At 35.3% G+C, this 143,811-nt stretch overlaps 10 protein-coding genes and 4 long non-coding RNA genes across 16 annotated transcripts in view; 8 read left to right on the top strand and 6 right to left on the bottom strand.

The window, feature by feature from the left end:
- LOC136800178 (adhesion G-protein coupled receptor V1-like) overlaps positions 1 to 3,098 on the top strand; it is an 81,256-nt gene extending 78,158 nt beyond the window's left edge. For both annotated transcript variants that reach the window (XM_067056794.1, XM_067056793.1), the window contains one exon: positions 547 to 3,098. In XM_067056794.1, the coding sequence (XP_066912895.1) occupies positions 547 to 1,011 (465 nt within the window). In that variant the 3' untranslated portion in view covers positions 1,012 to 3,098. The remainder of the gene's footprint in view (positions 1 to 546) is intronic.
- Positions 3,099 to 9,728: 6,630 nt separating this feature from the next.
- On the top strand, positions 9,729 to 20,175 carry LOC136800142 (uncharacterized). Its single transcript, XR_010845676.1, has 3 exons — positions 9,729 to 9,950; positions 17,653 to 17,730; positions 18,268 to 20,175. It is a non-coding gene; the product is annotated as an uncharacterized lncRNA (long non-coding RNA).
- LOC136800141 (uncharacterized) lies at positions 9,957 to 15,647 on the top strand. Its single transcript, XM_067056752.1, has 2 exons — positions 9,957 to 10,872; positions 12,411 to 15,647. Exons 1-2 carry the CDS (start codon positions 10,133 to 10,135, stop codon positions 13,171 to 13,173), a joined length of 1,503 nt encoding a protein of 500 aa, XP_066912853.1. The 5' UTR covers positions 9,957 to 10,132; the 3' UTR covers positions 13,174 to 15,647.
- Positions 20,176 to 27,158: 6,983 nt separating the features above from the next.
- On the bottom strand, positions 27,159 to 31,074 carry LOC136800140 (uncharacterized). Its single transcript, XM_067056751.1, has 5 exons — positions 30,979 to 31,074; positions 29,470 to 29,575; positions 28,902 to 29,007; positions 28,647 to 28,735; positions 27,159 to 27,353 (listed from the first exon to the last, which is right to left on the bottom strand). The coding sequence occupies exons 2-5, from the start codon at positions 29,557 to 29,559 to the stop codon at positions 27,231 to 27,233; spliced, it is 408 nt and encodes a 135-aa protein (XP_066912852.1). The 5' UTR covers positions 29,560 to 29,575; positions 30,979 to 31,074; the 3' UTR covers positions 27,159 to 27,230.
- A 4,115-nt stretch (positions 31,075 to 35,189) lies between these two features.
- On the top strand, positions 35,190 to 36,918 carry LOC136800139 (uncharacterized). Its single transcript, XR_010845675.1, has 3 exons — positions 35,190 to 35,342; positions 36,441 to 36,495; positions 36,712 to 36,918. It is a non-coding gene; the product is annotated as an uncharacterized lncRNA (long non-coding RNA).
- Positions 36,919 to 43,876: 6,958 nt separating this feature from the next.
- LOC136800138 (zinc transporter ZIP3-like) lies at positions 43,877 to 49,225 on the top strand. Its single transcript, XM_067056750.1, has 4 exons — positions 43,877 to 44,137; positions 44,470 to 44,716; positions 44,924 to 45,375; positions 47,138 to 49,225. The coding sequence occupies exons 1-4, from the start codon at positions 44,000 to 44,002 to the stop codon at positions 47,396 to 47,398; spliced, it is 1,098 nt and encodes a 365-aa protein (XP_066912851.1). The 5' UTR covers positions 43,877 to 43,999; the 3' UTR covers positions 47,399 to 49,225.
- Positions 49,226 to 50,410: 1,185 nt separating this feature from the next.
- Positions 50,411 to 57,511, top strand: LOC136800137 (zinc transporter ZIP3-like). 2 transcript variants are annotated; one of them, XM_067056748.1, is made up of 4 exons: positions 50,411 to 50,745; positions 52,054 to 52,306; positions 53,472 to 53,920; positions 54,710 to 57,511. In XM_067056748.1, exons 1-4 carry the CDS (start codon positions 50,608 to 50,610, stop codon positions 54,968 to 54,970), a joined length of 1,101 nt encoding a protein of 366 aa, XP_066912849.1. In that variant the 5' UTR covers positions 50,411 to 50,607; the 3' UTR covers positions 54,971 to 57,511. The 2 variants fall into 2 exon arrangements, with proteins under 2 accessions (XP_066912849.1, XP_066912850.1); XM_067056749.1 differs by having other exon boundaries at positions 50,413 to 50,745; positions 52,054 to 52,300.
- Positions 57,512 to 57,758: 247 nt separating this feature from the next.
- Positions 57,759 to 72,543, top strand: LOC136800135 (transforming growth factor beta regulator 1-like). The gene is made up of 9 exons (XM_067056744.1): positions 57,759 to 57,942; positions 58,780 to 58,860; positions 62,200 to 62,270; positions 62,615 to 62,790; positions 64,369 to 64,494; positions 66,230 to 66,285; positions 67,675 to 67,821; positions 71,425 to 71,671; positions 72,113 to 72,543. The coding sequence occupies exons 1-9, from the start codon at positions 57,925 to 57,927 to the stop codon at positions 72,208 to 72,210; spliced, it is 1,020 nt and encodes a 339-aa protein (XP_066912845.1). The 5' UTR covers positions 57,759 to 57,924; the 3' UTR covers positions 72,211 to 72,543.
- A 75-nt stretch (positions 72,544 to 72,618) lies between these two features.
- On the bottom strand, positions 72,619 to 91,347 carry LOC136800136 (luciferin sulfotransferase-like). The gene is made up of 7 exons (XM_067056747.1): positions 91,108 to 91,347; positions 86,275 to 86,506; positions 85,542 to 85,641; positions 75,962 to 76,103; positions 74,659 to 74,885; positions 73,483 to 73,615; positions 72,619 to 72,818 (listed from the first exon to the last, which is right to left on the bottom strand). Exons 2-7 carry the CDS (start codon positions 86,486 to 86,488, stop codon positions 72,654 to 72,656), a joined length of 981 nt encoding a protein of 326 aa, XP_066912848.1. The 5' UTR covers positions 86,489 to 86,506; positions 91,108 to 91,347; the 3' UTR covers positions 72,619 to 72,653.
- LOC136800134 (uncharacterized) lies at positions 82,756 to 84,802 on the top strand. Its single transcript, XR_010845674.1, has 2 exons — positions 82,756 to 83,108; positions 83,327 to 84,802. It is a non-coding gene; the product is annotated as an uncharacterized lncRNA (long non-coding RNA).
- A 1,971-nt stretch (positions 91,348 to 93,318) lies between the features above and the next one.
- On the bottom strand, positions 93,319 to 96,132 carry LOC136800133 (uncharacterized). Its single transcript, XM_067056743.1, has one exon. It carries the CDS (start codon positions 96,067 to 96,069, stop codon positions 95,131 to 95,133), a length of 939 nt encoding a protein of 312 aa, XP_066912844.1. The 5' UTR covers positions 96,070 to 96,132; the 3' UTR covers positions 93,319 to 95,130.
- A 16,230-nt stretch (positions 96,133 to 112,362) lies between these two features.
- Positions 112,363 to 114,487, bottom strand: LOC136800132 (uncharacterized). The gene is made up of 5 exons (XR_010845673.1): positions 114,133 to 114,487; positions 113,759 to 113,858; positions 113,332 to 113,530; positions 113,001 to 113,122; positions 112,363 to 112,793 (listed from the first exon to the last, which is right to left on the bottom strand). It is a non-coding gene; the product is annotated as an uncharacterized lncRNA (long non-coding RNA).
- Positions 114,488 to 115,096: 609 nt separating this feature from the next.
- Positions 115,097 to 119,842, bottom strand: LOC136800090 (uncharacterized). Its single transcript, XM_067056700.1, has 2 exons — positions 116,149 to 119,842; positions 115,097 to 115,491 (listed from the first exon to the last, which is right to left on the bottom strand). Exons 1-2 carry the CDS (start codon positions 119,840 to 119,842, stop codon positions 115,097 to 115,099), a joined length of 4,089 nt encoding a protein of 1,362 aa, XP_066912801.1.
- A 9,369-nt stretch (positions 119,843 to 129,211) lies between these two features.
- LOC136800051 (uncharacterized) lies at positions 129,212 to 133,047 on the bottom strand. The gene is made up of 3 exons (XM_067056668.1): positions 132,876 to 133,047; positions 131,924 to 132,026; positions 129,212 to 129,612 (listed from the first exon to the last, which is right to left on the bottom strand). The coding sequence occupies exons 1-3, from the start codon at positions 133,015 to 133,017 to the stop codon at positions 129,456 to 129,458; spliced, it is 402 nt and encodes a 133-aa protein (XP_066912769.1). The 5' UTR covers positions 133,018 to 133,047; the 3' UTR covers positions 129,212 to 129,455.
- Positions 133,048 to 143,811: the final 10,764 nt, after the last annotated feature.

Raw genomic sequence — 143,811 nt, 5'->3', positions numbered from 1 at the left:
CTTCTTAACTCGAACGATTTTTCTAGTCCCTTCAGCGAAGAATAACTCATAAACCCTACTCTATAACTCGAAATTTCCTTAACTCGAATAAATTTGTGTTCCCCGTGCGTATTCGAGTTTTAAAGACTCCATTGTACTATTTTGTATTTATTTTCTTGGTAGCTCCTTAAGAAGTCCCTAATTCTGTCATGCCTTTGGATCCAATAAATTTATACCTTATGTTCTTTTATAGACAAGCTAGATCTTTGTCAAAATCCTAGCAATCGTTCTAATTTTGTAGTATTGACAAGCTCTTTTCTTACTGAAATAATGGAGAAAAAAATTGATTCTGACATAAACTAGTATTTTTGTGATAACAGACCTCACTAAACAAGTCTTGGCCGAAATCAACTTTTTCTGCAATATCTCGCGAAAACGTCTTATTCATATTTACAACGCTTGCTTTTAGGTGAAAAAGAATTAATTTACGCGGCCATTCGCCAAAACAAGTTTTTTTTAAAAGATGTGATTCCTTACGTCTTCTATTCATGTTTACCCTTTTTTAAGCCTGAATGGAATGATGTCGACATGGATCCAAATTCTCCTATCAAGAAAACTCGACAATCTGTCACTCCTTTATCGCAACAACGAATAAGTCCTCAACGCCAAATGCAACGCCCCACATCATCGAGGCCGGCTTCCGGAGCCAGTTACCGTTACGTCAACCAAGGTGGAAGTGCGCGGTCACGTGGTGACGTGAATCAGTCGTACGACCGCGACGAACTAGATTCCACTGATTTTGATGATCTTATTTTCGCCTTGAAATCGAGTGGGAATTTCACGCCCTCTTTACATGATGACTTTGCAGATAGTTTAGGGCGTGTTGATGGAGCTAACGCCCTTGCCGCCCTAAATAATAATGATGAGGAGGGTGTTGATGAAGAAGAAGAAAGTTTTCCTGATCCTCCGCCCATGGAAGAGAGATATGTGAGTAACGTGAGGAAGATTAGAATGGGTGACACGCCCTTATAGTACTTAGGGATTTGGGCGTGAAATTGTAATTTTGTACAAGAAAGGTGGGCCCTGTCAATTTGACATTATCAATGAAGTTTTCTATAAATGATGAATGAAAATCTTCATAGTGACAAGAGGGAAATACGCGGTCGCGTGGTCATGCGAATCAGTCGTACGACCGCGACGAAAACTAGAGATAACTGATTTCGATCATCCTTTTTTCGCTAAAATCAAGTGGGAAATTTACACAACTTTACTTGATAAGCATAATGTTGATTCACACGAGGGAATAGTTCCCTTGTGAAGTAGTCTTACTAGATGAAAAATTTGTTGCTGGATGCATGTGAAGGGTGTTTCTATCGCTAAAGTTTAACTTCTCAAAGGGTCTGTTTTCGAAAACCCAGTCCTGCACACGTATCGAACATTCTCGAAACAACAAGAAATATCTTGACATGTTGTCCAATGCGTTTGATATTTTAGTAAAAAAAAATTATCAACTGTTACTTAGATGTATAAGGCACTTGAATAAAAACAAAAAACAAATTAACCCATGAACCTAAATTAATACGACTCAACGATCAGCTATGTCCTTTTTTATGATAATATTGGGGATAATAATTTTAATTGTGATAATTTTTATACACAAGTTGTTTGACATTATATATAGACGAATTTTTAAAATGAACTTTTTATATACAATATTACCAAACTAGGCGATCCAAATTTTTCAGATAAAATATAATTTTTTTTGGACCTACCTTTGGAGGTCCTATAAATTAACCCGTGTTCGTTCGTTCGTTCGTTCGTCCGTTCGTCCGTTCGTTACTAGCTTTTCTCGGGATTGGCTCATTAGTTTTTCCTAATTTTTGGCACAAAGATGCAAAATGGTAATGCCCAAAATGTGACGGAGCCCGATTTTCGAAAAAAATTCATTTCCGGCCGAAAATGCCGGAAATATGCCGGAAAAACCGGTTTTTTGGCATTTTCTCGAGATTTCATCATTAGTTTTTTCTGATTTTTTTGCACAAAGATGCGTATTAGCAATGCCTAAAACATGGATTAGTCCGATTTTTGAGAAAAATTCTATTCCGGCTGAAAATGCCGGAAATATCCCGGAAATCGCCGTTTTTGCAGATTTTCATTGGACTTTTTCCTCATATTTCGTTGTTTTTTCACACAAAAACATTATTTGTAGCAATGCCCACCATCAAGCATGGTTTAATTGTCAATAAAAGTGATTTTTGAAGCCGGAACTTTCTAAAAATCAACGGAACAGCCTATTTTCGCCGGAAAAACGGTATTTCTTGAATTTCTCGAGCTGTACTTTATATTTTTTCATGAAATTTTGCACACTGATGCAAAATGGCAATACCTAAAATATAACAGAGCCTGATTTTCAATTAACGTACTTTTCCGGCCAAAAATGCCGGAAATATGCCGGAAAAACTGGTTTTTTGGCATTTTCTCGAGATTTCATCATTAGTTTTTTCTGATTTTTTGCACAAAGATGCGTATTAGCAATGCTCAAAACATGGCCTATTCGGATTTTTGAGCAATTTTTTTTTCCGGCCGAAAATGCCAATAATAATGCCCACCATCAAGCATGATTCAATTGTTAATAAAACTGATTTTTGCAACCGGAACTTTCTATTTTTTCCCTACTCCCCTTCCCTCTCCCCCTCCCTCTCCCCCAATCAACAATCAACAATCAATGATAAAATTTAATGCGTTGTGCATTGTTTTCATTTTTCTCCTTATTGCTATCTAATTTTCATCATCAGGTAGGTCCATTCAGCATCTAGCTTGTTTATTTTCAATTTTCCATATTGTAAAAATTTAACCATATACCAAAGCGTGCATTGACTGTTTGTTTTTAATAAATTTTTTTTCTGGAGTGTGTGTAAATAGAAAAGCATTGAAATTTTTATTTTGAAATTTTATTGTAGTTATGTTAATTTTTTGAAAACCGAACTAACAAAAATTATAGAAATTTTTCAGCTTTTTAATTTAGTTTTTAGGCTCAGAGTTTGAACTGAGATTTTAATTTTTCGATTAAAAAAATTGTATCATTTGTGAATAAAAATAATATAGTATGATTCCTTAAATTTTACATTTACAATAAATCTTCCCTCCCTCCCAGGAATATGGATTGGCCTCTAAAGAAAATATATTCAAAAGGGGGAAAAGATGTACTAACCAGGGTGTATCGAAAATATTGACAAAGGAGATGATTCGATGCTTATGCTTGGGTAGACATCCCACGAACAATTTCTTAATTTTTACGTCAGAAATGGTTGTATCTAAATTCAAGGTTAAACGTTTTTTTATAAGAACAGACTATATAAGAACATAAGGCATCGATGGCCAAAACGCCAAGAACAAGTTAAGAACATTTTTAAGGCTTTGTGGGCTCTAAGACACTCGATTTCTTAGGAAAATGGACAAATATAATCACAAAATAGTGAAATTAAGAACATTTTTAGGCTTAAAAATCAAAAAGTTAAGAACATCCAAAGGTTTCAAAAATTTTGGATGTTCTTATAATAAAAAACGTGTATTCTTGACTTTGTGGCTGCTTGTTCCAACGTCATTAAGAAACAAGGTCAAACCACTTAGTGGTATCAAAATACAAACGTTTCGACAAAAACACTTTGTATGTATTAGTGCATTACACATGCAGTGTGTACAGTTAAAAAGCTTGAAATCTATTCTCGCTGACATATTTTTCTTAAACAATTAAATTTTACTATAGGAACTAATACTCGAATTAGAAATTTTGTGAATATTTTTGACATTTTGAATTTGCTGATATTTGGTATAAATAATCAAACCCTGAAATAATGGAGTTCCATTGTTTCAAGAATGTTTTATTTCGATTTTCCTACCTTTAAGCATCACACCACTTTGCACTAATTAGTCGAGTGTGCAGTAATTAATGTTTGGCTGATCCTTATAATTATTCAACTCCGACTAAAAATTTTGAAATTCGATCCTAACTCCACGCAATAGAAATAAAACACTTTTTTCCATTGTTTGGTGCGAGAATGTGATCTGTTTGAGAGTGCAACAGATGACGATCTTGTTTGGAACAGGAAAGTATTGTATCATCTCTCAGATGACAGCCTGTTTACCTATACAGTATATGGCCCCCAAAACGGAGACGGCCCCTAAAACGGAGGTTTTCATTAAAATGAAGATTCTGACTTGTAGATTTATCAGAATTAAACGATTTTTGTTTATTTTGAAAGAATGATGGTTATACTTTAAAATGAGCATGTTTTTGCTGGTTTGAGACGGATGCAAAATAACATATTTGCGTCTAAAGGAAATATTTTAACACCAAAATTAGATAAAAATTGCATATAACTCACTCTAGCTTCTTGGATATTGAAAATAAGTTATGAAAACGGGGTATAGGAAACTTTCTACACCTAATGCCGTTCAGAAAATGCAAATACATCTGTGACTTTGGAGGCTGGGTAAAAGATATAGCATCTTGAAGGTCAACCAGTATTTTGGAGCCCTAGAATCAGCATTGACAAAACCGAAAATTCTAAATATGAGAAAAAGCAAAAAATCTTGGAATTCTATTCCTATCACCTTGAGTTAATAATTTATAACAAAAAATTAACATTATACATAAAAATTTTCGCTGAATCAGCAAAAACGGCAAACTCTGTCATTTTTTTGCAAAATATAGGAGAAAAATATCTTTAAAGCTTAATATTTTCAGTTTCAGTTAAGCTTTTTTTCTAAAATTTTCACAGCTTATTCCATACATGAATGGAACTATTTTCAAAAGAGATTTGTTTTCAAAAACTTGATTAAAACGTTGTTAAATCAAAATTGTCATTTTGAAAATTTCTAAATTTTCAGTTTGGACTTTGCAATATTGAAAATCTTGAAATATTTCATAAAAATCATAAATTTTACATCCATCGTGTCGTAAATTTAAGGGAAAACACAAATATGTTCATAATTTTTCCCCCTTTTACCACCGGGCTTAATAATTTGATTTTAACTACACCTCCGTTTTGGGGACCCCAAACCTGCATTTTGACAACCAGGGGTATACTGTAAAAATTTTATCAAATAAATTTATGCCCAAGACCCTCTAAATCATATTTCAAAACTATGGTCAAAATTTTGTATTCATATCTTAAAGATATTTCGAGAAATCGCTAAAATTTCAAACCTCCGTTTTGGGGGCCATTAGAAAAAAGCTACCTATCTTTAAGCGATTGAAAAATATTGTTAAAATTTAAAATTTTGAAAAAGAACTTCTAGGAAATAAAGTAGAGATGTTAAAGGTTTTCATGCAGCAAAAATTTTTGTAAAATCTCTTTTCCTCTAGATTTGAGAGAAGTTTCAAATTTGATCGCCGTTTTGGGGGCCACATACTGTGTACAAACTGCTTACTTTTTTTACTTTTTTCTTAAATTATGTGTTCTTAGCCGAAGTAAAATTTGTGAACGGGTCTTCTTTTAATAAGCGAGTTTACAGCCGGTAAATTTGGCAGTTTCTTCGAAATTCTACCGCTCGGAAATCTCGGCGGAAATTGCTCTTTTGACAACTGCCATTGCATTATCAGTTATTACAATCTCCGTATGTTACTTTAATCTAAAAACAATGTGGAAAAGACAAACACAAGGCATGGTTACAATATGTTTCATTCCTGTCATCACCCTCTATGGGACACAGATTAATCTATGGACTAATATTCCCCTAAATCCACTAGATATTTTTGGAATAGTCTTCTATTATTGATGATATTAGCTGTCATGCTGTCATAAGTATGTAAAATCAACCGTTGAAACTGAAAAGGGAAATTTATTTCGGGTATTTTAAGTTATCTTTACCATACTGACCATAAATATACCAAAAAAACAGCGGAAACTATAAAATATTCAAAAAACGTTTTATAAAAAAGTAAATGAAACCTAAATGCAAAATTTTTTGGAAAGACAGGGTGCTGTCCGATATTCTTTTCAGCCCCATTCAGCTTAAAAGTAAAATATTTATCAATTCCTCAGAGGTAGTATGTTATGAACATATAGAACTAACAAGAAAATATTGACAATTGCCATGCAAAGTTTATGCACTGAACACCATTAAGAAAAAAATGATTCAAGTGGCTCCTGGTAGGAGATTGTTATTTTTCTCGAAAAAAGCGAGAAGAAACTTTCAATATTTGATTTGATTTATTTACGGTCTCAAAGTTAAACAGTTCAACTGCTTAATAGATTTGGGCGGGGCGAATAGTGATGGTGTGCCAAAAGATTAAGATTTTGAGAATCGGGTATATGCAGAACCTACACCTTCGACAAAAATAATGGGGGTACAAGGGTTTACTTAGGTAAATGGAGGGTACGGTATATGTCCCACTTCATTCAAAATCTCCATGGGGGGTACTAGTACTACCCTTGTCGTCCGACGGGGGGATGCTCCGCTGAGGTTCGAAAAAATGGACCCTACGTGGAATTCGTTTTTTCAAAAATTTTGCCGAAAAAACCATTTCGCCTTAATATGACCCCCCCCCCCGGGCAAAATCTAATCGACTAACACAAGGCGGTGTGGTGCGTGTAGAGGGCGGGTGTTTTGCAAAAAAAACGGACAGGATTATTTTTTGGGGAGACTGGGCTCCAGGAACTCTTACCTCAAATTAACTCTTATTAATAGTTTCTGACCTACCTTGTTTATAGAAGATCTTGTATAAATTAGCGAGCGGTGTGAAACGTAGGATGAAAAGTTTCTTTTGCAGGCTCTTTGTTGTGAAATGGGTCGTGTGCAAAACCGCTCCAAAAAATCAAAATTTCCAGCACATTTTTACTACCGTAAACGGCCATAACTTGCAACGAAAAACAGCGTTTTTTGACTAAACGATGCTATATCTTTTAACCTAGAAAAGCTATAGCAATGAAACTTTCACAAAATAAGCTTCTACCTTATTCCTTTTTAGATTACAATACATTGATCCAAACAAAAACTTCAATCGAAAACGTCGTTAATCCAAAGATGACCAAAAAATTTTCTTCAAAGTCCACAACTTGCAACGGTGCTAATTTCATAACAACAACATACTGAACACGCGCCAACTCTATCACATGAAACAAATTTGATTTCAACAAATTTTAATAGCATAATTAAAAAATGGCGCAACGATGGAGTGCGTTGTTGTGGACAAAAGACGGATCAATTTGTGAATCACGATTATTTCTCACACATGCAAATTCATAATTGGTTTGGCTTTTTTATGACGATAAGGGAACATTTGCAAAAACAGCGATAGAAAGACGGGGGCATTACTAAGCGGAGAAGCTCCGTGTAACGAAGATCTGGGATTTCGTACCTTCGACGAGTTGAATGATTCTTCTACACCCCCATCTCAATTAAACCAAAATAAAGTCTACTTTAATTTGATTAATTTTCGCGAATTTATATTTTCGCTTTTTTGCAAATGTTTGCCTTTCATTCACGAAAATAAAATCTTGCTAAATGGCGAGAGAAAACTGAGTTGCGAAATTCAATACTCGCAAAACTTTTGTTTTGCAATCGCCGATTAGTGAATATAATTTCAAAAAAACGAACCTTTTGCCTCGCAAAATTACAGCTTACAAAAATTAATCCAATTAAAGTATGCTGAGATGAAAACGAAATAAAATATTGGATTAAAAGTTGGGATTACGACGGCAGGTTACGGTAACAAATTAAGGACCATCATCCGTACCTTATTGTGATTTACATCTTATGGGACTCAAAATTTGGAAATAGCGTATAAATGGATTTCCATGAAAATTTTTGAATGAAAAATGTTGCTGAATTCGCCAAATTTGTAAGGCAAGAAGTCTTCCCTTAACAAAATGGAAAGTTTTATCGAAATATAGTACTAGATGTTTTTGACTGGAGAGATTCAATCATATATAATATATACTTTCGTAGGGATAGACCACTAAAAACGTAAAATTTTTCTCGGGAAGAATCTTTAGCGAATGTTATTGGGTATCACTATTTGCGTGTTTCCACAAAAAAACAACCACCTTGCTCTTTCAAATTTTAAGTTTGACGCATTTTTTTTTGGTGGTGATAAAACACAAAATGAAGACATTCGAGGAAGATTATAGGCTCGAGAAAGCTTATACGTTTAAATAACGGTTTAGTATATTATTTGTTTTAAGTCTTTCGTCTTCTACCGTTGGAATCCCCGATCCTCGTCATAGTATGCCAAATTCATTCATCGTTTTGCTATTGAACTTTACTTCCGGGGTGAGAGAGGAGAGAAAGTGTTTTCGATCTTATGTATTATATAATTTCAGAATCTAATTTTTGCATTGAATCGTTGAATAGATACAAAAAAGTTCGTCCCCGTTTATTTCATCCCCATTCGAAATCCATCCAATGTTAAAAATTGCACTCCAAAACCATCTCCATTGTGTATTTTAAAGCTTGGAACAATAGAATTCCTATCCCCATAGAGATTTTGATAGAAATTATTGGCCTCGTTGTGGGAAAAAATTCCACCGGGGCTTTGAGACAGGTGTTTCGGCATGACATGGTTTACCGTATATATAGGAGATTTGTAAAAATTCGAGAAGAAAACGGATATTTACTTTTTACCATGTATCCCGTCACTATCTGCCCGGAGTTCTGCGTTCGCAAAGAGTGACTCCTCTTAGACTGAGAAATGATTGTCTAATACGCTACTCCTTCTCTGGTTCCCATTGACGAGATACCGGAATATTCATCAGAATACTCATCTCATCTTCATCAGAATACTCATAACGCTCATTTGACGTTTACTTTGCACACACCCCTGTCTCACAATCTATATCGATCGACGAAACGTCCATATACAGTGTTACATATACTTTCTTTTACACCCCTGTATCTTAACTAAATTCGGAACAGGTTTGAAGGAAAAATAATCACTTTTGATTAAAAAAGTTCTTAAGAAAAATTCAAAATTAGCGTGTACAGGGTGTGTTTTTCTTTTCTGAAGCTCTTATCCTTCTTGCATTTCTTATACTCTTACAAAATTGGCTCTGATATTTACTCCTCATTCCTGAAGGGTTGCTTTTTTTTATCCGTCCTGTCCTGTCTTTTGGTCATTCTTTTTCCGTAAATCCAACGAATTGTAGAACATATTTCAATTAAATTTTTCTTATAAAAGAAACGCACTTGAACAATCCTTGACCCCCTGATCGTAAAATTGATGATACAGTTTAACGACGAATGATTTTATTGATTTCTTTTGAGGCACTTTTATGACACCAGTCTTGTTATTAACATGATTAGTTTTCGTATGGGACATTAGGAAGCAGAACTTCAGCTGAGATCCTTCAGTTACATGGTTGATTGATTTAACATGTAAGCATTGATAATTATCCAATTTATGCATCGAAACGTCTCTTCGTTGTGAAATGTAATTTAGCAACTTCAATCGAAGAATACGGAAGAACGAAAAACTGTACGAGCTGCAGATTTCGACCCAGCAAGGCCTCGTCTTTCTTCTTTCGAACTTTCTAGAAATCGCATCGTAAGAGAACGTCAATCGCCCAAGCGTGGGGGTTTATTTGAGTGACCTAATTATTTTCACTTTTTCATCTTCATCTTCGCAACAAATTATTCAATCGGGCTTGTTTTGCTTGATTAACGTGTAGTTTACCATTTCGAACATTCCCTGAAGAAATGAAAGAAAACGAAGCAATCAACGTGGAGAAAACGTAAATAAACAAAGCTATGGCGTACGAAATGCACTTTAAATAGAGTAATACTGTTTCTGACAAAGAAACTAGGTTTTCCAGGGGCAAAAGGTTGTTTTCGTATCCGATACCCCGATTTTCGTATCCGATATCCCGATAAATTTAAGAAAACATGTTTCTCGGTAGGGAAGAAAGGTTTTCAATTTTCAAGCATGAAGAAAGCAGGCAACGAAACCAAACCATCAAAAAACACAAGTGGTAAGAAGAATAGTTCTTTTAATATTCAAAGTAGTACATGTACGATTTTTTTTGGACTCATTATTGCTATCAAAACTAAGGATCACATCTGTTTGAATCGAATGACAGAATGAAGTTGAAGTAGTCATGTGTTGTTTTAACTGTCTTTTGGCTTTGTCATTCCATCATCATCATCAATAATCATGTCTGACAGAATTGCGAGGGCTGGAACATTAGGCCACGAAGAAGTTTTAGAGGACATTGAGTTGTACATTCGTGGCTTAGCTAGATCTTTTCCTGAAACCAAAGATCCAGAATTTGAAAAAAAGCTTAATCAAGCCAATGTGAATGTTCAAAGGTTAGCTCAAGGCAACACAAACGAGGCTAATGTACAACGAGTACATGGTCTTGTTTCTAGATTAAAATCGAGATATAATGCACTCCCTTTGGCTTCTGTTAATGAAGAAAAAAAGTCTCGTTACAGCAAAAAGACAGTTTCTGGGAAAAAAGGAAATAACCCATATGACATTGACATAACACATTTGAAATTCCTTTTGTCCATTGGACATAATGTCAAAGAAATTGCTGAAAAAGGGTTACTTGGTGGCTCTATGCATAGAAACACTCTGACCAGATTCATGAAAGACAATAACATTCCAACACCAAGGGAGCGCTATTCTATCATTTCCGATGATGACCTTTTGATTCTCATCCGAAAAATAGCTTTAGATTTTCCGAACTCTGGTATTCGTGAGGTTACTGCTCTTCTTCGGACTGGAAATCCTCCTCACATTGTTCAACGTGACAGAGTAGCTAGATTACTTTCTTTCTCGAATCCAGAGGCAACTGCAAGAAGATGGGCACAAGTGGTGCCACGTAGAGTTTACAGTGTTCCAACTCCTAATCACCTGTGGCACATTGATACACATCATAGTTTAATCAGGTTATACTTAAAGATTGATTTCTGCAAAATTAATTAGGCGGTCATCGAAAAATTGTTCTATTCGCGTCACCCGCCCGCATCAAATTTTTCGCTGATTTCCCGGTGCAGAGATGCGGGAAAAAATCTGGGAAAAGCAATTTGTTCTTTTAAAGTATAGCTTTTTTCTCAATTGCTCTGACAACCATTGAAAAATAGTTTTGCTCGCGTTACCATCCGCCCCTGAGTTACTGGCGTGATTAAAAAAACCCGGGAATGTTGTTTTTGACCGCCCGTCCGCCCGCATGCATTTTTAACACCCGTAGCGACGCGAACAGAGCATTTTTTCGATGACCGCCTTATTCAGTGGCCTTTTGAGAGCAGGGGAAAAGTTAAAGTATTAGGACTCTCTTTACTGTTAAATTTAGCGTCGTAGCTTTTTGTAATGCTGATATATACCAAATTCTGTCAAATTCTATTATAGCAACTATCTGGTCTGCAAAGTAGCTAGAGTTATTTTTTTTAACAGCACTCAGGTTTTATTTATAAAATTTAAAGGCCAGATAGTTTCTATGATGGAATCAGAAAATCAGAGAAGGTATGTCAGCACTACACAAAGTAACAGTTGTATTCCTGTTTCAACATTTCAACGTGTATTATCAACCTGAATTTCATTTTGATATCTGGCAATAAAAATGCTTATGTTGGCCAGAAGAAACTACTTTGGGGCAGCCTGGACACTTCAAAAAAGGTCGGATTTGACTGAAATTTGGCACACTTGTTCCTTGGGTGAATATCTGGGGGCATTTTTTTCATTTTTTGAAAATTTGATTTTGGGGCCTGGGGACGAGTTTTTCACCAAAACGAGGCTGGCAGCCTGGACACTTCAAAAAAGGTCAGATTTGGCTGAAATTTGGCACACTTGTTCCTTGGGTGAATATCTGGGGGTGCTTTTTTCATTTTTTGAAAATTTTGATTTTTGGGGCCTGGGGACGAGTTTTTCACCAAAACGAGGCTGGCAGCCTGGACACTTCAAAAAAGGTCGGATTTGGCTGAAATTTGGCACACTTGTTCCTTGGGTGAATATCTGGGGTTTTTTTTTTCATTTTTTGAAAATTTTGATTTTTGGGGCCTGGGGACGAGTTTCAGCCAAAACGGACAAAGTATATTTGCTACCTAATACTAAATATTTGAAATGTTACAATTGGGCCTTCTAATAACGGGAAAATCTGAAGTTGAGCCCAGTGCGGTGCGCACGTTTGACTATGTTTATAAAAATATGTTTAGTGTCCAAGGTTAATTGTAACACCATGGTAATTGTTTGAATATGAGGCAAGTGATGTTTGTGACGTAATTTATAAAAAGGTCTATTTGAAGCTGTCTTTTCCATTACATGACTAAATTTATTTTTTTTCACTGAAATAACTTCCAAAGGCTGTAGATGTCCCCTAAAAATTTCCACTTTGAGAACTAAGTTTAGAACTATTCAGAAATCTCATGAAGTAAGGGTTCATAAAGTTTGTCACCAAGATTTTTAAGCTGTTATCTTTTTTCTCTATCAGGTGGAACTTTGTCATACACAGTTGCATTGATGGTTTTAGTCGCTTTATTATATATTTAAAAATTCATACAAATAACCTGGCAAAAACAATGGTGTGTGACTTTATTGAAGGCGTTAAAGTGTCAGGTGTTCCAAGTCGTGTAAGAGCAGATCATGGCGGGGAATTTGTTCATGTCAAATCTTTGATGGAGTCTCTGAATGGGCCTGACCATAACGCTTTTATATCTGGAAAGTCTGTTCATAATGTCCGCATTGAACGATTATGGAGAGACGTGTTCTGTAAGGTATCCAATAAATTTTACAACATTTTCAATATAATGGAAAAAAACGGCATCCTTGACATTGAAAACGAAGTTCATATTGCAGCTCTCCATCATGTTTTTGGCTTGAGGATTCAAAATATTCTTTCAACGTGGCGTGACGCACATAACCACCACCCTGTCAGCACTGAGCACTACAAAACACCCAGGCAACTATGGTTTCAAATTAATCAAATGGAGTCAAAACGTAACACAGCCATCAGTAATATCTTTCAACGTGATCTGGGAGAGGTTCTCCAATTACTTGCAAGATTCAAAGGCACACGTGATCTTCCTGAGCCTGACTCTATCAAAAAAGTGCTTCCAAGAATCATGCTACCTCTAAACAGTTTGGAACTTGAAGAGTTGAATAGGACTGTATCTGTAGACTCTGAAAGTGAGCATGAAGGTGTTGATATTTATGTGAGGGTGTTGGAATTTGTGGCTAGATGTATTAGGAAATAAATTTCGTTAATTTTTTTTTTGAAATGGATATCGTATTTTGAACATTTGCTGCAAACGTTGTTGCCCTTTTTTCTCAAAATCAAGAGAAAGTGAGTTACTTCCTTTTGTCAGAAAGGGGCAGAGTTGTGCCGTTGATCTAAAAACGATAGTCATATATTGTGTAAAAGTAACCAAAGCCAATATCATATCGTATCATACTATATTATATATACATATATCTCTTTATTATAGGGCTAGTCTAAAAATGTAGAACAAGATTGTTACCCGGGGGGTAATTAGGCAAAAATGGATGATGGGTATGACTCTCTCAAAAATCGAAAAAGAAAATTCAAAAAGTCTCTCTAAGGGTCCGCTTTTCAGCAAAAATCGGTCTCTCTAAAGGTCGGTTTTCGGAGGTCCCGTCCGCACATACCCCTCATTCGCCAACCCTAGTACCCACCCCCCCCCCAGGTCTACACTTCTATGAGCAATTATTGTTGCTCTTGTCATTGTTGACTCTGGTTTCTTGTAGATTTTCCATTTCTGTGCGTTTCTTGTTCGATCTGGTTGTGCTGCTGTGATTTGGTGTCCATTGACTGAGATGGCTTTATATGGCAATTGATCGAAGGGTGGTTTGGATTCGGTGTTCTGTTGTTTCAGGAGAACAGTGTCCCCTAACTGGATGCTGTGATGCTTCACATATGGCTTGTTGTCTTTATGATGGTGAGATTGCTTCCTCTTCTGCATGATCTCATTCTCTTCTCATTCTGCTTCAGTGATGTCTTTTCTGCTGGCTGTGGTAGACGTGGTAGAACATCCTCAGTATTTTCAGGTCTGCCTCCGTCTTTGATGTTTTGGATTTTCTTTGGGTCCGATGTCACACGTTTAGAATGGAATGTTCGACCAAACTATTTGATTTTTGTCTGTCTGAACGTCAATTTGGATGGTTTGAGGATTGTGCCATTCTTTTTAAAATAATCCAGGAATGCCTCGAGGTTTCTATAATAATGATCATTCCAGTCTCTTCCATAGACTAGGATGTTGTCATGCAATGTAGTAACACCTTGGAGACCAGCAAATGCTTTCTGTATCTGATTGTGGAAGACGCCGCTTGAGGCTGTAAGTCTAAAATGCAGAGTCTCTCAATTTTTGTAGACCTTCCTGTGTTTTGAAGATGCTCTTTTCTTTGGATTTCTTATCTACCTGGAGTTTATGGTAACCCCAGCCTATGTCAATTTAGCTGAAAATCTTTGTTTCCTTCAAGTCGTGGCGGATCTCCTGTAGTGTTTGAAATCGTGAAATCGGGTGCGCTTCATTCCAGCATTGCGTGGTGTATGTCTTTGTTCATCCTGATTTGGCCATTACTTTTGTCTTTTATCACAACGTTTATAGCTTTTCCACACGTAGTCATAGCGTTCCCGTGTGTCCACATCCGTTATCACTCCCTGTGTTTTCAGGAATTATTTGGCCTGGGTATGATGTCTGGCTCTTCCAGGGGGTCCCATGGCGCTGTTGTAGTGTTCAGGTGTGATGGTGTGCTCACTGCCTGTGGCCGCGAAGATTGTGTGTTTTGTGCCGCTTATCTTGACGTCGACCCATTTGTCTGCTGGCGTAGTCATCTTCTTCATGGCATTGGGTGTGGAGTGGTTTTGGTTTGAGTCATTTTGTTTTAACGTTGTGAAGTGATCTGCGTTGATTCGTTTGATCGTCTTCTTTCCAGGACAGGTGGCATTCTTTACCATTTTCTAGGCATCTCCTTGACTAATGGCTGGAATTGAACCTGTTGCGGGATATTTTGTGTCTGTTGCTATATTTCCCTGCCTTTTTGAGCTTCCTTACGTCATCTCGTCTATCTCCTCTTGTGACATGTTGTATTTGTTCGATTCGTGTCGAACACGTTTGACATGTGTCGTCTTGTCTCGGCCTGCTTCTCGTGCTTGGACCCATCTGGAGAGTTTCTCTAGGTTTGGATCCTCAGCATGTGCTTTCTCTCTCAGGCTTACGTTATTCATGCCGAATATGGAAGCGTCCTTTATGGCATTTTCTGTGGTGTAGGGTTTCTTGTCAAAGTTCAAGGACTTGAATCTAGAAGGAGGTCACCCCAGGTTCGTGTTCCTTGTTTGGTATATACCCAGAAGCTGGTGCATAGGCATTGTTCGGTTCTTCGCTAATTCCTTTACCTTTACATATCACCTTTACCCGCTTCCCGACTCTAAAATAGGGCAAATGAAAGATACAATTATATTTTGTTATAATTTGGTTTTTCGGTGTGATGAAAATACAGTTATTTATGCATTATATATTGCTCTTAGTTAATATTCATATTGTATACTGATCTCATAATGATGTTCGTTTTGGTTAACTTCAGTTTCGTATTCTTGTCCACTTTAAATATTCCGTCGTATTAATTGACTACGTATTGTCTTTTTCAACTCGAGGTGGGTGTGGCACGAAAAGAGATTGCTATAAGAAAGGGTGCAACTTCTCCTACCTGGACGAAACCTGTCGTACTATTATGCCAAACAGAGGTTCTTCATGCTTTTTTCGATCATGGATTGCCACCGCGTCCACCGTATTACTTTGTTTGTCTTTTGAGATATCTCGAGTTCTTAGCCTCATTCGAATATTTGTCTTAGTTTGATATGGTTCACGTGTTGTCTCTACTATCAGTATATCAATTGTGTATCTTATCCATTCGTTCGTACGTAAGTATACTTCACAGCATGTTCGTTTGCGATATGTTCCATTTCGAATGTTTGTAACATGAAAAGAAAAAACAACGAATTTTTAGGTTAACTCAACGTCCAAAGAGGTCCACCGAGATGTGTTTTTAAAAAAGTGTACCATTTTTAAAGTATGCAAGCACCATTGTGTGCTAGACCCAGATTTCTACATCCGCCCTGTTGGCGCCCTCTCTATGGTGGGCGGAAAACGTGAAGGAACTCCTTTTCGCATTACCTACGAACCTGCGAAAAAACGCTTGACCATACGTACCAGATAGTAAGGCAACCGTGTTTAGCCAATTTTAGGGTCATTTCAGGCTCCAAAATTTTATAAAAGGGCTCTGCCCCCTAGAACCTCAGCTTGGGGCCTTAAAGTGCTCCCAAACCCTGGGTAAGTTATTCTCGTGTTACGCTTGTAAAATTACCGACCAACTGGAACCTCCTTATTTGCAGCACTGAGTAAGGTCCATATCATATGGGCATGTTTTTTATTTTTGTTTGAATTTTATGTTTGAATTTAATGATTGTTAACCTTTCAAAATATGGAGAAAAGAATTTTCTAGCTTTAAACTAGTTTAAAGATATATTTGACTTCAATTGTACATTGTTTTCATTGTTTCATTATATTTGAAGACCATCTTAAAATCGCTAGGAATGAAAATAAATTGATTAGATTGGATGAGAAGGTCCTTTAGCAGTAACAGTAGTAGTATTTATTTTTCATGATTGTAATAGTAAAAATGATACAAAGATTTAGGTTCAATGATATAATAAACTAAACAATGCTAGAATGGAGACCTCATATCAGCAAGATATTCGAGATGGGCCACCTTTTTGTAATTCAAAGGAATACTAGTATAATTAGGAAGAATTTCTTTAACTACTGAACACGTAAAAGACTTAAAACAGACAATAAAAATGATAGACTAAAACAAAAAGCAAAAACCTAAATTAAAAATTATCTAAAAACAGATAAGTCTTTTTTGAGCAATAAGGTTTTTTTTTTTTTTGGTAGAAAGATAGATTTCATTTTGTCATTTTTCGCGATTGACTTGGTATTTTTTTCGAATTTTTCATTTCGCATTTTCTTACTATTGTTGCCATCTTTTCTATTTTCATATTACATTAGCCTTCAGGTAGGTCAATTCAGCATGTAGCTTGTTTTTTTTGGAAAGGTTATCAAAATCGAATGCTCTTAAATCAAAGGATTTGAGAAGGAAAACTGAATAATAAATTTGTCAACTCCCTATTGAAAATTCTACCCCCTATTTTCTCCAACGCACCATTTAAACTGTGCCCCTCATCCAAAGGTTTTGCCCCAAAAGTTAACCTCCTCTTTTTGAATCTAGGGGAGGAAGTGCCCAATTTGTTCATAATAAGTTAATTGTTTTGCTGTGTAAATAAATTCAAGATTTTTCTTACCATGCATTATGGAAAAGTGAACATTATTTTCTCTCTGTCATCTCAAAAAAAAAAGATGCTTTATTTTTTTAGTGTGGCCCCCTCAATATGACTTCTGAAAGAAAAAACATTTTGCTGTCAAACCTGTGACCCCTTAATCATAAAAAAATTTGAATACTAATGCGTGCATTAATAAAAATTATTTTGAATCTTAAAGAAACTACTTTTTGATTCCTTTGTTTGGTGTGAATTATAAGACCAGCAGCTATATATATCCTTCTTCCAACTTTTATGGGTTAAGTCATAAACAGAAAAGTTGGACTCCTTCGAATCATTGATTAGAAAGAGTTTTATCTATTTTGTCTTCTCGTTTCAGATTCGACGAGGCATCAACCGTCAACAAAATCTACACAAAATATCTGTCTGCAGCCTCTTTGAAAGAGAACGGTCTTTGGTAAGTGGAAAAATTTAGATCCAGTTAGGTTAGCACGTGCGACAGTAAATAAAAAGAGAAATATGAACATCTATCAATATTTTATAAGGCATTTCTTCATAAGTGATGTCGAACGAACTAAAATCAGCCTGTTACACCCTGGAAGTTTTAGAATGATTCTTTACCCCCTGGTAAAAAAAAATTCCTTAGACCCTCTGGGGTCTGGCCTCTCTATCCGCTGTATGGATGGATATAAAATGAAATGGCCCATTGTTTACTGTAAATTTTGTATTCTCCATTCTGTACTATAAAAATGAAAATTAATATAAAATAAAATTAAAGATCATATTTTTAGATTGCACTAGCGAAGCACCAGCGTTAGTGATTGTCCATATAGTGCATACGCAATAAATTTCCAAATATTTGACAACCCCTTGTACGCAGAGAACCCCCTCTCCCCCTTTCACTGCGTACGTACTATGTGGATGGCCCCTTCTTCTTTTATGATACCTGCTTTAACCATAGCCTATTAGTAAAGCACTTCCATTTCCATTTCAGCTATCAACTGAACGATGGATATGAAATGGATGAGACTCTAAATACCAATGATACTGAAAGTGATAAGACTACCACGGGTGAAAATATAATGCATAACTTCAATTGTTGGGTCGAGAAGATTGCAAGAGACCTAAGGATGCTATGGCTTTTGATGAAATCTTTAGAACAGTTCATGTATTAAAATTATTATTGACAGACAATCCAACTCAGACGTTTACGATGAAGTAACCATTGAATAATATCTATTTAGATAATAACCGTATGATAACCCTCTTTTTGTACAGGGTACTTTTATTTGAAAATTCCACAAGCTGCCCCTTCTTTTGAATTTAGTAAAAATTTCAAACCCCTCATTTTCGGGGGGTGACCAATGTATTTTTTATTTTTTAGCCCTAGAATAACTTGTGACTTTTTGGACCTACCTCGGAGGTCCTATAAATTAACTGATGTCCGTCCGTTCGTCCGTCTGTTACCAGCTTTTCTCAGGATTCGCTCATTAGTTTTTTCTGATTTTGGCACAAAGATGCATAATGGCAATGCCCAAAATGTGACGGAGCCCGATTTTCAAAAAAAAAATTTTCCGGCCGAAAATGCCGGAGATATGCCGGAAAAACTGTTTTTTTGGCATTTTATCGAGATTTTATCATTAGTTTTTTCTGATTTTTTGCTCAAAGATGCGTATTAACAATTCATAAAACATGGTCGAGTCCGAATTTTGAGAAAAAAATTTTTCCGGCCGAAAATATGCCGGAAATCGCTGTTTTTCTGGATTTTTATTGGACTTTTTCCTTTAAATTGGTTGTTTTTTCATTCAAAAACATTATTAATAGCAATGCTCACCATCAAGCATGTTTCACTTTTCAATAAAATTGATTTTTGAAGCCGGAACTACTTAAAAATCGCCGGAACAACCTATTTTCGCCGGAAAGAAAGTATTTCTTGAATTTCTCGAGCTGTACTTATTGTTTCTTTTATGAAATTTTGCACACTGATGCAAAATGACAAAACCTAAAATGTGACGGAGCCCGATTTTCGAAAAACATTTTTTTCCGGGCGAAAATGCCGGAAATATGCCGGAAAAACCGGTTTTTTTGACATTTTCTCGAATTTTCATCTTTAGTTTTTTCTGACTTTTTGCAGAAAGATGCGTATTCGCAATGTTCAAAACATAATCGAGTTCGATTTTTTTAGAAAAAATTTTTTCCGACCGAAAATGACGGAAATTGCCGTTTTTGTAGATTTACATTGGTTTTTTTCGTTTTATATCTTTGTTTTTTTTTCAAACAAGAACATTATTTATAAGAATTTCCACAATTAAGCATGGTTTCAATTTCCGATGAAACTGATTTTGGTACAGAACATCCGAGAAATGCCGGATTTCTTGAATTTCTCGAGTTGTTCTTGTATTATTCTGCATTTTCATACTATTGTTGTAATACGATTATTTTTCAATTGTCTTATTACATCAATCTTCAGGTAGGTCCATTCAGCATGTAGCTTGTTCATCATGAATTTTGAAACCTAGTAAAAACTAAACTTACGCAAGAATTGCGACTTTTCCAGCTACTCTTTTGTGCTTAATTGTTGGGGGGTCAATAAGCAGGGGATGGTACTCTGGGAGAAAAATGGGGGGTATTATTGTAGAGGAATTTTCGGGTGGTTTTCCCAAAAACCCCTATGAAAATAAAGGTTTGGGCAAAATGGGGGGGGGGTCATTATAAAATGCTATTGGAGTGATTTTTTTCCGAAAAATTGCAAAGTGAAAAAAAACCCCTACAAGTAAGTACAAAAGAGTAGGCACAATTTTTCTTTGATACGTGTTTTATATTTTTTGTTATTTTTTCTATTAATCGTTTTGACCTGATTAAATTCTTTTCAAAATTCGAAATATATGTGAAGAAACGAGAATCCCTTTCAAACTATATTTAACCAGGAGATCTTTCGGCCTTATTGGTACATCAGCACTGCGTATCTTGTATATTTTTGAGATATGTGTACCTTTTTTTGTTTCTTACCTCTGTAAAGCAACAGCATTAGCTCTATTTATACTGAGACAATCAATTTGTCTGAGACGTGCAATAATTTAGAAAATGAGCCTTATGGAGGAGTGCACTTTTCATTCATGTTTCAATAAATAGGATCTCTTCCACAGATCACATTTTAAAAACTACTCGTCTCAGTATAAATGGAACTATTCTTTCAATCGAGAGTGAGCAATTGCCGACTGAATGGTACGATCTTTCACTACTGTGCCTCATAACATAATGCAAGTCGAAGTGAATGTTAAAATTACAAACAATAGGCCTTTTGATAAATTATTTTAATTTCAACGACTACAGTAAAACCTCTAATTAACGGACACTCTAAAAGGCGGACACCTCTGATTAGCGGACAATTTCATTTTCCCCGGCCGTGTCCTAGTCAAATCCTCATAAAAAAGTTTCTAAAAGGCGGACACTCAATTAGCGGACCCTCTGATTAGCGGACAAATTTTTTCGCACGAAATGGCCAAAACCCCTATTTTAGCTCTCCAATTAGCGGACATTGAATGTCAAACGGGTCACAGACGTCCAAAATTGAAAAAAAAAAATTTTTCTTTCAAGCACTTATTAGTCTTATTATTCAAATTATTTCTACAAATTTCCAGTTTTCCCTCGACCCATTCAACAAATTTAGGTGGGCCAAAGAAATCATAAATCACTGGTACTTCAAGTCCGTACCCACCACCTCGATTTAACCTCTTGCCAGTCACCCGAGCTCTTCTATGGCCTAGTGTCTGCATATAAGTACTTTAGACTCCAATTTTGTATTTTCGACACCCTGGAATGGCCTAATTTCAAAATTGGAGCTCCGAGATCAAAAGTTTCTAAAAGGCGGACACTTCTAATTAGCGGACACTATCCCCTTTCCCCGATGGTGTCCGCTAATTAGAGGTTCTTACTTACTTTACTTTAGGCATCCACTTGGGGTGACATGATGTGTTCCCTCCATCTATCTCTGTCGTGCATCAGCCGTATAAGTTCCCTCTCTTCCAACCCAGTGTCTTCATGTATCAGTGATTTAATCGTTTTGGTTGGTCGACCTCTTCGTCTAGGCTTTTCAGGTTCCCAGAACAAAAGTTTTGTTGCAGGTTCGTTACCACGTATGATATGGCCAGCTAGGCGGAGACGGCGGATTTGAATGACTTTGCTGATTGGAGGTCGCCCTCCGTAGAGGACTCTGTTGGTGGTATGTGATTGGGGATTGATGTTTTTCACCCTTCTCAGCATCCTTGTGTAGGTCCCGTCAATTTTTCTCTCGAGAGATTTATTGAGGGACAGGATTCACATGCATAAAAAAGGATCGACATGATTGTCGCATCAAAGATCTTTAGTTTCGTTTTAGCAGAAATTTTCGACTTCCAGCATGTATCAAGCCTGTTGAGAGCAGACCAAGCTTGTGCCATTCTCGTATTGACTTCAGTAGATGTTTCGGAGTACGAGCCGAGGTATTTGAAGTCTTGGACCTTTTCAAGTTCTGATCCATCAATGGTTTTGAAGCTTTGGTTGTTTGTTGAGTTGATATGCAAGTATTTGGTTTTTTGTATATTCAAAAACAAGCCAATAGATTGTGTTGCTAATTCAACTTTGTGGAGAACACGCTCTGCCTCTTTGATGCTTTCGTCAATTAGGGCAATATCGTCTGCGAAGTCTAAGTCGGCAAGATGAATTGAAGGGTGACGGCGGCTTCTTCGTCTAAACAAAGTCAATCCATCAGAACTCTTTATGGCCTTTCTTAGTGCGTAGTCCAGAACGATGATAAATAAGAAAGGTGCAAGTGGATCGCCTTGTAATACCCCTGTTTCGATTTTAAAGAACTCAGTTTCACCTTCCTACTGTAGTACGGTTCTACTGTATCATTACCAAGGTGATTAAATCCCTGATACTTTTATGCATCCCCTTCTCACAGACCCACTGGAAAAATTGGCCAAAATATCGTCCCTGGGGTGGAAAATTATCCTCCAATTTTTGTCTCCACTGAAAATAATCAGATAAACAAATCCTCACTGCAAAATATTATGCTATTATTTTCCCATCCCCACTGAATTTTCTGACTTGAAAATAAAAGAATAGAAAAAAAACCCAGCCATAAAAAATTGTGGGAATATCAAACCCCCTTCGAATGCCAGTCCGTTTTTTCTGTCCCCACTGACTGAAAAAATCCTACCGGGTCTGTGAGAACAGGGGGTGTTTTTTATGAATGAGTTTTGAAGACGAGATACAGTGGTTAGCCCTTAGCATTGAGGTCGTCAACAGTAGCGGCCTGGCTTAATTTTCTTGGTGGTGCAAAACATGAAATTGGCGCCCCTGTTTTTTGTCCTTATTTGCGCCCTCCATCATTAACCATTAAGTGAAAATATTAAACTGTAAGAGCAGTGACTGGTTGAAAGTAACGCCCGGAAACTTTGAGTTAAAAAACTTTTATTTATATGTGGTGGTGGTAATGATAACTTGATATCTGTTTCCTTGTTATAATTTGGAATGTCATACTCATAGAGTTTTCTGAAAAAAGGAAAATTTTTAAATTTTCAACTTTAAAAAATGTCTAGAAATGCCCCAATTTATACCGATTTAGCATCAAAAATAAAGCTCCTAAAATAAAAAACATGAGCTGTTGATACTTGAAATGGAAGTTTTATACCTAGTAAGTCGATTTGCTCAATATTTTTTCAGAAAAATTCATACCTGATAATCTTTAAAATTTTGCGGCACACTGGTCTTACTTTAGTGTCGATTAAAGATAGAATGGATGAAAGAGGCCCCAAAAGTCGAAGGTTGGCAGGAATAATAGTTATTAGTAAAAATTTTTTATACAAAAGGTCAAACAGCTTAAAAGATCTTCTAAAAAGGAGAAAGTTAGTCAGCATAAGACCACAAAACACCACAGCGAGCATCAACAAGTTTCGATCGTTTTCTTTTTTGGCAATCTCTAATTTTGGGGGGTGAGCATCCTCTTTAACCCCTGGTGGATACACAACACTTCTCTTGCTTTGACTTTTTGCGATTCAATGTTGATAGTATTTTTGAAAATATTCAAACCTTTTTAAAAGAATTGAAACAGGTTACCCCAAATTCGGGGTAACTCTCGGACGGGAGTTTTATACACGATTAGCATCCCCTTTATCAAAACAGATCAGAGGGAACGCCCCCGGGGGGGGGGGGTACTTAGGCAAAAATGGATGATGGGTATGTGCGGACGGTAAGGGTTGGTTTTTTCACCTTTTAAAGTCTCTCTAAGGGTAGGAAAAATCAGAAAGTTTTAAATTAGTCTCTCTAAGGGTCGGAAAATTCAAGATTTTTTGATTTCCAGAGAAAAAATTGTAATAAAGTCAGAGAGACTTTAAGGGTATGACTTTTTTCAAAAATCGAAAAAAGAAATTCAAAAAGTCTCTCTAAAGGTCACCTTTTTAGCAAAAATCAGTCTCTCTAAGGGTCGGTTTTTGGAGGTCCCGTCCGCACATACCCCTCATTCGCCAACCCTAGTACCCCCCCGGGAACGCCTCTGGTTTTTCTAAAGTAAATTTTGGAAAATCTGACCAATTTTGTTTTTTAATGGACAAAAAATTCATTCAGAAATGCACTGTAATAATCCGATTTTAAAGGCCTAATTTTGGGCCGCACTTACTGTCGTTTTCAAATCGCGAGTGCACTTTCTCCCCAAATTGAAAGTCGCGTTGAAAGTTAGGCTGCTGGCATCTAGGAACGGATTCATTGTACATATGCTACCTGTTGTTTTATTGTAAAAAAGGGCTGCAATTCAGGGAAAAATTCGGTACAATATTCGACTCTCGATATTAAGGTAGTGGTCATAAAGTGTCTACTAGAAATCTTTTATAAGCAGCCCCCCGGGGGGGGGCACTCGATCTGAAAACGACCATACGTTCGGCCCAAAATTTGGCTTCTAAAATCGGACCCTTACAGTGAAGTGAATTTCCATGAAAAATCATACCCTTATTTCTCGCAAAATTGGTCTTTTATCACAATTTCCTACCCTTACAGTGCAGTTCAGTGCAGTTTTGTAATTTCCTACCCTTACAATGCACTAGCTGAACTATGAAAAACCTACCCTTAAGGGCCGAACGTCTGGTAGGTCATTTACCTTGAGTGCCCCCCCCCCCGGGAAGCAGCCACGTGCGTATAAAAATCCAAAATTCCGACTTTGAGGTTGGGCCCATAAACCCGACTTTTGTGTTTTCTTAAATTTTGGGAAGCTTATTAGGATTAGGCTTTCAAGAGTGTTTTTTTTTTCGTTTTTTTATGGGGGGGGGCTGGAATTAAGTTTGTGGTCCTTTATTTCTAATTATGTAAATTGAACTTTAATTAATATTATCTCAGTGAAAAATCTTTCGTTTTCGGACAAAAGTGACGTCGGAAAAAAAGACTTCTAAATTGTGAATTTATTTTATATTATAGATTTGGACTATTTTACTGTCGGACTAGAAAGTGTCGTGACATGCACCAAAAAAGACTATTTAAGATTTGGTGCAGGCGGGGGTGCAGGCTACGTATAAACCGAGCATTGGAGGGTCTTCATCAATTGAATCTTTCATAAGAACAAATACAGTTTGCTTTCAACAGTTTTATTCACCAGACATTGGGATTTTCCATTGTGATTTGAGGGGAGAAATTGAGATTATGATTCTGTTGAATTTATTCTGAAGAATGAATTTGATTGATAATAAGTTTGTAATAATGTCAAATTATTTTTCTATTCTTCAAACTTAGATACTCACGAGAGTTCTTATAAAAAACATCAAATTCGAAATGTTGCAAATTGTTGCAAAAAAAAAAGTTTTCTGGCGCCAGTGAGTAAATGTCTAACAGTAACATCACTGTCGAAATCAAACTGTAAATCATATTCATATTGAGCTGGCTGCTGACAACAACTTTTTCTGCAGATGCTGAATTGAAAAAAGACTAAACAAGAAGGTATTTTTCTTATTTTTTTACAACCAAGTTCGTGCTATAATTTTTACTGGTACTTCTTTACGACCCCTTCTTTACAAACTCTTTCATTCAATTTATGTTATGTGAATAGATTTTGAACTGCTGTTTTTTACGAAGCAATCTAATCGCCCGCGTGTGATCAATATTTAAAGATGCTAAAAGGGAAGGGGTTGAAATGGGAAGAAACACAAGAAATATTTTGTTAGGTTATTGTTAGGCTAAGAAACTGTTTACCTCTACTTGTTGTTCAAAATTATAGAAAAACTTTCCTACAAAAATTACAAAATTTACAAACTGAAAATATTATAAACTGTTAAAAAAATAATGTTGAAATGGATACACAAAGTCCTGTGATGTTTTTTATATAAAAAAGGATCATACAATTTTTTTTGCTTTAATTCATTTACCTTATTCTATTTTTCCAACTTTCATTTACAATTATTTTTTTTTCCAGAAAAATATATAAGATTCATTATTATATACCTGTAGGCAAAACAGCCATTGAATTATTCTGATATACCACGGTAGAATTTTTTTTTCAAATTTTGCTTTCAAATTTTTTTTGTTTTTTTTTACATCACCTCGGGTCTAATAAATCTTTTCTTTTTTTTTACATCACCTCGGGTTAATAAATCCATGGACATAATACATGGACTTTTTTATATATGTCCATGATAAATCTCAATAACCAATTTTTACCCATTGAATCTCTGCTTATTATCAGCTAAGGGTATTCAGTATTTCAGTTATCAGAGTTTTTCAGTTTTTTTGTAGAAAATGCTCATAGAGCTTAAAATATATATAACGTCCACACTTCAAAGGAATGGTACGGACAGGGGGGGGGGTCGGTAGTAAAATCTCAGACATATATGAGTAGTAAAAGGATTTCTACGAATTTTACATACCACCACCCAGACTCTTGGAAGAGGTATTTTACTACCCTGGTAGTAAAAGTATTTGGGACAATTTGTCATGGAGATTTTACAAAAAATTGCTAAAAAATTATTATTTCTGTGACACATTTTTCACTTAGTGCAAAACTCAGTGTTTTGCCCTTAAAATTAAAGTATTTTTTATATTGAAAAAAAATTTCGAGAATTTTTTGTTTGCAGCAAACAATTTCCAACAGAAAAATTTTTCAAATTATTAAAATTTTCAGATTTTTTCAGAAAAGTCATCCAAAAAATTAAAAGAATTACAAAAATAGCTAAAAATTGCTAATTTTACCAGTTTTAACTACCATTATTCGTCACACCACCACCATAGTAAACGTCATTATATCTGAGATTTTTCTAACGACCCCCCCCCTGGTTCATAGAGTATCCAATTAAATTCTCCCAAATCTCGAAATCTACTTTTGGAAAGACTTGTAGTAATGATGTAGATATTTCCATATTTAAATAAAAAATATTTCTCATTTATTCAGAATCTCCTCTTTGTGTTTGTGTTTGTAGGGGTACTACCCTTGTCGACCGACGGGGGTGCTCCACTGAGGTTCGAAAAATGGACCCTACGTGGGACTCGAAATTTGCGAAAAAAGTGACCCTGAATGGGACTGAAATTCCAAAATGTTCTCAAATTTTCCAAAAATAGGCACCCTACGAGGGACTGATTTTTCTATTTTGGTGTTTTTGCGACCCTACCTGGGACTCGTGGAGGTTAAAAAAGGTACCCTGACCAGCGGAGCATCCCCGTAACCCATCTTGCCCCAGTCGCCCCCCCCCCCCGGGTTCTTGTGACGTCCGTACTAAAATGTAATTTTAACTCTCTCGACTAAAAACATCGGTTCAGTAAAATTATTTTTTAAAATAGTAAAAATATAATAGTAATAAAATAGTAGTAAAAATAATAGTAGAATAGTAGAATAATAGTAAAAAATATAATATAAAACAAATTATGTTTTTGAAAAGAAAAAAGATTTCTTTTCAAAAGATTTCTTTTCAAAAATGATACATCGATGTTATGAAAAAACAAACACTACCGAACCATTTCGTTAACGCTGTCGCATCGAAATTCAGCGTCGCATAGAGTAACATCGTTTGGAATTCCAACACAAACATTGTGGTACCAAGCTGGTGGAATACAAAGGTCGCATTGTACCTTGAATAAAAAAATACATAATGTTTCAAGCTTTTATATTTTTCTAATGCAAATTTCAGTTTGTTTGTGTTTGATGTTCGTTGGGCCCGTCTGTTCCTTTTTTAATACATTTAATTTAATATTGTTAATAGCTTTGCCCGTACATGTTGAGTTTTGCAAGATATATAGGATGAATTCATGAAAATTTTAGTTTCGGTAAGAACGAGCTGCTTTGGTGAATAAATAGAATTTGTAAACTTGGCAGATAGGCTAAATCTGTTCTATTTTAATAAAGGTTAATTTGACATTCGACCAAACTCGTCAAACGTTAAAAAGAGTCAACGATATGTCATTTCAAAAATAAGAGAGTGATCTAGGGACATTTTTGCTTTTGATATTTTACAATTTTAGGATAAAGTGCTCTCCTCTTTTGAATTTTTGAATGTTAATAACAATAACATTGAGGCACGTGCAATCGAATTTCTGCAGACCACCGTGATGCAAAATTGGTAATACCGTCAACCTTCAGTCATGTCGTTAATATTTGTCAATTGTCTCAGTCATAAAGTCACGTATACAATGTTATCCTAAAAAAATGCGAAAACTCGTATTAAAAGAAAAAAGGATTTGATAAGGTTATATTGTTTTCGCGAGGGTGTGTTTTTCGACCTGTTTCGACAAACCTGCAATCATGGACAAAAGGTCTGTAGACTTTTCAAAAATTAGTTAATAGTGCAAAAAAAAGCCCTGAAATTCCCCAAATGAACCACAAGTGATTATTTGGCAGAGGACACCTACGGGCTTGCTAGCAATCCTCGTGGCTTTAGTAATTGTGAATTTTAGACTTTTAAAAACTGAAAATGACTGAAAATAGGTGAACTTCAGCCACACCCAGGTGGTGGGTGGTGGGTGCACCAGAGAGCTCTAAAAAGTTCTTTATAATTGATTAAACCATCTTGAATATGGTCTAATTATAGATGTCTTCTCGAAAAAGTTGAAGTGCGAGACTCATTGAACTTTCAATCTTCAATCTCAGACAACAAAAAAGGCCTGGAGACTTTTAAAAAATGCATTTCCTTCAATGTCGAGTGGATTTGGCTTCTAGACTTGTCACCCAACTCTACAAATCCAATAAAAACAACATTGGCCCTGGTAAAAATGGGGTTTCAGAGCTTTTTTTGAAACTTTTCATGTATTTTTGAAAAGTCTACAACCTTTTGTCCCGGATTGCGGTATCCCCTGGAAACTTATAAAAAGAAGTGATTTTTAAAACTATTTCAATTTTTTCCTGAATTAAGATAAAATCATATTTACCCATTTCGGTTTTGTTCTAGGTCTAATTTTCTTTGGAGGGGTGGATTCACCGCAAACACGGCAAAACTTTTGGCACCAATCTCCATTGCCTAAAAGTATTAAGAAGCTGGATGTAATATTGTTATTTTTTATTCTCCATAGATGTGGATATGTTTTTTTTTCGGTCAAAGGATATAAATTTCAACGAACTCTAATATGAGGTAAACTTCGTTAATCGGACAGAATTAATTAATCAAAAATTGTAAAAAATTTAACCTCCAATCCATAGAAGTGTTTCTGCTATTCTCTGTCTAAACAATCTTATCTCAGGGGGTCTAAGGATTTCAGGAACTTCACCAGCAGTAATGATCAATTCTGCATACTACGAAATAGAAGAAATAATTTTGAAAGGTTATTTCGGTATTTTCAAAAGCAGGCGAATTGCGCGAGCCAAAGAATGCTACACCATTGACCCAGCCATGATGTTCCACTGAGGTTCAAAGAGGAAAAATAGGGTGTTTCTAAAAGGTGGGGTACCCCAATTGGGTTACTTATTGGGTTACAACTTAATCTACAGACCAGAATTAAATAACCGAAATTTGTGGAGGAAAGTCATCTGCTAAACCAGGAGTTATGGTGTGAATCTAAAAAATATTTCAATTACTATTGCATGATGCAAAAGATATTCAGATCAAAGATACATGTTACCATGTGGTCAAAGCACATGGTGTATGAAATAGAGCTTTGTAAAAATTTGTAAAAAAGGTAACCTGCGCGCGCTATTTTGGTGTTACTGCGCTATTGTTGATTGTCTCAAGGCGAATAAATTACGGCTTATACTAACCCACAAACAAAACACTCCACACGATACTAAATCTGGCTGCATCGTATGATTACAAACATCAACGCTCCATTTTTCATCAAACCCAAACATCTTGGAGCCTCGTTGACTGAAAAAAGAGCATTCTAGCAATGAGTTTCCAAATACCTTAAACCGCCTAAGTAGGTGTTTGATAAAAGAATAACATCACGTGCGTTGTGTTATTGCTTTTTTATACGAATATCTATGTTGAAATTGTCCGCAAAAAAACGCTTAAGGATATCACCATCATGGAATTCGGCAACAGAACCTAACAATGCCATTTTTAGAGCATTCTTAACTGTAGATTGTCCCCCAGTAACAATTTCACGAATGCCATTTTATGTTTTTTTGTGTGTACCTTATTGGTATTATATTTCGCGTGTATTAAATTTGGCGGGTACTTAATTTCGCGATTTTTTAAGCCAAATTTCGCGAAATTTAATACCGTTTAAATTTTTCAAAAATACAAAATCGCGAAATTAAATACACGCGAAAAATTTTCAAAGTAGGTCGAAAATCGAAAATACTTATTTGTTTACCCTTAATTACAATTTTTGTCACTATATTTGGTATGTCTGCACCCAATATGTTGTTTTTCATACAAAATCAGTCATTTTCTTGCTTTGTTTCCACTTTTTGAAGATGCATAATTTAATGAATCGCGAAATTTAATACACGCGAAAACTTCCAGAAACTGCCAATCGCGAAATTTAGTACACGCGAAAAACGTTTCCTCGAAAAAAATTCGCGATTTTAATACACGCGAAATATAATACCAATAAGGTATTACATGTTAAATTTAGGATGAATTTTGATCCTAACCTAAGAATAATGTAAGAATATTTTAGGACGATTCTCCCTATTTTGCACATGAGAGAAAAAGGTTACACGAAAAAAATATCTATCTAAATTTATCTAGCTAATCAATTTTGTGGAATGTAACATCCTAAGAAATGTCGAATCTCTTATGAAAGGGAGATCAAAGCTTGGCATAATACTGTAAGGTACAAAGACTACAGACACCTCTGTACTATTTTGGAAATGCTTACTACTAAAGCTTATTCATTTTACAAGTTGATGAAGCTGTTTTATAACCTAGCTCAATTTTCTTGTTCCTTATAATCATTTCTGCTTTCAAGTACACACATGTTTTTTTATAAGCATAACGCTTATAAGCATATGAAGGCTCGGATTTGCAGAATTCCTATAAGCATAACATAAGCATATATGTCAGCCTGAAATATTTTTTAAGTTGTCATTTTGTATTTGTTTATAAGGTTTGGTAGAGTTCAAGTAAAAAAAGACATTCCACAGATAGCTACATTCCACTGCTCCCAAAATCTGAACAAATTTTCACATATTTTCTGAAAATTAACTAAAAACATATAATAAGCATAAGCTATGTCTGGATGCTTTGATAACTTAAGCATACACGAGCCTGACAAAGGGCGTACACTTTCTTATAAAAAACATGCACTATAATAAACTTACTTCCAAATATTAAGAATAGACGAAGATTCCAACGTGCTGTTTGAGACTGATAGTGGGTCTATAACTGTCAATTTCCTCACTTTAGGGTGAAACAACTGAGAAAAGAAAGGTATTAGACTATAAATGCTTTTAAAATCTTAACTAGACTAATCAGGCTAGGAATAACGGGAAATCTCCAACCGGTAAAAACAGATAACACCAATTTGATCGGTTGTTTTACGGGCCCGACTGACCCTGAAATTCCAAAAAATCGAAATAAAAATAAAATTGATTTTGTTAGTTACATTTTTATTTTCATTGCTTTACAGACTGCCAAATTTTCAAATTTTGGTAGTTTTTCCAAAGTCCTGAAAATTTTATATTCAATTTTTCATTTTATCCATGAAATCGAGCTTTTTGTGTCTTTTTATTTTCTATTTCGCATTTTTGTCAAGATGTAGTAGTTTTTGCTGCCTTTTTAGGAGATTTTATACGGTTTGTGTAAACCGCAGGTTACAGGTCGCAGGTTACAGGTTACAGGTCGCAGGTTACAGGTCACAGGTTACAGGTCAACAAAGTGCAGACTGGAAAAAAGATATTAAGATCATAACATATACATAACATAACATCAATACATAACGCATTAAATTACAAAAAAGTAATAGATGTTATTTAGATATTTTAAAATGACAATTGAATAGAATAACAACCTAGTGACACTTACTTACAAAAATAATGACAAAATCATAAAATATGATGCCTAACAAGACAAAAGCACGAAAAATATTTATTATACAGAATGTGATGTTGATAGTGTGAATGGATATAAAACGGCACCAATCAGAAGCTTGTGAGGTCCCTAAGAGAGTGGTTTTAGAAGGATGAAACTAATTAATCATTCAATTGTTATTTTAATGACTTAATGACAATTTTTGACAAAAATATTGACAGAATCACAAAATATCATGTCTTATCAGAGAAAAACACCAAAATTATTTAGCATACCGAATGTGATGATAACAATATGGCTGGATATAAAATTAAACCAATCAGAAGCTCGTGAGTTCTCTGAGAAGGAAGTTTTAGAGCGATGTGTTTTATTATATGTAACCATCATATAACATTACAAACATTACAATATGTAATATACCTGTTATACGTATAATATGGTTTCAAATATTTTCTGGTCTGCGTTATACACGGCGCAAACTGCGAAAGATCGATAAAAGCACATGGTTAAATTTTGATGTTTGAAATGGTTTTATATGGATGAAATTGCTTGAGAATTATGTTTTTGATAACTCTTTGTGTTTTCCAAACATTTTCCTCTGCAATGACATTCATTAGAGTCAACCTGTCATCACTGACCTGTGACCTGTAACCTGTAACCTGTGACCTGTAACCTGCGGTTTACACAAACCGGATTTTATAGGTGAAATTCTACTTTTATTTTTATTTTTTGGCTGACTGACCGACCCTCTTTTTTGAGTAGCCTAGCCCGTAAAACAACAAATTAAGTTGGCCTCACCTAAGATATTTATCAAATTTTACAAATCAAGTGTCTTGAATGTAATTATTAAAAACATCTCGAACTTAAGGTCCAAGAATTCCGGAGCCGCTGATTTGTGCAGAATATTTGTTGGCTGTCTATAAATGACACCAAGAATAAGGTTAAGGTTTTTTGAATGAAGTAGTAGAGCTTCATTGACACCATTTGAAAATTCAAGTATTGGCTCAAACATTGGAGATACGTCGCTTCGAAGATAAAATGCGACACCTCCGCTATGTCTTCCATATTTGGATTTGATGCGATTTCTATCCTTGCGAAAAAGCTCGTATCCCTCAATTTCAAGCTCTGCTTTCTTGTGCGAAGATGATAGCCATGTCTCGGTTAGGCCCATAAAAATGTGGTTCTCAGAATGAAGAATTGATTCTAGTAGAGGAACTGATGATTGAGTGGTCTGGGGACATAAACCCTGAATATTCATAAAAGAAAAAGTATTCATTGATGTGGTATCTCTTGTTTGTTGTGGTAAAAATTGCTTTGGTTGAGTGGATAGTCTGAAGACGGGGGTGAAATTGGTGTGGGTATTTCTGATGTACAGTTTGAGATGCTTGCTGAATATTTCGTACATTCAGATTGGTAGTGATCATTGATATCATTTCTGTCCGAAAATTGTCTAAGATTTTCAGAAAATCCAATGATTGTTGTGTGTTTGTATGGTTTTTTAGTACTGGGTCCCTTTTAGTCCCCTTGACATGAGTAAAAGTGCAATTTGTGTTAAAACATTCACCTTTTCTGATCGATGAAGAACACATACGTGGATGAAACATGTTGCATTTTGTGCCAGCATTACAGCCTTTTGGGGATTTATTACCATGTCTCAGTAACTTGGTACAGATTTTTGGATGCTTGAATCGGCAATCTTTGCCTGTGATGCCATATTTACATTTTCCTTTCTTGTAAAAGTTACAAACTGGAGTTTCATCAGAGACTTTTTCTTTGGTTGTAGTATTATCCGAAGATAAGGTTGTAGTATTATCTGAAGATAAGGTTGCGTCGTTTTGTAATTCGCGTTGAAATTTAGATTTTAGGAAATTAGTCCTACCCAGGTATATTCCATCAACTATCTTATTCGAGGGTCTGTCGATAATAATATCTGGGGTGATTGGAATGTGAGGGAGTGTCCTTCTTGGAGTGGGTTGGGTTCCATTTAAGAAAGATTCAGTGGCTTCAACAGCTTCAGTGATCTGCGTAGGTGAATTTGTTATTTGAGCTTGTTTTACTTCATCTGTTTCATTTTTGTGAGTAAAATTTATGTTTTCGTCTTGACATGCCGGGCATAGATAACAAAATCCAGGGATTTTAAAGATGAGATTACATAATTTCTCATGTTCATTCAAAAGATTCATGCTCATCAGAAGTTTAAGATCGCATGGTCGGTGCACTTCCTGACCACACGCACCACAGCTAATGAGTGGTTTGTCATTGAGTTTGCATGAATATGATTCTTGACAAATCTGGCATACATCTGGGAAAAAATTTTTGATCTTCAAACATAATAGGTGGATTGCATCATCCTTGTTAAGGTTGTTAGATGGCAATGATGATGAAGAGGTTGTGAGATAGTCAAGGGTTTCAATGATTGGAGATTTGCGACATGATTTAAGTGCTTTGATGTTGTCTTTGGTTGGAAGTTCAGGGTTGTACATCCGTAAGCAATTTTTGATAACGTCAGTAGGAGCATTTTCCACAAGACCAGCAAGAGCTCTCTTCCAGGTTTCAATCACATTTTCTGAAACATCACTACTTGGCACAGCGCCCGAACGTTGATTCAGTGACATGATGATGTACAAATCAGAGATTGAGAAAACTTAACTTGAGACGCTCGAATGTATTAAAGATAGGTTTCAAGTGGATCGTAAAGGAAGACAACAGGATAATAGATACCTGATCAGCTGCACATGGGAACCCAAATTCCTGTCATGCGCAGCTGCTCCTCAGGATTTAGCAAAATGCCTGGGTGACCAGCCACAGGACCCTTTGGATATATGATAATGACTGAAACGTTGGCTTGATAGGGAAGTAATGAAATAATTTTATACCTCAATAGTCCAGGGCTAACCTGGTGTGTAAAAGCTTGTGGTCTTCAGTCTTTGATAGCGAGAACAAGATTCAACAAGATTATTTGATTATCTTTGATATTGATCCAATTGATACAACCAATACCAAAAAATGAACTTCGCACTTCTCTAGACGAAGAGTGCCAGGTTGATCGCAACCCTGTTTAGTGCTGTATTTATCGGATTTCACAGCATCTACCGTTCTTTTTGTACTTTTTATCAATCTTATTCACTAATTCTTATTCACTAATTCTTAATGGAGTGAATTTTTTTATCTTAAACTCAAATTTGGAGTAATTGGTGTTTCTTTTTAATTGACTGCGAGCGAGATTATATACTGCGAGCGATGTAAATTTCCTGTTTTCGTACTATAATCCGATAAAGCTAACCACAGAGTCCTGATATTGCCCAATTTTTTGTTCTGTGGATTTTTGTAAACAACAATTGGGCCATTTTAGATTTGGTCCACAAATGCTAGAGGTAATTAGTCAAACAATTTGATTATCAAATTAAACCAACCTAATTGAGCGATTTGAATTTAATTAATCAAACACAATTCAAAACACACCAGTGCAATGGCAACTGGCGGCGCAGTGAATTTTCGGAAGATTGTGTCTTGAAGCTGCTTGAAAACAGATTGGTGTAATATGGTAAAGGGCTTTTAGTTAAAATTTGCAATATAGATTTTTTTTATTTATCTATCCAGGGAAGGGTGAGAAATAAGAAGTACAAGGAACAATTTTGTGGCCAAGTTCATTGAGGTAATCTATATATTTTATTTTCTACTTTTCATGTTCAAATCACCTCAAATTTGTTAGAAATCTAAGGGTCTGTTTACATGGATTTTCGGTACGGCCTGAGATCCAGACCGTTCTGAGTTTCTGTCTTGTTTACATGAGGTGTTACGGTACGGGCTGAATTTTCAATTTCAGTTTGGGGTGGTCGTACTACTTTAGCAGGCCGAATGTTTACCACAGACTTCAAAAATAAAAATCTCTCCCGTGGTCAGAAAACTTTGGAAAAATCTGTTCCAGTAATTTTTTTTGAGTTCTGTTATTGGTTCCCCCCACTAAAAATCCAAATTTTTCTCCGTTCCCCCCTCTTTTCTTTCCCCCACCATATTTCAAAATTTCTTGGTTCCCTCCTCTTTATTGAATTCCCCCAGCTATTCGACAATTTTGTGGTTCCCCCATATGGTTAACATAAAAATGCCTTAAATCAAGTTTGAAATTTTGGAAAGCTTGAAAAAAATATAGCCTTGAAAGTGCTTGAAAAGTGAAATTGTATTGAAAAGTTGGTTTGTTTAAGAATATTTGCTGATTTTATTGCTTAAACAGGTTTCGCAACGAGATCACCTTATCAGTGAAGTTCCCCCGGTCAAAATTTATAGTTTTCCCCCTCTTTATTTCCCCTGCTTATTTCAAATTTTTCATTTTCCCCCATACCTCACAAAAAGGGTTAAAATCAGAATCCCCCCTTTATAAAGGGGGGGGGGGAGGACCATATGAAAGTGCTACGACCACCCCGAACTGAAATTTCTTTGCGTTTACATGGATTTTCTGGACCGTACTGAAATTTCGGTACGGTGATTTTGACCGTACCGAAATTTGGAGCGTACTGAAATCTGGGAACGGTCTGGCATGTAAACGATATTTCAGACCGTAGACCGTCCTGAAAAATCTCAGTACGCCCCGTACCGAAATCCATGTAAACGGGCCCTAACATTTATTGAAGAAATATCTGGAAATTCTTTAAATTTTTGGAAGATTGTGTCTTGAAGCTGCTTGAAAATAGAATGGTGTATTATGATAAAAGGGTTTTTAAATTTACAATATAGATTTTTTTATTTATCTATCCAGGGAAGGATGAGAGACGAGAAGTACAAGGAACAATTTAGTGGCCAAGCACTTTGAGGTAATCTATATTTTATCTAAAATTGCAAATTTATTTTATCTAATCCTGATATTTTACCCTCCCATTTTTAGGGGGGATGTTAGAATCAAAAATTTAAAACACCCCCTACCAATTTCAAACCCCGCCCAAAAGGTGAGAGTACTTAACAATTTTATAATGCTTTTCACATGCTTCTATAAATTTTAAACATTTTCTTTTCTTTTTTTCTTTTTATAGGAGATCAGTGTGGTTCATACAGTGAAGTCCGGTGATAATCAATCGAGTTTGGATGGAACTTTCTTTATAATATAGTAAAGAACGCATTATATATAATATCCAAAGCCACAGCCAAAGCCAAAGCCTTAACATATTTAATTATTCACTTTTTAGTTGAGAGTTGAGAGGACTACCCAACTTATTGTAAAAATACAGAACTCAATATAATCAAAAATTGTTCCAATTATTGTATTTTCCCTTATCCTGACAACATGATATCTTTAGACGCTTATCGCATATCCATTGGGAACTTTGATAGGGCTAGGCAATATGACCTCCGTTCCTTATATAGCACCTCAAAATTTGGCAGTACCAGTAGGGTGACCAGGAATGGGCGTCCCCGCTCTCCGTCTATTCTTGCTTTGGTGTTACTGACATGTATTATTCTAATTCAGGCGGGTGATGTAGAAACGAATCCAGGCCCTGTTACCATTTACAAAATAGTTAAAGCAACAACTCATCAAGGCAATGGGGCGGTGTATGGCCGAACAGCGGGCTCCCAGTGTATGTTTATGTCATTATCGGCAATAGTGTATTCTAATGCAAGGGCACCCCGCTACTGGGATAGAAACGATCTGGATACAGTTTTGAAAATCGGTAACGACCTTTATGGGAGTTTAGGATATACTGGTCACTTTTTAAGTTTTGACGAGTTACCCCTACATATTGAAATATACCCCAATCTCTCCTACTCTTTGGAAGCTAATTGTGGGGGAGGGCCTAATAGCAGGGGGTGGTTAACATTTTAGAAAAATATCATAAACGGGATGGGTGTAAATAAATCGAAATGGGTGGTTTTCCATGAAATAAACTAATTAGGGAGCGTCTGCAAAAATAAGAGGGGAGGGGTGACTCATTTTTTCAGTACTCCAATAAACTAGCAACCTTCGAAATCCGAAATGTAAAACAATGAATTTGCAATTAAAGTCTTGAATTTTTCTAGCGTAGCTTGAAAAATACCGATTTTTCACTGATTATCTAAAAAGTGACTCTGTACAAGCTTGCAGATAACCAGTCGGTGGTTACAGCTAGCCTAAAAATGATTTTTCAATTTGATTTCAGTTCAATATACTTTATAGGAGAGGGTGTTATTATAATCATCTGAAAAACCAGAACGAACTTATAACAGTCAGTCAGTATTTGATTTATTGCACAGAAAAAAATTGTTATAGACTGCAGGCGAGGTAAATATTTCGAGTGCTTCAACACATGTATGATTATAATCAAAGTAGTTATTTCGCCGAAGCATCCAAGACCCAAAGAATCTCAAATCCATATAATCATCCATATCAACTGTAGGGTCTGAAAATAAAAAAAAGTACTGATTGATATCTGCAGGAATGATGGAGAGATGCGAGATGCCCGACGATACTGAAAGAGAGCTGGGCCTTAATGCCGACAGGCTGCTTGTTCTAGTATTCCTTTGGATTACAAAATGGTGGCCTGCTAATATGAGTTCTCCATTCTAGCATTGCTTAGTTTATTACATCATTGAACATAAAGCTATCATTTTACTATTACAATCATAAAAAACAAATACTACTACTGTTACTGCTACTACTTTAATAGTTGTTTTGGGGAACGCAACAGCCTATTGAATAAATAATTACTCCACAACAGTTAGAGATAATTATCAAGTTTTTATTGGCTGAGGAGGGAAAGTAATGTATATGGAGTAACTTGTTATTCAATAGGCTGTCCCGTTCTCCAAAAGAACTATTATTCAAAATGACATTGTCATCTAAGCAAAAAAAGGTAAATGTCTACCGTTTAAGTTGGTCTAATATGTCGACATCCCTCATCTTATTCCGACACCATTCTTGTAGATAGCATTAAATGGTAGGTTGGAATCAGATTTAAAATATATTTTTTCTATCTGACTTCCCAATTACTCTCAGGTACCTCAGCCAGGGGGGGGGGGTGGAACAAAACTTAATAAGGGGCAACAAACTGATTCCAAATTTCCACCTTCCTACTATTCCCAGCCAGCTCTTAAGCAAAGAGAAGGGTGTCAAAATTAGACGTGGGATTTCGACATAGTACATAGCCATCTCCTAAGGGACCGTCCACATGTACGTATGCACTATCTAAAATATTGAAAATTGAATACCCCCTCCCCCTGTACGCAAGCGTACACAAATGGTTATAACCCCCCCCCCTCAGTTGAAGAAAATTTCGAATTAAAATCGTTTGGTTTAAGCAAAAAAGGGCTATGAAAAGATTTTGTCTGCGTAAGGTACATTTTCCTTTGGCCTCTCCCCTCCCCCTGTACACAAGCATGCGCTCTTAGTGCGTACGTACTTTGTGCACAGCCCCTAAAGGGCTAATAGATCAGCTTACAGAGTATATTATTATTAATTACAACAAACTCCAGCATCAAAACAATGTCAATGATAAGAAAATATTCAGTCAGTATTACAAAAAAACAATACCTTTCTTTGTAATTCAATCCCAAACTTCTTTATTGAAAGAAAATTCTTCAAAATTGACTTTATCCATATAACACGTGCTCATGGTTTACTTGAGGAAACAAAGTTTCCCTTTTTAAGATTTTAGGAGAAACAATGTTTCTTCTTCAAACCCAGTTTTGTCTTTTTGTTGTTTACATTTTATACCGTAAACGAAAGTGAAAGTGAAATCGGATCTAAAAATCGGGCAAATAAAATCGGTTTTTTTGAGAAACCATGTTTCTCTAAAGTGAAAACAGGTTACGGGACATAATTCGGGCATATCGTACGAGAAACAACGTTTCGCACGCCGTGAAACCTAGTTTTCCTGAGGGAATCAAGATTCTGGAGAAGAAACATCGTTTCCGTCAATTTTTGTGCACATCGTACGCCATACAAAGCTGTTGCAAGTTAAGTCCGTGTTGCAAGTTATGGCCGTTTACGGTACTTTACTACACATGGTTTTTACAGTTTTTACTTGCAATTTATTTGAGTTAAGGTTTTATTGTAAGTATGTTTTGCATTTTTATACTGGCTCACTAGCTTACCACGTTTTAGTGTGATCCTTGACTCATCTTATCACTTTACAAAATTATGGAAGTGATAGAATATTTAGGAAATATTATGGACTGTAAAAAAAGATCAACTGATCAAGAAACATCAAGAAATTTTATTGATTGCCTCATTTTTGTTGGGTTCTTGTATCTTTGGTATTACATAGAAAGCCCCTTGTAATGCAATTATTTAATAGCCTCAGGAATAATGCAGAAAAGTTCAGAAAACTTGGAAAACGACCCTCGACATGGTTGGCAAACGATATCATACTCCAGGATGCATCGTCTCTTATTTTCTCCCTATTTTCTACTTTCCTATCTTCTATCCTGATTTTCTGTTTTTCTGAAGTGTTTCTAACTGTTTTCTAAGTATTTTTCTGAAATTTGCCCGTACCGGTGAAACAGGTCTCCGACCCCGGCTCGAACCACCAAATGCAAGCAACCTTGGTTTTCAAATCCAATGCCTAACCGCTTACGCCAACGAGACACGACAGAAAGCCGTCATTCACAAATACTTATAGCGTGTAATTTACAGACCTTAATTAAGAAAGCTCCCAACCCTACCGGTGCCCCTACAAGGATCCCTACGGGATCCTAAGTTAAGTCACAGGGTACGAATGCCCCTAAGAAGGCCTTCGGCCTTATATTGTGACTCTCGAGCTCCAACTCTAACCCTAACTGATAATAACCGAACCCCCTTCTAGGTCCGCGGATTGAAAAATTTCACTTGCATCCTGGAGTATGATATCGTCTGCCAACCCCTCGACATGGCCCGAGAATTCTCGGGCCTCTTCGGGCCATGTTCGGGCCGAGAGACCCTATCAATTCTTTTGGCCCGAACATGACCCGAGTCATTCGGGCCATGTTAAATGTTAAATTGATTCAGCATGTCCAGTCAAACAAAATAGTACAAAATAAGATTTGTCTGTTTTGTTTATATATCGCTCAAAAAAACTTTACGAGCTTCCCGTGGACACGCTTCAGTTTAAAACCAGGACCAGTTTACTAGCAAATATTTCCACCCTAAGTATATTTATAACTATGTTTTCATACCAAATAAGACATTTAATATTTATATGAATTTACAACATTCATATATTTAATATAATTAGAGAAACCAAGTTTTTCTCAAAGAAAATGTTAAAAAAATTCAGTCCTGAAATTACACGCCTGTTTAAATCATGTTTTCAAAAATTGGCCCGAGTGTGGCCCGTGTGTGGCCCGAACACGGCCCGAGAATTCTCGGGCCATACTCGGGCTTTAGGCGAATTCCAATAAAAGTTTTGGCCCGAGAATTCTCGGGCCATGTCGAGGGTCGTCTTGGAAACAGAGGATTTTTAACAGTCGGTTTCAACAGAACATTCGGTGTTTCTAAAAACTTTGAAAACTGAACCATTCGTGTTCAAAAGTGTTTTCTGTAAATCAGGTGAGCAATGTGTTTTTAAAGAAATGAATGTTTCAGGCTCATAGCCGGGGGATATGAGATTTTCCGAAAAAAATGGGGGGGGGGGGTTTAACCACCCTCACCCTTTAGTAAATAAAAAATTTTAAAGGCAGGGAATCAAGTGAAATCTAGTTTTTTAATCCCCTCAGATTCACCGCTGAGACAGCAGGTCAGGGGTAACCTGATAACAGATTTTCTGGCCCAGTACGCTGAAGCTCTAAAGAAAATATACAATCTGAAGAATATGGTCGCGCGCCTGTAGAATTTCATTTTAGAGGAACGGGTCCTAGTGCAATTTCGACAGGGAAGGGTGTCATGGCCGACAACTTTTGGGTCGGGAAATATGTCAAGTTCTCTCAAAGCAAATTCAGAACTTTTTTGGAAAAGAAGCATGCAAAACATTATTGTCTTTCACAAACAAGGTTTTTTAATGGATGAATATGCTCAAAAAAGAATCTTTTTTGCTTTAAACTGATCACATAAGAGAAAACATACCGCCAACTGCTCCAACTTGGGACGAGTGTACGCAACATGGGACTTGTTGATATCTGGCCTGTATTTTCACTTACTGTTAAATCTCTTTGACAACAAATTTGTTTTAATAACTCCACCAAGTTTATCAATCATACTTTCTGTTATAACATGTCACGATAACTTTCACTGATAGCGCGTCCTTTTTAATTTTTGTTTTCATTCAAAATGACCGGACGCCGAATGGAGGATTAGAGAACGCCTGCCGCCTAACCGCCTACCGCCCAATGGGATTAACAAATAGCGAGTGTGTAACTTGCTGCGCGAGTGACGTCAAACGCTCCATCGTTTTGCCACTGATTTGGTCTTCTTCGTTCCACTACGGATTTTTTTCATATTTCGATTTAAAAGCATACTCGGTGCGAAAGAGAAATCGTGTATTTTTTAATACGCGGTTCATTAAACTCAAATCAAATGACTTTGGAGGTTCGGTGAAATGGTGGTGGAATGGCAGTCCCATGTTGCGTAAGATAGTCCCAAGTTGGAGCAGTTGACGGTATATAATATAATAACATCATACAAAAATCACTTTATAAAGAGAGAAAAATCATAAACAAACATCTTTATATTATCCCAGGCGGTGCCAACCGAACCCTATCGAATCAATTTTCGTTATCGAACCATCGAACTTTATCAAACAAAATCGAACGGTAGCTGTTCAATTACCGAACCCGATCGAACAGCTATCGAACTTTACAAAAATTTCTTGATAAGTTTGATTTAGTTCGATGAGTGTTCTTTGTTCCATCAAGTTCGATTGATGGTCGATGAGTTCGATTTAAGTTCAATGTGGTTCGTTGATAGTTCTATGTGGTTCGATGATTGTGTCGGATTGATTCTAATTTTCTTTACCTTTCATAAAATTACGAGGTTGTTTAATCAAAACGCAGGCACCGTATGCTTCACTCATTATTGCTCATTTGAAATAATAGAGATGACATTTTCTTTAAAGAAAGTAATAAAAATAAAAATCTTTTTTTTTTTACAAATTAACGACCAACCAAATCTTAAAAGAGCTTGTAAAAGCTCCAGCTTGTCCCATCCGATGGGATAGATATAGGATGGCCCGCGAGAATATGGCCCGTGGGCGGCCGCCCTCAGAATATAAATAAAAAATTGGGCGGCAAGGTATAAATCGATCTTAATCGAACTGATCGAACCTCAATCGGTTTTATCGAACTGCGATCGAACTATAATCGTATAATCGAACAGTCATCGAACTTTACGAAAGTTTTCCCGGTTCGATAGGTGTTCGATTGGGTTCAGTAATCGAACAGCTATTGTTCGATAGGGTTCGATTAAGTTTGATTAGTTCGATAATCGAACAGTTCGATTGACACCGCCTGGATTATCAGTAGAAGAAAACTGAAGCTATAGAAAATGAATACAAACCATTACTGAATACTTTTATGAAGTTTATAAAGTATAAAGACCAAAAAACTTGAGTTTTTTAAAACAATACAGTAACAAACATCCATTTTCACCTTCCACCTCCAATTTGAAACCTTTCCATCGCAAAGCATTGTGGGACAGAATTTTAATTCCTATCTATAAAACGCACTTTTCATTGAGCGCCATTTTAATTTTTAATTTTTCGGCACGTGACAAAAAGTTGACTCAAATTTTCCTTAGAGATAGGGCCATTTTCTTCAGATGTTAGTTTTTAGCAATCTTTAGAGCTTCAGCGTGTTGCGTTCTTTGCACTTAATATCCTGCAGTACTAAGTGCATTTGACTATTAGGAGGTTGACACCACCCCCTTTTCTGCCCCTTTTCTTTCTGAGCAGTTAGAGTTAGTACCCTAATAGTGCAATTTGATTGACTTAAAATTTATAGCGTACCACCTCTCAAAGCATTTTAGTACCCTAAAAGTACCATTTGATTGTTGAAACATATAGTAGACCACTCTTACCCACAAGGTACTAACTGCAAATTCCAAAAATCAAATATGACCCAACACGGTACTAACTGTCAGGATGTCTGGTACCAACTGCATGACCCCCCCCCTGAGCAGGTCAGTGCAATGGAGAAAAGAAATCTTTAAGATACTCAAATTTTGTGATAAAGATACTCAAATTTCTCAAGGATCCGTGACTCAATTGTATTAAATAAGTCTTAATATTACCCAAAAAGGAGTAAAAAATTTTATAGTTATATTGATACTTTTTGTTCAGATTTAGACCAAGTAAGAAATTGATCAATAACTAAATGAGGTAGTTTGGACTTGTTTCAAAGAATTTGTCGAGGCTGTGGATTTTTGGTTGGCAGCACAAGATGGAGACCACACTTGTTTTGAAAATATTTGGAGCAATTATTTTGTTTTTTGTCACTTTTCTTTTTACATTGCTTCCATACAAATTAAAGCAGATGCGTGCAGACAAATTGAAAATTATTTCTTGCTTCTGCGGTGGTGTAAGTAGCTAAAAATTTAGAGTGATTTTATTAAATTTTTTTTTATCAGCAACTGTTATAGAAAATTTCTTTTTTTTGCTTTTTATTTCGTTTTATTAACAACAAAAGAATTCAGGAATATGTTCAATTGCTGAAAACTTGATAAAGATCTGTAAAGATAGAAATATTGTTGTATTTTTATTTTTGATTTTTTTATCCACACAATCTTTGGCTTTTTCTGTTTGATTTACAATGTTGGTAAATGTCTGGGAAAATATAGATCAGGCTTTCCTGTTTTCTTTTTCGAATTTAAAAATCTTTTTTTTACACTATTCACTTAATTCAATTTTCAGCTCTTTCTTGGGCTAAGTTTCCTTCACTTGATACCAGATACTTTGCGAGGATTTTTTGGTAGTGAAATTTTACTCAAACTCCAAAGTAAATATCCTTTTGGAGAGTTGGTAATCATATTGGGAATGATCTTGGTTCTGTCTGCAGAAAAGTTTGCTAGCCTCATCCAAATCAACCACCAGGAAAAAAAAACAAAATGTGATGGCAGTGAAAGTTGTTGCCAAGAAGAATGTGCCGTACAAGGAGTTCGTAAGTTTATATAAGAACAAAATTTATGGACTTTAAGTTACTCGTTATGAATAGCATTATTATCAAATACCTTATGTGCTTGATGTTTTTTTAATCATCAAATGCAAGCTCTCCTGCATCTAAATATTCAGTATATAGAATATCATACTTCAAGTACAAACTCATGTTATTACTGTATTTCAAAAAATCTGTACTTGTTACTATTAGCAAATGAGAAAACACCACTTTTCAAGCAACTGAGAAAACCATATGTGGAAGATCAGACAGTAGAAGCAGTCCCATCAAACGAGAAAGCTCAGGAAGCTGGGACTACTGGAGAGGCTGATAAAATGGATTCTGATGATGATTCTTCAATATCAATTGAGGATAAGAAAACTGTTTTATTTACACAAAGTAACCAGTATAGAAAACTATCAACTACATCAAACACTTCAATGGGAAACAAAATTCAACTTTTAAAAATCAGAACCATCTGTTTGGTTATCGCACTCATGATTCATTCCTTGTTCGAAGGTTTGACAGTTGGTTTGCAGCCTAATGCAACAGGTGTCTGTGTGCTGGTTGCTCTTTTGTTGTTCCATAAATCGTTAGTTGGATTCTCATTGGGTATTGCTTTGGTCAATGATAAAAGTGATCTGAGGTCCTTCCAAAAGAAAGCTGTAAGTAACATTGAAATTCACTTCAGTTGAACCTATTTTGCGATGCCTGCATGTTTAATTTATAATCAAAATATAGCAACTAAAACCTGGTGAACAACTATCATTTTTATGATGTTTTTTTGTGGAACGTGCTTTAAATGTGAGATGCTTGACCACCATGTACTTTATTTCCTCAAATAAGTAACAACATAATTATTTTGAAGAATATGAAAGTTTGGTTGGTTCTCTTTTCAAAAAACGTTATGTACCCACCTTAGGGGCCGTCCACATAGTATGTACGCACTAAAATGTCAAAAATCGAAAAAGCCCTGCTCCCCCACCCCCTGGACAAAAGCGTACGCAAATGGCTATATACCCCTGGTAAGTACGTACTTTTTAAATTCAAACCCCCTTCCCTCGGTTGAAGAAAATTTCGAATATAAATCGTTTGGTTTGGACCTTTATTTCATACATGAAAGTCAATGTTTATTAAGAAACTTTTTCTTTTCCTTTTCCTTGAGGCGTATAAGAAGCGTAAGAAAACACAAGAAAACACAATAGCATGAAATATGAGAATAAATAATGCAGCAAAAACTATGGAAAAACTTTTTCTGCGTACGTACATTTTCCTTTGACCCCTCCCCTCGCCCTGTACGCAAGCATTAGTGCGTACATACTATGTGGACGGCCCCTTAGGTGTTTTTAGAGGGCCATGCTCATTGACTGAGGGTGTTGCTATAAAGAGGAGATACAATAATTGCTACAGTGTTTCAGAGTTAGCTGTTTAAAATAATTTTTGGACTTACCCCGGGTGTAGGTACTATAAATTAATCGTTGTCCGTCCGTCCGTTCGTTCATTCGTTCGTAAATTTCTGCCAAAAACGGCTAAAAAGAGGGTTGACTGTCAGACATGTTTTTCATAGAAAAATTGGCCAAATTCAATATGTTTTTAAGCACATTTACCAATTCCCCTAGTAACGGCGAGTGAAGCGGGAAAAGCTCAAGCTTGAAATCCCTGATCTTTGTGGTCAGCGAATTGTAGTCTCTTAGTTATTAGCTTTTCTCAAGATTGGCTCATTCATTCTTTATGATTTTTTGCACAAAGGTGCCTAACTATAAACCCTCGAATGTGACGGAGCCCAATTTTGGAATAAAAAATTTGGGGCAAATTCCAGCCAAAAAACGGCTAAAAAAAGGGTTTTTTGGATATTGCTGAAAACTGGATGATTGATTTTTCCTGATTTTCTGCATGAAAGTAGGGTACCATCATCGGTAAAAGATGGTTGAAGCAGATTTTCACGAAAAAAAATTTTCACCTCAAAAATTGAATGTTTATCCAAGAATCAGTATTTATAAGCATACATTAATGTTTTTAGCCAAATTACTCAATTTGTTAGATGCGATGGACATTCTTTTCCTTCCAATCTCATCTATCCTTCCTTGGGATGGGCACGGGGACAATCAATGAGGAAAACGAACGACCAATTTTAATAAATCGTCCCTATTTGTGTTCCGAATGATTGTTTTAACGGTCACGCTCACATAGATATCAATTATCAGTGTTGCAACTTTTCCGTCTGTAGACGGATATCCGTCCAGTTGAGATACAAATATATCATTTCCGTCTTGCCAGTAAGAGGGTTTTTGGTTCAAATGACCATCTAATCCTAAGGTTTCCGTCCATATTCATAAAACCTAGTTGCAACACTGAATTATGTGTTAAATGCATAACCAGGTAGTTCCATAAAAGTATCACTTTTGAAGTTCTTTCTTGATGTTTTAGGCACTCTTCTCTATTGCATCCCCGATTGGAGCTATCATTGGCATTATCATTTTCAGCGTTAAATCAAGCTTTGTAAGTGACGAAGTGGTTGTTGTGCTCACAGGGCTCTCCACTGGAACTTTCATTTATGTGACCTTCTTTGAAATCCTTGGTAAATGTTTAGAAGGAGATAAGATGGAAGACATGATTGGATTTGTTTATTTTGTGCTTGGTTTTGGTCTTTTTGCTGGCATTACTGCAGTACCACAAATGCAAGTTTAATGTGAAGTTGATAAATTACTGCAGAAAATATTTCCAAACGATTCTCTGTAGCTTGGGATGAGCTGGAGTTTTTATAAGATACTTCACTAATTGGTCATGGTCATTAGAAGTAATGGAGATGACGCGTTCTTTAGAAAAACGACCAACCAAATTACATAAGAGCTTGTAGAAACTTTAGCTTGTCCCTGTTACTTTAATTAATTCAAATGACTATGAACAATGAATCTTATCACTAAAAAATTAACATTTTTCAATGAGGCATATTTTTGAAAGAATAATAGCAAAAACATTCTTTACATACACTTTGTTGGGTAATTGAGTCTTCTTTTCTAATCTGTCTTAACCAAAAACACGATAAAATCTGGTCAAAACTACCAGAACACAGTTGAACAGTATTTACACCACTTCATCTAAGGCTTGATATATTTTTATTATGTCATGTTATTTTCTGATTTTTACGTATTAAGAATCATATTGGTACACTGGACTTATTATTAATGCACATTTCGCATACTTTCTATAAGAATACTTTTCATAAATAATATTAGAATTTAGTTTTTTTTAACTGAAATGCTTGGGGTATATTTGATTCATCAGATTGTTTTTTTTAATATTTCACAGATTTATATTGTTTTGAATAAATTATGATTTTTTTAATATTTTGGGCCAATAATTTTATTGTTTTGAGCAATTTTAGAAACATTATTAGTATAATAGAAAAAAGGACAAGCAGCTTTAAAATGAGTACTTGATTACAAATTTTATAAGTTTTTAAAATCATTTCTGCAAAAAGTACAAGTATTTTACTTTGAGATGTACTATACCTTATTGGAACTAATTTTCATGGGAACTAATATTCGTGGTCGAAAAGAAAAATCGGAAAAAATGCGAAGAACTGGGATTTAATTTTAGCGGTTTTGCCCTTTTTTGGACAAATTTCTTTCATTTTCCTAGGGATTTTTCAAATTTTTCGATAAAATTGCGGGTTCAAATTTTCCCATAGCATGGGCCTATTTTTACTTCATTTCTCTTGAATCATAGACTTACTTGGGAGGAGAACGAAATGTGGAGAGGAAAACATAATGTTTCGTTTTCTTTCTACCCTGTAATGCCCACTGTTTTATTGTTACTGAATTGTTTTTTCATTCCTTTGTCGAATGTGAATAAATATTAAATTTTGTCATTTAGCACATTTTGTTTTTCAAAATTTATATAGATTTAATAACTTTTGTCCTTTAATAATATTTTAGATAATATATTAATTGTAGTCTGAATATGGGAGATAAAATTATTAGTTAAGTCATTTTTGTTATAGTAACCTGAAAACTGAATATTATAAGTGGCCAAATTTTTGCTTGGACATTTTCACAAAATTAAAAATCTAAAATTTTTGCATGGAAAAACTTTGCGAATATGAGTTACAAATGTACACCCAACAGCTTTTTAGAAGTGACGTAAAACTTGAATTTATCCAATAGAATGGCTTAATTTTGTTTCAGTGAAACGGAACCGTATCGTGTGAACGTGGTCTAAATGCATTAAAATATAAATGTGTCTTTGTTTTTCAATCTCATAACATGATGCATTGATTTTATTTTTTTGCAAACAATTTTTTTAGCGTTCATTTAGTTAAATGAAATATATAGCAGCCAGCCATTTTGTTAAATTAAAATATGCCTTTTTTGTAGGTATTTTTTCATTTATCTGAATGATTAAAGGGTTATGGATTTTTCTTGTAGCACTTTTTGTACTTGTAGAAAGTAGTAACATTTTTATATTAAAGAAATAGATGAAACTAGGCCTGTCTTATTGCATTGGGGGTACTAAGATCTTAAGACTCCTTTGAGGTCATGTTTAGATTACCTAAGTGCAAGGCTTTTTCTTATATTCTTGTGTTATTGCTGACACAGGACATAATTGTGTAAAACGAGTACACCATTACACACTGTATTTTAAACTTTGAACCTGTAGATCCATTGTCGTTTAAAGATACTCATTGTCCATATAAGGTTCCCCTGTCACTTGTCTCCTCCTGCCACTAGACCTTTTTAATCCCCAGGTGTCAGATTTGTTGTATCACGCTTCTAATGCTCTTGAAATATTGTGTTATTTTTATCAACATTATAATACAGTGTGTCTCGTAAAAAAGGGAGCCTTTGTTTTGGATTTAAGTATAAGACGATTAGTATAAAACACTGATTCACACTGCATTTGGCATGACTCGAGAAAAGGGTGGCTCATTTTGTTATACAACACTTCTGTTTCACTGTATTTTAAACGATTCACACTGCATTTGGGACGACTCGAGAAAAGGGTGGCTCATTTTGTTTTACAGGAAAATAATCTTTCTTTTACATTAATTCATGCTTCTTATGACTTACATGGTATTGTAAAGTTCTTGATAGTTCCTCGATTCCTGCCAATCTGTCTAATTGTGATAAATTTATGAGAATATGTAGTATATAATTTTAACATCTGTTTATCGTTTTAGATTGTAAAAAATAGTGAAAAAAAACAAAATAATGGTGGATGAGTGAATATGAGAATGATTGCGTGAATGGATGGAAACTTTGTTGATCATAAAAACAAATGAAAACACTTTTCCAGACACCTTCATGTTTTGATAGGACTTATTTCATCATCGAGATGAAAGATTTTTCTATATTTTTATTAAAAACAACCCTGAATTTGAGCTTTAGAGGTTATAACTTTCACAAGTCATTAAAAGGGAAATGCTTATTTATTTACTCTATCAGTGTTCATCAGGTTTTATAAAAAGTCAATTAAGAAATTGACCCGCATTTCATTGATATGATATTCTATCAAAAAAGTGAGTGGCCACTATTCATAGATTAAGTTTATGATATTATAGCTAAAAGAGTGGTCACAACAAAGCATTGATATCACTCCACTATTTTTAAAAGTCAAGTATTTTTAAGATTTCATCGAGTTTCATTTATATAAAGATATGCCGAGATGTTTTGATCTTTGATGTTGTTTTATCTTATTTCTTGGTGTTTTTGCCATGTGTCGGGTCGGCTTTTTCTCCAAACTTTACCACCTCTAAAATTCTTTACTTAACTCTCGTGTGCTTGTTTCTAGGTAAATCTGATCCAAGTTTTGAAAGCGAAAGAGATAATCAATTTCTAATTGTAAGATTGTTGTTGGTGATGTAGGTTGTAAAGAGGAATCATAATTATATCAAAAAAATGGACTGGACATTGTTCTCGAAGATTATTGGAGCAATCCTTTTGTTTGTGTTTACCTTTTTGTTCACAATATTACCTTATAAATTGAAAAAAATCCGTCAAAACAAATTGAAAAGTATCTCATGTTTTTGTGGTGGGGTAAGTGCCTTTTTAACTCTAGTTTAGACGGCCCACTTTTTGCCCTGCCTATTCTAACTGTGAATTGGAGTTGGCAGAAAGTTGGCTGTCTAAAGTCAATGCATTGCCCTCTTTTGACGTCAATGCAATGTCTTCTTTCAATCTTTTTCAAGCAAAGTTTTTAACTGCCAATATAGTGCCTACTTTTTGCCTACTCTAACAATTAGAATAGGCAGGGCAGAAAGTCGGCCGTTTAAACTAGAGCTTAATTTTTTTACTTTGTACAACGAAGTTTTTTTAACTCGAACTTCTTTAACTCAAACAAGTTTTCCCGTCCCTTCAATTAACAATACTTTATAAAGCTTACTCCATAACTCGAGATTTTCTTAACTTAACAAATTTGTGTTACCTGTACGTGCTCAAGTTATGGAGACTCTGCTTTAATATTTTTGACACCTTTGTTACCTAGAGTTACCGACGGACAGAATGTTCAGATTTTTGACCATTTTTGCGTCCCCACAATACAGCCTACAGCTGGTGATTTTCCGGGAAAATTCAGATTGTTAACACAAATTTGGTAGTACACGTTTTTTTTTATAAGAACAAACTATATAAGAACATAAGGCTTCGAGGCCCAAAAATCTAAGAACATTCTAAGAACATACTAAGGCTTTGGAGACTTAAAAACATGCAATTTCTTAAGAAATTACATCAAAATGCTCAAAAAATGCTGAAAATAAGAACATTTTAAGAACATTTTTAAGCATCAAATCCAAAAAACTAAGAACATCCGAAGGCTTCGAAAATTTTTGACCCGTTCTTATAAAAAAAAAACGTGTAGATGGCCAATCACAATCTTTTTAATCTAACACCTTGCAACACAAAAATGATAAAAAGTTGGAAATCTGAAATTATAAAAGCGTTTCTTTTTAGTCTTCTTTACCTTTTGCTTTTGACTCGGATGCCTATTAATTGTAGCGTTCTATTCTTTTAAACCATTTAAACTAAACTTCCACTGTTAGCTGAAAATTTTGCCATTATTTCATTCCCTTTGCCAGAGTCGAATATTTATACTAAACATGGCCGTCACCGGGGGGGGGGGGCAGGGGGTCATGGCCCCCCAATATTTTGCAAAGTATTTTTTTTTACTTTAAAAAATCCCGTTTAGAGGGATGAAATAAGTGTGAAAAGTCGAAAATTTTAATTCATCGCCCAACCATGGTGAGCGACATATTTTTTGGCCCCCTCAATTCAATTAGCACGCCGGGGACCATGCCAGAGTTAAATATTTATACTAAATCAAGTTTTATTCCTTCATCCAAATTCCAGCTATTCCTTGGCCTCAGTTTCCTACATCTAATACCCGAGACTCTCCATGGTATCCATGACAACGAATCCCTAATGAAAATACAGAAGGTGTATCCATTTGGTGAACTGGTTGTCATCTTGGGCATGATTCTGGTACTGGCCACTGAGAAGTTCGCAGGAATGATCCAAATTAACCGCAAAACCACCAAAGTGAAATGTGATGCTAGCGAGAATTGCTGCCAAGAAGAATGCACTATACAGGGGCTGGGTATGGGTATGCATATGTATTAGTTGTAGTATTAGGGTTAAGGGTGTGGTATAGTTCAAGATAATGAGAGGTATCTAAAAGGGGTTGAAAGGTCAAGTCAAGGTCCGAGGACCTGGGCGCCAATTGGGCTTAGTCACATTTCTTAAAAAAAAAAGACATTTTTGGACATTTTTAAGTACCTTCAAATACACAACAGTAAGCTGCTTATGGCAACCAGTGAATGGGCTTTTCCAGAAATAATCTGTGCCCCCCTGTTGAGGGTATCGGATATCCAGGGGGTTAACGATTTTTGTTCAAAAGTGGATATTCAGGGGGTTAAATATCTACAAAGGGAGCGGATATCCAGGGGGTAAAGTGTCTTTTCAAGTAAGAAGTACGATATCCAGGGGTAAGCATATTTTTAAGAGTGAATATCCAGGGGGTCTTTACTAATAAAGTAGGATATCCAGGGGGTTCGATACTTCGAAAAATCAATATCCTCAACAGTGGGGGTAAAAAAATTTTCTGGAAAAGACCAATGATATTCGGGACAAGCTGGAGTTTTTACAAGCTCTTATTTGATTTGGTTGGTCGTTAAGATGTAATAAAATAATCTTATTACTTTTTCTAAAGAACGCGTCATCTCTATCACTTTAAATAACCAATTAGTGAAGTATCTTGTAAAAACTCCAGCTCATCCCTGATATTCGGCCCCTTTTTCAGCATAACAATAAATCTGCACACTTGATACCTTATCGGGGAAAAAAATTTGGGGGAAAGTGACGAAAATTTCCCGACATTTTATCACCCGACCAAAACTTGTACCACATTTTTTTATCCCCGACCAAAACATTTACCCGAAATTTTATACCGCAACCAAAATTCAAATCTAATTTTCTTACACCTTTATTTACCGAAATTAGTGCTTTAAACGTCGAATTACAAGATCCATCTTCGAGCTAGTGAAGGAAACCATTTCTTTTGGACAGTTTAGTCGGGTGAAAGTGACGAATTTGAAATTTTTGTTGGGGAAAAGTGACGAATTTGAAATTTTGGTGGGGGGAAAGTGACGAAAATGCCTCTAGGTGACGAAATTTGTTCCCGATGAAAAAAAAAACCGACTAAATAAAACTCCGACATTTTTTTTCCCGATAAGGTAATTCATTATTTTATCGTCATTCTTTTCCCACAGAGGATAGAAAAACACCATTGTTCAAGAAATTGGAGAAGCCGTACGTCGAAAGAGAAGTAACACCTTCGGAGTCTTCAAGCAGTGAACAAGGTGAAATTGAACAAGACACGAAAGAAAAGATCGAGGAAGAACACTTGTCATCAAACGAAAAAGATGTCATTTTCTCACATAATGGACAAAACGGTAACGGCCACAGAGTATCGCTCACTGCCAGCACCATAGAGAGTAAAAATGAGCTTCGTTTATTAAAAATTCGAACAATTTGTTTAGTGATAGCACTTATGGTTCATTCGCTATTCGAAGGTTTAACGGTTGGTCTTCATGACAACGCTTCGAATGTTTGGATTTTGTTAGCGTTGTTAATGTTCCATAAATCGTTAGTTGGATTCTCATTGGGTATTGCTTTGGTCAATGATAAAAGTGATCTGAGATCCTTCCAAAAGAAAGCTGTAAGTACATGTTTCTTTATAAGAACCAAGTAAAATTTGGGTGAGGCTCGTCTGTTCTTTTTTGGTGATTTTAAAGACAGGTCTCCACTTGCGATCGCACCTTTTGGCTTCAATCCTTTTTGCTTGGAAAAAAGATTACGTCATAAAAATGTAGCTAAATGTGACTACATTTCAACTTTTTTTAAACCGTTACGTCAGATCGCACCAATGGAATTGTTTCATTTTTCTTTTGGCCAACAGCGTGGAAGCTTTGCTCGAAAAAGTGCGATCGCAGCGTGCGCAAGTGGAGACCGGCCTTAAGACTGGAATGTTCTCAAAATGTTCTTGATATGCTTGCTTTACTCCCTTTTTGATTGAAAAAGGGGATTTAAAATTACCGAATGTTATTGCTCTTTCAATGACACCACGGCTGGTTTTAATTAACCCGAAATTTCTCAATTCGTGTTAATTACACGTCTCAATATTCATGTAATAAGGTAGCATTTTCCTAGTTAGCTCTGAAATCTGAAATTCTTCATTTTTCAGAATATATACACCTTTTCGACCGTAGCCTCCAATTGCCGCGCGGGCATTTTTTTGTCTGTTTTACCACCCTAAAAACCGTCCCAGTCTTTTTTTCGCACCTATAGACAATAGAAAAAGGTGTAAAAAAAGGTTTGGATCGAGTTTAGGGGTGATAATTAAATAATAAAGTGGCACCGCCTGACCGCGCGATTACGGCCGAAAAGGTGTATTGACCCATATGAAAATATCCTTGATAGTTGATCGAATGTCTTTTTTTATTTTTAGGGTCTATTCGCCATTGCTTCGCCGATCGGAGCTATCATTGGTGTCATCATTTTTAGTGCCAAATCAAGTTTTATAGGTGACGAAGTGGTTATTATTCTCACAGGGCTTTCCACTGGAACTTTTGTTTACGTGACCTTCTTTGAAATCCTTGGCAAATGCCTGGAAGGAGATAAGATGGAAGACATGATTGGATTTGGTTGTTTTTTGTTAGGCTTTGGTATGTTTGCTGGAATCACTGCAGTACCACAATTCCAACATTAATGGTATGAATGCTATTCATGATATGCACCATTGTAATTTCTTCAACGGACTCAACAGCTGATTGGTTGTAATTGACGTATTAACTGATTTTACGTCACTTACAACCCAATCAGCTGTTGGGACCATGATGTAATGTCCAGAAGACATTGCAATAGTGCACCATCGATCCGGTGGCACTTAGACATTTCACGTCATTTTAACACCTATCAAACTCAAACTCAGTCCCCCAAGGTATTTCACGGTTGAAATAATCTACGAGTAATCAGGACTGATTGAGCTCTTATAACAACTTCCTATTGGTCAGGAATTATCTTCGTAATCTCATGGTTGATTTAAATTCGATTGACGTTTATGCTTACGTTAATTTGTAATTTCCCGCGAACTTGTAATTTCCCTCCTAGATTTTGTAATTTCCCGCAAAATGAAATTTTCATCGTTTGCAAATTCATCACCTTTTTCGACTTTCTTACTAACTTTAAAGGCTTAATTAAGTAAATGGAATACTATCCAATTAAAACTCGATTCGCGTTTCTATGACTTTTTTGAGACCTCTTTAAATTTTCAGATTGATTTCCAGTGTTAAAATTGACGTCTTTCAGAATTGTTAGAATTTCAATCCAAACCATGAGATTAACCTAGAATCCCATGCTTGTTTTCGTGAAATTCTGGATAAATTACCCTCGGTCAAATTTCTCGTTGCACTCGGGAAATTTCAAAAAATTTCAAAATTGACCTCGGGAAATTTATCCCGAATTTCCCTTATAACCATGAGATTACTAGTACGAATGTTTGACCAATCCCTATGGTCATGCGACGTCTTATGGACATTCAATGGACGGCTTTAAGACCTTTGGATATCCTAGAAACGTACATTAGACGTCCAAAAGGCATTTGTGTCCATTGAGATAGGGTTATCCCATAACTCCTGATTACCGTAATTTCATTTCGACCGTAAAATGCAGCTATTGGCACGAGTTGAAAGGTTGATTTTCTGGAATGAGTTTTTGCAGTAGACTGAATTCCGATGGTTCTAACTATAAACCCTCGAATGTGACAGAGCCCGATTTTCAAAAAAAAAAAATTTGGGGCAAATTTGGGCCAAAAAACGGCTAAAAACGGGTTTTTTGGGCTTTGTGAAAAATTAGGTCGTTAATTTTTTCTGATTTTTTGCATGAAAGTAGGGTACCATCGTAGGTAAAAGATGGTTTAAGCAGATTTTTGCAAAAATATTTTGTTGGCTCAAAAAACGCATGTTTATCTATAAGAATCACTATTAATAAGCATACATCAATGTTCTTAGTCAAATTACTCAATTTTTTTATGAGATAGATGTTTTTTTTTGCTCAGGAGGGCTTACTTTTAAAAAATATGTGTGTTTAGACATGAAATTTTAGTTGCTTGGCGTGTTTTTATAGAAAAACTGGCCAAATTCGATATTCTTTTATAAGCACATTATCAATTACTTAGGTATTAGCTTTTCTCGAGATTGGCTCTTTCATTCTTTATGATTTTTTGAACAAAGATGCATAACTATAAACCCTCGAATGTGACGGAGCCCGATTTTCGATAAAAAAATTTGGGTGCAAATTTCAGCTAAAAACAGCTAAAAAAAGGGTTTTTTGGACTTTGTGAAGTATTGGATCATTGTTTTTTTCTGACTTTTTGCTTGAAAGTAGGTAAAAGATGGCTCAAGCAGATTTTTGTAAAAAAAGAATTTTTCAGCTCAAAAAACGCATCTTTATCTATAAGAATCACTATTAATAAGCATACATCAATGTTCTTAAAATTACTGAGTTTTTTGATGAGATATGTTTTTTTGCTCTCAAAGTCTTGAATATGAAAGAATATTTCAAGAGCATAAAATTTTGGTTTCTAAACGTTTTTTTATAAGAAACAAACGACTAATTTTAACAGATCGTCACTATTTGTGTTCTGAATGATTGTTTAATGGTCACGCTTATGTAGATATCAATTATATATGTGTTAAATGCATAACCAGGTAGGTCCATAAAAGTATCACTTGTTAAACGTTGTACTATGCCTGTGTTACCACAGTGTTGTGTTGTTTAGTTCGGGTTTAGACAGCATAAAAGTTGGCTTCACTTTAACTCGCAATTAGAATAGCCAGGGCGTACCTTCAAAACCAGAGCTTAGTAGCTTTCAATCTAACTAAAGAGAAAGTTTTTATTCCATTTTTGGGACTTTAGAGTAATTATATAATGGTGCGATTTCATGATTGGGGCCACGGTCAAGCATTGCTAACCTGTACAAAAATGATAGGCTAGAAATGACGTCAGTCAAAAGGTTGATCAATAAGATAGCTTCATTTCGTTTTGAATTGATTTGAAACCGTATAATTTTTAAGTGGACTGTATTTGTTCGTTTTTTTTGAAGCTGTTAAAACCATTCCGAATCGTTTTTTGAAATATTTTATATACATCTTTTTGTCAAGATAATATTTTTTCCATTTAGAATTTATATTCAAGATTTTAACGACCTTTTATAAGAGATTTGTTTTCTAAGAAATATATTATAAACAGATTACAAGTTTAAGGAAACAGTCCTTTTTCACCAGAAATTCAATATTTGAGGTTGAACATTCAATATGTATTTTTGATAAAAATTAAAAAACGTCATTGAGGAAAGATATTGATTTTTTGTCACTTTTTGTGACAACAAGAGTCATTTAGGACGGTTTGGTATACGCTTTGCCAATTTCTCAAAAACTATAAAACTTTAGATACTCTGATTATTTCTTTGTTTAACGCTTTCCTTTTATTTTTCTTCTAGATGAAAATTTAAAAAAAGTAGCTACAGCACTTTAAGAAATAACTAATGATGGAAATAAAATAATAAAATAATATGGCATCTGATGGTTGATCAATAAGAGATATCTTGTAATTGACAAGAAGAAGAATCCGGATCATTTTTCCACTACCTATCAATTCCAAATCATGGGCAAAAAAACACCGGTAAGATATTCCTATCTTGGCCGCAATCTGGTCTAATTTTGAGAGAAGTACCAATTTTCTGGTGGTTTTCATATAAGTTCGACAAAAACCATATCCAAACCGAAGGCCCACGGAAGTTGTAATACTATAGGTTAAGAAAATATTAAGTGCTCGCCTTGTTTCGATTTTTTGTATATTGTTTACACCAAATTTCCAACCCCACGTCAAGTTTGACGTCAGAAGTGAGGATCTCAAAAACACGAAGTATAATATAAAATTCCATGGGATCTCTCAATCGAAATGCAGAAAAAAGTTGAAAAAGCCAGAGTGGCTTAAATTTTCATAAAGAAAATGATGTGTTTTTTTCTAAGGGATTTCATAGTGTTTATAAGAAACCCTGATCTGGAAGGCTTTTGTTTTTTTCTATTGTTAACAGAGCTTTTGTAAGTAAATCGGATTTCTTTTGCATATTTTTTGATCACGTGACTAGAAAATGAACCAATCCCATGAGTCGAAAATGATAATGTGATCAAAAAGTATTATTTTCAACAAAAGAAAGTTTGACAATAAAGCTTAAACAACCCATTACCAGACGAGGTTTTTTTATAATGACGATGATGATTTACTTTGACGAATATTGTGTAAGATTTAGTTTTTATGAGCAAGGTATTTTCCCGTGTTCGTTCTATGCACCACTGGAGAGTCTTCTGAGAACTTTTAAAATTTTCCACCCAATACGTCACTTAAACAATAGAAAAAGTGACGTATTGGGTGGAAAAAAAACAGGAAAATTGCATAATTTCGTGAAGTCATTGCAGTTTTTGATGTTAAGCGCCAATTTTTTTCCATATCTACTAGAAAGTGAAGAATGTGGCAGAACAAAGAAAATACAAAGAACGATATCAAATCCTTCGAAGACAAGTCAAACATCAAGTCTTTGTAAGTTGAATATCTGTTACTTAAAAGGATATCATTTAACGTATTTAACGAACCATTCGCTTACACGTGTTATTATAACAATAGCGTTCAGTTTGAGGTCGTTGTTGTTATTTTCTGCCCGCGCAGTTTGATTATTAGCCCGAGAGTGTCATTTTGGCCCGACGCGAAGCGGAGGGCGCAAATGGCACTAGAGGGCTAATAATCAAACTGCAAGGGCAGAATTAATGACAACAACGAACGAAAACTTAACGCTATTACTATTATTATCCAAATCGGACATTCAAACAACGTTTTTTTCTAGCGTCAGCCAAGTCTTTTTGCTTCAATGCAATGTCTTCAACAAGTTTTGAGTACCCTTGCGAGCGGGCCGCAAATGGCCAAAAAGTGTTTTTCTCTGACGTCGGTTTAGTTTCACCGCTTCAATGCAACGACTTCAATAAAGTTCCGAGCGGGCCGCAAATGACGTTATCGCCCTATAACCAGGGCGGTTAATGATATTTCAGCCCTCTGAAGCGCGACGCCTTATTTTTCTCAGCGCGGGTATGACTATTTGAGTCATAGAACCCTTTAATACCGCCCGCCGTTCGAATCTTTAATGGCTTACTTAATGACCGCTATATGGATAATAATTTCAAACAAAAGAAAGAGTAGCCTATACTAGACCTCACTGCTTTTTATTTACGCAGTAACGCCTATTCCACTTAGCGACTTTTTCGAATGTTTTGAGCCCAGGTTTTTCGGGCTCCAAACGTTCCATTTTTTGACGTCACTTTAAACTTTTGAAGCTCTTGCAGTAGCGAAAAAATCGAATTTGCGTCAAAGCACTGGAAAGGCTCCTATTTTTCAAAAATCGTCAAAGTGGAACTCACTAAGAAACGAGATGAAAAATCCCGGTTTTTAGTGAGGAGTGCGCTAAAGAAAGAGCACTTTTCTCTGTTTTCAGCGCCGCGCAAGCACAAATTTTAAGAAATCCCTTAGTTTATTCTGATTTGCCAGTATAGAGGGGCAATCTCTATTAACCCGACTTCGACCTCGACCCTGACCCTTGAAAAAGGCCGACCCTCGACCCTTGGAAAAAAGCCGACCCTCGACCAAAATACAATAAAAAGCCGACCCTGGGTAAAAAAACAGTTTTTTTGGCAGTGTTTTTTTTTAAATATAAAAGTTGAGCAGACAAGCAGGGGGTGGGATGGGATAGTACACACGCTTTTTTATAAGAATAATGAATAAATCAACCTCGTCGCCCCCCCCCCGCCCGGCGGGTCGTATTATCTGCTTTTTGATGTTTTACTGTGAGTGGAAGATAGTATAATATCTCTCGTGCATCAACGTAAAACGTAAATATTAAGCCTGGGATATATGGATACGAGGCTGATTATACATGATGGTCAATAATATGATGCTCCGGGGGGGGGGGTCTTGTGAAGAATATTCTCATCATCCTCCCCCCCCCCCACCGACGACTATTCTTGAAGTATTCTTTAAGTGTTCTAATGATCAGTTTTTGGAATATTCATCCATTTTATTGTATTTTGGTTGAGGGTCGTCTTTTTTCCAAGGGTCGAGGGTCGGCCTTTTTCAAGGGTCAAGGTCGAGGTCGGGTTAATGGAGATTGCCGTATAGAGGCGTGTCTGCTTTCTATGACCATACTCGCACGTGAAGTTTCCGTTTCGCTCCAAAACGAATTGAAGCCATTCTATTGGTTACACTCATATGTGACGTCACTCCTAACCAATAGAATGGCTTCATTTTGTTTTGGAATGCTTACTATATCATAAAAAAGAAATATCTTTATAGGGAAATTCGCTAGACGTAGTGCAGGGGGGGGTCAGGATCCAGATACCAAACCCAGGGCCGGGGGGTGGTGTCAATTTTTTTTTCCAAATTTCAAAAAGTCAAGTTGGTATCGATACCAAAATGAGGGGGTGGGTCCCCCTTTTTTGAAAATTAGGGAATCTTCAAGTTGGTATCGATACCAAAATGAGGGGGTGGGTCGCCCTTTTTTTAATTTTTGCTGAATTTGAAATTGGTATCTGACTTAAAATGTTGTATAATGTAAGTATAAAAACTTATTTGAATCGTTTACACTATACCCTGATTCCATATAAAAGCATTCTTCATTCTATAATTGAAATTAAATTTTTATTTAACTTTTGCTGCTCTCAATCCTTTCGATCAACCAAAATTCATTCAAAACTAGAGTTGAACAAACTGAATCAAGTCTTAGAACTTTTTTAGTCGTGATAAAATTTTTCTGTACATAACGTTTATCCGGGGGGTACTAGGGTTGGCGAATGAGGGGTATGTAGGAACGGGACCTCTGAAAACCAACCCTTAAAGAGACTGAGTTTTGCTGAAAAGGTGACCCTTAGAGAGACTCTTTGAATTTTTTTTTCGATTTTTGAAAAAAGTCATACCCTTAGAGAGACTTTATTACAACTTTTTCTCTGGAAATCAAAAAATTTCCTAAAATTCCTGAATTTTCCGACCCTTAGAGAGACTAATTTAAAACTTTCTGATTTTTCCGACCCTTAGAGAGACTTTGAAAGGTGAAAAAACCAACCCTTACCGTCCGCACTTACCCATCATCCATTTTTGCCTAAGTACCCCCCCCCCCCCCCGGGCGCTCATCATATAGGATAATGTTACAAAGACTCTAGGCGTGCCTAATACAATGAAATTTTTATCTAGTCTAGTTTATCAACTTGTTTTATGAATTTTATACATTTTGCCAATTTAGTTCAAAAAACTTAATTTACGTTGTTTTAGAATGAGAAAAACTTGTCTTATTTTCATTTTCAGTAGTCTAAAGTGTGGTACATAATATAAGTGATTCATAAGAGGAATGTTCTTTGAATAAAAACATCCACAGATTCTGTTTAGCGTTCCTTGTATGCAGTATCTTATGCATATAACTTTTTGCATTTTTACTGATTGCCAATTTAGGGGGGGGGGGGTCCCCCTTTTTCAGAAAAATAGGGATTTTTAAGTTCGTATTGATACCAATTTAGGGGGGTGGGTCCCCCCTTTTTTAGAAAATTGGGATTTTCAAGTTGGTATTGATACCAATTTAGGGGGTGGTGGTGTCTACTACTTTCAAATCTCGAAAAGTCAGGTTTTTGGGCCCTGGGTTGGTATCCTGGACCCTGACCCCCCCTGCGTAGTGTAATCTAAGACTTTATAGTCTAGATAGTGTTTTGATTGTTTTGACGGGGTCCACGGCAAAACGGTTTTCTATGACAAGGGGATTCGAAGCGGGGACGCTTGAGGTGTGGCGCTTACGCCATGAACCACCCGGACACGTTTACTTCAAATTATTCGCGTCGTTTTTGTTTTCAGATGAATGCAGCTTTATCTGACGAAGTTACACACATGGAATCTCAATTCATGCTTTTAAAGAATGAACGAAAGTAAGTAACTTTGATCTGCACTGAAGTCTTTTCCTGACCTGCTTGCAAAACCAGAAATATTCAAAACTGTGGGAAAACGAAATTAAAGTGGTTCTTTTGGGTTGTTGCTTTAATGATCGGCGTTTGATTTTGGTGTAATTCTTTTAATACAGCCAATTACTGGGCTCAAAAATCATAAATATTCATCCAAGATATGCTAGGAAATCACCAAAGAGAACCCCAAGCCTGGGAATATTCTCCTACGGAACCACTGCTAATGCTTGTCGTGCGTGAGGTAATAATGATCTTTTCAAGTATATGGGCTAAATCGACACAAATCCTGTCAAACCTTTCTTTTATTCTAGATTTTTATTGAAGAAATTGTTCAAACATTTACCAATGACTGAATCACAATGTCTTGAAAGCACCAAAGCTTTGAACGCCTTAGAAAGCTCACATCCTGGACAAATACCGCACAGTATATTGAGCTCAGTACAACCCACTGTCTCGCCGGCTAAGAAAGGCAACAATGCAGTGTCAGGTACGTAAATATGACCCAAAAAAATATTTTTGACCCCCATCAAAGGCAAAGGGGAGGTTTAACTTTAAAGAAGGAAAAATCGGAAAATGCGAAGTTTAGGCAATTTTCTGAAAACGAAAACTTTTTTTCTGGCTGGTTGTGCTCGTCGAAATGCATCAAAATGGCGAAAACTAAAGAAATACCAAAAAAAAATCGAAATTCAACAAAATAATGGATTCTGCACCCCTGACAACTGCTTCATGAACGAGATTGTGAAGGACAATGATGTGCTACAATGTAGAAGATGCGAAAGGTTTGTCCATTATGCATGCACGGAGCTACCTGCCTATCAGATACAGCTGTGCCTCCAATACAAAAGCCGGCGCTTCGAATGTGCCAAATGTGTTACAGTCACGCCAATTCTTCTGGAAAAGATCAAAACAAGTACAGAAAGAGTGCGTAAGGACAAGGCAACAAATACTGATAAGGTTAATAATGGAGAGCAACAAGGAGATAAATCTACAAACGCTCGATTGGACAGGCTGGAGAAGAAAATCGAGAAACTTTTAGATAAGGAAGATGTCGCTAAAGATAAAAAACAAAGGACATACGCAGAAACTACCAAAGAAGAACTGAAGAAGCAAGAGGTAACTATGAAACAACAGACCTATGCTAGCATTACAGAGTTAAAGGAACAAGAGGTAACGATCAAGAACTTCATCAAAGAAGAGAAAGAAGAAGTACGATGGCTGAACCTGACAAAGTGCAATATCATTGTTCACAACATTGATGAACTCAAACATGAAACCCTTGAAGAACAGCGAACAAGTGATAAATATTACGTCGAAGAATTTGTGAGCAACCAAATGGGACTAAAGGTAAACATCGTCAGCGCAGAAAGAATAGGAGCTCGAAAGGACGAGATGTTCAGGACGAAACGTTGGCGACCCTTAAAAGTTGTGTTAAGGAATGAAGAAGAGAAACGTCAGATTCTAGCATCAGTCCACAAGCTAAAGAAAATTGTAACTGATTTACGAGTAACCGATGATTTTTCTAAAAAAGAACGCGAAACCATCAAAGAAAGGCATAGGAACGCAAAAGAGAAGACAAAGTTACAAAAGGATGGCAGTCAAATAAAGGTTAGAGGAAGTCCTCGGACTAGACTCTATTTCAAGAAGATCTGCTGTTACGCGTTACTGAAAATGAAATATTGTAAAGACGACTGATTAGAGGCCAACTGTGCGCCTACAAAATGTTAAATATGATTATTTCATAGAGGTCGATAGACCTGCGAAATATATTACTATAAATGAAAGGTTTGGATTTGTCAGTGGTCTTTCGAATAACTCTTGATACAATAATATCCAAGACAAATACGAAACAACCTTTTCAGTGTGTCCATACAGCCTAAGTCGAGAAGGGATATTTATGATTTTTAAAACATTTGGCGAAAACTTTTAGCTTTTCTATGTTTTAGGCTTCAGCGACATATATGAAACCATTGTGATAGTCTTGAGTTGTCATTCTAACTTTATATATAGCTGAATATCTTGATAAAGCAGACGTTAGAATAGACTTGACCGTTTCCCTCATTTTCAGAATCACCAGCCACTTCAAGCAAGAAGCATCAACAACAGCAAGATCCTTCTAGTGCCAACAAACCCAAACGAAAGAAACCTGGAAGTGTGAAAAAGAAAGTTCAACCACTTCACATGAATGATGAAAGTAAGAGAAATTCATAAATAGCTCCCCGGGGGGGGGGGGTACTAGGGCAAGATGGGTTACGGGGATGCTCCGCTGGTCAGGGTACCTTTTTTAACCTCCACGAGTCCCACGTAGGGTCTACCAAAATAGAAAAATCAGTCCCTCGTAGGGTGACCATTTTTGGAAAATTTGGGGAAAAAGTAGAAAATTTGAGAACATTTTGAAATTTTAGTCCCATTCAGAGTCACTTTTTTCGCAAATTTCGAGTCCCACGTAGGGTCCATTTTTCGAACCTCAGCGGAGCACCCCTGTCGGTCGACAAGGGTAGTACGCCCTCCTCCCGGGAATAGCTCTTACAAAAACTTAAATTGGAAAACTCAGACCAGCTCAGTCCTTTCATGATACCATTATTTGAGATGGTTCTTATATACATAACGGAGGGGTTCCACCAGTGTTTTATTTCCATCATTACATTTTGAACCTAGCATAATGTTGCCCCTCTAAATTTGTTTATTTATCCTTGTTATAATCCATAAATAGGGAAGGGTAATAGATCCTAAAGGTTACAAATCAAGATTGTTCGAAAACCTCTTAAACTCTGTACTATATTGTTCTGAATTAGAGTATTGTAAAAAATCTCTGTGTCCTATATGTTATATCCATGATATGCACCACTGGAGAGCCTTCCAAGAATTTTCAAAATTTTTCACCCAATACGTCACTTTTTCTATTGTTTAAGTGACGTATTGGGTGAAAAATTTTTAAAAGTTCTCAGAAGACTCTCCAGTGGTGTATATCATGAATACTAATCTTTATATACCTTGGACCAAGCTATATCCGTCATTTTTGACCGTAGTTTTTAGAAAAGTGGTACCTTATTAATTTTAGCACTGCTCAATGTGAGTCAATTTATTTTTTCCACCAACATTGAGCAGAGCTACCATTAGGGTACCTATTTCAAAAAACTCCGATCAAAGATCTTGATTGGTCGGGATCAATAAAATGTGTTCAGGGTATATAAAGGCATGGAGGTATAAAGAAAGACAGGAGATGAATTTGTCGGTAATTGGTCGTTAAAGTCTTTTGATTTCTTTTATGTAATAAATCAAAAGGAATTCTAGGCTCGCCCGATGAAATACGACTTTTTAGTAGAACTCAAGTTTTCTCTGAACATTCTTACTATCAGCATCGAAGATTTCTAGCCTTCTAATATACGAGAATAAAATAAAATTTAGCTCCACGAAATAAGTTTGCGTTCAATTTTGTCATCCATTAAATTTTGTTTTGAAAAGATATTTTCTCCAGCCAGAAAATGAAAAGTTCTTTATAAGCATACACAATTTCAGACCCAACTTGTAGACAAAAAGTCACTGGAGAATTTTGGAGGAAAGTATTAAGCAATAGAGTTCACCTTGAAGAAAATGTTGATCGAAAAATCTTGTCATTTGATGAAGGATTGCAAAGTTTACAGGCCTTTTTTAATCCAAATATTTTCTTACACCAATGTCAGAAACAATGGATCTCGTCTCATCTAATTTCTACAACTGAAATAAGCCAATAAGATTTCACCTATCAACAAAAGAGCTCATTAAAAATGCACGATATATGAGATTATGAGCATGCATACGTCGTAATTTTTTTAATCGTAGGGCGAGCATGGTTACAATACATAGCATACTTCTCCTGTTTTTTTATACCTCTATGATAAAGGTCAGTGATCATGGCCTGTTACAAAATCCATACTTATTCCTTTTAGATGTTCCTTTCTTTCCGATAACGATTGGTACATTGACTGTCCACGATCTAGGAGAGGTAGTTAGTCTTCTTATTCTTTGTTTCTTACACCTCTGTCTCGTAGCTCCGGTGGAACTCCTTTCCACAGTGAGGATGAAAATCTCTATCGAATCCCAACGGGGATAGAGATTTTACTCATCAAAAAATGGGGATGGTTTTTCAGGGGGGGGGGGTCAACATTTATAATACCAACCCATAGCCCAAAAACCTGACTTTTGACCTTTTGAGCTAAGTTAACACCACCACCCCAAAATTGGTATCGATACCAACTTGAAAATCATAATTTTCAGAAAAAGGGGGGACCCACCCCCTTGTTTTGGTATCGATACCAGCTTGAAAATCATAATTTTCAGAAAAAGGGGGGACTCACCCCCTTAATTTGGTATCGATACCAACATGACTTTTTGAATTTGACAAAATATCATGGGACCCACCCCCTAATTTAGTACCAATACCAATCTGACAAATTTGAGTTTAATGCTGTTTAAAGGGGACCCACCCCCTCCCACACAAACAGGGTACTAGAAACTTTAAAAAACTCATTTTTGAAAAACTCTTTCTTCAACACAACACATAAATGTCATATGCTAAAATAGAAAATGACTGAAAACTGACAATATAATAAAAACAAACCCAATGAAGCTAGCAAAATCTGAATCAATATTATCTGAATATAATTGATGTGCAAAAACTAGGAGAGCTATTATTAGTACATAATTTTTGAACAGAATAGATTCACTCATTACCAAATGCTATCACAGAAAAAATGTTTTTGCTTCGGGCTTGATCAAAAATAAATCTTGAAAATATCGAAAAAGTCCAAAATAAACAAACTTCAAAGTCATTTATACTTATTACTCATTTACAGTCATTATACTCAAAAGCTAAAACAAATCCAATTGAAACCTGTTTAGACTGATATGTACCCCGGGGTATTTTCTAGCTATAAGGGCAAAAACTAGGAAAGTTTTGCTGTCATTTTGATATGGATACCAACTTTCTGAATCATATTATTTAAAAAAAGGGGTACCCACCCCCTATTTTGGTATCAATACCAACTGAGGATAACTCTTTTTTTCTAAAAAAGGGGGACCCACCCCCATCAATACCAACTTGACTTTTCAGACTTTTAAAGGAAAAAAAGACACCACCACCCGGCTATGGGTCTGGTATCTGGATGTTGACCCCCCCTGGGTTTTTTGGAGTGAAATTTTCTCCCATTGAATTTCAAAGTGATGAAAACAAAGTCAATTTTCCAGTGAGCCGAATTGTAGGGTCTTTTTCCCACCGGGGACGACATTTTAGCCAAATTTTTCAGTGGATAGGGGCAACAATGGGTCTGTGACACAGGGTTGTTTTCTTGCTCATTTTAGCCATGGTATTTCTATTACAACTCTTCAATTTTAGATTCTCTCCGATAAAGCTGGATTCCACTCAGAGCGTTATTTATGGCCAGTTGGATTCTGCAGTACTCGATTATATCCAAGTATGGTTGATCCTGACAGAAAAATTCTATATTTTTGTTACATCAAAGATGGCGGAAATGAACCATTGGTAAGTTATTGAAACAAGTAACAGTTTTTGATCAGCGGACATAATGGCTGTCCTGTAATGAGAGAATTCACTTCATATACGCGATCTGAATAAATATCCTGGTCAAATCATGGTTAACAAACAAAATAACCGATAAGAACATAGTCCGTATAAAAAACCCCGGTGTGACAAAAAAAATTAACTCCCCTAAATAATGCCTCCCCAGTCATAATAAACTAGTAAATAGTGACTCCCCACCTCAAAATAAACTAGTAAATGAAGACTCCCTAGAGTTACTATTTCCTAGGAAATCTTGACCCCCTTTGGTTTAAAATGACTCCCCTCTATTATCTATGACAAAATCATTTAAAAATTCATTTGGCTATCCAGGGCTAACTCTACAGACCCTCGTAAGAGAAATACTCCATCTGAGGGAAGCATTTCCTACAAGAATTTTTAGATTTGGCTCAAAATTTGTATACTGTATACTTCCCTCTTTTTAAGATCATGTTACAAAATACTGGCGAGAAACCGAATGAGGAATAAACGTTTAAACTTCGTGTCTACCGACAATTACGTGAAAAATCTGTTCTGCGGAATACCATACATTCTGAAAATTCTTAAAGTTCCTTGAAAAATGAAAGAATTTCGGCAAAAGGTGGGTGTCAACGACGAAAATCAGCTCTGCAAAAAATTCTTATTTCATAGCCTTGAACGAGAAAAGTAACGAATTAGCAAAATTTAGCATCTTAAAGCAATTCTCAAGAGGTTTAAAATCTGAAAAACAGGGGACAATAGAAATCAACGAGAGAATGCGCTTGTCACAGTGATCTTTTAGAAAAAATATTTACAGTAATCCCAATGTGATGAAAGTTAGATACAGTACGTCCATAAAAAATTAGTTCTCCGTCTTTGAAGTGGTATAGCTTTTCGAATTTTTGGTCAATTTTGAAAATTCTTCCACAGTGAGATGGAGCATTTATCAGGCTGTCCAAAAATATAACTTTTCAAAAAAAGCTTCACAACATAAAGGAAAATCGAAGATTTAAGCAATGCTACAGTTCAGTGGCTCCGTAATCATCAATTAAATCTTTTGTCTATCTATGATTTTACATAAGAAATTATGCTTATAACCTTTTCATGTATTGTGCTAATAAATAAAGAGTTTTAAATAATTGTGCTATGATGAAAAATTTTACATCGTTCGATGCGGAATTTTACGAGGATTACAATGGTATAAAAATCGCAATGTAAAAGTTTTTGCCTGATTTAAAAAAAAATCTAAAACTAAAATCTTATAAAAGTTGTCAAACCGGTTTTCTTTTGATAAGTCAAGTTAATTTATCGTTAAAATTGTTAAGAACATAACTTTTAGTTAAAAACTTGATTTTTAAGTTTTAGAAATCTTTTTTGAGCAAAGTCTTTGTACTTTTGAATGGAGGGGAAGATTTCCTTTCTAACGGTATAAAATTTATGAAAAATTAATTTTTCTATCGAAGGCTATGGTACTTTTAAAACAGAGGACTAATTTCTCCTGGACGTACTGTATAAATAAAAAGACAACTTTGGTAAAAACTGTAACAAACCTTAAAATGATACCTGGAAGATCTGTTAGAAAGGCGAAGGAAGAATATCTTGCAAAGACATTCAAATACGAATGTATGGATATATATAGTAAAGTAGTGTGAACAAACAATGACTACTTTGGGGGGGGGGTGGGGTCATGATAAACTAGTTTATCTTGACTCCCTCAGCTTTTTTAAGGGGAGTCATTATTTACTAAGGGAGTCAATATTTCCTAGGAAACTTCTACTCTAGGGGATTCATTATTTCCTAGTTTATATTAACCCTATTAGCCCCAAGCTTTTTTGACTTTTGTATCCCCAGGGGGGGTAGAATCTACCACCCTCGATTATTTTCGATCTAGAAGAGCTATGGCCATGAAATTTGGTACAGATGTTCTCCATCATGATACAATTTTCCAGGAAGAAAAAATTTTTTGATGACGTCATTCAAAAACTGATGACGTCATCACAAAATTTCCACCTGTCGGAAATAAGCCCAAATATATGGTTTACAAAAATGTCTATTACAGTCGAACCAATAAAGATATTTCAATTCTGTTTAAAGATTCTGAAAGGTAAAAGACTGTTCCTTAACATAAATGCCGGTTTTGTAATTTCCATGAAGATTTTTTCTTAAAGTCTATGCTGAAGATGAGTAATATTTTCAAAATTTGATGACGTCATAAATGATGACGTCATCATTTTCAAAAATTTTCTTTTGATTTTTTAAATTTTTATTATCAATGCCTATCACGTGTCCAAATTTGAAAATGATTGAATAAATAGTTTAGAAGTTATCAGCACTTTAAAATTTTGAGTTTTAAGCGATTTTAGCTAGGTTTTATGTCATGTTTCACAATAAAGTCATAAAACCTGATCTGGACAACCTATGACCCTAAAATTTTGCACAAGTACTCTTAATAAGATTTTATTAAAAGTCAGAAAGTTTCAAGTCGTTTAAAAAATTTTTCTCCGAGATATAAACAAAAGAACTCCAGCGTGGTAGATTCTACCCCCCCCCCCTGGGGCTAATAGGGTTAACTGGGGGGGGGTCAACATTTACAGGGAGTTAAAATAATCCGCTACACCGGTCTGAAAGCCTTTCGTTTCTTTCCATTGTTTCTTACTTGAGCTTGCGTTGAGAAATTAGTTTATTTTGCTAAATTTTTGATCATATGATTAGTATATGTAATCGCACGATGAGTTATTTTTTCTTCTTTGGCGCGCCTTCAAAGAGAGCAATTAATCGTTAATTGCATCCTGTAGAGAGCAATTAATCGTTAATCACACTCTTCAATGAGGCGCCAATATTTACAAAATTGATTTTAATGTTTTTTCTTACATTTTTTTTGCATCGAACGTTTTAATTGCATTCGAAATTTATTTTGTGAGAAAGAAAATCAATAAACAACAATAAAAGAAAGACATAAAGAGAAGAGAATAATATAAAACTCTCAGTGTAATTTCTGTAATTTACTTTCCTAACTGGGAAAAAGTAGTGAAAGCCATTGTGCGATTACATATACTTATTATGTGATTACGAGCTAATCGCACAATGGCTTTCACTACTTTTTCCCAGTTAGGAAAGTAAATTACAGAAATTACACTGAGAGTTTTATATTTTTCTCTTCTCTTTATGTCTTTCTTTTATTGTTGTTTATTGATTTTCTTTCTCACAAAATAAATTTCGAATGCAATTAAAACGTTCGATGCAAAAAAAATGTAAGAAAAAACATTAAAATCAATTTTGTAAACATTGGCGCTGCATTGGAGAATGTGATTAACGATTAATTGCTCTCTACAGGATACAATTAACGATTAATTGCTCTCTTTGAGGGCGTGCCAAATAAGAAAAAATAACCCATCGTGCGATTAAATCTTAAACCAATCCCAAGAGGATAACTTGGTAACGTGATCAAAAACTGAGCAAATCAATTTTCATCTTTTGATACCAACAAAGGAAAAAGCTAACAAAAAGTAAAAATAATAAGCTTCCGGACCAGTGTTTTCTATAAGAACTATGATACGAACTAAAACAATACATTTTTCTTCACCTTAGTTTGAAATCATAGCGGAAGACCAACCAGACCAGCCAATCAGCGCAAGCACAGCAACAGCGTGTCATTGTATTGTTCTCAAACGGCTAAATAAAGCACGTGGTAAAGAGACAACGAATACGGGGTCTGGACCTGAGTTTTTTGGATTCTCCCATCCCACAATACAGTACTTAATACAATGTTTAACCGGAGCCGATCAGTGTGAAAAATATGTTCGATCAGCTTTCGAATTCTCACCAATTACTGCCAGTAAGTGTTATTATACTTTCTTTAACAGTTTTTTAATGAAATTTGTACACTTTCTTGGACCTTTTTTGTGACTATTTAGATAGATCTTTTTAAAACTCTAGATTCAACCCAGCTAAGAATTCACTATTTCGTACGAAAACTTAATTTTGTTTACGTTTTAAAGTCTGGTAGTCCTCACATTTTGGTACATTGCTCCTGATTGGGCTTTTGATGCGAAAAAGATATATGTAAATAACTCATTAGAGGATAATCTTAATTTTAGGATTTTAGTATTTTCCAAAATACAAAATGAAGATGAAAAATATATACTGGATAAAAAATGTTGAGTTTGGGAAGCGCACGTGGTATGGGCGGGGTGGTACAGGCTAGAGGACAAGCCTGATTTGCATCTTCTCTTGAAACACGAGACTGACATTTTCACATTTCTGCTTCGTCTTTTAGCTTCTACCTCATCTAACATGATCAGAGAAGGAAATTTACCGAACATGAAAGCATTCGATAGAACGAACCTTGAACTTCCAAATATCCAATCGATCTAGACAAGAGACGCAACGAAATAAGTATTTCATAGTCCTGTCCTCACTATTTCGGATAAAACAATACAGTTCACTCAACTATTGTTATATTTATTATCGACTTTACGCTCGTTGAAAACTTGTAAAATAACGTCGAGTTCATAGAAAATTAAATTGAATAAATTATTTTTCTGTAGTGGAAATAGTTTGAAGGGACCACCCTTGTTCGCCACATAAAGATACGATGTTTGCCATTTGGACTTGACATATAAAATATAATGAAGTACACCGCAGATTATATTATACTACTTTTTGGAAGGTGCAAATTTTTCGAAGAAATATTTTTAACATTATAAATATTGTTATTTTTCATCCCTAGAGATAAAATCTTCTTAATTTGATTTTCTCGCATATATAAGGGTTCAAGAAATGTTAATTGATAGAAAAAGAAGTCTATTCCAATAATATCACGATTCATATATAAATTCGAGTCCTGTGTCTTTAGTGTTTTTAGTTTCCCATTCTTTGAATCGTTCTATTGTCGCTTCATCAAAAATATCTTTCCAACGACCTGTCTGTCCTTTGTGAATGACTTGGCCTGGATTATCATTTTTCTGAATTTGACACATCATCTGAAGAAAATGGGAGAATTAACGGTTAATTGAAAACCAGCTTGAGGTCAGAAGCGTGGTAGGTCGGCGCAAATTTGGACAAACCGGGTAGCAGATTCTGAAGATTTTAGGATTATTTTCCCTCTTCAAAATGATTAGTTCGATGGCGAACGATGATAACGGAAACATTTGTTAGATAGTTAATACTTCAAAAAAGATCTATTTCACCGCTTTATATAAGCGATAAGTGGGTTATGCTTAAGAGTTCGTACTTTGTACAAAATGGTACTGTATGCCTCTCTGCTTAATAGACCTTTTCATAAATTACGTTACGAACAGCACTTGCCTCGTTTTGAAATTATTGCCATGGTGATTAACTCCCAACGGACTTTATCAAAACTGTTTTCTATTCATAAAAAAATCATTTTATGTCTTAAGGGACATAATCACCAAGGTAATTGTTTGAATACGAGGCAAGTGATATTCGTGACGTAATTTATGAAAAGATCTATTCTCAGTAATTAAAGAGAAAGATCAAGGCAGAGTGAAAAAGAGGGAACCCTTCCCAACCTTCGTGTGGATAGCTTTCGGGTCGCCGCCGACTGCGGTCGCTGACTTTCTTTACTTTAGATACGCAAGTCTAAAAACGATCTCGGTCGTCTGAAAAACAATCTGACCAACCTACCTCTACAATTTTATCCATATTAACTGAAGGGTTCTTTTGCATATTTTTCAATTGAACATGTTCACAAAGTTTCTCCATATTTTCTTCTTTGAAATCAACTTCCATAAAATCGGCCATCTTCCGCACCGCTGATCTGAAAGATATTATGATTATTAAAAAGCTATCAGGATCCCATAGAGAAAAAAAACTGAATGTTAAGGTGGACACCACTCTTAAAACTTCAGTATACGTACCGTAGACGGTGTTATCGTCCATTACATTGATAGTAAAGGCGGGAAAATATGGCGTTTGGCGGTATACGGAGAAAAAAAATTGGCTCTATCGACTGTAAACTCTTTTCGGAAAAAACCCGTTATTTGCGAATTTTCTTCGGCTTTAATGGTTTATTTCTTAGATATTGATTTGTCTTAGACTATAGCACAGTCTATACGTACCGTCGTTTTGGGTATAAGATTATTTTCCCAGACTAAAATTCCACTTTTGGGATGTTCCCGTCTTTTTACGGGGGACCCAGTTAAAAATTGGAAAGGGTAATTTCTAGAGGTACGAAAGATAGCTTGTGTTCGTTATGAAACTAATCAATTTTCCGAAGCTGATTTTTTAATTACGCCCGGACTTCTAGTCTTTTTCCGTTAGAGAGTGACAGTGGAACTTTAGCGTGTGAAGTGAAATCTTATGCAAAAGGACGGTACCGCAGCATATCAAAATTTTATACTTCTTTTAAAGTAATGGGGTTTCAAATTTTTGGACTTGGAGCAGAATTCACCATCGTTGAACAGTTCTGCTTAGGACAAAAACTTTAAGATTTACGGGGGAAAAAAGTCTGAAACATAGCCCGACTATTTTAACCCTTAAACCACGAGGGACGCGTATATGCGTCCAAAACAAGCCAAAATACTGAGTCTCAGAGCTATAGCTCCTGACCAGTTGATTTAAAGGGGCGTAAAACGAATGCTTTTAGAAAGAGTATAAAAATAGCTTTCTAATGGTACTAAAAGCATCTTCTAAATCAAAAGTTAAAAGCTTTTATTGAACTTTAAAATTTTGAGTTTCAAAATGGAAAGAAAATTTGACGGATTTCCGCCGAAATAAATGCCCACCAAATTTATGTGATTTCATGAATTTCCCTACACTATGTGGGGTTCGATAGAGAAAAATTTACCCAAGAAAACTCACCGTAAATCTTTTTTCATATCTTCATAGAATATAATCAAAACATTAGGATCGTTTCTTCGCTCCCAGTAACCCATCACATTAGAGAAGTATGGAGCATAATATGGCCCTCGGTCATTGAGGAACATCTCCGTGATTGTTTCTTGGTCACCTTGGTAATTCTCGAAACTTTGGAAATGGTTTTTAAAAGAGATACAGGTATCACGTGGGTTGCGAATAATGTGGATGATCTAAAAATGAATAAAGATTAAAGGCTTGGGGACACGTAGTCTGATTCGCAGACCTATACTTCCTATAAGAAACTTTTTTCGTTAGAGGATGAGCAGGAGCCTAGGGGACACGAGAAGTCTTTTTCGCGTTGGTCCAATGCAACATGCTCTATCCCACCAACACAAGATAAAAAGTGCGTGTCCCATGGTTTCTTTTTTTTTGTTTTAAACATGGGACAAAAAGTGAAGGGAAATACCCAAAAGACACGCTGATTTTGTCCCCCAGGGACAAAAGTGAGATTTTACTTTTATTGGTAGAAAGAAAAATGGGGTGGAGACACGAGAAAACGTTTCAGGTTGATATGATTTAGCATGTAGCATGTTGCATTGCACCAACGCAGAAAAAACTTCTCGTGTCCCCAAGCCTTTAGTACCAACATAATCTCATAACATGACATATCATCTATTCTGCGTATGCGAATGTGATGATCTGGTCTTGTTCTTCAGCCAAAACAATCAAAATCACGTTGCTTTATGATCGAAAACGAAAACGAAAGCGAAAGTGAAAAGCGAAAGCAACTGGGTTCTAAGTTGATGTTAATGCTATTGTTTTGCTTTAGAAAATCAGCACGCGCAAAAAGCCATTTAATGTTCATCCCAAATCTGAATGAAAATGATGAAAGCGGTTTCAATAAATTAAGATTAGAGATATATTGCGAGTATACACGTTTTCTCTACCTATCTCGAGATATTGAGCTTTAAAAAGTGCAAATTTTCATTAAATTTTGACCCTATGATTTTTGCCTAAGACCGCTATATTTGTCCGAAAAACACACGAAAGTGTCTGAAAAAAAATTGGCATCCATGTTATTTTCCAAATATGTATAACAAGTGCTTTGACTAAAAAAGTCGAGCGACCTCAAAAAACCGAACAAATTTCCTTTTACTAAGATACTGACCCAGCTGGCACACAACGTTGTTTCAACGTTCATCTGACGTTATATGGATGTTGTGAACGTTAGATAAACGTTGAAACAACGTTGTGTGCCAGCTGGGGAAAATCTTTAGGAGATAAATTGGAAATCATTCCCTCCTACCTTTGGCTTCTTTGCTTCAATTTGCTTTGGTAGCATTTGATATGCCAAATGTGCTTTGATGATACGTGGGCGCTCCGCTTTGCTTGCTTTTTGGGAGAAGGGATTCTTTGGATCAGGTGACAATGGAAAAACCAAATCAAAGCTACGAGAAACAAAAGTATACATAAGTTTATAGTTTTAGTGTTTTATAGCGAAATTCAGGCCTAGAAAGGACGTAGAAATTCACAGGTGTCTAATAATCTACTAATCGCTTCCCGGTTTGGTTTTTATAAATTTGATTTATTTGACCAAAGAATCTATTTCAATCTTACGTCAATAATCAAATTATTACGCTTTTATGTGCTAACAGACCTCACTGCTGTTGCAGTTTACTTGTTCATAGTTGGTCCAGCCAACGATGTAAAAATAATAGATAACCAACTTGCCTTGATTCTCAAAAAACATCCGTGTTACGGTTGTAAAAATATTAATGACATTTTGCATCGTAAAAAGTGCAATTAAATAAAAACTTGCTTCATTTGCAACCTTCTATTGGACAGAATCGATGACGTGATGTATATTTTTCCAAAACTTGGGTTAGAAAAAGTGTATTTTCTTATAGGCAGCCTTACAGAAGGAATTTTTTAATTAGATATTATTGTAGCCTGGGAATCCAAGCTCATAATTTTAGAAAAAACAAAAAATACCTCACCTCACAAAGTTCTAAAATTATAGAGCTTGGTGCAGGTAGATTAGTCTGACACAGAATGTTATAAACAGTCTGTGTGTGAACCCTTGTTGACAGACTTGCTGAACTTTGGAAACCCAGGCAAACACACATAATCAACTTACCATAAAAACTCTTTCACAAGCTCTAAAGACTTTCAAAACTACTACAAACCACATCAAAACATCAGCCACATGTATTTAGACTTCCAGTCAACAGCCATTTTGTTTCTAAATGAATCTATGTTTTCATTTTCATTTGTTTTCCTTTTTTCTGCAAAGTCAGCTTTTTCCATAAATTATGCGCGCGCATCGAAATTATCAAAATGCGCGCGAAAGTACTGCTAAGTAATACGCCGAAAGCTGGCCAATCAGGCCGAACCTGCATTGCAGGGAAAAATGTCCCTGCAGGCGAGTTACCTGCACCAAGCGTTAAACCAGCAGCAAAAATATCATAAACTAGACTGTGAAAAAAGTTTAACGCTTGGATTCCCAGGCTATTTTGTATCATGCAACCTTCATGCACTTTTCATACGTGAGATATCGCATTTCAAATCACACATATATTTTTCAGATAACAGCATTTTATGAGCGTTTATTTATCCAGATGAACATTAAGTGGTATCAGGCCGATCCGTAGTCAATCTGTCTAAAGATTGGTACCTTTATCTTTTGAAAAAATTCCAAAATTTGCAGTAAATAACAATTCATATTTTCTATCAATTCAGTGGATGTCAAAATGTGTGTCAAAATCTAGCTAAAAGCATAACACGCACTGCACACAGAGCTTTTTAATAGAGTGCTCATTTCAATAGGAAAACAATGGTTGGTCTCTTGGGAGAAGTGCCTTCTAGAGGTAGTTGGTTATCTATTATTTTTACATCGTTGGTCGGGGCCTGTGCGCGCAATAAATTAACAAGTCCAGGCTAAACCAAACGGCCGATCTAGAATTTTTGCCCCGCCTACCCGCGCGATGTTTGACCTATGTTTTGGATTGAATTGGTAGTAGAGTCAAATTTCCCGGTTAGATTAAAGGGTTGTTTCAGGTAGGGTCAGGTAGGGTTAGGGCTAGGGTTAGGGATGGGAGTTAACCCCTGGTTGGGGTTTTAGCCCCCAGGTAGAGTTTGGAGTAAATACCATGTTTATAAGGAACTTTGAACTCCTTAATGCAGTTGTGACTCGATGGCCGAGTGGTTAAGGCGCTGGCGTTCTAATCATAGGTGCTTTGTAATACAAAGAAAGTGTCAAAGCATAGAAGCTCAGAGTGGAGGATAGGAAGGAAACTTTTTTGCGTCACTTAAGGAACCCGGTACGAACGACATTCGGTTATTGCCACGTCAGCTGGACCTTCACGCCGCTACGGCTTCTTGTTACTCATTTAAAATCGAATGGTCTTGTTTATGAGGAAGAGTTCCAAAATGAATGTTTGATCATCACTCACTTATAACATTGACTCACTTCTCTCATGAGCGATGACTGTATACCTTGACAGAAAATTCTTGGAATTCTTATCGAAATGAATTATTTCGAGCTCATTAGAAAAGAAAAAAAACACTGCTCAGTGATAAGTGGTTATTCACTTAAAGTGGAAGGTAGGCTTCCTCCTTTACTACTATTGAGGCTTAAATGAAACAAAGAAAGCGTGAAAATAAAGAAAGCGTTAGATTCGATTCGTCATTCTGAACGTGCCGTAAATTCAAGGTTCCACTCTAGCCATTTGGGCTTTAATCTCAATGGTTGTCCAATGCAAAACCTTTTTAAAAACTATTCATTTAGGAAAAATCAATTTTTTTAAGAAAATAAAACGTTGTTAAAAACTATTTATAACAGTATATCTTTAAGTTTTTCGGTGCAAAGATGAAGTTTGTTGATCCCCTCTCTCAATCTTTCTCCTTTCGTTAATGATTACATTTTCATATATTTCCTGAAGTCTTTTATTAACCAAAATTATTATACAAAAACTATAAACTATATTATGAAGAAAAAAACAACTTATAAGTACATAAAGTTAGCATAACTATTTATCATATCTCTCGGCCATTCACTTTGTACCTTGTGAGTCAAAACCCTAAACTCCTAATTTTGCCTGAGTCCATAGCTTGAGGTTGCCATCTTTGTTTTGGTTTTTATCTCTCACCGTTGATTCCCTGACTTTTTTCGCCGCCTGGGCGATTTCCCGGCACCCTTCTCATTAACCTCGACTTTCGACTCTCCTCACAGGAGGATTTTTTACTTACGGGCTGTCGTGTGCTGACTAGGTTTTCCCTGTGAAAAGCTCTACCTTCCACGCGGATAGGCCCCGATGCGGATTACCTAGGGCTTTTCCAGAGTAAGTTAAGTCAGTCGGACTAGGAAGGTAGTTTTTTTTAAATTTTAAACAGAAAGAAAAAACGAAATTTTTATCTTGTAAATATTATAGTTAAACGCTCCCTTCTCATATTTTTTATAGTGAGCATATATATATACCATTGTAAAGAAAACACGCCCTTTATAAAAAATTGAAAATGTCAACCGTGGTTTAACTTTTTGAGCCCATTTGTTAAACTCGTCTCAAATATGTTGTATCTTGAAGTCAATCGCAAACCATAGCATAGAGTTTTTGAATATATTTTGAAAGTTGTATCGTAGACAATAATTGTATGAGTTTCATTTAACCAATAAAAAAAGTAAAATCAACTGTGTTATAATATTTCCTCCTGTTTCAGAACTTCATCAAAAGTTTTCAAGTCCTTAATATTGGCCATCCTCCATATATTCTACAACAGATTTAGCAAGTGCTTTAACAAAATCTGAACGTACAGCTGTATTACTTGTTCTGTACTGTGAATGAATCTCCACCTGGACGCCGTCAACCATCCCGCCACGTTTGGAGCCGTATCTTTCAGTATTATATCCTCCTATGAAGTAAGGTAGCCCATTGGGTGCCGGGTGAGCAGGGGAAGGTATAGTTGGGTAACCTTTCTCCTGTAAATACCAACCGATGCTTTTGTTTCCTCGTAAAATTTGATCAAAAGTGAAACCATCCGGTAGATGATCGGCGGCGTAATGAAGCGATGAAAAACGTTCCTCGAGGTCATCCTCGTTCAAGCGACGGCTCAACACTTGATAACCAAGCTCGATCATACCATGACTATGAACCTGCCCGTGAACATCAATGAACAAACCACGTCGATTAGCAAAATGATCATTTTTAGCTTTAGCAATGAATGAATGATATTCATCATAAGCAGTCTCGGCTTCAGGTACGCCAAAACATGCTTGATTCCTTTCACGATTCCCATCCATCTTAATCCGCTTCAGGTTATTGATGATCAAGTGTGGTCTTTGTCCTGTCAGTTGTCTAATCTCTTCTGCAAGCTCAATCGCAATCGGTTTGGTCCAACCATCTCTAAACACCTTTGCTTTGCAATTATCAGACTCTAATCCACAATCATGCCTCCATATACATTCCTCAGCGGTGCTATCCCAGCAGCCTTTGCTTCGATTGGGGATAGAATTCGGTACCAGACCTCCCCCATGAGGAGCGTTGATGATGATTTTGGATGCAGCGTCACCTTCCCTGTATTCACAATAATACTGGTCCTTTGAAGCATCATATCCACTACACGTTTGTGTGGTACATGTATAACCTTGAATGGCCAAGCAGATTGCAAAAGCGATCAAAAGTTTTTCCATACTCGTGGCAGTGTTTTCGTTTGTAAAAGATAGCAGTAAGAATGTTACGTTGAAGTTTCTTTCAAATAACTGGAAATTAACTTCAGTTAACTCTTTGCTTTTTTCCTTAAACTGGACCTTTTTACAAACTGAAGGTCTATCTCGAAATGAGCTCAACAGATTGTGTGTACGTGACTTTATCAAAATGCTATCTAATAATACATTAATCTATCAAGTAGGAAGAGTGGAAGCATCTTTGATTTATCCTTTCAACAAACGATTGCTTATCATTTTCATGATTGATATTTCAAGTCAGAACCTTGGAGAAGAGTTACCTGACCTGTTGTTAACCTACGAATGTATACAAATACCCTTCCCCACTGTGTCGTATGCTTTATTTATCAGTGTGATAGCCTCGATCCAGCCTCGATGGTTCTAAATTTTACACGAAAAGGACACAGCGAAGAAGTGCAATTCCAATAACATCCAATGTGTCTGCTTTCCTTAAAGGGACATAACAGTACTTACGAAATTTGTCAAAATAAAAAATCAAACCAAATATGGCTAATTTTGATTGTTCAATTGTTTTACAAGTTTATTTTGGACACGTGATTTCAGTGTCTATATTTTACTACTTTTATGTCTCCCGCATTCCTCTGCAATTTAAAAGTCCGGCTTTTTCAAAGGCAATTAACATCGTTAACGCCCCTCTTTAAACCTTAGGCAAATTTGTTGCTAGGAAACGAATTGTGATTAGACATAGTTGATATATGACGAGTCAGTTTGAATTGAACAAATTAAAAAAGAATAAAGATTGAAGTAGGAAATTATCTATATAAGAACACAAGGCTTCGATGACCAAAATATTAGGAACAAGTAAAGAACATTTTAAGGCTTTCCGGACTCGAAAACACCCGGTTTCTGAGAAAAATGGCAAAAAATGCTCATAAAATGGTGAAAATAAGAACATGTTAAGAACATTTTTAGGCTATAAATACCCTCCCCTCCCCCACTGTGTCGTATGCTTTATTTATCAGCGTGATAGCCTCGATCCAGCCTCAATGTTTCTAAATTTTACACGAAAAGGACACAGTGAAAAAGTGCAATAATAACATCTCAATAACATCCAACGCGTTTTCTTTCCTTGAAAATCTTCCTCCTGCATGTCCCAAACAAAGTCCGATCTTTTTTCAAAGGCAATTAACATTGTTAACGCGCCCTCTTTAAACCATAAACAGAAGTCTTTCTGGAGGTAGCAAATTTGTTGCTAGGAAACGCTAAGCGGAACCCCTGAACAGGTTTTATCTATGCTTGTGAAAAAGTAAAACATTATCGTGCTGCTATCTTGATTTTTGCAAACATATTTGATTAGCGACTTAATTGCGATTAAGCCACATTTGATATATGGCGAGCCTGTTTGAATTGGACAAATTTAAAAAAAGAATATAAATAGAAACAGGAAATATTTAGTCTGATCAATACTGTACATATGTTTTTAAAAGAACGTTCAAAAGTTTGGAATCCTCTTCGGATGTTCTTAAGTTTTGGGTTTAAGCCTGAAAGATATTCTTAAAGAGTACTATTTTCAGCACGCCTTTAGCATTTTGGCGCATGGATCAAAAAATCTTTAAGATTTCATTTTCCTTAATAAGAACAAACTATATAAGAACATAAGGCTTTGATGGCCAAAATATTAGGAACAAGTTAAGAACATTTTATTGCTTTCCGGACTCGAAAACAAATGGCCAAAAATGCTATATATAATGGTGAAAATAAACACGTTAACCGTTTAAGTGCCACGGTCACTTTTTCTAAGTTTTTAAAAGAAAATCACTAGTTCAAACTTTAAAGGCTTATATCTCCGGATCTAGAAGGAGTGGACCTGCTGCGCGGATCTGTCTGAATGATAGAAAGGTGCCCAGTAGTAAAACTTCAAACTAATTCGCTGGAAGACAGAATCAAGTAAAGCAGGGCCAAATTTTGAGATTCTTGGATCACTTGTTGACCAAAAATGGTCAGAAAACGGTTCGCAAAATCTTTAAAAAGTGGATTTTCGTCAAATGTTAGCATTTTTTGCCCCCGCAGGAGCGCAGCGACGAGGAGGCACTTATAGTTTCACGCATAGATATTGGACTGGAATCTCGAATTTTTGCGTTTTTTGTTTTGTTTTGTTTTGTTTTGTTTTGTTTTGTCGCGCAAGCCTACCCGTAGTTAGTCTCTTCCGTAAATGTTCGGTTTTTTTTCAGGGACGGCAGTTGCTAGCCTAAAAACTTTTTCTTTATAATAGCAGGCGCCGCGGTATTTTACTCAGCTTTCGACAGTAGATTCTATTCCGCTTGTAGAATTTTGCCCGATTGGTCAACATGCAGGAAATGGAATGGAGAAGTTTCTGGAAGTTTTTTTAAATTCAAGCTCTCTCTTCCTGCAGTCAAAATATATACTTGTATGCATTTACTTTTGACTTTCGGATTAAACAAGATGTATACATATACCAATCAGTGAATTTGCTGACAGTCAAATTACAATCTGTCTCCTATCTTAGACATTCAGGAGATTGTTTCATTTTTCGATCCAAACAGTTTGTCCCCAATATAGCAATAATAATGAACAATGATTAAAATGATAATAGTAGAACAATGATTGAATATGGACAAAAGTGATTATTGTTGGTGGTTGAATTGGCAACGAAATTCCACTGTAACTAAATTTATTCGACAATCGTCATTCAACATACTCTACTCTCAACAAGAATGCTTAAAAATCCTGTGTTATGGTATACTTCTCGACAGTAAGTATAAATATTTTTTTCTTTCTGTACTTTTATAAGACTTGGTTTTATTAATCTTTTATGTTTAACACAGGTCTGTGTTCTTGTTGATACTTACCAGGCACTATTTGGGAAATTATTATCAAAGATTGAAAGAAACTTTTGGTGAACTATTTTTGAGGAAATTTCAGTACACTCACCATATCATCTAATTTCATGTTTCTTATTTTCCCTTTAAGCTTTTTATGAATGAGGATTCGTTTACCTTGACAACGCAATTACCTCGTTACTGCTACTATTACCACGTTACGTCATGATTTTCCATCCTTCTACACGATGAAGATAACTGGCATATCTTTTTAATGTAAACAATTTTGTCAGTGAGATCCCTTATCATGCCGTTGGAAAAAGTCCTGAATGTACGCTATTTCCTGTTAATACCTGCTTCCTGCTCATCAATATTGCCTCGTTACTGATACTATTACCACGTTACGTCCTATCATCTTCCATCCTTTACACAACGCTGTTACAGCTTCTAGATTACTGGTAAATCCATTTATTGTAAACAATTTTGGATCACGATATCCTTTGTTAAACAGTTGGAAAAACTCCTAAGTACCGTGAGATTGGGTAACTTGCATCAGTGGAGGCTAACTTGGGCCGATGAAATTTACATATGAGTTTACCGTCGTGAACTTACACAAAAATAGATGCGGCATGATTTCATTATTCATTATTCATTATTTTCCCAACAGCACCTTATCCACCATTTCTGCTAACCATTCTCTCTCAAAATAAAAAATTTTGCTTCGCTTCAACCCTACGCATGTTTTGCGAACGAAAAATAAAGATCGATTGCTACAGTGGCGCTAGATTTGACAAAAAACTAAAATGGCCGCCAGGGCGGTTAGGCAGATAGATGGGCGTGACGCCCGCTGTAGTTGTAGGATTGAGGGCGGTCACATTTTCTGTAAAAAATCTTCTTTGTTTACCCGTGTTTACTCTGCAAAAAAGGTCATGCGTAGAGGGAATCCTGCGTAGAGACGATTTTAACAACGATGGAGGTTGTAGTTGTAAAGAAATATAGAAATAATGAAAATTTTAGGAATTTTGAAGATAATGAAATTTTCATGCGGGTGCTTTTTAGAGATGCGGGCGGCCGACGGTAAACTCATATGTAAATTTCATCCGCCTTGCATAGCCCTCAAATGAATGACCTGGCTGGTCATTAAAATACAAAATTAAATCAAAACAAAAATGGTAGAGTAGAGCTGCGAGCAGAGCTGCGTAGTTGTATTTTAATGACCAGCCAGGTCATTCATTCGAGGGCTATGCATGTTAGCCTCCACTGATGCAAGTTACCCAATTTCACGGTACGTTGTTACCTGTCAATTTTTGGTTCCTGCTCGTTATGTTTCTGGCTCATAGCATTTCTTATGCTGTTTGGTTCTACTATGTTTCATTTATACCTATTTCAAATTGGTTGAAATAAATATAGTTGCATGTCTTTTGTCTGGTTTAGTATACACAAAAACACAAAAACATAAAACAAATCTGTAACTGTCTGTAATTGATTCTACCTGGACACTTTTCCTAATGAATGTTTTAAGATTCGTATTTTATTCTTTGTAAAAAGTAATTCATATTTTTAGAAAAAAAATGTCTCATTTATGTTAGCTTATTCATTGATATCTCAAAGAAAATGCTGAGAAGAATCATTATAACTATTCCAAATCATTTCCAAACTTTTGCTATAAAGCATTAAAAAGCCTTAATTAGCATTAATTAGTTTTACAAGCATTTGTATTAATTAGCGGGTGGCAGTTAGTGAAAGCTATGGCTAGTTTACTTTTTAGCTTCAAATCTCGCTGAAAAGACTCATTTTTTTTTTTTTTTTTTTGCTTGACCATGAAACCAATCCAATTCCTACGAGTTGGACCAAAAGTGACGATTTTTAACTCAAACTGGGCATTAAAAAAGCCCTCCTTCATAGCCCAAGACCAATATACTCGTCATTGGCACTTAAAGACTTAAGAACATTTTTAGGCTTACGACTCAGAAAGCTAAGAACATCCGAAGTCTTCAAAATTCTTGGATGTTCTTAAAAAAAACGTGTAAATTCGCAATCGCTACTGCAAAAGTCCAAACAACGTCCATAACAACATCCATATAACGTTAGATGAACATTAAAAAGTCGTATGCCATAGCTAGGGAATGGTAGACTAGCAAACGTCTGTCTTTCCTTGGACACAGGAACGTGGGAATGTGCTTATAAAGAGTTCTTATAAAAAATAGAAATTGCCGCGGGAAATTGAGTGGTTTGGAAAGACATGTATTCAGTGAACATATATAGACAAGGAGCCCATTGCTAGATTAAGCTGCAGCGAAATACAACGACATGGTTTACTAGTCTAGGGAATATGGAAAAAGAAATTGGAAGAAAATTTTACTCACTCCATAAATGGTATTCGTTCACTCATTGACACTGTTTTGGCTTTTTCAATATCCACATCATTTTTGATCAACCATACTATCTCCATTAACCAACGCATACCTGCAAACAATACAAACAAAATTTTAGGGTCCTTTTTGCTACGCATGGAAAAAATGTCAACGTTATTAGACTTATTCCCTTGAAAGTGGTTTCGGCATGGTAAGAAATGTTCCTATACTGGTAGGGGTGGATAACTGCTTTATATATATTTTACTGCTATAAATGACTCAAACATTATATTTCAAAGGTTTTAATTTTCGCGAAATTTTGCGGATTTAACTTTTGCGAAATTTACTTTTGGAACGATTTCAGAGGATATAACTTTCACGAATTTTAGACGATTATTTCATTTTGCAGGCAAAGAAGCGATAGAAATTCACAAAAAATGAAAACTGAGTATAAAATAGCAAAAAAGTGTACTTTTCGCGGAAAAAACTTTCACGAATTTCTCGTGTAACTTCTTACTTGGCAGAAACTTTCGCGAAAAAGGACAAGAATTGCGAAAATCTCAAAAGCTTCTGCCCACGAAATTTTCTGCCCGCGAAAGTTTCTACCCTTTCAAGTTGACAGGTTGACAAGTGACAAGTTGACGAACAGGTAGCAACAAAGACTAAAAAGTCCCGGTATAATCGCCTACCAAGAGTAACTTGTACCACGTGAGTTAAGGGACTGGGTTCGAGTATGGAATGGTACCTGATTTTGGGAATCCAGTGATCCATACATCATCCTCATAGACTTCAAAATCTTGTATTCCTTTATAGAAGTCTGTGATACGCCCACTACCAAATATCTGGTTGAACGGTTGAACACGTGATAGTCCAATGTCTTTCATATGGTGTACTTGTGAACAGAACTTTTTTACGACATCGCATTTGATTGGTTCCTCTCGAATCTCAATATCCGCCATCTTGTTTATTCAATGTATCTACAAAAATAAATCTACTGTCAAATATTGGATCTAAAATATTTCAAAATCTTCAACGTAACCAACAGGTCAGGAATTTGGAGTTCCAACCAATGAAGTATAAGCCCGAAGGGCTAGAATCGAATCTCTAACCTTTCTCAGGCAAGAAAAAGTGAAGCATTAAAATATGCATCGTATTTTAGACGACGGATTGGATCTAGCAATTCTTTTGTTTTCATGTGATATTTATTTCCAAACTTAGCAGTAAATTTTAGTTCCAATCTGCAATTTGTCTTAAAACTAGGTGGACCGTGTTAGGCCACGCAACTTTGGAAGGATTTGGTAGGCTTCAAATCCTACCAAGGAGATTCAATTCTAGCCCTTCGGGCTTATACTTCAATGGTTCCAGACCCCGTAAAGGACAACAGGCTGTCTGAGGATTACTACGGTAGACTTTCAACGTAAAATGTCGATACTTAACTGAAAGTGAAGTTGAATAGGAAGTTATCTATGCCGTACTAGAATCAATTAGGCCGTATTCAAATCGTGTGCATCGTAAATTTTACACCAGTGTAGAGTAGCTTTTAGGCAACTAAGGTTGTTTTCAACCCTCTTACTTTACAAATCTTTGTAAATTGTAAAACCTCAAACGTTCCATTAACATGTACATTTGATGTAAGTAATGCGAGAAGAGAGAGACTCACACTTTTATTGTTTTACATTCAACACCTCATTTAGATATCCTGATAGACTAGTAAACTAGTCGTTGAAAACAGACCCATATACAAAAAATCAAGCTCCAAATAAAATAATCGAAGGGGTGAAGTTGCATCTCTTTTCTGAATTTCAACGACTAGAAGCTACTTCCCTCAAAAAACGTTGTTTAATTTTACAACTTTTTTTAGGTTTTTGAGAATCCATCCAACTTTTTTGACTAAATGATATTTCATAGTAACATTGAACATGGGAACATATAAATAAATGAGCATTTCTAAAAACGCAATAAACAGAAAGAAAGATAAATGCAATCCCGCACGGGCCAGACATACAGAAATCTGTATGTCTCTCCTTACGATTTTAGGTGAAGAAAAAAAGGCGTTGGAAGTAGCTTCTAGTCGGTTAGTTTCCTTTTCTCTCACACGCGCTGAATATTTAATTAGTGTTTACATTATTTGAATGACAGTTTTATTATAAGGTTATACGTAATAACCGACTAGTTTACTAGTCTAATATCCTGACAAACATGCAATTTAAACATATACATTGAGGCCCCTTAGCAGACCTTCAATTCACGCAATCACGCAAATGTTTTTTCCCAATTTCACGCATTCACGCAATGTTTTTTCGCAATTCACGCAATTTTTTTCAATGTTCACGCATTCACGCAAGTGAAAAAGCCCATTCACGCATCCACGCATTTACGCAAACCGCTGGGGGCATACATTTACTTGCATGGTCATTACTACATAAAAGCATTTGCCTGAGTCAGCGTGAGAAGAGCGGTTTCACTCTTTAAAAAGCATTTACCATTCAATTTCATACCCAGAGCCACTTGTACCACTTTTGGTTTTGACTGATGGACGTAAAGTGAGGGTGGACGAACTGTTATCAGTCGTTTACCTCCTGGAAATTTAAGAATAGCTTTTTACCCCCTGGGAACATGGAAAACACTTCTTTAGACCTCCTGGAAAATCTTCTCTTCTCGAAACTCTTAAAAAATGTTTAAAACTTCAATTTTGTACTGTAATTTCAAGTAAGAAAGAAAGAAAAATGCAAAATCATAAAAACGAGAAATGAGAAATCTATCTACAGATACTATTCATAATATCTATCTACTAGCATTCATTTGATGAACGAGGCAAATAAAGAAACGCATGTGGTTCGCTACCATCATCAAAAACAAATTCCAAGTGATTGCTTTTCTTGAAAGATCATTCATTAAACTAATAATTTTTATCAAAGGGAAATGGCGCTGTAATTTCACTGTAATTATTATTCAGGCCTAATTAGCGACCCAATATCTTTTCGACGTTTGCTGGAGGTGGTAATATAAATAACTTACATTTTTGTTCTAAAAAGAGCTTTTTTAGGTCATTAAACTATAATATACGGATATGACAAGGCTGGTTCAAAACTACTCAAAGAGGCCCCAGTGGTTTGCGTGATTGGGTCTTTTTCGCCTTTCGAAAAACATCTTCTTTTTAATCTCAACAAAGGCCCTTGAAAGTTTTAATAAAACGGTAAATTCAGAAAAAAAATATTACTCAAAATTCAATATGGAGGAATGCCTAATTTTAACACGCTCTATCTATTGTTAGATTTTATAATAGTCATGGGTACTAATTAGGGGGCGAAGATTACAAACAACTTTATGTTTTAGGCTAAAGATATTGATGCGAATCTAGAACATATCCCCCGGAAAAAGATATATACGGGAATCTAAAATCTAAATTTACCACCATCTAAAATCGTAATTTTCCACCATCTAAAATCGTAAGTTTCGCAGCCTATTGTCAAAATCTATAAAAGTCATGAGCACTAATCAGGGGAGCAAGGATTACCAATATCATCTGTCTTTACAGTATGTGGCCCCCAAAACGGCGATCAAATTTGAAATTTCTCTCAAATCTAGAGGAAAAGAGATTTTACAAAAATTTTTGCTGTATGAAAACCTTTAACATCTCTACTTTATTTCCTTAAAGTTCTATTTCAAAATTTTCAATTTCAACAATATTTTTCAATCGCTTAAAGATAGGTAGCTTTTTTCTAACGGCCCCCAAAACGGAGGTTTGAAATTTTAGCGATTTCTCGAGATATCTTTAAGATATGAATACAAAATTTTGACCATAGTTTTGAAATATGATTTAGAGGGTTTTGGGCATAAATTAATTTGACAAAATTTTTACAGTATACCCCTGGTTGTCAAAATGCAGGTTTGGGGCCCCCAAAACGGAGGTGTAGTTAAAATCAAATTATCAAGCCCCGTGGTAAAAGGGGGAGAAACTATGAACATATTTGTCTTTTTCCTTAAATTTACGACCCGATGGATGTAAAATTTATGATTTTTATGAAATATTTCAAGATTTTCGATATTGCAAAGTCCAAACTGAAAATTTAGAAATTTTCAAAATGACAATTTTGATTTAACAACGTCTTAATCAAGTTTTTGAAAACAAATCTCTTTTGAAAATAGTTCCATTCAGGTATGGAATAAGCTGTGAAAATTTTAGAAAAAAAGCTTAACTGAAACTGAAAATATTCAGCTTTAAAGATATTTTTCTCCTATATTTTGCAAAAAAATGACAGAATTTGCCGTTTTTGCTGATTCAGCGAAAAATTTTATATATAATGTTAATTTTTTGTTATAAACTTTTAACTCAAGGTGATAGGAATAGAATTCCGAGATTTTTTGCTTTTTCTCATATTTAGAATTTTCGGTTTTGTCAATGCTGATTCTAGGGCTCCAAAATACTGGTTGACCTTCAAGATGCTATATCTTTTACCCAGCCTCTAAAGTCACAGATCTATTTGCATTTTCTGAACGGCATTAGGTGTAGAAAGTTTCCTATACCCCGTTTTCATAACTTATTTTCAATATCCAAGGAGCTAGAGTGAGTTATATCCAATTTTTATCTAATTTTGGTGTTGAAATATTTCCTTTAAACGCAAATATGTTATTTTGAATCTGTCTCAAACCAGCAAAAACATGCTCATTTTTAAGTATAACCATCATTCTTTCAAAATAAACAAAAATCGTTTAATTCTGATAAATCTACAAGTCAGAATTTTCATTTTAATGAAAACCTCCGTTTTGGGGGCCGTCCCCGTTTTGGGGGCCATATACTGTAGGCTAAAAATGTATATTCAAAACTAAAACATATCCCCCGGAAAATGATTTATGATAGGCTAAAACCACTAGCGAAAATCAAAACGCTGCAAAAAGGCTTCAGACACGTTACAGTAGCGTAGCCAAGAGGGCGCAAAATTTGTGTAGGAGAGCAGATTATTATCAAATTATCTATCCCGGGGGGCACTCGATCTGAAAACGACCATACGTTCGGCCCAAAATTTGGCTTCTAAAATCGGACCCTTACAGTGCAGTGAATTTCCATGAAAAATCATACCCTTACAGTGCACTTTTTCAAAATTTCTCGGTCGTAAGGGCGAAATTTTTTGCAATTTTCCAAGAAAATGTGGAATTTTTCCTCCAAAATTGACCAATTTTGTGCCAATTTTACCAAAAAATTGGCCTTTTATCACAATTTCCTACCTTTACAGTGCAGTTCAGTGCAGTTTTGTAATTTCCTACCTTACAGTGCACTAGCTGAACTATGAAAAACCCACCCTTAAGGGCCGAACGTCTGGTAGGTCATTTACCCCCCCCCCGGGTTATCTATTCATAATATAAAAATATGATTACTGAGTCATAAAAATCTGCAATCCTACACAAATTTTGCGCCCCCTGGCTACGCTACTGGCGTTAGGCAATAATTATAAAGATAAAATAATTTTTTTGGCAGGAGGTAACCTATTTAGACAAAAGTCACCAAAGAGGCATTTATTCGAAGATAGTGTGCCTCTTAAAAAATCTTATTAGAAAATCATAAAATAACAAAAAATACCTTTTATTGACAATCGATGCCATACCTTTCCGACCAAAAGACACATGGCACTGTCAATACACGATCGCTTTCTTTGTTCTTTTTTATGTAGTTCTGGCTGATGTAGGAGGGATCTGTTAGCCGGCACTGTTTCAGCATATGGTGGAACAATCTACAGTAAATGGCGAATAAAATATGAAACGTTTACAATTAAAAATGGGGGAACGAGGGTCTCACACAAGATTTGAGGCTATCACTCCTGTACTCCTGCCTGACCACCTAATTTAAAAGGGAAAACAGAATGCGTTTTGAAAAAGTATAAAAAAATTGAAAATTCTCATCTTATTTAAACTAAGAATCGTGCACGCTGGAAATGTTAAGGTAAGAACTTAAAATATTTCCCACGTGATTTTTACATTTCTATGGCAATAGGAACATTAAAGGGACATAACAGTACTTGCGAAATTTATAAACAAACCGTATGCAGCGGATATCAAAATTAAAAAATCAAACCAAATATGGATAATTTTGATTGTTCAATTGTTTTACAAGTTTGTTTTGGACACGTGATTTTAATTGTTCTCTTTAATGACACGTGGTTCGCGCTGTGTTTACATTTTACTACTTTAGTGTCCCTTTAAATCACTACATACCTCATATTAGCGTAAGCATTACAGTGCAAAATTATGTATTTCATATTTTGTGGTTTTCTAAAGAGAAAGAAGAGAAAGAAGCGTGTTTAAATGATGCATGCATCTTGCAATAATTAACCTGAGATCAGATTGTGAATGTTTTCTGCACACCACGCTGAAGCTCTAAAGGGATGTGTGAAAACAAACAATCTGACGAATATGCAATCTCGAAATCGTAAGGACCGCGTTCGTCTAAAAGGATTGGGAATGACAACAAAGTTGCGCGATCGTGTTTATGAATAGGGCACCGTATCAGTTTTTATTTTTCCGGCGCACAACAAGATTCTTGTTGTAGAATTTTCCGCGGGAGGACTATTTTCCTCAGATGTATAATTTTCAAGCGCCTTTAGAGGTTTACCGTGCGCGTAAGAAAATTATGAACATCTGTTATCAGGTTAGCAATAATAGGTATTATTACAGTAATTATATGAGAGACATGTTTTGGTTTCTATAAGAACGAAGTATACGAGAACAAAATCAAACAAAGGCTCAATAGGATGAAGAATAATAATAAAGATTTTATCATAGTCCGTATAAAAAACCCCGGTCTAGAAGCCTTTTGTTTCTTTCCATTGTTTCTTACTTGAACTTGCGTTGAGAAATTAGTTTGTTTTGCTCACTTTTTGATCATGTGATTAAATCTTAAACCAATCCCATGAGGAGTACTTGGTAACGTGATCAAAAACTGGAGCAAATCGATTTCATCTTTTGATAATAACAAAGGAAAAGCTAGCAAAAAGTTAAAACAATAAGCTTCTAGACCAGTGTTTTTTATAAGGACTATGATTTTATTCGATACACCTGGATACACTTTAAAACATATATAAATTCCATAATGAAATAGGGAGTATGACCTTGATGTCCTCTCCCTAACCCCCTTGTATCACAGACCCGCCCCCGCCCCACTTGAAAATTCACATTGAGTTGATATCCATAGAAATTTTCATCCCAACTGTTGGGAAAAACTCTCAAACGGGACTGTGGAACAGGGGTGTTAACCAGATCCTGGCTAATTTTTCGTTCTTCAATCTCCAAAGCATGAAGAATAATAATATTCTCTTCAAATTTGAATCATAAGATTGATAATCCAAATCAAATCATGAAAAAAAATCAAGATTATACTCTCGGGTACCTAATAGCCGGGGGGGGGGCGCGCTAATTAATTTTTCGAAAATAAATTTTCCACCCAGGACATTCTTATTCCAACCCCCCCCCGCCGCTTATTGATCTTTTTGAAAGTTCCCTCTTTTGCCCTAATTCTGCTGTATTAGCCTCCTTTTCGAAAATTTTCCACCCAGGATATTTTTATTCCAATTCCCCCGCTTATTAAGTTTTCAGATTTTTTCCAAACCCCCCGCTTATTCCAAACCCCCAGCTATTAGGTACCAAATATTTTTCGGACATATGTATATTTAAAAAAAAACTAGTATTCGAGTAACAAAATATATGCGTAGCCGATCACTATAAAATATCTAATAGGTCATTTGGTATTACTCAAATTGGGAGGAAATGATTTAGAAATGGTGAAAAGAAGGCTAGGTTAAAATGAAATATGTTATTTGTATTATCTCAATCATAATATGAAATATTTTTATAAATAATCATAATGAATCTAAAACTAAAAAAAGAGCCAATCAAAATTACTTGCAACTAAAAAAAGAACCAATCGAATTACAGAATTGAATAAGATTTTCGCTTTAACTGCAAACTAATCTGCGCTTATTCTTTCTTTTTGCTTGTCATTTTTTAACCAATGCTTCAATACCAACAGATTATGAACTGTTAAAAGAAAATTCAGAGCACTATAACCTTTGGGAAAAAATACAGGCTTTTTTTTTATAAGAATACACTTTATAAGAATGTCCATGATGAAAATGGCCAAAAAGCTAAGAATATCACCTTCATGGAATTTGGCTACTCAAGCTAAGAATGCCATTTTTAGAGCATTTTCAATTATAAATTGCCAATTACCCCCAAGTAAGGCTCACTCCTTCACAAAAATGCCATTTTATGCTTGAGACGTAATGTACTAAATGTTAAATCTAGTCTGAATTAGGATCCTAACCTAAGAATGCTGTAAGAATATTTTAGGATGATCTTCCCAAAAAAGTTAAGAATATTCATTTTTATAAAAAAAAAGCGTGTACAATTTCGAAAAATTTCGACAAATGAAGAAGAATACTTATATTCTACCGGGGATTTCAAAATCTATTTAAAAATCTTTATTTAAATAAATATTAAAAAAAAAAATTATATATATTTTGCATATATAAATTAAAAAGAAAGTTGTTTAATGAGCCTGTTACAGCGCAGAAATAATGTGATATGCAGTGATATCTTGCTACACACCTGTGTCACACATCCGGTTGGTCACTTTCTCCCCTTCGACAAATTTTCCAGGCACTACCCATTTCTAGAAAAAAACCTAAAAGGTTTGATTACCTTATTGGAACTAATTTTCGCGGGAATTAATTTTAGCGTTTTTCGCGGTTTTTCGTCAAAATTTGAACCCGCGAAAAATTTTGAGAGTTAAAAACCGCGAAAATTAATTCCCACGAAACACAATTTTTTCCAATTTTATCGAAAAATTTGAAAAATCCATAGGAAAATGAAAAAAAATTGTCCAAAATAGGGCAAAATCGTGAAAATTAAAACCCGCGAAAATTCCAGAATGAAAAAACCGCGAAAATTAAAACCCGCGAAATGCAACTTTTCGGATATTTTTTTTCGACCGCTAAAATTAGTTCCCGCTAAAACTAGTACCAATAAGGTAATATTGGTGCGTGGAAATAAATAATTAGACACAACATTCAAATGCTAAGTAGTAAATATCCTAAAAATATAATCAATTACAAAAAAAGTCCAAAATAATAAATTTAAGGTATGTATTTCATGATTTGTAGGCAAAAAGTATTTTGTGCTTTTTCGTGTATAGAATGAAAATAGCTAAAAATTATAATACATAAATTTATAATACATCAATTTTATATAATACATAAACTTATAATACATAAACTTCGGAATCGGTAATCATTCGATTTAAGGAGATTACATTCGATTTTTTCATTTATTGGAATGTAAAGGATTAAAATAGTCTATCAACCAACCATAATCAAGCATAAATAAATTTAGTAATGATATACCTTATCTGGGAAAAAAATGTCGGAGTTTTATTTAGTCGGGTTTTTTTTCGTCGGGGAAAAATTTCGTCACCTAGCTGCACCTAGAGGCATTTTCGTCACTTTCCCGCGACATTTTTTCCCCCGATAAGGTACGATTTGATATGCGCATGTATATGTACATTGTTAACGGTGTAAATTTAAAGATATCTTGCCCTCGCATCCTTTTTTGTTTATTTTTCTTCGTTTGGACAGTGAGATACTTCCTTATTCGATTCAATACTTAAACTCCTCTCATAATTCTCTTTATGTTCACGTAAAAGTGGGTTCGAATCCGTCACACTTAGATCAGCAAATGTATGATTGATATCCCGATGGTGTGTCTCGTCAGCATAAATATATCTCAAAACATCAGGCCAAGTAGAATCTTTCGGTAACATCCAGTAATCTATAGAAACCGGGGGTGCTGGTTTATCATGCCATGCTTTATACAGTTTCTTCTCTGGATTATGGCAATGTGTCAATACTAACGAATAAGTTTCACACGCCAGCTCTTCCAAGTAGCCAACACCTCGATTCAGCCATTGTGGCTTCAGAAGACATAAAAACCAGCATATAGGTGTCGCAACCATTTGAGCTAAAAACACGGAGCCTTTCATAAGTGCACCTGCTTCGAAGATCTGCATACAGGTCACTAAATGCATTCTCTCATTCTCAGCTTCTTCAAGGTGAGTATATATACGACCCCCGTCGTAAGAGAGATTTCGTAAGGAACGAAAATGGCGGTAACCAGCCATTATGAAGGGCGGTACGCCTGCTATTGACTCCAGCAGAATAAGCCTTGTTCTCATAGACTCAGGAGTTGGATCGTCCTTATCAAAAAAAGTAACGGCGTTAAATGCATTGTACGCGAAACGGAGCGTCCCGTACATGACGTAATCTGATGTTTTTGACGGCTCTACGTGATTTTTACATGTTTTATATTTCTCTATCAACTCTTGTTCCGTCCAGACGCGGTTACGTAACGTGTAAGCGTGGTGATCAGATTTGGCGTTTGTTTCCAATGGTTGTTTGACGAGGCGGTCGCAATCAGGGCGGTACATACCGTAAGCGAAGAGACCAGAAGTGGCACCCACAAAGGTACGCAATTTGTTTCGTAAAAATATGCTCATCTTTCTCTTCTTGAATTTTTATAAAAATCTAAAAATATAAGATATGAGAAATGTTAATTATTTCTTTTTGTTTCTTCATTTCACGTTGGTTTTAAACAATCCCTAATAGATTTTTAATCACGGCATAACCTGCAGTTGCATGGAATTTCATTTTCTTTTGTGAAATTCTCAAGTAATTTCTTCAAGAGAGTCTGCTAATCTAATATCAACTGGCAGGTCATTCCATGATATCATTGAGCGAAAACCGAGCGTGGCAGGTGCCATAAATTTTACCATGAACATCAGGAAGTTCTAGAAGAGGACATCTTTGTAATTTATAAGGAATATCTAAGATCTTGAAAAACTACCACATGAAACTTGGATTTGGCTTTGTTTTTAGAGATTTGGAGACCTCACGCATGGGATTTTGAAGGTTCCTCTGATGAATGGTAACATGATGGCCACGTTTAAGCTGGTGCGACCTTTAGGGCATTGTCAATATTAAGATAACTTCTAATCTTCATGAATGCATTCGTTTTGTTATTTACTATTGTACAAATATTGAAAATATGATTTTTAAATGTTAATTTATAATCAATTTCAACTCCTAATAATTTAACAGACTTTGAAGGATAAACAAGGTTTCCCTCAAAATTGAAAAAATCTACTTCGGTCTGATCTGTGCCTAGGAAGATCATCGGAAACTTTTCTGGATTGGCCATGAGGGAGTTTGCTTGAAACCACTCCAAAGCCCTGAAAACATCAGCTTGCAATGTGTACTTAACGACAAAAAATGAAGGATCGCAAGAAAAGAGTATTATCGTCAGCAAAATTACTTATTAGCATTATTAGTTCTATTTATACTGAGACGATTAATTTGTCTGAGAGTGAGCAATTTAGAAAATGAGCATTATGGAGGAGTGTACTTTCCATTTATGTTTCAATAAATAGGATCTCCTCCACAGATCACATTTTACAAACTTCTTGACTCAGTATAAATGAAACCATTAAATAATTTAATTAACTTATAAACAAAGAGTTTCGTAGAACAGTATTAGCAAAATGCCAATGAAATTCCTTTGATCTCATCAGTGACCTCCAGCGAGAATGTAAAGTAACGTGTCTTAGATAAAACAAAATCTATAGCTAGTCTAAAGCTTCTTAGTATAAAGCGAAGTAGTAAAGGAAATAAAGGATATTTTTATTAAATGAACTATATACCTTTTAGACTACCTCTTGAGTATTTTCATTTTTTCCAGAAATGTAACCTCGTCTCTAGTCTAGAAGTAATTCTAATTACAATTAACAGATTAAAACCTTGAATGGGGAAATTTTGAGTTTGGGAAAGACAAAAAACCGCGAGAGGTGTGTTTTTGCAATATCCTATTAAATACACTGAACCCAAACAACAACAAAATCTTTGAAATAAATGAAATGCAAAAAAGCAACCTAGAATAATTTCAAAACTGAGAATAAGAAACATCTCATTTGATAAGGCTCTCTAAATCTAAATGCAATTAAGAATAAGCATCCATAATCTTCCATAATCCTAACTACATTATGAAGCAAATAGAACGAGCTATGTTCTCATAAATCATACATTTCGAATAACGAAATAAATATGTTCAATTCAGAAAGTACAAACTCTTATATAGTAAACTGCATTTATATTTTATGTTTAGTAAGCAAAATAAAGAGTCATCCAATTGATGAAAATCGGACAATTTTATTTGCTTACTAAGCTTATCAAAAAAGTTAATCAAAATACGTAATGCATATTAATGTTTTCTCAGAATGACAAAGGGATAAATGAATCATCCTTCTTCCTTGTGTCTCAACTTTCAACTTATCTTTGAACTTTCCAAACTACCTCATTATATTCTTATAAAAGAAATCTATCATGTAATTTTTTTCTCATTCTTGTAGCTCAAGCAGTTCCAGATCTCACTTGCTCCAAACAACAGCTTAAGAGCCATTTTTTTTAAAAATCTTCAGAATAAAGAAAGTGTGATACCTCACCCTCTTAGATTTTGATGAAATTTTGACCAAATGATCCATCACACAAGAAAATAAGACCATGAAAATTTCACCTTGATATCTCAAGTAGTTTTGAAGATACAGCGTCTCAAAGATAGGCTACTAAGCGAAAATTGACCCCTAAAAATCATGAACTCTGGTGGGGAGCAGATTTTGAAAGCCAATGAATTTTTATTCAAGTACATTAGAAAGCTGATTTACAGTGGTTTTCAAGAACTTTTTGTAGGGAATCAGAAAAAATCAAATTGAGTCTCCAAAATTTTCCCCGAAAATCTTTAGTATCTCCTGTAGAGGGCTTCAAACTTTGTGTAATCTGGGTTTAGAAGCACTTTTAGCTGTCTGCTGATGGTCCTTGGAGACTTTTTTGAAGCAAACTTTTGACCTGGAGTGGTTTACTGGTGGGTTTTGGCCACAAAAATAACATTTTCAGGATTTCTATTTTTGCGTAACCGTCAAAAATGGCCGAAAAAATTGCTATTTTGGCAGATCTGGAGCAAAATTCAAGATAGCGTATCTTTTTGAACCCCCTACAAATTTTTTTGAAACTTTCAGTAATGCTTCCTTAGTAGGTCTAGTTTATAACCTCAAAAAATCTCAGTGGGGGCTTGAAGTCTCTTAAAGATATGATCAATTGAAAATTTGCTTAACTTCGTTGTTTTTTCCCTCCTAAAATGCTAAATCAGGCCCACTTAAGGGCTCTAAAGGTAAATTTTTGTCAAAATATTGGTTGATCTTCTCCAGCCAACTAATCATTGGCATTAAGGGAACAACTGTAAAAAAATTCAGGTCATTTCCATTAACAGATGACATTTTATGACTGTTTCTTTATTTTTAAGTATAGAATATGTAAAAAAATGAGACTGACATCTGGCCTTTCCTACCATTCCAGGGCCTATATTTTCAGGAAAAGCCTCAACCTTTCACAGTTTGGTGAATATTATTCTTAAATATAAGCAGGTTACTTCAACTAAATGGGTTTAACAGTACTTAATTCCTATTCAAAAACTTTTTAGACTCATTCAGAAATCCTACTTTGACAATAATTTGCGCTTTACCGCAAAATTTCTAAGTCCAAGTGTCGTGATTAACTTTAGACTGTCCAATATTTCTTGTCCAGAAGATTTAAACATCATTGTTTGCAGTATCTCATAAAATATCACCCTAGTAATGTTGCTTAGTTATTTAAGAATCAACAAGTAAGGCTGTCAGTGTACACAAATATAGAGATATTGGACAGTCTAAAGTTAATCACGACACTTGGACTTAGAAATTTTGCGGTAAAGCGCAAATTATTGTCAAAGTAGGATTTCTGAATGAGTCTAAAAAGTTTTTGAATAGGAATTAAGTACTGTTAAACCCATTTAGTTGAAGTAACCTGCTTATATTTAGGAATAATATTTACCAAACTGTGAAAGAGGTTGAGGCTTTTCCTGAAAATATAGGCCCTGGAATGGTAGGAAAGGCCAGATGTCAGTCCCATTTTTTTACATATTCTAAACTTAAAAATAAAGAAACAGTCATAAAATGTCATTTGTTAATGGAAATGACCTGAATTTTTTTACAGTTGTTCCCTTAATGCCAATGATTAGTTGGCTAGAAAAGATCAACCAATATTTTGACAAAAATTTACCTTTAGAGCCCTTAAGTGGGCCTGATTTAGCATTTTAGGAGGGAAAAAACAACGAAGTTAAGCAAATTTTCAATTGATCATATCTTTAAGAGACTTCAAGCCCCCACTGAGATTTTTTGAGGTTATAAACTAGACCTACTAAGGAAGCATTACTGAAAGTTTCAAAAAAAATTGTAGGGGGCTCAAAAAGATACGCCATCTTGAATTTTACTCCAGATCAGCCAAAATAGCAATTTTTTCGGCCATTTTTGACGGTTACGCAAAAATAAAAATCCTGAAAATGTTATTTTTGTGGCCAAAACCCACCAGTAAACCACTCCAGGTCAAAAGTTTGCTTCAAAAAAGTCTCAAGGACCATCAGCGGACAGCTAAAAGTGCTTCCAAACCCAGATTACACAAAGTTTGAAGCCCTCTACAGGAGGTGCTAGAGATTTTTGGGGAAAATTTTGGAGACTCAATTTGATTTTTTCTGATTCCCTACAAAAAGTTCTTGAAATCCACTGTAAATCAGCTTTCTAATGTACTTGAATAAAAATTCATTGGCTTTCAAAATCTGCTCCACACCAGAGTTCATGATTTTTAGGGGTCAATTTCCGCTTAGTAGCCTATCTTTGAGACGCTGTATCTTCAAAACTACTTGAGATATCAAGGTGAAATTTTCAGGGTCTTATTTTCTTGTGTGATGGATCATTTGGTCAAAATTTCATCAAAATCCAAGAGGATGAGGTATCACACCCTGAAGACTCTTAAAAAAAATGGCTCTTAAACTATGACCCATAACTCACTAGATTAGCAATAGAGCTGTTCAAACACTCTCTGAGCCTGAGAATGATTTAGAAAAAAAACACATCAAAACATGAATTGACTTAATTGAGCTTTACCCAAATTTCTTAGTTTAATCAAGCTGTTTAATTCCTTAGGCAAAACGATATAATCCTCCAGATTTTCTTTCCCGAATTTTCTGATTAGTTTCTAAATATTTAGAGTTTCACCTTACCTTGGTTAAGCATAAAATGTAAGCATCCTTAGTTTACACAAAGTGAAGCAATTATCAATCTGAATTCCACCCGCTTACACAAACAGGACGCAGCAGAATCTCTATATTCACAAATAGGTGCTTATTAACAGACATATTGGTGAATTTAAAGGTGTCCTTCAAGTGAGTTAAGGCATGATAAAAGGCAAAGTGAAACAGTTCCTCTCACATTCAGAATGTCAAATATGGCAGATGACGTAGATCAATGTGATAGCTGTTAGAGAAGTAATTAATTTAATATCCTATCCGGAGCCACTTAAAGGCTCTGACCATAGTTGGAAAAATGACTTTAGTATTTGAACATAAAAGTTATATTTTAGGTTCTTTAACACTTTTAACAAAGAATTGTCTTTATAAATTGCTTTTTAATCAAATCCCTTAAGAGTAATTAAAAGAATTCAATTGCAAAAATGACATTATGAACTTTAAAAAGACGTTAATAATATGTTGCATCACCTATTTTTATAAAAAGTGCTAAGTTTTAATGGGTAATTAACCTTTTTGTTTCGGATTTTTTTCAAGCTGTCCGCAAAGAATTGAACTGTTTTAAATTTTTCAGAAAATTTTTCTAAATTAATGCATCAAAAGTTATGGCTGTTTTTCTATGAAAAATTGGGAAAAAAGCACTATTTTCAAGATTTTGAAGCAAATAAGGTTTTTGAAAAAATTTCCAAAAAAATAATTTTAGTTCGCTGAAAGATACACCATCTACCACAAACATTTTTTCAAAATGTTAAGGGAATTTTTTCAAAATGTTTTCTCTTCGCCGAAAATAAGCTCTTCAAAGTTGAAATACTCTTCTTCACAAAAGTCTTCATTTTCTTCTTCATCAAATTTTGTCATGGCGATTCTTATATTGTTATACACAAGAAAATAATCTATATGATGCAAAACAAAACACAAAACACAAAACGCAAAAAGATCTCATAAACAAAGGGTGAATCCCTGTTTCCCAGCCAGTGCCTTTCATGAGCGCTATTAGAATAAAAAAAGTGAACAAAGGGATTGGGTTCGAGTTCGGTAATGATCATGACGTCATATCATAATATATACAGGTTTTCGAGATATAACTTCTTATAGCATCAAAATTAATTTTCCTAATAGCTATCATATTGATCTACATCACAAGGCATTTTTTTCAGCTATATTTGAAATTTTGAAAGTGAGTGGATCTGCTTCACTTTTACTTCGGATATGCCATACCTTATTGGAACTAATTTTCGAGGGAACTAATTTTCGCGGTCGAAAAAAATATCCGAAAAATTGTATTTCGTGGGTTTTAATTTTTGCGTTTTTTTCTATTCTGGAATTTTTGCGGGTTTTAATTTTCGCGGTTTTGCCCTTTTTTGGACAAATTTCTTTCATTTTCCTAGGGATTTTTCAAATTTTTCGATAAAATTGGAAAAAATTGTATTTCACGGGAATTAATTTTCACGGTTTTCAACTCTCAAAATTTTTCGCGGGATCAAATTTAAAACCCGCGAAAATTAGTTCCAATAAGGTAACTCTCTTTAGCCCTTACCGTCCCACTAATAGATATGATAAACCCTTTGCCATTATTATTCTGTGAGCTGGTCTAATAGATTTTTTGCTTGGTGCGATATCATTTTGACTTCAGCGGTGAAAATATTATGTAATGAATCTGCACAATAGCCTGAGAGTAGATACTTTAAGCCCTTAATTTCTATCTATATTGATCTTGCTATACCAGTGTCCGTGCGGCAGGCACATACACAATTGTTAGGCTATTTGATTTTGTAACCAAATTTGATTTCCCTGACTGAGAATGGATTAAGGGATGCTACCGTAAGTTGGTCTAATGTCGACATCCGTCTTCTAATTTCGACACCCTTCTTTAGAGATAGGAATAATATGAAAGTTGGAATAGGACCCTGCCGACGCACCGGACTTAACGAACACCAGACACGCGAAAGTCTGGTGTAAAATGAGAATTTTTTTGCGTCGGGTGTTTCGGCCTTTCTATTATTTTTAGCACTAGAAAAGGGTGTTGAATTAGGTCGAATTAAGACGAGGCTCAAGGGATGTCGACATATCGACATATTAGACCAAGCTACGTTTACGGTACCCACCTAGCCCTATGTCCTATGTTTACCCATAGGGTACGATACGAGTGCCCCTAAGAGGGCCTTCGGCTCTGGAGTCCAACCCTGACCCTATTTCTATTTCTATTTTTATTTACATTCTACTCTACACCATCTCCTCATTGGGTTATTCCAAAAAAAAATTGTACATGGTTATTGACGAACTTTTTTCACTAACCCCGCCCCCTGGAAATTTTGGACAATAAACTATCCCCTGGAAATTAGGATTCGACACCCCTGGAAAGTGGGGGGCGTACGATCTTGCGGTATTCGGGATAAGGCCTAATTTAGGGCCGGGAAGCGGTAAAAACGATAAAAAATGTTCGGGAAACGGTATTTTGCAAGAGCCACGGTGACGGTAAAGCACCTGATTTTTCGTCCGGGATGAGGTAATTCTCATAAAAAATAACGGTATTTCGGTAAAAGCCATACGTAGACGGTGTATATGAAATTTTCGGACTATAAAAAAGCTTGTCACAGGAGTCAGCAAAGGTGAAAAAACGCGAAAGACACCCAAAAAATAAGGATCTTACTTACATTTCATAAAAAAACTTATTTGAAACGTTAATGCAGATGTGCACGGGGTTTTATAAAGCCCGGTTCCTATGAAAATGTTTTGTTCGCGGACGTCATATCTCCTTTGTTCCACTTGAGCTTCTCTTCGAAGAGAAGAAGTTTTACGTCCGGAGCGCAGGAGATATGACCGTAGCCTAGGATAAACCAGACAAAGATTCGAATTTTACGAGGCTAAACTTTGGGGCAGACTAGAAACTTCTAAAATTGTCTGATTAGGCTGAAATTTTCCAATCGAAACAAAATACAAAAATAGTGATCGACCTCATACACATTCTATCAGGGGGGGGGTCTTGCAGTTACTCCTTGACACTATGTGGAGTAACTGCAATTTTGGACATTTTCTACAGACACCACCACCCTTGCACTTATTCCATAGTGTACTAACTGATTTTACCCTAAAAATTGGTGTATACCACCCCCAAAAATGCCAAATTTGGCAATTTTTTCACTGAATTCCTCATTTTTGATACCATTTTACTGGGTACGTCTTATTAACGACCGTTCAAGAGTTAAATATCTCGATCATTTTCCAAGTTTGTTAAAATATCTTTCATGCCTTGATTAGAGAAAAAATTTTGTGATTTTTTTTTGACTTTTGAAAAAACTAAAATCTAAGTGAAAAATTGAAAAATGTGCTCACTTAATACACCATATCCTACCAAAATCGACAATTTTGGGCTTAGGCACCACCCATGTTGCAGTTAGTCCACCGGTGGAGTAACTGTTTTCCCAAATTTTGGTTTATATACCACCACGGTAGTAATTGTCATAGTGTTTATATAATAACTGCATGACCCCCCTGATTCTATTCCATTTTGCCGAATTTTTGACTTCCAGTCCTTAGAATTTTATCGGAAAAACAGCGGGACCGGTATTTTCGAAAAATTTGGACGGGATAACGGTGATTTTCAAAAAAATGGCCGGGATGGCGGTAATTCAAAACCTCGTACGCCCCCCCCTGGAAAGTGAAATTTTTTGAAAAAGGGCCTAGAAAGTGGCTATTGATACCAGTTTAGGAGGAGATTACGAAAAACCTATTTGAATTGAAAAAATTTTCTTTTTCATTTACCTCACAATAAATCCTGCACAAAACCTGAGAAAAACACTTGCTGACTGCTTGTAGACTTGTAGTGAAGCTTTGTTTAAAAAAAAGTTTGCTCCCTGGTCAAACGGGATAATTAAATGCACATATTTTATTCGAGGATTCGATGATCACTACCGTGTGACCATGTCATTCTTTCAGAAATGTGAAGCAAGTAAAATTTTCGCCGCTTCGATTCTTCAATGTTATTGGTTCAATTTAGGACCCCAGGTTCAGCTTAACAGCTGGGCACTAGAACTCTATTGAGGTCCGCCTCGAAATCTAGAGGCGTTCTCAAAATGGAAAGATCTTCCTTGACTGACGGACCTCGATGAAGTAGCCTACTTCATCTACTAAGATAAAGCTCAACTGAAAATATGAACATTGAATCTGGCAGTCTGGTAGAAAATAGAACAATTTCAGTTTGAATCAGTTTGCAGGAAAGTTGCTCTGGGTTTGTTTTGTTCTGTGCCTGTGGATCGTATGATTTTAGGTTGTTTTTTTTTTGTTTCCCCTGGCCCTGCATGATACTACCGTAAGTTGGTCTAATCTCGACATCCGTCTTCTAATCTCGACACCCTTCTTTAGAGATAGGAATAATTTAAAAGTCGGAATTGGTGATTGAAAAAAGATTTATCCTCCCTTACCACTAAGCAAATAAAATAACTTCGACCTTTTCTTAATTTTTCAGCTCTAGAAAAGGGTGTCGAATTTAGAGGAGGGATGTCGACATTAGACCAAGTTACGGTATGTTCAGGTGTTGTGATGTTTCTGTGCCACAATTTGTGGTAGGTAAAGTATGAAAATACCTTTTTTTTAGTGGAAATTCCCCATTTTTCTTCACTTTTTGTGATCTACAAAAATTGTAAAATTGTTTTTAAAAGTACTGCTCAGCTCAAATTGAAGAGATCTATTGTGTGGTGAAAATAGGTTTTTTTCTCCTCCAAAATGACAGAATAAAATAATGAGAACACACCTTTCCCTCATTCTCCCATTCTCCGCCAGACTGCCAGACTCTCTGTCATTATAAACATTAGTAAAAAAAAGGTTATACTGGTGCCTGTACAGCCGTATATTTTGTTACTCTCTGAATAAAGATCCTCCAATGAGTTGATACCACTGAGTTTGATATCAGTATACACTTAAACTCGTATATCAAGATTTTGGGATTTCGAGTAACGGGCCAATTAACTTTCGTTTTCAGTGGTTTCATTTTCGATTTCAAGCCAACATCTTAGCAACGGTGTGCTCGCCCATAGTTACAGGGGTTTGTGCAATAAACCAAACATAGAAAATTTTCCAAATCCCCCATTTCAATTGTTTCACTTTTTTGCACCAATTCTTCAAAATAAAAATATTTAAGATTTTAAGTTCTTCTTTTATTCAATGATTTCTTACGGCACTTTGTTGAAAATCTAACTCTCGCATCAAATTCTCGCTTTCTTCAGTAAATTGAAGATGAGAACAAACCTAAACTTGCTTATAGGATCACGAATTGAAACAAATATATGAAGGGTGGGATTTTACCATTGAGTTTCAAGCCCGAAGGGCTAGAGGTCAATCTCTAACCTTTCTCAGGCAAGAAAAATTGAAGCCTTAAAATATGCGCCGTATTTTTGATGACGGATTGAATCTAGCAATTCCTTTGTCTTCGAGTGATATATTTTTCGAAATTAAGCGGTAAATTTTAGTTTCAATCCGTCATTTGTGTAAAAACCAGGCGGGTCGCTCAAGGCCGCGCAACTTTGGTAGGATTTGTTGGCTTCAAATCCTACCAAAGAGATTGACCTCTAGCCTTCGGCTTGAAACTCAATGGATTTTACAGCCGCTTGTCATGCAAGGCACTGAGAGGCCACGGGTGCCAAAAAGAAGGGCCGTTTGAAATGCGGCAACCTCATTGGTGGAAATTTGATAAACATCTGCGAAGGAGCGCCGGGAAGCAATCAGTAGAAGAGACCACTTTCGTTTTTGTTGCAGATTTAGATATAAACTTCCCTCAGGAATTACTTGTCACTGTGTTGTGCCAACTTGTCAGTATTGTAAATTGTTCTAAAGGGAAAGATAAAAGAAGTAAGACTAGCCTAGTTTCTAATCCTGATATAGGAGTTTAAGCTTAGACTGTCTATCGAATGTTAATGATCTATAAATCAAAAGAATGTATTAAATATCTTTTTATGATTCTTCATCCCTCCAGTTTGACAAAGTCAAAATCAAGCCAATAGAAAGAAGTAATATCAGTTCATGCTGGTCCATATGTACAGTTTATAAGTATAAGTTCAAAAGTATCAGTTAGTATCATTTTCAAAGTCCAGTAGGACCCTCCCGGCGCTCCGGAAACCTCCGGTGCAAAAAGTGCCGTTTTTTTCGTGCACCGGAACACCGGAACGTTCCGGTGCACTTCCGGTGCTTCCAGTGCAAGATTTTTCCGAATCAAGCTGCACCGGAACGTTCCGGTGCTTCCGGTGCATGATTTCCGCGATATAAATGCGATAGCGTTCGCTGCGCTAATCATTTAAAAAGTAACTACGGCACGCGCGAATTATCCAAATTCTAAAACCAAAATACATAGCAGATTTTTTTTAGAAGAGAAATCAGATTCTTGGTGATAAATGTGATAAATTGGATTAATTATATGGTTGATTACATTTAGCTTAGATTTGTGAAGGACGAGCGGGGCGATAAATTCGTAATAGCCCCGCTTTTTTGTAATCGCCCTGATGTAAACAAACTCTAAACCATGTTATTACTAGTACAAATTAAATGACAGTCACGGAAATTCTTGCATTTTCACGGGGTCCACTACGTTGCATTTGCAACGGGTCGAAATCGAAAGTAGCGCAAAAACCCGGTGCAAATACACTGGGTTTTTGGAACTCTGTGCATTTGCACGGGGTGGAAAATTAGAAAATTTAAGATTTTGCAATGGTTTTACAATCAATTAACATCATTCTTTTTGTTTAGAATCAGTATTTAGAAGATGAATCAAATTCAATAAGATATACCAGGTAATCATTCTTTATTGTCTATATATTTTGATTTGGAAAGTAAGAATTGTTCCTTCTTATGCTGGCGTAAGGCTGTGGCGAAAGAGTTTATCCACACGGTCAAACTTTCGATTTTCAAATACGGAACATCTCTCGTTGTTTCTTCTTCTTCTTTTTCATTTCAGTTTTCATTTTTATGGGAACACAATTGCGATCATCATATCCAGGTGAGACGTGTATTTTCCACATTTTCCAACGTCGTAATATCATAATGACACACATCCATTGGCGAGGGCGAGAATATGCTGGAAACCCTCTGGAGAATACCCTCGTGTCAGAGATCCGGTGGAGTCCCTCGTTCCACTGGAAAACTTAGCCAAAAATCGTCTGTCCGGTGGAAAAAATAACCTGAAATTTTAAACCACTTTAAAAGAACCGAATGACTTTATCCTCGGTGTGGTGGAAAGATTGCACTGCAACCATTCTCTCTGTAAACTTAGAGCTGGAATATATATTTTCTATCCCAATCGGGACACTACGATTAGATAAAAAATTTCATCCACACTGAAGGAAAAAGCTCCACCGGGGCGGCACTGAAACAGTGGTGTATGTGCGCGAGAGAATGAAAACAACGCCCAGAAAGAAAATAAAGACCAACGAAGTTACAGTCTATATTCTATTAATTTGATTGTAATGATCAATGGCCTCATTTTTATTTTTGGCCACTTTTTTTAATGTTGTATGTATTTCGTAACGTATATTATTTTATAAATTGTTAATTTTAAAATAAAAAAGGTGCGTCCTTATTTTCTTCTTCACGATCCTCGAGCAACACGCTCTCCCTGAACAGCTCATAATGGTAACAATCGGTAACATCGGTAACATTGGTGGCGGCACTCTAAATAAAGAATGAAAATTAAAGTTATGACTGTGATCCGTGGTACGGTAGATTTTTTAAAGCTTGAAACTAGACAAAGTGACCGTCGCTCAAGTCTGTGGATAAACTGCCGAAGTTACGGTAACAAGTAACGCACACTAATTGATGGGAAGCACAAAATTGATCTAGATTTCAACATAGATCTAGATGAGATAATTGTTTCATACATACAACAATGTAACTTACGCTGTCTAAGGCTCTCAGACACATCTTGAGTTTAGTGAAAGCACCGTAATGATTGTGATATTGACGAATCATCTCTGCTTCGGTTGATCCATTTTTCCTGAATAAAAAGAAAGTTAAAACATTATTTGAACTTGAACTTATTATTTACTTTAAAGGTATACTAATTTAAATATAAGATCATATAAAGATCAGATGCGTACTTCTTTGTTCTTTATTTATCGACGATGTTCCCATGTGTGATGCACGTGATAATTTTTTATAATTGAGCAAAGTCTGCCATATCGTATTATTCCCGACTAACTCTATCGCTGGATAGCCCTGTATCTGACGATCATACCTTTTATTGCGCAGTGATCAAATAAAAAGTTCGGTTGGTACTGGCTAGTCACATTTTTTTTTCGTGACCCTGTCTAAACGGCTTTTTAGAGCGTGCGAAAATCCCGGAGAGAGTTATATCGGATCACCCAAAGTTACCTTCATTTTTTTATTTTTCATTTTTTTATTTTTTTATCCACGGATCGCTGATAGTCACCTTTCCGGGGGTTTTGTTGTTTGGAATTGATTAACTAACAGTTAGGTAGGGTCAGGGTTGCTAGTAACGGCTTGTCACTGTGCCGGGTGCATACTCGGCGCCTTGGGCCCCGCAGGGTTGCTAGTAACGGCTCGAATTTCAGTCAGGTTTAAAAAAGGGGTACTTTTACCCATATTATAATAACATTACCCCCGTCTTTTGCTAGTTTGGTATAATATGTTATGAATTGCTTATCTGGTACTCGATGTAGAAATTTTCTTCCGACACGCTAAAGCTCTGAAGGTCGGGAAAATTATATTGGTCCGCTCCTTTAGAGCTTTAGCGTGGGCGGCCGCCAATACGCCATCGGAATATCAGATAAATGAATTGCGTGAATTCGCTGTGCGGCGATGGCTCAGTGGATAGAGCGCTGGCTTCCGAATCTGAAGGTCTTTCTTTGGTGGTGGTTCGAATCCCACTCGGTGCGAAAATTAGACTGGTCGAAATTGATGGACAAATGATTGACAGGTATGAAAACTCAGTCAGAAATGAGAAACTAAGTCTCAGAAACTCAGAAACTCAGACTCAGAAAAGAGACCGTAGATACTAAACCCCGAAACGGGTGGGAAACTAGTGGAAACGAATGCAAACGGGTGGAAACGAATGGTGAAACGAGAGGAAACGAATGGTGAAACGAGAGGAAACGAGTGGTGAAACGGGTGGAAACCAATGAAAAACAACTGGAAACACATGAAAACGAGTGGAAACGAGTGCTAGGGGTAAAGATAATTTGGCATTCGCGTTCTATTCAGGTTCTAATGGTGATTGGTGCCATATACTTGATGAACCTTTACGGTTTGGCGAAAATATATTGTATTAAGAAGTATAAAAATGATGTTTGGATAAACAAATTTTCGTTACTTTTTGCTCACCGAAAACAATATTTCCCACTAAAAATCGTTAAAACTAATTTTATTCAGTCCCCTTAAAACAAAATTGAAAATTCCATCCTTTTTTACCACCTTTTTTGTACACGAAAAGGTCGAAATGTGAACAAAATATACTTGACACGTTTTCGCGAATTTTCGGCCTTTTTGCAAAATCGTTTTGCATTGCTCTTTCACGAAATTAAATTACGCGAACAAATAATGAACATCAAAGAGTTTAAAGATACAATTTTATATAAAATGAAAGCAATATAACAGCACACTCATGGGATTTTGAATTTATTAAAAAGAGTATTGTTGCATTAAACAGACTGTACCTTTATAATCATAAAGGTTGGCGAGTCCAGTCAAAACACAGATTTGATCTGCAGCGTCACGCTTCACCTTGCCTCAATAGTTAACTCAAATTGAAACAAACCATTGCCAAACAAACTCTGGTAGTTTTTTATTATTTCAGAGAAGTAAATGCTATATTATGGCACACAAATTGTTGTGTGTTTTTTCCCAAACGAATTCCAATTAGAGAAAAGCTTTATTTCGATTGGGATAAAAAATGTGATCTAAAATATATTAAAAAACTTACCGCTTACAAGACTTCATCTTTCCTGACAAACACCGTAAACAAGCCAAGATTGGTCGCTCTCGCTGGAAGTTTATCTGGCACCCAGATGGTGAAATTTTCATCCGACACGCTAAAGCTCTGAAGGTCGGGAAAATTTTCAACATCTGGAAGGTTTACATTACGGAATTTTGCGAAACCGCGTCAAGAATTTTGCAGCGGGAGGTCTGGTAACCCAGCCCTCGTTTTCGGGGATTGTCGGGTCCAACCAAAATATTTATCACTTTACGCACAAGGGCTGTTGAACCCGACTGAGGATGCGGCACATCAAAGGCCGACTATCATTCCTCTCCGATGGGAAATTGGCCCGCTCCCTTTAGAGCTTTAGCGTGGGCGGCCGCCAATCCGCCATCGGAATATCAGATAAGCTGGAAGTAAACAAACACTGTAGTTAGTGTTATAGTTTGGAATGCAAATCTTCCTTTTACAAACTCTCCTGGTGTTAATTTTCATTGTGGTGCGAAGATTATACCAGATCGATTGGAGGGCTTTTCCGAGGGCTTTACAATGTAATGGTCCAGATACACAAAAGGACGCCCAGAAAAGGAAGGTTTTTGTACACCCTTTGATAAAAATAAAAGGAAGGTTTTAAAAATTGGAAGCAAGCAACACAGTACAGACAGGTCTTATTAGGAAAAAATCTTCCCTTACATTAAAAAGACTTTGCAGTGATCATTCACATCCAAAGGAAATATCAAGAATATATGCTTTGCAGCAACAACCATGTTTCTTTGTCATAAAAAATCCAACCATAAAAACATATAACATCAAAACACAAAAGTATCTGAAATACTGGATTTGGTTTCAAATGAAAATAAACCAGCCGAGGCTGGAAGGTCAGCCTTGATGGCTAGTTGGATTTGCTCGAAGAAGCTTTTTAGGAATTGAATGCGACTTTCCAGAAAGATATGAAGGAACTGTACATGAGTTAGTGTGACATTTTTTAATGCGTTTGCTGTTTCAAAATTTTGCTGTTAGGATTAGGTACTTAATGCAATGTAGCAATGCTTTGTTTCAATTTGACTTAACTATTGAGGCAAGGTGAAGCGTGACGCTGCAGATCAAATCTGTGTTTGACTGGACTCGCCAACCTTTATGATTATAAAGGTACAGTCTGTTTATTGCAACAACTCGTTTCGATAAATTCAAAATCCCATGAGTGTGCTGTTAGTGCTTTTCACTTTATATAAAATTGTCTCTTTTAAACTTTTTGCTGTTCATTGTTTGTTCGCGTAAATTTAATTTCGTGAAAGAGCAATGCAAAACGATTTCAGGGACGATTAGGGGACTAAATAAAATTAGTTTTAGCGATTTTTAGTGGGAAAGCAATATTGTTTTCGGTGAGAGCAAAAAGTGACGAAAGATTTTTTTATCCAAACAACATTTTTACAATATTTTCGCCAAAGCGTAAAGGTCCATCAGGGATCAAGTATATGGCACCGATCACCATTAGAACCCGAATGCCAATTTATCTTTACGGGGACTCGTTTCCACTCGTGTGTTTCCAGTTGTTTTTCATTCGTTTCGGTGTTTAGTATTTACGTTATTTGGCACCTAAGAGTAACGATACAACTATTCTGGAAGGTGGCTTAGGCAAAGTGGGTGCCAAAATCAAGTTTTGCCACAATAGAGTCGATTAACGAGCTTTGAAACAATTTCAATTTTCAATTTATAAAAAAAAGATTTGAACAATGTTGTTTTAGATAATCATGTAGTTGTTTATAAATATTAACAAAATTACTATTGTACAAAAATCACTTCTTTTGTAAGACATTAAAAATTTACAATCCTCTCATTAGTTAAAATAAAGTCTACAGTATCATTATTGTCCAATTCCAACTTCATTAATTCCAGCAGCAGTATTTCGATTAACAAAGGCAAATTGAAACAAGATAGGTATAATGAACCAAAAAACATAACAGCATAATACTCCAATAACGAATGGTCATGACGAAAAACTTTTAAAAATGCATCGGTCAATCTAATCGTGAAACGTGATAGAGAGTGCTTAGGATACGTTAACGTGTATATATTTCCAATCATATCAGCATAAACAGTGGCGAAGAAACTTTGAAAATTGATTGTCGACGATTGAATTTCTGGAGAAAAAAGAAAATTACAAGATATTTTTTTATAATGTTTTCTCCAAATTAAAAACAAGAGTTGAATTTATTGATAGGTAGAATGTATGAAGTAATCATTTCAGTAGATTCTCACTTTTTTGACATTAATACTCGCATTCATCAAAATATCAATTGACCACTGTGCAAACTTTTAATGTAGGTCATTTTGGAGGCTTATAGTACCTTAATTCGATTTTTGTAGTGTCGACATTCAAACTATTGGATGGTGTTAGAGGGAAGCAATATTTTCGTCGTTGATAAAGAATCATGATATTTGGTTACTGATTGATCTCTGCATAGTATATCTGCAACAAAACAATGAAGATATTAAAGTCCCATACACAGGTAAATAATGACAATAATATGAACAAAGTCGTTTCACTTTTTAAAACTTAGATCATTCACGATTAATTGCGTACTGCAAAAAGATTGCTTTGTAAAATATACCTATAAATGCATGTGAAAGTGTCAGCGTTAACCTTTTAGATGGACAAAAAAGAGACCTCTAGCTTACCTATCACTTTTATGAACTTATTACAGTATTCAGGTGTCGAGAAACGAGCCGATGGTTTAAAAGTACCAAGCCATGATGAGTGAAATGATCGATTATATTGTACCAAACAACATCAAATACAGGAACGTGACGGTATACCAAGCACAAACGATGCAAAGCCATGGAATTTTTCGACACTAAAAACATGTAACACCAGATACTAAAACAACAATAAACAATCAACAAATTACCAACATTTTCATTTCAACACCAAATTCAATCATATATACATTCTGTCCATAATATTTTTTGTCAATAGATAATAGATTTGAATGTTCATTTTTTGTAGATTTTGTAAAATGTTGATTTGAAATGTGACAGTTTCTTATGTAAGAAAATAGAAAAGCCTTCAGGTTTTTAAATGTTTTGTAAGGTTTAATTAAATTACCTGAATGTACTTTGTAGCATCGACTCTGAGTTCGGAGTAACACAGTGACAATTGTTTACGAATCATGATAGCCAAATGACAATTGATCGTTGATTGATATCTAAAATAACAGAGTAAAATATAAAATTAAAACGCACTAAACATCTTGATGTATTTATTTGTATTTTCTTTTCAGAGAAAACGTGTCATAAATTACTTCTTTTCGGAAATTGGTAACCACTTCAATAGATTTTATACCAATTGTCTGTAAAAATACCAACCATTGTTAAGAATATACCTATTTGTCAATTTTTTTAAGCAGAGAATCATAAACTGTGACTTTGAAGTATAGTACTCGAGTAGTATTCTCTCAAAATTTATCAAGTCTTACTAACCTCTTGTTTTTGTGACTTTTGTAGCATCTAGAGTTTCTGAATTTGGTGGTGTGAAATCAATGTTTTTTCCAAGTTGCCAATGAATCAAAAATTTGTATCTTTACTTTTAGGTTGCCTCATTCTACCAACACTATTACGTAACAGGAATTAATACTACAACAAAACCATTAACAAATTACCAGCATCATATCATACAAATACCCATATATTTTCTCCAGCCAAACATATAATTTTAGTTACAGCAGAACGATTAACACGCAAATAATATTCCAGTCCAGTCCAACATATAGTTTTAGTCCAGGGTTTTTATTTGTATTGTTCATTTTGTTAATTTTGTAACTCTAAATTCTGTATAAATTGATGAGTTGATTAAAAAAATACTATAAAAAGTGTAAAAGGATTTTCAAAAAAAAATTAAAAAGTTAATGCATATAATTCAATTTTTAACTAAAAAATGCACTATAAATATATAAAGAATGTACAAAATTAATATTCCAATTTGATAAAAAAAATTCTAAAAATCCAAATTTTCTAAATAGATAAAAAAAATTCTTAAAATCCAAATTTTTTAAATAGATAAAAAAAATTCTTAAAAATCCAAATTTTTTAAATACTGTGATAAATAAATAAAGTGACAAGTGACGTTTTAAAGAAATTCATAACCATCCAAAAGATTAAAATTTACAAGAAAGTTTCTTTCCTTTTAAGGCACTAAAAACCTTTTTAAAACAAATTCCTTATTGTCAGTTTTGATTTTTTTTCTAAGATAGATACGTAAGGGATTCAAAATTCATCAGAATAAGCTGTGATTTATTTATTTATAAATGTACTGAATCGACTTTATAATGAATATTAGAAACTTTGCTCTTGAAGAATTTTGTATCCCTTATGTATCCCACCCTCCAAACTGTAAACCCCCCCCCCCATATCAAGCAGTTCAAGCAGTCCAATCAGTTCAAACAATTTAAGAATCACTCACAATAGTGAAACAAACTCCATCATGGTCGGAGAAATAAATATCCTTTATAAAGCAATTCACTTCTCTCTGGCTAATAAAACTTGTTTTTATATAAACATGGTCCAGAAGGCCACCAGCAAGATGAGTTGGTTCATTCACTATCATTTTGAATGAAGAAAGTATTTCGTTTAGGTCTTGATTTGTTGGATCTAGTGCATCAATATTGAAATCTCCCACAATAATGTCTACATCATCATAACTTGTCAGTTGCAATAGTTCTTCACGAAAAGTGTTTCTTGAAGAATTAGGTGGTCTGTACAAGATTAAAAGGCTAATAGATTGACTACTAAACGTCTCTTTTTTGAACTTTATCAATGTGTAACCTGCTGCTTTATTACACTCTAAAATTTGAATTGAAGAATTTGTGCAACATGCAGTGTTTTGAAAACGATTAATTGAATTGTTGTTATACTCAATATTATAATAACTATTTAATGTTTGATCAATTCCACTAGTATCACTTGTAGGTGATAGCTGAGTTTCAGTAAGGCATAACAAGTCACTGTTCATTAAATTTTCAGATTTTTTTAGGTCAACAGCATGTTTATGCATCGAGCGAATATTAAGAAGGGAGATATTTAAATACTTGGGAGAGGTAGAAACAGATGAAAAAGTTTGAACCTTTTGCAAACAACAACTTCTTCTCAAACGTTCATATTCAAGCCCTGCTTCAGTGTTGACTCTGATAGCATTTCTACTATATTCACCAATTAAGAATAGTCCGTTTATGTCAGTTACCCTTGACAAATTAACATACATTTGACCTTCATTGAAATATCTTTGACCAAATAACTCAAAGCTTACGACTGCTGATTGAAGTGTTAGCCCTTGGACTTTGTGACTAGTACATGCATACGATAGTATCAGTGGAAATTGAGTTCTTCTAACCATAGGTGACTTTTGCTTATTTTTTCTAGTCGCAAAGGTAGATTCTGCTCTTTCGATCAAAGTCCAATTGTTTTCTCTACATACACTATCCAAATTGGATCCTTTTTTACCTGCAGTGACATCATCAAGTTTTACATATAAACCAGATATTTTATTATTGCAATCAAATTTGAACCTCATAACTGTTCCAACTTGTCCATTGACTAATCTATCAGCAATGTCAATATTTTTTGATATCAAAACACGAGCACCTACTTTCATTTCAATAATACGAGCTAAACCACCTGTATCTCTTGCTTTAGCATTTTCAATAAAATTCAAATCACTTCTTGTCAGATTTTTTGGTACCTCATCTTGTGCAGAAATTAGATGCTTTTCAGTCGGTAATTTTTCAAGCATTTGCAAATTGTATAAATCTACTGGCTTATTTTCTGCATAAATATGAGTTATATTAGCAGGGTAATCTGGACTGTCTTTTGTAATGAATCTAGATTTTAAAAGTTCTTCTTTTTCTTCATCAAGTTCACCTAAACGTACTTGATTTAATAGATCTACAAAATCTATATCATCTCTCTGTCTCATGACCTCAGTCAATTCTGCCATTTGGAAACTTCTCCATAATTCAAATCCGACAATACTTTGCATAGATGAACAATCAGCTTTGTAAATTGGATCTCTATAAATTGGTGGGAGTTGATACAAATCACCACAAAGTAAGACCGATTTTCCACCAAAAGGTTTATCAGAACTGAATATTTCACGTAACCTTGAATCAATATTTCGAAATAAGCGACTAGGTACCATGGAAATTTCATCTATCATTATAATCTCAACGCAAGCAAGTTTTTTTTGCAAATTTTGTTTTGACATAGCATTCAAGGGAAATAGCTTTTTTGTAGGAATAATCAAACCAGTGTGAATTGTGGTTCCATTGACATTGATCGCTGCTACACCTGTTGGGGCAAGCACAAGAATCCTTTGTTTAGTAGGTTCTCCTCCTCTGTACATTAAAAGTTTAGACAATGAGTGATAAATTGTTGTAAGTAAATGGCTTTTTCCCACGCCTCCGCCACCGGTTAAGAAAATATGGAATGGCTCTACAATTTTAGGATCTTTAGAAGACAGGTTTTTTACAAAATTTCTTCCCCATTTGTGTATTACATCAAAAACTTCTCTCTGTTGAGGATTAAGAGATCTTATACGAGTATTTATTTCATTATCAGGAAGCAAAATAGATTCCATTGGTATTGCTGCCCTAAATGGTACTGTGTCTTCATTAGCTTCATCATCTGATTCATCATTATTATTTGCAGTATTACTTTCAAGCTCAGCATTTGTTTCATCATTTTCCTGCTGTTCAAAGTCATTCATGTTGAGCGTGATGTCAGTTCTAAACCTTACTAATGCATCATCTACTAAACCAGAATATGGTTGGATCAAAGCTCTGTTCCTTTCAATCATTTCTACAACACCTGGTTCACATAGTTTCTGTGTGTAAGAATTGTGTTCCTGAGAGAGTAACTCATTTTCATTACGAAAAGGATAATATAACATTAACAGATGATGAGCATAATCTTCGGGGTGCTTGTTTCTATTTGGCTCATGAAGACGGAGTACTAATGGAACTTTACGACATTTTAGTTTATCTCGACTGGACAAGAGTGGAACAATATTTGGGTACCCATTTGTTGGATGATTTGATTCAACTAGATCATCTACAAGTTCATTGGGCTGGCAATCATTTTCTTTATTATCTACATACTTGATACTATAAAACCTCAAAAATTCAGCATAACACATTTTTGAAACAGACACATAAATTCCATTAGCATAGTTGTTGGTTGGTCTATCACAATATCGGTCTAGCATATTCTTTTTGAATATCGAGGTACTATCTTCAGGAAGCTCACTTTCATTTTCACTAAGGCACATTCTAAATCTTTTCTCTGGTACATTGGTGTTTGCAAAAGTTACACCTGGAAATACTTTTCTTAGCCATAATTCAGGCATGCTAAGATATACAGCTTCTTGCACCGATACTTCCCGTTTTGAAACATAAGCATGCGCAATAGATTTCATTTGCTGATATTTATCTAAATCGTTTTCAAATGCTTCTTGAACAGCTTGGTTCATAGCATGAGACACTTCATCTTCAGTTTTCGACAGATATGCACACATGTAAGTAACAGCCTTGTAATAATTAAATACTGGTTGAATATCCAGATTTGCTTGCCAAGCTTTCAGACCCTCAGTAAAATAATTGTTTACAAAACACGCATTTGAATCACGCTTCAAATATAGGTGAAAATCATCATCTTCAGATACTGACAGAGCATATTCATAATCATTCTTGGGAATATCTAATTCATTAAGTATTTCATCTATGGTTGGAACAGGACTGAAATTTTCAGCATCTGGGTTAAAAAAATTTCTTTTACTTGGATTAAGATTTTCATTTATATATGTCTTTACTTTACTTAATACTTCTTTTCTCAGTGACAGTATTGTTCGTTTTTGCTCTTGTGGCAATTCTTGTGGCAAAGGCTCAGAAACAATAGTTCTCTCAGAAAAGAATTTGCCGAAATGAAATCTACAAGGTGTATTTTTATATTTACGACAAGTTTTCGAATGACGATGTAATTGATAGGTTTTTACAAGGTTAAACAATTCTGGATCTTCTTGTTGTGATGGTAAACAAACTTTAATTATTTTATCAACAAATTCTACGTATTCAGATTTTGTTTCTGGAGTTAATGTTGGCGCATTCAAAATCCAAAGAAAAGAATGAATATGAGGGCTTCCACGTACTTGAAATTCAACCCGAATAGCATAATAAGTTGTTTTGCCAAGAGGACCATCTAAAACGATTTCTTTAAAAAATACTTCAACTCTATATTGAAAATGCCTTGCTACTAGAACAGGATTGCTATTTAACAAATCACACCTTTCATGATATGAAAGATTCTCAATAAATTCGTTAGTAACATTTTGACCCTTGAGTTTGTAAATTATGGAGATCAATTCATTCCATCTTAGATCAGCACAGCTTAAAGTCAAAAAGAAAGTTGGTGGCCCTAATTGTTTAACCATTGCCAAAACTTCTTGCTGAAATTTTTTCCAATATGCTGGAGTTCCTTTAACTGTACTCATAAAAGCAAAGGCTTTGTCGTTTGCAATAAATTGTTTCACTGTTTCTTTGAAATTTTGACTTAACATTCCCGCATTTAAATTAGAGGCTGCAACTTTTCTCATGGCAACATTTATTTGACTGGTCAAAGAGACTTGTTGAATCACAGAGTTAGCAAAAAATATGTAGTCTGGATCAGAGGCAAATTTTTGAGTATAGTTCAATAATCGTTGGTTAAAGTACTTTGAGGGACTCAATTTAACATTGCGTTGAACGTTGAATCCAAATTTACCTTTGGGAAACAAATGAGGATGGGCAAGCATTTCACAATTCTCATCATTCAAAATAGAAATTGGTTTCTTCCCTTGACCAGGTGCTAATGTTAAAATTTCATTATCTATTTCTGTTTCAGTGGGAGTATGGGACATAAGAGTTGTTTCATTTGCACTTGAGCGAAACACGTCAAGTGGGTTTGCTGTTGTCTCAAGTTCTAAAACTGAAGTGTCATTTTGTGTTCCGCTACCCTCATCAGAAATTTCTTCGTTATCATTGCTGGCTGAATTAATGTTAGTAACATCTGTATTATTTCCCACCATAGTTTCATCATCAGAAATGTTATTGATATCAATCACTATGTCTTGATAAAGAGGATTGTTATCTTTTAAATAATTTAACATTTGCTGAACAAAATCAGGCCTAATTGCCTCAAAAATTACATGTCCCTTATATTCTAATTTTCTTTTAAGTTTAACTATGACAAGACCATTATCACTAGTTTTTCTTGGCAGGGTATTAGCAATATCTTCTATGTCAATTGGAACATTACAAATTGACCCTTTTAACTTGGGAAACTGACCTTTTGGCATTATTGCAATTTTCTTGAATAAAATTCTACGAGAAATTAAAACCTTTTCAAGTCTGCGAAGAGTACTGAATTCAGTTGGTAGTTCATCAAGGCTTAGTTTGTTTTTAACTGACTGACATGGTAAATTATCTTTTTGAGCTTATTGTGGCATGTTCTGCAAATATACAGTTTCCCATCGAAAGAAATTACTTCTAAACAATAATCGTCTTCTGGCATGTTGTATTTTTCAGGAGAAAATTTAGCAACTGAACGTCGATATAGACATCTGTGGCAAGAAACGCATATGTAAAAAGGACCTTCATATATAATTTTTTTAAATCTTTTCACTGGGTCATCAGACTGCTTAGCAGATTTTTTTTTTTGAGCATTAATTTTTTGCTTCTCTTTTAGAGTGTCCTTATTTCTTTTGTAGTAAACTCTTTTATTTTCACTCATCTTTTCTTTGTTTTGTTCATTATAAGCTTTTTTGTTTTCACTTATCTTTTCTTTGTTTTGTTCATTATAAGCTTTTTTGTTTTCACTTATCTTTTCTTTGTTTTGTTCCTTATAAGCTTTTTTGTTTTCACTTATCTTTTCTTTGTTTTGTTCATTATAAGCTTTTTTGTTTTCACTTATCTTTTCTTTGTTTTGTTCATAATAGGCTTTATTGTTTTCATTTATCTTTTCTTTGTTTTGTTCATGATAGGCTTTATTGTTTTCATTTATCTTTTCTTTGTTTTTTTCATGATAGGCTTTATTGTTTTCATTTATTTTTTCTTTGTTTTGTTCATGATAGGCTTTATTGTTTTCATTTATTTTTTCTTTGTTTTGTTCATAATAGGCTTGATTGCTTTGCTGACGTGTTTTTTGTCGCTTTCTAGTATTTCCATCAGCACAATTATTTTTACGTTTTTTAGGTGTCCCACTGGAATTTTTCTTTACAAATCGAGAATAACTTAGTTGATGAATCCTTTTTAGCTCTTCACTTGGTTCATTAATTTGAATAAATTGGATTTGAAAATGTTGAAATTCTTTTTCCCGAAACTCTAAATAAAAAAACTTAACATATTTTTCAAGTTCAAAAATATTATCAAACTTTAAAAGGCACGAAGCTCCATCTCCATTTTCAACTAGTAATCCACGGCTGTCCCGGCTGTGTGAATCAAAGACAAAGAAACATTGGGACCTTTTCATAATAGCTATAGTAAAACCGCCAATAATCATTAAGGTATTAAATTCAGGACTTTGAGTAGTACTCAGTGGAATTTGAAGCGTGGGGTGGTCATCAATTAGTTTAGCTTCGCCAGTCTCTAAATTTAAAAAGTTAAGTTCGGTGATAATACCGTTAGTTTCGATAAATCGTGGCATTTCATCGACAGATAAATAATCATTTGTATTCAACAACTTATACAACCTATCACCTTCAATTAAAATTCTATCTAGGTCTGTAGTTTTCCAAATAGAAACACGTCGAAAATGAGACCAGAATATCGCATACAAAGAATTTGCACTACATTGTGTTCCTGCGGTTTGCCCAAATAAATCTATGTTAGCCTGGTTAAAGGAACCTAAAACAGCTTTAGATACTTGATAATTGGTCATGTCTGTAAAATCAATGTATGTAGCAGACCCTTGATCACTTTTGTTTTCTTTAGTTGTTCTTGGACCTGGGTTTAGTTCAATATCACCTGATAATAAAAGGGTAAAATTAACTTTGAGAAAAATAAGGTTTGGATCTCCTGAATTAAACGCTGCATTTGGATATTGAAAAAAAATACCATTTTTTGAAAGATGGACAAAATCTAGGTGTGTCTGAAAAAAGGTTGTCTCATACGACTTTGGAATTGCAAAGAAAAGAAGTGCAAAAAGGGCTAAAAATCTGATTGGTTTCAATATTTTAGTAAAAGCATTATCTGAAAGGTTATCGAGGTACTCTCTTCAGGAAGTCACTTATTTTCATTTTCATAAGGCCCATTCTAAATCTTTTCTCTGGCACATTGGTTTTGCAAACGTTACACCGGAAATACTTTCTCCATAATCCGGGCATGCTAAGATATACGCTTTTGCACCGATACTTCCGTTTTGAAACATACGCCTGCGCAAAGATTTCATTGCTTATCTTATCTAAAGTTTCAAATGCTTCTTGAACAGCTTGGTTCATAGCATGAGACACTTCTCTTCAGTTTCGACAGATAGCACACATGTAAGTACCAGCCTTGTAATAATTAAATACTGGTTGAATATCAGATTTGCTTGCCAAGCTTTCAGACCCTCAGTAAAATATTGTTTACAAACACGCTTTGAATCACGCTTCAAATATAGGTGAAATCATCATCTCAGATATGACCGCGCATATTCATAATCATCTTGGGAATATCTAATTTCATTAAGTATTTATCTATGTTGGACAGACTGAAATTTCAGCATCTGGGTTAAAAAATTCTTTTACTTGGATTAAGATTTTCATTTATATATGTCTTACTTTTAATACTTCTTTTTCAGTGACATATTGTTCGTTTTGCTCTTGTGGCACTTCTTGTGGCAAAGCCGAAACAATAGTTCTCTCAGAAAAGAATTTGCGAAATGAAATTACAAGGTTTTTTATTTACGACAAGTTCGAATGACGATGTAATGATAGGTTTTTACCGGTTAAACAATTCTGGATCTTCTTTTGTGATGGTAAACAAACTTTAATTTTTTTTCAACAAATTTACGTATTCAGATTTTGTTTCTGGAGTTAATGTTGGCGCATTCAAAATCCAAAGAAAAGAATGATGAGGGCTTCCACGTACTTGAAATTCAACCGATAGCAAATAAGTGTTTTGCAAGAGGACCATCTAAAACGATTTCTTAAAAAATTACTTCAACTCTATATGAACTGCTTGTCTAGAACAGGATTGCTATTTAACAAATCACACCTTTCATGATATGAAAGATTCTCAATAAATTCGTTAGTAACATTTTGACCCTTGAGTTTAATTATGGAGATCAATTCATTCCATCTTAGATCCACAGCTAAAGTCAAAAAAAGTTGGTGGCCCTAATTGTTTAACCCATTGCCAAAACTTCTTGCTGAAATTTTTTCCAATCTGCTGGAGTTCCTTTAACTGTACTCATAAAAGCAAAGGCTTTGTCGTTTGCAATAAATTGTTTCACTGTTTCTTTGAAATTTTGACTTAACATTCCGCATTTAAATTAGAGGCTGCAAATTTCTCATGGCAACATTTATTTGACTGGTCAAAGAGATTGTTGAATCACAGAGTTAGCAAAAAATATGTAGTCTGGATCAGAGGCAAATTTTTGATAGTCAATAATCGTTGGTGATCCTCAATTTAAATTGCGTTGAACGTTGAATCCAAATTTACCTTTGGGAAACAATGAGGATGGGCAAGCATTTCACAATTCTCATAATTCAAAATAGGAAATGGTTTCTTCCTTGACCAGGTGCTAATGTTAAAATTTCATTATCTATCTTTTCAGTGGGGTATGGGACATAAGAGTTGTTTCATTTGCATTGAGCGAAAACACGGGGTTTGCTGTTGTCTCACGTTCTAAAATGAAGTGTCATTGGTTCCGCTACCCTCATCAGAAATTTCTTCGTTATCATTGCTGGCTGCATTAATGTTATAACATCTGTATTATTCCCACCATGTTTTCATCAGAAATGTTATTATATCAATCACTGTCTTGATAAAGAGGAGTTATCTTTTAAATAATTTAACATTGCGAACAATCAGGCCTAATGCCTCAAAAATTACATGTCCTTATATTCTAATTTCTTTAAGTTTAACTATGACAAGACATTATCACTAGTTTTTCTTGGCAGGGTATTAGCAATATTTATATGTCAATTGAACATTACAAATTGCCCTTTAACTTGGAAACTGACCTTTTGGCATTATTGCCAATTTTCTTGAATAAAATCTACGAGAAATAAACACCTTTCAAGTCTGCGAAGAGTACTGAATTCAGTTGGTAGTTCATCAAGGCTTAGTTTGTTTAAATGACTGACATGTAAATTATCTTTTGAGCTTATTGTGGCATGTTCTGCAAATATTACAGTTTCCCATCGAAAGAATTACTTCTAAACAAAATCGTCTTTGGGCATGTTGTATTTTCAGGAGAAATTAGCACTGAACGTCGTTAGACATCTGTGGCAAGAAACGCATATGTAAACGGACCTTATATATATTTTTTAAATCTTTTACTGGGTCATCAGACTGTTAGCAGATTTTTTTTTTTTGCTTCTCTTTTAGAGTGTCCTTTTTTTGTAGTAAACTTTTTATTTTTCTTGTCATTTTCACTTCTTTTCTTGTTTTGTTCATTATAAGCTTTTTGTTTCACTTATCTTTATTGTTTGGTTCTAAGCTTTTTGTTTTCACTTATCTTTTCTTTGTTTTTGTTCCTTATAATCTTTTTGGTTGACTATCTTTCTTTGTTTTTTCATTATAGCTTTTTGTTTCATTATTTTTTCTTTGTTTTGTTCATGATCGGCTATGTTTTATTTATTTTTCTTTTTGTTCAAATAGGCTTGATGCTTTGCTGACGTGTGTTTTTGTCGCTTTCTATATTTCCATCAGCCACAATTTTTACGTTTTTTAGGTGTCCCACTGGAATTTTCTTTACAAATCGAGAAAACTAGTGATTGAATCCTTTTTAGCTCTCACTTGGTCATTAATTTGAATAAGGATTTGAAATGTTGAAATTCTTTTTCCGAAACTCTAAATAAAAACAACTAACATATTTTCAAGTTCAAAATATTATCCAACTTTAAAGGCACGAGCTCCATCCCATTTTAAACTAGTAATCCCCGGCGTCCCGGTGTGTGAATCAAAGACAAAGAAACATTGGGACCTTTTCATAATAGCTATAGTAAACCGCCACTAATCATTAAGTATTAATCAGGACTTTGGTAGTACTCAGGGAATTGAGCGTGGGTGGTCCCAATTAGTTTGCTTCGCCAGTCTCTCAATTTTAAAAAGTTAAGTTCGGTGATAATTACCGTTTTTCGATAAATCGTGGCATTCATCGACAGATAAATAATCATGTATCAAAAATTATACAAACCTATCACCTTCAATTAAAATTCTATCTAGGCTGTAGTTCCAAATAGAAAACAGTCGAAAATGAGACCAGAATATCGCATACAAAGATTGCACTACATTGTGTTCCTGCGGTTTGCCCAAATTAAATTATGTTGCCTGGAAAGTACTAAACAGCTTAAACTGATAATGGTCATGTCTGTAAAATCAATGTATGTAGCAGCCTTGATCACTTTTGTTTTCTTTAGTTGTTCTTGGACCTGGTTTAGTTCATTCACCTGATAAAAAAGGGAAATTAACTTTGAAAAAATAAAGGTTTGGATCTCCTGAATTAAACGCTGCATTTGGATATTGAAAAAAAATACCATTTTTTGAAAGATGGACAAAATCTAGGTGTGTCTGAAAAAGGTTCTCATACGACTTTGGAATTGCAACGAAAAGAAGTGCAAAAAGGGCTAAAAATCTGATTGGTTCAATAGTTAGTAAAAGCATTACTGAAAGGTTGAACCAATTTAATAGATTTAGAATACCTTTCACATTCTGCGCTGTTAGAGCAAAACTTCCTATAACACACGATATGCGCTATAGATATCATATTGCAGTTCTGTAAGCTTTAGCAAAATAACGTGGAACGTTTAAAAAAGTATGAATATTATAGGTACGGATTTTCCTTCGCACAAGTTTCTAGGTGCGGATTTTCCTTCGGTGCGGTTTCTACAAGTTCCCTTCGCACAAGTTTCTCGTGCGGATTCCTTCGCACAATTCAAATTATATATCAATTTACTTGATAATAATATTTGTATAACAGTAAGTTCAGTAGAATTAATAGGTTAAGGTTAAGCAGGTTAAGCAAGTTAAGTAGGTTTAATAAGCTTGTAAGAGGATGCAAGGAGCTCATGCAACCTCTGGGTTTTGTAGCTGCTTGTCTGATATTGAACACAGACAGCTTATGCTATCTTTTCTTTGTCGCTATCCATGAGGTAAAATTACAATTGCTGCTATCTTTTTTTAAACACTAATAAAACGCCAGTACACACTGTTAAATAAGGCAGGAAAGAAATCTCACCTTGATGATTGAAAAAGTGTACAAATTCTCATTCCAGCAAAGCTAGCCAAATCTTGTTTTTAATTTTCCCAACTGTAGTGGCAACTTATTGGGAAGCTAATACATTTAGCAGAAAAATCATGCTATCATGAATACAGAGATAGCGCATTATTCGGGAGATAAAAAGCTGCTGCAATATCCCAATGGCTGATGCAATCGCGCGCGTTTTTTATCCCGGTGTTTACTCGAATAGAAATCCGTGCAAATATCGGGAAATCGGATTTTTTTTTTGCCGTCTTATGATGATGATGGAAGAAGAAGAAGAGAATTTTACGGATTTGAATGCTCAGCTTAGGCTGACCAATTAGAACGGGGAATTCAAAGAATATTTTTTTACGCTGTCATCTTGTTAAATTTCAATTGTTATAATTGATCATTCTTTTAATGCATGGCCAAAAATAATTTTCGATCGGCCCTGTTTTTAAAGGATAAATGTTACAATATATTAAATGGGTGAAAGAAGGACCGTAATGGCACGACTCAAATTCTTAACAATAAAATTCGGATGAGGACCCATAGCATAATCTGTTATAAAGAATCTCAATACTAATTTTTTTGTAACATAGTATGACATTGATAAAAAATACAACTTAATTTTGTTTTATGATAAAGAAATAATCTCTAAACTAAAAATTTCGCAGGAGTAGAACTAACCCCTTGTGAATTAAACCATCGACCGGCATCTATATTTTAAACGCTGATAGGATTCAGTTAAAAAATTGGGAAGCTGTATAAATTACCCAAAAAAATCTTCACGATTTCACCCGTGCAGAAAACAAATCTATTTCTAATTTCGTCAGCGTAGCAGAAAAAACCCACAACCGACCGCCTTTTTAACAATTTTAAACGCACATCAAAAGATTATGTAATGTAGTGTAGTATACTGTAAACGTTGTTTTTTCTACAAAGAACAAGCATTAGACATGAGTCTTGGGAAACTAAAAGCATGTAAATCCTTAGTAAATAACATAATAAAAATACTCATAAAATGCCAAAAATAAGAATATTTTTTTAGGCTCAAATGTAAAGGATCTTATTTAGTTCTTACAAAACGTGTAATAAATCTTAAAAGAAACAAGAATTAAAACACGCAACTATCACACATAGCAAAAGCAAAAAATCACTCCATCCCAAATCACAAATTTTATCAATCAATTAAGTGATGTATTAATTGTGAATGTATTCGATGAGTAATTAATTATTGAAAAGCCAATTAATTTAATTAATTAATTCATCCACAATTAATGAAAGGCCCGAAAAATTGATTTCTTTTTAAGTCTGTTAAGTAAAATCAAACTAAATATGGGGCCAAATATGGCAGCATGACATGAATGTAGGCAGACACTCCTCATTAGAAATACTACCATCCATTTTTTATTCGTTTATTTACCGTTCATTATACGTATTTTGTTTCGTAAATATCGAAGGAACCATTATCGCGATGAAAAATCGTTTTTGAATAACCAGTCAAGTTGGTAAATTCGTTTTTTCCAACGTGGATTTTTTACATGTGAGACAGAAACCACGCAAATTAACATTGGTGGGCATCCATTTCCTGGAAATAAAGCAATATATATTTCAATGAATTGAATTGCATTTTAATGATTTAAGAGTAGCCTATACATAGTAGACTAAGCAGTAGCGAAAATAAATCCCGTCGAATTATCCACGTCGAAAAATCGTCAAAGTGGAACTCAAAGGAAAACACAAAAACTATTTGTGGGGGTCTGAAATTTACCCGGGGGGTTAATACCATGTAAGGAAGTATGTTTTACCTGAAAAAAACAGATCAAAATCAAAGTATCACAATCGCATAAGGGACTCGAAAGAATTTTCTTCGAATAAATTCGGCCAAAAGTGCAATTTTGAAAAAACAGTCGCCGTCAAATTTCTTTCAACATGTTTGATCTTTTTCTTTTCACTTCACTCTTGTCAATGCTTTAGCTTCGAAAGTGGGAAAGCATCATTCCATCTTTGTAATTACAATTCTGTTTTTACTAAAAGATAAAAGTGTCTGTACACTACCTTTTTCAGATAACTCAATTAACAACAGAAATCTTTTTTTCACGACAATTATCATAAAAGGCATGAAAAGATTCGAGATTTCTCTTTCGTTTTCGGCTTTTTGTCGTATGTCGTTTGATTGACATTTGTTTTAACACTTTTATTTTCGTTAGTTGTAAATTTTGATTGACGGCTTCATATTATGGAGATAAAAGGAAGAGAGATGTTTACGAACTGTGCAGCTGGCTGCCAGAGGATAAATGTCATAGTACTGGACATGAATGCCCAACTCACCAACTAGAACATTACCTAGACTCCCTTTTGATAAAACGTATTGATTTCTTTCTTGTTCCTTGGTCTAATTCATGTCACAAAGCCAATTATTTTTATTTTCATAAATGAGAAGAAGAAAGTAAATTTTTAGATTCAAGGATATATCTTTTTACAGCAAGTTGAAAAGGTTAAAAATATACCGTAAAAAGTGATTCAAAATATTTACAATAGACGATATCGGCTTTCCGAATTTTCCCCGAATGATTACCCATGATGCATTGCGCAAAAAAATTCACGGACGATATTGACTTTCCATGAATTTTTTGCACAATGCATCATGGGTAATCATTCGGGGAGAATTTGGAAAGCCGATATCGTCTATTGACAAAAAAATATATAAAGCGTAACAATCGGAAAAATCGAAAAAAAGATTTTATAAATTATACTTGATCGGGGAAAAAGAAGTCCCGATATATCTCAGTCGGGAAAAATTGAGCGCAGAAGATTGCGAAAATTTTATCGCCTATCCTTCTCAAATTGACCTGAGCTTATTTTCAAAAAACGTCTATAGCAGCTAAATAACGTAGATAATGGCGTTTGAATCACATTACTCCCAGTCACAGATATTTTTAAAGCCCGAAGGGCTAGATAGGTAGCTTTAAGCTTTCTCCAGCAAAAAAAGTGAAGCAAAAATTTGACTTTTTAGATTTCCTGCCGATGGATAGGATCTAGCATTTTAATTGTTTTCGGAGCACGGGATCAAAAAAATTAGGCGGTAAACGCTATATTTTCGCATCTCTCGAACCAGTGAAATTGCTTGTTGTCACATGATTTCTTTGGTAGGAAATCCTACCAAAACCTGCTTCACTTTTCGATAAAGGCTGCAGGTCTATCTAGCCCTTCGGGCTTTACAGATCTGTGCTCCCAACCGACTTTGCTTTCAATTACCAAAATGAAACTTATTTATTCTTTGAATTTCTTCACATATATATGTATTTACAAAATAAAAACAAAACAAGCTTTTAGAATTGTTTCTGGCTTTCATTATTTGCGTTCATTTCAATAGTGGCGTTGTTTCGAATGACGACATAATCGTCACCAGCTTTGTTTTTCATGGGAAGGGCTGTTTCTGGATTATCGGAATATCCTTTTGAACCTTTATTGAATTCGGTATCATGCCTGTAGAAGAAGAGAAAAATGAAGATACAGTGGAGGCCTTTTAAAGGCAGCTGGCACAGGACGTTGTTTCAACGTTCATCTAACGTTATATGGACGTTATGAACATTAGATAAACGTTGAAAAAACGTTGTATGTCAGCTGGGAAGGCCCCCCAGCGATTTGTGTGATGGCGTGATTGGGACTTTTTTCTTGCGTGATGGCGTGATTAGAGATTTTTTTGGCGTGATGGCGTGATCAAGATTTTGGCGTGATGCTTGATAGGGCAAAAATTTGAGGCGTGATGCGTGATTTGGGCTATTTTTCGCTTTTTTTTTGCGATTTTAGCGATTTTCGTGATGCGTGATGGAGAAAATCTTTTTGAGTGATAGCGTGATTAGGGGTGCCGCTGGGGGCCTCTTTTAACTCAAACCTAACTGGAATGTCTCCTTAACTCCAGTTTCTTAGTCTCTTTAGTTGACAATGCCTTATAAACCTTTATCAATCGTCCAAATCTCCATACCTTATCGGCCCTTTTAACGCCGGCCCAATTTAACGCCGATCGATAATCACTTATTTTAAATATATTTCACTGGAAGTTTTAAATATTGAGTAAAACAATGGATAATTTTCGTCTTTGAATCATACCTAAAATCCTTTAAATTGAGAAAAGATTATAAAAAATGAACGCCGCTTTTAAAGGTTAAAATTATAAAATCTTGGCCCTTTTAACGCCGGCCCTTATTACGCCACGAGCCTAAAAATAAGGTAATTTGAACAAATCTGTTTTCCCAGTGCGTGTTCGAGTTACATGATATAGTATAGCATCTTATTCCCTAAATGCTACTCTCCACTTAAGAGATTTCCTATATTCGAATAATAGAGAACAACACGCATATCCCAAAGAAAAGTAATTTTAAGCTATGAAAGATAGCAAAAAGATAAAAGGTAGCCTGGGTCATGTTTTGAACTAACATGTTCAAGTTGGGATCTCTTTCATTCTTTTTCAAGCAAAGATTTTATAACTGCCCACTTTCTACCTCTGTATTTACCCCGGGGGAAACGCGATTTCGAAACGACGGTATGTGTCGCGCAAAATCTACTTTTCAAAATCGTACCCTTACAGTGCAGTTCAATATGGTTGGAAAGGTACCATTTCAGTGTATTTTCTCTTGATTTACCCAGAGGTAATAAAGATATAGATGGAGAGGAAGCGTATCGGTAATGATCTAAACGGTCGTTGAAATCTTTTATAAATCTATTCAAAGCGGGTTTTCTTTGATGTATCATCATTGGAAGCAAAAAACATCAATTCATAACTTTATAAGAACAGAAAGAGACTGTTTGGTTGATTTTGAAAAACTTAATTTTGCCGAAAATCCTTGTTAAAATGCGATTCGAAATAGTTTCAACTGATGTAAGACTAAAAGAGTATATTAATTTCATAAGGACACATTTTTGGGCTGGCATTTTGTTAACATTGAGAGTTGCATCACATTATCATTGAATTTTTCTTATCTTCACGTCTAAGTGGTCAACGGTTCTCATACTCTGACAAAATGATACACCTTGTATATCCTAATCGTAACACGTAATTATTTTTTAAATTCATCGATGGCTTTATGGGCAGCTTCCCCTAGAAGTTTGGGGTATTGTGCTTATTATGTGAAGTTTTTTTCAATTTTTCATGACAAGGCTATTATATTTTAACATACTTGTTAAAAATGTAATGTCTTTTCATTCATTTTAAATATTTCCACGATTATACCCAAAGTTAATTATCTTATTCCCAAAGCAACCAAACAGCTGTTTGCTTCCGATGATAAATCAGAATAGAACGAAAGGCATTGACTCTCCATCTATCTTTATTACCTCCATGATTTAAACAACCCTTATATTGCACTGTATTTCTCAGCTGTAAATCTGCCTGAAAGAAGAAGCTTGGGAAATTTTCTGTTTCAAAGAAAAACTGAGAAAATTATTCTTGTCAGTCGTAATTATCAGACAATAGAAACTTTTTCAAACAAACGAGAAGTAAAAACCTTTCTTTTTAACAATTATTTTGAATTTGTTTTAAAATTCGATCCTTGCAGTGCAATCTCACAGAAACACACCCTTACAGTGCATTTTGGGATGCTGAAAAACCCCACCCTTAAGCGCGGCACATGTCTAGGCCAGATCATTAGGCTTCTGCTCATCCTCTAGCGAAAAAAGTTTCTATAGGAGGTATATTTCTTCGAATCAGACTACCAGATCATATGAGTGCCCCCCCCCGGGTATTTACCTAAGGCGGGGCACAGAAAGTCGACCGTTTGAAAGTCAATATCTCACTTACGATTCTTTCTTTGATCGCCAACACAAACAACACATCAGGACAACGATAACAATAAAACATAAGATGAACGTTACGGTCACTGCTGCAATCTTCCCATCACTCCCTATAAACATGAAAATCAGAAAAAATTCGAATTGAGGGGTCTTTCTCGAACCCAGTCCCTTAGTTCGCATTTTAATAAATTTTATATCACTCGCTATTATAGACTTCTGTCTACAATCAAGGTTATAATATTTGAGAAAAAAGGGAAATACACCGGGAGGTTTTTGAGCCACAAGTGATTTGTAAGTGCTCTAAATTAGGTTGGAAGGGTAGAGTTTTAACTCTGAGTTTTATCATGAGACTTAAGACTGAGGATCCAAAAGTTCAAAAATAGTCCAATAAGGCTCAGTATATAGCCTGTAATTCTGCCAACCCCTTCCGAATTGAAATATTTGATTAAATTAAAGAGATAGCCCAAAATCGACTTTCTCGCCGGAACTTTAAATCTTGAAAAACGTTAAAATAACCAAAATTATCAAAATATTATGACCTTTATTGTAGTGAAAAGAGTTTTTTATAGAATATAGGAAATATATCTATAAAGGTCTGGGACTCAGACTAGCACTATTGTACCAACGCTCTTCAGTAAAATCAAGTTAAATATCCAACTTAGTCAATATAGCTGGGATTTGATGAAGTTAGTCCATCGGAAACAGTTGTCAAAGAGATTAGCAAATTTATGGATTTTCACTTTTGATGACGGCGGAGTGACTGAAGCGATTTGGAAGAAACCACAAGATAGAGGACGGTAAAAGTGCTGATTCAGCGTCGTCCTCAGTTGATCAGGATCTAGAAAATTTAGAAGCTAACCGTCTCCGTAGCTGAAAAAAAAGCAGATACCTAAACCCGCTATTAATAAGATGGACGTTGTTTTAACGTCTTTTTGCCGTCTGGTAAAAGAGAAACTTACACTGGTGGTCTACTTCTTTGTGAGGAGCTTCAGTGGTCGTCATTGTTATCGGTGATAAACATGTAAACCCATCCCCAATAAAACCCTCTTTACATGTACAAGAAAATGTGTTCGTTTGTGGAATGTTTATACAATTAGCCATATCATGACACGGTTCGAACTCACATAAATCAAGCCCTAAAATCGAATTTATGAGTCGTTAAAAGAAAAATGGTTAAACCTTAGTAGCCGATTAATAAAATGTTATTTCAATTGAACAGAAGTCTATTTTCTTAAATGAAAACTTCTCTTGAAAATGAAACAAGAATAAGATATTTGGAAGCAAGGTCAAACATGCTTGTATGCGTAGTTATGTAGGTAGCTATCAATCAGCTATTATGAAGATAATTGATGGAAGGCATTTGGTTAAAAGTCTAGCGTTTTACTCTAATAAGGCTTAAATTATATTCACTTAAGGGATCTGACCATAGTCAGAAAATTGATTTTAGTATCTGAACATAAAAGTTATGTTTTAGATTCTTTAACACTTTTAACAAAGAATTGTCTTTATAAATTGCTTTTTAATCAAATCCCTTAAGAGTAATTAAGAACTTATTAATTGCTAAAATGACGTTATGAACTTTAAAAAGACGTTAATAATATGTTGCATCACCTTCTTTTATAAAAAGTGCTTTTAAGTTTTAATGGGTAATTAACCTTTTTGTTTCGAACTTTTTTCAAACTGTCCGCAAAGAATTGAACTATTATAAATTTTGCGGACATGACTATGATATGAATTTTTTTTAAGTTAAATCCAGATAAAAATTTAATGAAAAACCATTATTTTGAAGATTTCGCGACAAAGAAGCATTTACAAAAATTTTCCTCAAAAATTTTTATTGTTTGGTAAAAGATACACCATCTACTGTGAACAAAATTTTAAAGTGTTTTTTCTTCGCCGAAACTAAGCTCTTCAAAGTTGAAATACTCTTCCTCGCAAAAGTCTTCATTTTCTTCTTCATCAAACTTTTTCAATACATTTTTTGAATTTTCAGAATAGTTTGTCTAACAGAAAATGTATAACATACCATAGTTTTGTTCGTTACATCAGTCAGAAAACACATTTTAAACACGGCAATTATGAAAACTTCACTATAGTCAGAGCCCTTATTAATTGTGCACTTTTTTTGCTTCCATTCTTTGCCACGGAAAGTCATGTGACATCTTTTTCAACCAATATGATTTATTAATTTCGAGAGTAAAACAAACGCTATGGTTTACTCACTAAAAGATTATGTTTACTGAAAACACATAATTAATCTTTAGTAAATGTTCTGTTGTACCCCAGTTCTAACGTCATGCCGTGGCGAAGAATGGGGAAACCATGTCATCGTGATTTAATAAATTCTCTTGAGAGCGGTTTTCCACATGAGGAAAAAAAAGAGCGCATGCTTAAAGTGTATGGAGTTTGATCATTTATAAAATCTTTTAGGATCATTCATTTTTTTCAATTTTGAACACTTCTTACCATTTAGCTGTTGGCTTTGAGGATTGATAGTGCCAGAGAAAGAATAGGTATCCGTTGATGTCTGAAGATTCGGGTCGTCAGAAAATGATTTATTAATTCCTTCATTCAAAGTTTCAATATTCAATGTATCGGTACCGTAAATTTTGTAATCCACCACAAGACTTTCAATACTGTGATGGGAAGATATCAAAAAAAGTGTTTTTGTCTTTAATTTGAAGAGAAGATATGGACGTCGTAGAATTAGCTTTGAATATCTTATCGTTAATTAAATTAAATTTCATGTGAAAAGTGAACAGTCAATTCGTCAGCCTAATAGGCCTTTTCATAAATTACGTAACGAACATCACTTACCTCGTTTTCAAACAATTACCATAGTGATTATGTCATTAAATGATTTTTCGATGAATAGAAAGTTGTTTTGATGAAATCCGCTGGGAGTTTATCACCTTGGCAGTAACTTCAAAACGAAGCAAGTGATGTTCGTAACGTAATTTATGAAAATGCCTATTGTAACAGCTCTTAGCTGGCTCATATAAAAACTCACGTAAAAAAATTACGTGTTTCAGGGGTATTCCTGTTAGCTCAGTAGTTACGGAAAATCAATTTACCTAAAACCGGTGATATCAATCCACGCAACATTTTTGGAGAGTGATTTTAATGCGTCTCGAATCTAGGCGAGAAAGAATTTTATTTAGCTCTTGAAAAGACAATGGGAGAAAGGTAACATTTCTTATTGATTGGAAATTAGAGACTCCAGCCATGCCCAGCAAACTATATCATAAAAAGGGCAACGACAATTAAGAAGGTTCTCGAAGATTCCCATTAAACACCCCTGTCTCCGCTCAGCCCCGGTGGAACTTTTTTACTTAGTGGGGATAAAAATTCCTATTGAAATCCCAATGAGGATAGAAATTGTACTGTTCCAAGATTAAAAAACCCAGTAGCGATGGTTTTGGAGTGCAATTTTTAAACATGGAATTTCCCAGTGGGGCTAAAATTCAAGGGTATTTTCTCACCGGGGACAAAACTTTTACTTAACTTTGCAGTGGGTCTGGGGTCCCAGCGGGTCGGTGACACCAGGGGTGTATTAAATGAATAACGCTCTCCATCATAAATTTTGAGTATCTTCTGTAGCGAATTTTGAGAGAAAAGGCTCACTTGTAGATTCATTTCTATGAAAATTAAACTTCTGTATTAATATTCTTTCATACCTTATCTTGCATAGTTTGAACCAGGAACTTGTAAGTGTCAGACGTTTTATCATCAAGGTCTTTTTGTGATAATGGCGCATCATTGACAAATGGCTTATTGATTGTAAATTGACCAGACACTCCGAAAACGGCTAAAAAAAATTTAACAACTTTTATTATCGGGAGGGGTAAGTCCAGGGGAATTGTTTTTGCAATAAGAATTTTATTTGTCAAATGATAAAAAAATGATTATCGAAAATATCTTCCACAAAAGCCATCAATACTCCACCAAACAGAAATGTTATATGGAATTTGGAATTATCCTGCTGAATATACTTATCCAGTAGATCTAGCAAGGACTATTTGAACGAAGCTTTCTGCTGTTATTCTCTTAATAAAGGCTTCGTTTTTAAATATGAGTGATACCGTTTGCTTACTCTGTCAATTCATAAGCTTTTTCACATCGGATTGACACGGATATGGAGCAAGATTGTTCAGAAAGAGGAAAAAAAACATTTTTGTGCTTATATCAGCATAACATAACAATAGGGAGACATTGTCATGATATGAGATATATGTATGAAACGGGAACACTTATTTAAAAATAATACCTTTTAAACTAAGAAGGAAAAAGCCGCAACGCAAAATAAAGCGAGTTCCAATTTCAACACCCAAGAATAGATTACAAAGCGACCGTAGTGTAGTGGTAGAGCATCCGACTACGGTTCGCAAGGTTGTGAGTTCAACCCCCAGCTCGGTCATACCAAAGATTCCAAAAATGGTACTTGATGCCTCTGCTTGATGCTCAGCAATTAAGAGAAGGATCAAGTGGAGCCATCCAGGAAAAAAGAGTGGCCCCTCCCCTACCTTCAGGTAGATAGCTATCGAAAGAGGAGCCTTCGGGTCGCTTCCGGCTGCGGTTGCAGACTTACTTAGATTATGAAGTAATATTATTACCTTTTTCTGGTGCAATCGTTGGAAAGGGTGTTGTTACAATCACCGGACCTTCAGCTAAGATAAATAATGAAATGAGAAAACTTTATACTCACAAAATGTTGAAATTAAGAACATGTTAGGAACATTTTAAGGCTTAAAACTCAAAAAGTTAAGAACATCCGAAGATTTGAAAATTTTTAGATGTTCTTGTAAAAAAAAACGTGTAAAACAAGATAAGATCCTTTACGCACCTTTCTGTAACGGTTTGTCCGTTCCACAATAAATACCAGCTTTACCGACACGTGGTCTTTCCGGAAGTTGTCGTGTTTTGTAAACAAAGAAGTTTCCACAATTTCGGACAGCAATTTCTGTGGTCAAACTTGGGTTACATTCCAAGATAAAATGACAATCATAAAGGGGAAACTCGAATCCTGGCCACCATGGATCGGCTGATACATATCCATTTTTTTTGCAATCGTATTTTCTATCATTGGCTACTCGCAAATATCTACAGCCGATAGAGTTTGTTAAGCGTAACCCTGAAAAAAAAAAAAGAACTTAGAACTAATTAAAGTCTCTAAGGCCAATTTCCATCCCTTACAACCAAAACTATTTCGAAGATGCTCGGTGTTTAGCTCTAGTTTAGACGGCTCACCTTTCCATCTGGCTATTTTAATTGTAAGAGGTACAAAGTGGGCAGTTTAATTCTTTGCTTAAAAAAGGTTGAAAGAAGACATTGTATTGACGTCAAAAGAGGGCATTGACCTTAGACAGCCCACTTTATGCTCTCCTTAATTCACAATTAGAAAAGGCAGGGCGAAAAGTGGGCTGTCCAAACTAGAGCTTAGTCTCACCAAGATGGTGTTATCGCCTGTTACATGGATAGTAAAGACGGGGAAAAGTACATATACGCGGGGTTTACAGCCGTAATACGGGAATTCCCTTAGCCTATAATAGACGTCACCCGCGTTTTTTCTACGCAGTTAACGTCTATTCCACTTTGTGACTTTTTCGAATGTTTTGAGCCAAGGTTTTCGGCCTCCAAACATTCGATTTTTTGACTTCGCTTTTAGCTTTCAAAGCTCCTGCAGTAACGAGAAAATCGAATTTGCATCAAAGCACAAAGGGTTCTATTTTTCAAAACTCGTCAAAGTGGAACTCACTAAGAAACGAGATGAAAAATCCCGTTTTTGGTGAGGTGCTCGCTAGAATTCCCTCGGTATACGGAAAAAATTAGCGGTAGAGTTTCGACAGCCAAGAAACACCAAACTCTACCAACTGTAAATTCTTTTCGGCAAAAAACCTGTTTGCGGTTTTTCTTCGGCTTGAGACTTACTTCTTAAATAGTGCTTTGTCGTAGATATAACATAGTTTAGGTGTTACCGTATTTTTGTGTTGGGTGTTCATCGTTTAAAACGTAAAAATCGGACGTCTTTCTCAGCTTGGCTTCCCTTCCTGGTTTATAAATATTGTTTGGATTATCTCCAAAGAGCGTTTCCGTATAAAAACTGGTCCCACATGGAAATATTTCAGGCTAAAAAACAAAACAAAACGAACTTTACTGTTAAGTCGTATGTTGTACCATATGTTATCTGTTCTTTTGTGTTGCATCATACAGTTAGTTGGTCTAATGTTGACATCCCTCTTCTAATTTCGATACCCTTCTATAGAGATAGGAATGATATGAAGGTCGAAATCGCTGATGGAAACTACTTTTTTTTTACTTAGCAATCAGAGGGAGGAAAGTATCTTTTGTCTATCAGTGATCCCGACCTTACTATTATTTCCATCTCTTATAAAAGATGTCGAAACTGGATGAGGGATGTTGATATTAGACTAAAGTCTATTCACGATAAGTGTGCACTCTTTTTTCTTTTACCTATAACTTTTGAAGGAATTCTTCAATCTTTATATATTTGGTATCATTGGAGAGATATTTGTGAGTGGAACAATTTGAAATAAAAAAATCTTCAAAATAATTCTAAAAATGAAGATGAAAATTATGAAGAAAAAAATTAAGATCTTGTAAAAAAGTGCTATAACTTTCATTTTCACTGGAGAGATTCTTTGATCTTTGGAGGTCATCACTGTGAAGAAATTTCATTAAAATATTCATTCAATATAAAGTTATGATACAAGTTGATAAGTGATTGACCCCAAAAAACAGCAGAAAACAGCGTTTTTAGACGTCAATTAGCTTATAACTTTGTTTGATATCTTTTGACTGAATGATTATTTTTGAGAAATTTTTTCACAGTGATAACGTTCGATAATCAAGGTTTTACTTCAGTGAAAATTATAGTTATAGCACCTTTCTACAAGATTTTCATTTTTTTCTTCTTCATTTTCATCTTCATTTTTAGAATTATTTTAAAGATTTTTTTATTTCAAATTGATCCACTCACTAATATCTTTCCAATGATACCAAATTTATAAAGATTTAAGAATTCCTTCAAAAGTTATAGGTAAATGAAAAAAGAGTGCACACTTATCGTGAATAGACTTTAACTTACACTACAGTAATTTAAAGGCATATTGTAATTCATCCCTTAAAACTTTGCCGAGTTCTTCATAGCGAAAAAATTTCAAGGAAAAAGACTTATTCCCTTGAGGGACCCAATTTTGATGAAAACTAGTTATAATTCAGCCTAATATAAAAAGACTATTAGTCCTCGAATATCTTTTGAAGGATTTTTGCTGCTTGCAAAATTTAGTTTCCTTATAAGGTATAGTATAAAAGAACAAAATATTCAATATTGCGAAAATAGTTTTTTTCAAATTACTTATACTGTATGCTCACGAAGAGGTGCGTCAAAACTGCTCATGTTGCATCATCAAAGAAAGGAAGGTTTCTTTCTTAGGTGAAGAATAAAATTGTTCTTACACTGGCCCATTGGTAAGTTTCGTTTCGTGCGAAAAAGAACTGTTCCAAATCTTTCTTTTCGAGCATTCTGCTTCCATTTGCTATCCGAAATCGAAACCAATTTTTCTCGAAAAAAGTTTGACTATCGTTTGTTCTATCATGCACTTTTCTCAGCCTCAACACTTCAATATCACTTTCATGTGGTTTGAAATGAAGAATACGATGTTCTTGTGAGCTACCAACTAAATTCTCGAAGCCTCCGATGGTACATTCTTCTGGGATTGATTGAATTTGGTTGATGGTAATACCCAGCGTTAGAAGTAACAATAAAAACATGGCTTAAAACAAAAGAAAATACGCTGAAATTTTAATTGTGGTGGAATTTAAAATATTAGATATTATTAAACGAGCCGACCTATCAAATTCAGGTCACTTTTTAGTCTGAATTGCAGAACTCTACAAACCCGAATAAAATGCTAGAAAGATTAAAAGAATAAACCATAAAAAGGCTTGCATTGCACCAATTCGAAAAAAACTTCTCGTGTCCCCAAGCTTTAAATCTCAGAAAACGAAATCCTTGGACTTGTTATATTTGACACAATCTGGAAAAATTCACCTGGATACAACGGAGAACAGTTAATCATTATACACACTTTTTTAAATAAGAATAAACTATATAAGAACATGAGGCTTCAATAGCCAAAATGTTAAGAACAAGTTAAGAACATTTTAAGGCTTCGTGGACTCTTAAAACATCCGATTTCTTAGGAAAATGGATAAAAATAAATCAAAAAATGGCATAAGAACATGTTAAGAATCTTTTTAGGCTTATAACTTGTTCTTAACATTTAGGCTGTAGAAGCCTATTTTCTTAATAGTTTTTTCTTATAAAAAAACGTGTATAAAGAAATTAAACATGTTGGGAATACAGGTTTTGGCTGCTGTATAGTTGACGCTCTCTAATTCGACTTTCATCTAATAAGGGAGGGTATCAAAATTGTATTACGTCATTTATGAGAATTTTTGTTGGCCTTGGCTTTCAACAATAACAAAAAAAAAAAAATATTAACGAGTATCGAATTAGCGAGCACCTCACTAAAAACCGGGATTTTTCATCTCATTTCTACCGCAGGGGCTTCGAAAATTTAAAGTGACGTCAAAATATCGAATGTTTAGAGCCCGAAAATCCGGGCTCCAAACATTCGAAAAAGTCACAAAGCGGAATAGATGTTAATTGCGTCGAAAAAAACGCGGGTTACGTCTATTATAGGCTAGTATCGTATAGTAAAACGTCAAATTGGAGAGCTTCAACTGTATTTCCACAAAATAGTTTTTATGAACTTTGTTTCTTTATTGATAATCGGTTCAAAAAAATAAAATCTGCCTCTGTTGAAAAATAATTAATAGATATGTATCACCCTGGCGTCTTCTGACATTACATCACGGAACGAACACATGTGATTGGTAACAAGTGACGTATTGACTGATTAGACGCCACTTACAACCCCCCCCCGCCCCCCAGTGGACTTTCAATTCACTCATCACTCAATCTTTTTTTTCCAAAGTCACGCATTCACGCAATCTCTGTTCACGCAAAATTTCCAATTCACGTAGTTTTTTAAAAATATTCACGCATTCACGCAAACCGCTTGTTGGTTCTATGGTATAATGTTGGCAGACATTCGCAATGATGATTGAAATGGTACTGATACAGGGATGTAAATATATTTGAATAACAACTTCAAGTCTCAAAAAACATATATCTTACCTGTCTCACAGTATCCAATACTCTCATAATAATGACCCACAAATACTTAAAACATGCTCGTTAAATACGATAACATCATTAATCATTCACCCCCTGATATAAAAGTGGTGGCAATGTAAAACCGGGGATCTTGTATGTATACAAGTCATTAATCGAATTTTTGCAATAAATGATATAGTAATTAGTCACCCTCGACCCCATGGCTTATCTACCCCTTACGCTATTGATGATTCTGATGGACGCGTTGACGGGGGAAATAAGATTCCTCCAATTATACGGTACTGGCCTCTTTAAGTCGCAGAATCGTTTCCTGGTTTATCGGCCCTGGCTCGCGAGGCTGGTAATTAGTACTTTGATTGGATCTTAAGATAAAAGCGTGGGCAATTATGTCGAATCATTAGCGCGCATCAATTTGATTCATTCATTTGACGTTCAATAAATGCTCTGATTGGTCCTTAAAATGCATTGATTGGATGTTGAGTTGAGGAGAGTGATTTGATTAGAAGGATCGAAACATAGAAAGTTTTATCATTAAAATCAAAAAGCATGGAGCTATTTTCGCAACCGCATGGTGATGCTTCAATTTAGATTTCTTTTAATTGTGGATTTTTTCTTCCAACCTATTTTGATAACGTGCTTCAAAGTATCGCACGTGATAAATCTTTGACTTTTAGATCTCATTTCCTAAAATCTCAAAAGTATGTGGAATACTCTGACCACTACCCGGTTATAAATTTTCGAAAGCTTTGCAGACCCCTCTCTCGTTCGACCAATTAAGACCACTACTATCCGTGTTTATTTATTTTTGAAATTATTTTCAGCTGACAAAAACTGAATTGCTCTAAATAGCCTGGTTTTATTAGATGATTGCTTTATTTTGAAGCTTTTAAAGGTAAAACTTTCGCCTGGCTACCAGCAATAGTAGGGGCCTGGCTTAATTTTCTTGGTGGTGCAAACTATGAAATTGGCGCCCCTGGTATTTTTGTCCTTATTTGCGCCCTCCATCATTAAGTGAAAATATTAAACTGTAAGAGCTGACTGGTTGAAAGTAACCTAATCTTTGAAATGGAAATTTTATACCTGGTAAGTCGATTTAGTCTATATTTTTGCTTTCTAAAACTCTTATCAGAAAAATAACCTGAAAATGTTTAAATTTTTGCGCCGCTGGTCTTACTTTACTCTCCATTAAAGATAAATGACTGAAAGAGGCCCCAAAAGTTCAGAAGTTGGGTGGAAGGGTCCGTTCTAATTTAGGCGCCGCAGGTAAAAAATTTTGGTGTAAGAAAGGTCAAACAGCTTAAAAGATCTTTTAAAACGGAGAAAGTTAGTCAGTATAAGACCACGTAAATTTGAGTCGAATCGAGTTTGCTAAATAATGTTAAATTTCTCTTCTTGCAACAAAACTTAGATGTCGAATGAAACAACAGCCGCCATCTTGGATTTCCATCAAAACTGACTTTCGTATCCGTCAAACAAACATTTCTAGCGGGCCGTGGAAGGGCACTCTCGTACGCCTAATTCATAAGGGCGGCGACACATTCTCTTAAACCCCTGGTGGATACACAACACTTCTCTTACTTCTGATTCAATATTGTTGATAGAAGTTTAGAAAAAATTAAAGAGAAAGGATGGAAGGGGGTAAAATAAAGCGGCGCAGGCGAAAAAAATTAACCTTGTACTCAAAGAAGGCTCTATAAACGTGCCGAAGGGCGCCAAATTGCCCAATTAAACATCAACAAAATTTTGCCGTCCCCTTGAAAAGCTCTTTTGGCGCCCCTCTCAGATCTTTCTGGGTGGTGCACTGCACACCCTGCACCCCCTGCCAGGCCGCCACTGTATTCAAACCGTTGTTCTGAATACTAATTGGTCAATATGGCTCAATTACGCTAAAATTATTTAAGATCTGACCATGTAATGTAATGTAGTCAGATTGATTTAAAAGCTGAGTGTAATACCGCCATATAATAGCATAATGTTTGGGAAAAAAGGGAGATTCGACCTATCGGGTTGGTTTCATTGTTGAACATAGACCTTTGGGTTGTTAAAACAGTTACGGTACCGTAAAAAGGTAGGGACAATTATTGTTGACGACCCTTTTAGATAAATCTTGCGAAAGGCTATTTGATCAGACGATTTGCATTATGAAGAACTTTCCGAATAAGCTTTAGATGTACTTTGTTTTGAATGCCATAAACCTTTTCATAAATTACGTTACGAACGTCACTTGTATCGTTTTGAAATTATTGCCATGGTGATTAACTCCTAGTGGATTTTATCACAACTACTTACTATTCATAAAAAAATCATTTAATTTAATGTCTCAAGGGACATAATCACCATAGTAATTGTTTGAGTACGAGGCAAGTGATGTTCGTGACGTAATTCATGAAAATCAAAATGGAGCGAAGGGGGTTGGATGGCAACTAGTATAAAAGAAAAACATATGTGACAAAATCATGGCGTGTTTATGAATGTTACCATATTTTTGTAAAGAGAAGAAAAAATGACAAATAATAATTATTTACACAGGAACAACCACAATAATATTGTAAAAAAATATACAATTATTTTCATTATTTGTGATTGTAAGTAGCTCAGCGTCTAAAGTTTCAAAAACTATTCCCAAAATCTGGTTTCTTTACATAACTTTGATTTACACTGTAACTCATGAG

This window comes from Clytia hemisphaerica, unplaced genomic scaffold (genome assembly GCF_902728285.1).
Source record: "Clytia hemisphaerica strain Z4C2 unplaced genomic scaffold, Clytia hemisphaerica genome assembly, whole genome shotgun sequence".
Classification (NCBI taxonomy): domain Eukaryota; kingdom Metazoa; phylum Cnidaria; class Hydrozoa; order Leptothecata; family Clytiidae; genus Clytia; species Clytia hemisphaerica.
The sequence above is the reverse complement of the archived record's forward strand: the minus strand, read 5'-3'. Positions and strand labels throughout refer to the sequence as shown.

Coding starts and splice junctions, on each gene's coding strand:
- LOC136800141 (XM_067056752.1), top strand. CDS start 10,133: ATGTCTGACAGAATTGCGAGGGCTGGAACATTAGGCCACGAAGAAGTT. Junction 10,873..12,410: donor ACACATCATAGTTTAATCAG/GTTATACTTAAA, acceptor TTTCTCTATCAG/GTGGAACTTTGTCATACACA.
- LOC136800140 (XM_067056751.1), bottom strand. CDS start 29,559: ATGTTTGGGTTTGATGAAAAATGGAGCGTTGATGTTTGTAATCATACG. Junction 29,008..29,469: donor GTGGAGTGTTTTGTTTGTGG/GTTAGTATAAGC, acceptor TCTATTTCGTAG/TATGCAGAATTGATCATTAC. Junction 28,736..28,901: donor AACACTTCTATGGATTGGAG/GTTAAATTTTTT, acceptor TAATACTTTTAG/GCAATGGAGATTGGTGCCAA.
- LOC136800138 (XM_067056750.1), top strand. CDS start 44,000: ATGGAGACCACACTTGTTTTGAAAATATTTGGAGCAATTATTTTGTTT. Junction 44,138..44,469: donor TTTCTTGCTTCTGCGGTGGT/GTAAGTAGCTAA, acceptor TTCAATTTTCAG/CTCTTTCTTGGGCTAAGTTT. Junction 45,376..47,137: donor GGTCCTTCCAAAAGAAAGCT/GTAAGTAACATT, acceptor TTGATGTTTTAG/GCACTCTTCTCTATTGCATC.
- LOC136800137 (XM_067056748.1), top strand. CDS start 50,608: ATGGACTGGACATTGTTCTCGAAGATTATTGGAGCAATCCTTTTGTTT. Junction 50,746..52,053: donor TCTCATGTTTTTGTGGTGGG/GTAAGTGCCTTT, acceptor TCCAAATTCCAG/CTATTCCTTGGCCTCAGTTT. Junction 52,307..53,471: donor TATACAGGGGCTGGGTATGG/GTATGCATATGT, acceptor CTTTTCCCACAG/AGGATAGAAAAACACCATTG.
- LOC136800135 (XM_067056744.1), top strand. Junction 58,861..62,199: donor AAGTCAAACATCAAGTCTTT/GTAAGTTGAATA, acceptor TTTTGTTTTCAG/ATGAATGCAGCTTTATCTGA. Junction 67,822..71,424: donor ATGGCGGAAATGAACCATTG/GTAAGTTATTGA, acceptor TCTTCACCTTAG/TTTGAAATCATAGCGGAAGA.
- LOC136800136 (XM_067056747.1), bottom strand. CDS start 86,488: ATGGCGGATATTGAGATTCGAGAGGAACCAATCAAATGCGATGTCGTA. Junction 85,642..86,274: donor CACTGGATTCCCAAAATCAG/GTACCATTCCAT, acceptor TATTGTTTGCAG/GTATGCGTTGGTTAATGGAG. Junction 73,616..74,658: donor GATATGAAAAAAGATTTACG/GTGAGTTTTCTT, acceptor AATATCTTTCAG/ATCAGCGGTGCGGAAGATGG.
- LOC136800133 (XM_067056743.1), bottom strand. CDS start 96,069: ATGAGCATATTTTTACGAAACAAATTGCGTACCTTTGTGGGTGCCACT.
- LOC136800090 (XM_067056700.1), bottom strand. CDS start 119,842: ATGTTAAATTATTTAAAAGATAACAATCCTCTTTATCAAGACATAGTG. Junction 115,492..116,148: donor ACTTGATGATGTCACTGCAG/GTAAAAAAGGAT, acceptor TTCAAATTTTAG/AGTGTAATAAAGCAGCAGGT.
- LOC136800051 (XM_067056668.1), bottom strand. CDS start 133,017: ATGGCTAATTGTATAAACATTCCACAAACGAACACATTTTCTTGTACA. Junction 132,027..132,875: donor CAAAGAAGTAGACCACCAGT/GTAAGTTTCTCT, acceptor TCATGTTTATAG/GGAGTGATGGGAAGATTGCA. Junction 129,613..131,923: donor TGGCGATCAAAGAAAGAATC/GTAAGTGAGATA, acceptor CTTCTTCTACAG/GCATGATACCGAATTCAATA.